Source organism: Eimeria necatrix, genomic scaffold (genome assembly GCF_000499385.1).
Source record: "Eimeria necatrix Houghton genomic scaffold, Enh_scaff53, whole genome shotgun sequence".
In the NCBI taxonomy this organism is placed as follows: domain Eukaryota; phylum Apicomplexa; class Conoidasida; order Eucoccidiorida; family Eimeriidae; genus Eimeria; species Eimeria necatrix.
The window spans coordinates 1-135,221 of NW_013654402.1; the positions used below are offsets into that span (position 1 = coordinate 1).

At 52.4% G+C, this 135,221-nt stretch overlaps 23 protein-coding genes across 23 annotated transcripts in view; 8 read left to right on the top strand and 15 right to left on the bottom strand.

Annotated features, from left to right (window-relative positions):
- Positions 1-13: 13 nt before the first annotated feature.
- On the top strand, positions 14-535 carry ENH_00061620 (Methionyl-tRNA synthetase , related; the record flags this gene model as incomplete). Its single annotated transcript, XM_013581967.1, has 1 exon — positions 14-535. One exon carries the CDS (start codon positions 14-16, stop codon positions 533-535), a length of 522 nt encoding a protein of 173 aa, XP_013437421.1.
- Positions 536-4,202: 3,667 nt separating this feature from the next.
- ENH_00061630 (hypothetical protein, conserved) lies at positions 4,203-7,280 on the top strand (the record flags this gene model as incomplete). Its single annotated transcript, XM_013581968.1, has 1 exon — positions 4,203-7,280. One exon carries the CDS (start codon positions 4,203-4,205, stop codon positions 7,278-7,280), a length of 3,078 nt encoding a protein of 1,025 aa, XP_013437422.1.
- Positions 7,281-8,359: 1,079 nt separating this feature from the next.
- On the top strand, positions 8,360-10,052 carry ENH_00061640 (hypothetical protein, conserved; the record flags this gene model as incomplete). The annotated part of the gene is made up of 2 exons (XM_013581969.1): positions 8,360-8,880; positions 9,977-10,052. 2 exons carry the CDS (start codon positions 8,360-8,362, stop codon positions 10,050-10,052), a joined length of 597 nt encoding a protein of 198 aa, XP_013437423.1.
- Positions 10,053-11,406: 1,354 nt separating this feature from the next.
- On the bottom strand, positions 11,407-17,066 carry ENH_00061650 (hypothetical protein, conserved; the record flags this gene model as incomplete). Its single annotated transcript, XM_013581970.1, has 5 exons — positions 11,407-11,721; positions 11,848-12,004; positions 12,391-12,452; positions 12,822-13,175; positions 13,329-17,066. The coding sequence occupies 5 exons, from the start codon at positions 17,064-17,066 to the stop codon at positions 11,407-11,409; spliced, it is 4,626 nt and encodes a 1,541-aa protein (XP_013437424.1).
- A 3,384-nt stretch (positions 17,067-20,450) lies between these two features.
- On the bottom strand, positions 20,451-21,482 carry ENH_00061660 (hypothetical protein, conserved; the record flags this gene model as incomplete). Its single annotated transcript, XM_013581971.1, has 1 exon — positions 20,451-21,482. One exon carries the CDS (start codon positions 21,480-21,482, stop codon positions 20,451-20,453), a length of 1,032 nt encoding a protein of 343 aa, XP_013437425.1.
- Positions 21,483-24,086: 2,604 nt separating this feature from the next.
- On the bottom strand, positions 24,087-25,088 carry ENH_00061670 (pre-mRNA-splicing factor, putative; the record flags this gene model as incomplete). Its single annotated transcript, XM_013581972.1, has 4 exons — positions 24,087-24,176; positions 24,495-24,685; positions 24,884-24,922; positions 25,073-25,088. 4 exons carry the CDS (start codon positions 25,086-25,088, stop codon positions 24,087-24,089), a joined length of 336 nt encoding a protein of 111 aa, XP_013437426.1.
- Positions 25,089-26,257: 1,169 nt separating this feature from the next.
- ENH_00061680 (SET domain-containing protein, putative) lies at positions 26,258-34,187 on the top strand (the record flags this gene model as incomplete). Its single annotated transcript, XM_013581973.1, has 11 exons — positions 26,258-28,002; positions 28,269-28,893; positions 29,129-30,854; positions 31,188-31,727; positions 32,045-32,484; positions 32,714-32,798; positions 32,898-32,988; positions 33,331-33,423; positions 33,557-33,704; positions 33,851-33,939; positions 34,118-34,187. 11 exons carry the CDS (start codon positions 26,258-26,260, stop codon positions 34,185-34,187), a joined length of 5,652 nt encoding a protein of 1,883 aa, XP_013437427.1.
- A 1,057-nt stretch (positions 34,188-35,244) lies between these two features.
- Positions 35,245-40,889, bottom strand: ENH_00061690 (hypothetical protein, conserved; the record flags this gene model as incomplete). Its single annotated transcript, XM_013581974.1, has 3 exons — positions 35,245-36,211; positions 36,427-36,901; positions 37,064-40,889. The coding sequence occupies 3 exons, from the start codon at positions 40,887-40,889 to the stop codon at positions 35,245-35,247; spliced, it is 5,268 nt and encodes a 1,755-aa protein (XP_013437428.1).
- A 3,945-nt stretch (positions 40,890-44,834) lies between these two features.
- ENH_00061700 (hypothetical protein, conserved) lies at positions 44,835-46,216 on the bottom strand (the record flags this gene model as incomplete). The annotated part of the gene is made up of 4 exons (XM_013581975.1): positions 44,835-45,190; positions 45,376-45,597; positions 45,703-45,799; positions 45,944-46,216. The coding sequence occupies 4 exons, from the start codon at positions 46,214-46,216 to the stop codon at positions 44,835-44,837; spliced, it is 948 nt and encodes a 315-aa protein (XP_013437429.1).
- Positions 46,217-46,246: 30 nt separating this feature from the next.
- Positions 46,247-51,219, bottom strand: ENH_00061710 (hypothetical protein, conserved; the record flags this gene model as incomplete). The annotated part of the gene is made up of 10 exons (XM_013581976.1): positions 46,247-46,299; positions 46,546-46,953; positions 47,195-47,609; positions 47,725-47,882; positions 48,032-48,103; positions 48,593-48,823; positions 49,042-49,276; positions 49,388-50,493; positions 50,600-50,617; positions 50,793-51,219. 10 exons carry the CDS (start codon positions 51,217-51,219, stop codon positions 46,247-46,249), a joined length of 3,123 nt encoding a protein of 1,040 aa, XP_013437430.1.
- Positions 51,220-51,499: 280 nt separating this feature from the next.
- On the bottom strand, positions 51,500-52,206 carry ENH_00061720 (hypothetical protein, conserved; the record flags this gene model as incomplete). Its single annotated transcript, XM_013581977.1, has 3 exons — positions 51,500-51,627; positions 51,741-51,917; positions 52,137-52,206. 3 exons carry the CDS (start codon positions 52,204-52,206, stop codon positions 51,500-51,502), a joined length of 375 nt encoding a protein of 124 aa, XP_013437431.1.
- Positions 52,207-55,767: 3,561 nt separating this feature from the next.
- ENH_00061730 (hypothetical protein, conserved) lies at positions 55,768-67,344 on the bottom strand (the record flags this gene model as incomplete). Its single annotated transcript, XM_013581978.1, has 11 exons — positions 55,768-56,654; positions 56,965-57,769; positions 58,022-58,291; positions 58,488-58,838; positions 59,001-59,228; positions 59,433-61,811; positions 61,994-62,721; positions 62,869-63,115; positions 63,405-64,020; positions 64,122-64,618; positions 64,894-67,344. The coding sequence occupies 11 exons, from the start codon at positions 67,342-67,344 to the stop codon at positions 55,768-55,770; spliced, it is 9,459 nt and encodes a 3,152-aa protein (XP_013437432.1).
- A 9,782-nt stretch (positions 67,345-77,126) lies between these two features.
- ENH_00061740 (zinc finger (CCCH type) protein, putative) lies at positions 77,127-80,515 on the top strand (the record flags this gene model as incomplete). The annotated part of the gene is made up of 6 exons (XM_013581979.1): positions 77,127-77,197; positions 77,463-77,676; positions 77,810-79,440; positions 79,552-79,750; positions 79,827-79,933; positions 80,140-80,515. 6 exons carry the CDS (start codon positions 77,127-77,129, stop codon positions 80,513-80,515), a joined length of 2,598 nt encoding a protein of 865 aa, XP_013437433.1.
- A 1,662-nt stretch (positions 80,516-82,177) lies between these two features.
- ENH_00061750 (histone acetyltransferase GCN5, putative) lies at positions 82,178-85,623 on the bottom strand (the record flags this gene model as incomplete). The annotated part of the gene is made up of 7 exons (XM_013581980.1): positions 82,178-82,366; positions 82,641-82,910; positions 83,065-83,306; positions 83,435-83,564; positions 83,801-84,085; positions 84,442-84,688; positions 84,935-85,623. The coding sequence occupies 7 exons, from the start codon at positions 85,621-85,623 to the stop codon at positions 82,178-82,180; spliced, it is 2,052 nt and encodes a 683-aa protein (XP_013437434.1).
- Positions 85,624-86,445: 822 nt separating this feature from the next.
- Positions 86,446-88,462, top strand: ENH_00061760 (50S ribosomal protein L3, putative; the record flags this gene model as incomplete). The annotated part of the gene is made up of 5 exons (XM_013581981.1): positions 86,446-86,808; positions 86,958-87,032; positions 87,179-87,317; positions 87,587-87,866; positions 88,138-88,462. 5 exons carry the CDS (start codon positions 86,446-86,448, stop codon positions 88,460-88,462), a joined length of 1,182 nt encoding a protein of 393 aa, XP_013437435.1.
- A 567-nt stretch (positions 88,463-89,029) lies between these two features.
- Positions 89,030-95,002, bottom strand: ENH_00061770 (hypothetical protein, conserved; the record flags this gene model as incomplete). Its single annotated transcript, XM_013581982.1, has 1 exon — positions 89,030-95,002. The coding sequence occupies one exon, from the start codon at positions 95,000-95,002 to the stop codon at positions 89,030-89,032; it is 5,973 nt and encodes a 1,990-aa protein (XP_013437436.1).
- A 1,677-nt stretch (positions 95,003-96,679) lies between these two features.
- ENH_00061780 (hypothetical protein, conserved) lies at positions 96,680-97,649 on the bottom strand (the record flags this gene model as incomplete). Its single annotated transcript, XM_013581983.1, has 3 exons — positions 96,680-96,807; positions 96,997-97,087; positions 97,641-97,649. 3 exons carry the CDS (start codon positions 97,647-97,649, stop codon positions 96,680-96,682), a joined length of 228 nt encoding a protein of 75 aa, XP_013437437.1.
- Positions 97,650-101,578: 3,929 nt separating this feature from the next.
- On the bottom strand, positions 101,579-104,422 carry ENH_00061790 (hypothetical protein, conserved; the record flags this gene model as incomplete). Its single annotated transcript, XM_013581984.1, has 6 exons — positions 101,579-101,719; positions 102,189-102,317; positions 103,275-103,387; positions 103,583-103,637; positions 103,846-103,920; positions 104,042-104,422. 6 exons carry the CDS (start codon positions 104,420-104,422, stop codon positions 101,579-101,581), a joined length of 894 nt encoding a protein of 297 aa, XP_013437438.1.
- A 6,186-nt stretch (positions 104,423-110,608) lies between these two features.
- Positions 110,609-113,657, top strand: ENH_00061800 (hypothetical protein, conserved; the record flags this gene model as incomplete). The annotated part of the gene is made up of 3 exons (XM_013581985.1): positions 110,609-111,775; positions 112,139-112,987; positions 113,160-113,657. 3 exons carry the CDS (start codon positions 110,609-110,611, stop codon positions 113,655-113,657), a joined length of 2,514 nt encoding a protein of 837 aa, XP_013437439.1.
- A 1,572-nt stretch (positions 113,658-115,229) lies between these two features.
- On the bottom strand, positions 115,230-116,870 carry ENH_00061810 (Multi-pass transmembrane protein, related; the record flags this gene model as incomplete). The annotated part of the gene is made up of 4 exons (XM_013581986.1): positions 115,230-115,567; positions 115,764-116,071; positions 116,217-116,329; positions 116,643-116,870. 4 exons carry the CDS (start codon positions 116,868-116,870, stop codon positions 115,230-115,232), a joined length of 987 nt encoding a protein of 328 aa, XP_013437440.1.
- A 1,705-nt stretch (positions 116,871-118,575) lies between these two features.
- Positions 118,576-119,545, top strand: ENH_00061820 (ubiquitin-conjugating enzyme e2, putative; the record flags this gene model as incomplete). The annotated part of the gene is made up of 4 exons (XM_013581987.1): positions 118,576-118,708; positions 118,869-119,036; positions 119,154-119,282; positions 119,382-119,545. The coding sequence occupies 4 exons, from the start codon at positions 118,576-118,578 to the stop codon at positions 119,543-119,545; spliced, it is 594 nt and encodes a 197-aa protein (XP_013437441.1).
- Positions 119,546-122,133: 2,588 nt separating this feature from the next.
- Positions 122,134-126,902, bottom strand: ENH_00061830 (trypsin, putative; the record flags this gene model as incomplete). The annotated part of the gene is made up of 12 exons (XM_013581988.1): positions 122,134-122,248; positions 122,345-122,456; positions 122,663-122,756; positions 123,146-123,274; positions 123,564-123,788; positions 124,143-124,292; positions 124,504-124,701; positions 124,865-124,956; positions 125,423-125,528; positions 125,980-126,135; positions 126,453-126,730; positions 126,851-126,902. 12 exons carry the CDS (start codon positions 126,900-126,902, stop codon positions 122,134-122,136), a joined length of 1,707 nt encoding a protein of 568 aa, XP_013437442.1.
- Positions 126,903-128,776: 1,874 nt separating this feature from the next.
- The window catches only part of ENH_00061840 (hypothetical protein, conserved), a gene marked incomplete at both ends in the record, with an annotated part of 7,228 nt that continues 783 nt past the window's right edge, over positions 128,777-135,221 (bottom strand). Inside the window, 10 exons of the mRNA XM_013581989.1 lie at positions 128,777-128,836; positions 129,128-130,170; positions 130,332-131,906; positions 132,251-132,394; positions 132,586-132,737; positions 132,883-132,949; positions 133,008-133,473; positions 134,011-134,091; positions 134,408-134,572; positions 134,843-134,912. Of these exons, the coding sequence (XP_013437443.1) occupies positions 128,777-128,836; positions 129,128-130,170; positions 130,332-131,906; positions 132,251-132,394; positions 132,586-132,737; positions 132,883-132,949; positions 133,008-133,473; positions 134,011-134,091; positions 134,408-134,572; positions 134,843-134,912 (3,823 nt within the window). The remainder of the gene's footprint in view (positions 128,837-129,127; positions 130,171-130,331; positions 131,907-132,250; positions 132,395-132,585; positions 132,738-132,882; positions 132,950-133,007; positions 133,474-134,010; positions 134,092-134,407; positions 134,573-134,842; positions 134,913-135,221) is intronic.

The following is a 135,221-nucleotide window of genomic DNA, read 5'->3' on the forward strand; positions in this document are numbered from 1 at the left end:
GGCGAGGGCGGCGATGGAGGGGGGGGGGGCCCCCCTGGATGTGGAGGGGCTGCGGAGAAGTGTGGAGAAGGCTTTTGCTGCTGTGGCGCTGCGGGAGGCCCTGGAAGCCGTGCTGCAGGGCGTGAGGGACTTGAACAAGTTTGTGACAGTTGCTGCTCCTTGGAGTTGCGGAGAAGTGGAAAGGAGGGAAGAAATAATCCGCGTGGGGCTGGAGTGTATGTACACCCTGGCCCACTTCCTAGAACCCTTCCTGCCCCAGGCCATGGCACTTCTTTTCCAACAACTCAACACCAAACCCAAGTTGCTGCAGCAGCTCTCGCCTTGGCTGGAGAACCTCGAGCCCGGCACGCAGCTCAAGCCCGCAGACAAGGTCCTCTTCGCGCTGCTGCAGCTCCCAGACCAGCAGCAGCAGCAGCAGCAGCAGCAGCAGCAGCAGCAGCAGCAGCAGGGGGAGGGGGTGGGGGGCGCCAGCAGCAGCAAGGACTCCCAGACCACCTCCGACACCCCCACTTCCCGCAGGGACGCGGGGCTCTGAACCCCACCCCCAGAGGGCTCGGCAGCACGCAGCAGCAGCAGCAGCAGCTGCAGCAGCGGCAAAGTGGCCGGCGCTGCCGCTGCTTGTTTTAGTTTCAAAGACTTCTTTCACGCTGCTTGCTAGCCTTGAGGGGCCCCCGTGCACATCCGCCCTTTGGCGCCGAAATCATTGTACAGTCTAGGGTTTAGGGTTTAGGGTTTAGGGTTTAGGGTTTAGGGTTTAGGGCTTGCTAGAGCCACATTGGGAGCGCTTACGGGCGAGGGTTTAGGGTTTAGGGTTTAGGCGAACCATGCTGGAAGGGCTTGCGGGCGAGGGGCTAGGGTTTGCGTGGGGGTTTGCGTCAAACAGAGGGTGAGACTTTATTTTTATGATTCGAATTTACTTCATTTACTTCAAAAGAATATTTTATTTAAGTTTATTCATTTTAAAACCCTTTAAAACTATATCAGCCTCAGGACTTTTTGCATTTGTTCACCGCAGCAAACACAGAAACGCGGGAACAGCAGGGAAAAGAGGGAAAACAGATGGCTGAAATGCCGAAATGCTGCAGCCAAAGAGTAAAGCATTAAAGAAGATAATAATTAAATAAAGTTTTGCAAAATAAAAAATGAAAAACAAAAAAAATAAAAGGGTTTCAGCTGTGCATCTCGAGTGGCGTCGAGTGTACATACACTTGAAACCACCACCGTAGCAAGGCCGAGCGAGCTGGAGTGTATCTTGAGCTCAAATAAACCACAAAAGAGAAAACTGAAACATTAATTCATTTAATATTTTAAATTAAAAGTAATAAATAATTATATTTCCGTTTATTTTTCCTCGAATGGACGCCAGCGAGGCACACACACCGCCGGAAGCCGAGACACCGCGGCGGCCGCGCGCAAGAGGCGCTGGGGGCGAAACAGCCAAATTAAAGGGGGAAATGCAAAAAATATTCAAAGAAATGTTTTAAAATATTAAATTTAGAAAAGAATTAAAGACAATTAGCGGAAAAACAAACAGATGGGCGCTGATATCAGCTGGCGCGTCCAGTGGCCCGTGGCTGCTGCCTCTTTGCTGCCTTCTTTGTGCAAATCGGCTGCTTGATCTTTTCTCCATTTGCTGCTCATCTTCTCCTTACTAAATTATATTTAACTTAGCTTGCTGCTGCACTCACTGCAGCAGCAGCAGCAGCAGCAGCAGCAGCAGCGGCTCAGCAGTACACACAGGGTCACTCCCCCAGTGACCCCGCGCACAAGCATAACCAGCAGCAGCAGCAGCAGCAGCAGCAGCAGCAGCAGCACTAGCAGTGGTAGCAGCAGAAATAGTAGCAGTAGCGGCTGCAGCAGCAGCAGCGGCAAGGGCAGCGCCAGCTGCAGCAGCAGCAGAGAAGAGCCCACCAGTGAGAATGGCAGCAGCAAGTTGCAGCACCAACTCAGGCGACTTCCCAGCAGCAGAAGCAGCAGCAGCAGAAGCAGCAGCAGCAGCAGCTGCTGCTGCAGCAGCAGATAATGGCTTACATCCGGCAGCTTCTGCTGCTGCTTATCCAGCAACAACAGAAGAGGCAGAGCTCTTTTTAGAAAGGGCAGAAGAAGTAGCTGAGAGGGTAACACAGTCCTGCAGCAGCACTTTCTGCTGCTGCTGCTGCTGCTGCTGCTTCCGCTGCTGCTGCTGCTTCTGTTGCCAGTGTTTCTACTGTTGCTGCTGCTGTCGCGACTGCCGTTGTTGCTGCTGCTTCTGCTGCTGCTGTTGCTGCTGCAGCTGTCGTTGCTGCTGCTGCAACTGCTATAGCTGTCGTTCCTGTTGCTGCAGCTGCTGCAGCCTCTGCTGCTGCTGCTGCTGCTGCTCTATGGCTTAGTGCAGCTGCAGCTGTGCTGCAGGTGCGGGCCCTGCTGCGGGGCGACTTGACCCCTGAGCAGCTGCAGCAGGAGGAGCAGCAGCAGCAGCAAGAAGAGCGGCGGCGGCAGCTGCAGCGGAGAGGCAGGCAAATAGCAGCGGAGGTAAGCCCCGTGTGTCTGCAGCGTTGCTGCAGCTGTCCTCTTGCTGCTGCTGCTGCTGCTGCTGCTGCTGCTGCCCTTTTGCTGCTCTTGCTGCTGCTGCTGGCCTTTTGCTGCTCAAGTGCTGCTGTTTCTACCCTTTTGCTGCACTGATGCTGCCGCTGCTGCGCGTCCTCGGCCACTGCAGCAACAGCAGATACTGCTGCTGCTTCATTAGAGCTGCAGGCATCTGCTGGGCCTGAGCCTTTGCTGCTGATGCCGTTGTTGCTGCTGCTGCTGCTGCTGCTGCTGCCACTGCTGCAGGAGAGACTGCAGCAGCAGCAGGAGCAGCAACGTCGGGGCCGGGAGGGCCTGGGCCTTCCCTCTTCAAAATTTGACTTCTACTGCCCCAGCTGCAAAGTAGAATATCAGACCCCACAGCAGCAGCAGCAGCAGCAGCAGCAGCAAGAACAGAGGCAGCAGCAAGGGCAGCAGCAGCACGAAGGACAGCAGCTGCAACATGGCCAGCAGCAGCAGCAGCAGCAGCAGCAGCAGCGGTGCTACCGGTGTGGGGGGCAGCTGCAAGGCCGGGAAGAGCGGCTGAAGCTGCTGCAGGAGCTGCTAGCAGAAGCAAAGAAGGAGAAGCAGCAAGTGCTGCTGCGGCGGCAGAAGCAGCAGCAGCTGCTGCGCACCAAGGCCATTGTGCGCGGCCCCACAGCAGCAGCAGCAGCAGCAGGAGCAGCAGCAGCAGCAGCAGCAAGATCGCTGCCAACGGACTACGAAAAGTGGCGCTACTTCGAGCCAGAAAGCGACGAAGAGGAGAAGCAGCAGCAGCAGCAGCTGCTGCTGCAGCAAGCAGCACCTGCGGACTCCCCGCAGCTGCAGCAGCTAGAAAAAGATATAGAAAAGAGGCAGCAGCAGCGAAAGGAGCAGCGGCACCGTGCTGCTGCGCTGCTGGCAGCAGGCCGGGCCCACGCTGCAGCAGCAAAATGGCTGCTAGCCGAGGAAGCTTTTGCTGCTGCTGCAGCAGCAAAACCAGACTCTCTCCCCGCCCTCAGCAACCTTTGCCTAGCAGCAATTAAGACAGAGAAGTGGAAGCAAGCAGCAGAAGCAGCAACAAAGCTGCTCGACATTTGCGAACTCTTCGAAGAAGGGTAACGCCTTGCTGCTGCTGCTGCTGCTGCTGCTGCTGCATTTGCTGCTGCTGCTTATGCTTCTGCTGCTGCTGCTTATGCTGCTGTTGCTGCTCCACTTGCTGCTGCTGCTTATGCTGCTGCTGTTGCTGCATTTGCTCCTGGTGCTAGTAGCAATGGGGGCCATGCTGCTTCTGCTGCTAATGCGGCCGGAAATGGCGGTGTTTTGCTGCTGCTGCTGCTGTTGCAACTAACTGGCCGTTTGCTGCTGCTGACCTCGCTTTGGCTGCTGCTGCTGCTGCGCTGGGTGGTTTGCTGCTGCTGCCACAACTGTGCTGCTGCCGCTGCTGCTGCTGTTGCTTCTCTTGCTGCTGCTGCAGCTACACTCATTCCCGGGATCTTTGCTACAAGGCTTTGCTGCGGCGGGCCTTTGCCCGGCGTCAGTTGCTGCTGCTGTCAGAAGCAGCAGCAGATGCAGCAGCAGCGCAGCAGCTGCTGCCCAACCCAAAGGAGGCCATAGCTCTCGCCGAAGAGATCAAGATCTTAATTGAAGCAACACAGCAGCAGCAGCAGCAGCAGCAGATGCAGGAGCAGCAGCAGCAGAAGCAGCAGCAGCAGCAGCTGGAGCAGCAGGGGGCACAGCGGAAATGCAGTGCTGCTGCTCCTGTTGACAGCCAGCAGAGCGCCTGCTGCAGCGCCGATGCAACTGCAGCAGCAGCAGCAGCAAAAGCAGCGGCAGCAACAGCAAAAGTTAACGCATCAACAAACGCCAAGTCAGCAGCAGACACATTAGCAGCAGCAGCAGAAAAACTGGAGAGAGCAGCAGAAAAAGAAGCAGCAACGAACGCTTCGGCGGCGGTAGCAGCAACAGCAGCAGCGGCTGCAGCAGCAGCAGCAGCAGCAACAGCAACAGTAGCAGCAGGTAAAGAGTCTTCGGCTCCAGCAGCTGTTCAAGATGCAGCAGCAACAACAGATTCGCAGCCCACAACAACAGCAGCAACAACAGCAGAGGCAACAGCAGCAGCAACAACAACAAATGAGGCAACAGCAGCAGCAGCAACAACACCAGCAGAGGCAGCAGCAGCACCAGCAGCAACAACAGAAGCAGCAATGGCAGCAGCAGCAACAACAGCAAAGACAGAAGCAGCAGCATCAACAGATGGGCGAGCTTCAGCGATAGGAGCAGCAGCAGAGGCGGGCAACACAGCAGCAGCAGCAGCAGCAGCAGCAGCAGCAGCAGACAATGCATCAGGGATATTTGCTGCTGCATTTGTGGAGCTGCAGCAGCGTGGAGGGCTGCTGCACCGGCTGTCTCCTCAAACTATCGCGTTGCTGCTGCAGCAAACCAAAGATTCTGCTGCTGCCCGTGCAATGCTGTGCACTTTGCAGCCTCGCGCTGCTGCTGCTGCTGCTGCTGCTGCTGCTGCTGCTGCTTCGCTGCTGCTGCGGCTGCCCAGAGGGCCCCCGAGGTGTCTCCTCGACTTTGTGCTGCAGGACATTCGATTGTACGCCATGGCCCTTAGAAATAGGCTGCGGCAGCAGCAGCAGCAGCAGCAGCAGCAGCAGCAGCAGCAGCAGGTCCAGAATGAGGAGCAGAAGCAGCAGCAGAAAGCGGATGAGCTACAGGGGCAAGAGATGAAAAAGGCTTCGGCTGCTGCTGAAGCTGAGGGGGAAGAAAAGGCAGCAGCAAACCAAGAGAGCAGCAGCAGCAATGACAGCAGCAGCAGCAGCAGCAATGACAGCAGCAGCAGCAATGACAGCAGCAACAGTGACAGCAGTAGCAACGAAGTAGACTGCAAACCTGCCCTGGAATTGCTGCTGCTGCTGTGCAGCAGCAGCAGCCCAGCAGCCCTGTATGAATCCCTAATTTTGCCTGCAGTGCCGAGTTTGCTGCTGCTGCTGCAGGAGCCGTCGCTTGCTGCTGCTGCTGCTTCGCTGCTAGGCGAGCTGTCTGTACACCGCAGGCTGCGCAAGGAAATGGCCAGAATTGCAGCAGCAGATGAAACCACAGCAGGCCTGCTGCTGCACTGGGGAGCAGCAGCAACAGCAGCAGCAACGGGAGCAGCAGCAGCAGCTTGCAAGGAAAGGGGGAGTTGCCGGCTCTCGCTGCAGCAGCGGGTCTGCTGCTACGCCGAAGCTGTGCTGCAGCAGCAGCAGCAGCAGCAGCAAGAGCAGCTGCTGAGTACAGCTCACAGGTGTCTGTGCAACTTTTCTCTTGAGGCCCCAATGCGGAATGTCCTGCAGCAGCAAATAATGAAGCAGCAGCAGCAGCAGCAGCAGCAGCAGCAGCAGCGCGGCGGAGTTCTGCTGCAGGCGCTGCTGCCCACAGCAGAAGAGTCACGGGCAGCAGCAGCAGCAACGGCACCATCAGCAGCAGCAGCAGCAGCAGAATCAGTTTGCAATAAACTGGACTTGCTAATTAACATAACAAAAAACCCTCAAATAAGAATGGGGATCTGCAGCAGCAAAGCAGCAGCCGCACAGATATCCCTGCTGCTGCATGAGCTGACCAGCAGCAGCAGGAGCAGCAGCAGCAGCAGCAGCAGCAGCAGCAGCAGCAGCAGCAGCAGCAGCAGCCGCAGCAGCAAGGCGAAGGAGCACCGAGGCGCTCTGAATTTAGCAGCAGCAGCAGTGCCGAAGCTTTTGCTGCTGCTCTTCTCCGAAGGGCAGCACCGGCTGCTGCTGCTAAACCAGCTTTTTGGGCTGCTGCTGAATCTGACCACCGATGCTGCTGCTGCTGCTGCTGCTGCCAGTGAGCCATCAGCAGCAGCAGCAGCTGCTGCAGAGTTTGTAAAGGGCTTGTGCCTCTCTGAGGTGGCAGTCGCCGTGGCAGCTTCCGTTGCAGCAGCAGCAGCTGCTGCTGCTGCTGCAGCACAGTCTAATGGAGAGGAAGCAGCAGCAGCTGCAGCAGCGCCGCAGCTCCTGTCGCGTTCTCTCTCCGTCTGTGCGCGCATTCTGCAGCATCAGCAGCAGCAGCAGCAGCAGGAAGCAGCAGCAACAGATTTCACTGCTGCTGTTGTGGTAGCGGAAGGTGCAGCAGCAGCAGTGCTGCGGGATGCTGCTGGCCGCGGGTGCTGGGGTGGAGCAGCAGCAGCAGCAATCCGGCTGCTGTCTGTGTCAGCGCAGCGGCAGCAGCTGCTGGAGAGGGCAGCAGCAGCAGCAGCAGCAGCAGCAACAGCAAAAACTTCGAAGCCAGGGGCGGCAGCAGCACCTCAGCTGCTGCTCACCGACCTGCTGCAGCTGCTGCATCGACTGCTGCTGCTGCTTGTTTCAAAAGGGCGCAGCACCAGCTCAACAGCAGCAGCAGACCCAGCAGCAGCAGCAGCAGACCCAGCAGCAGCAGCAGACGTGTTTAGCTCCCTTGGGAACGCCCTGGTGCTCTTAACCAGCATTTTGCGCATGCAACTAGCCCCACAGCAGCAGCAGCAGCAGCAGCAGCAGCAGCAGCAGCAGCAGCAGCAGCGCGATGCTGTTGTGCCGCTGCTGCGAGCAGCAGCAGAAGCCCTGGACTTCGAGCAGCAGCAGCAAGTGCAGCGCAACGCAGCAATTTGCATAGCCACAGCAGTGCAGCACTCTGAGGTGTACAGACACCTCTTCTGGAAGCAGCCCCTCATCAGCAAAGTCATCTCTTCCGCAAAACATGCCATCGGCCCCAGGTAGCAACAGGCCTAGCTAGCTAGCTAGCTAGCTAGATATCTAGCTAGCTAGCTAGCTAACTAGCTAGCTAGCTGGAAAGGCCGGCAAAGCATGGCTAGCCAGCTGTCTGTAGCGCCATCTGCTGCGCTGCAGGGAGGCTAGGAAGCACCCAGCTAGCTACTCAAGGTGGCTAGATTGGCTAGCCAGCTAACCACCTTGAGTAGCTAGCTTGGCTAGCCAGCTAGCCAGCTAGCCACCTTGAGTAGCTAGCTTGGCTAGCCAGCTAGCCACCTTGAGTAGCTAGCTTGGCTAGCCAGCTAGCCACCCTGAGAGGCTGACTGGGGTGGCCTTTACGGCTGGCTAGCTGGGCCTGCTGATTAGCTTTGCGTGGCTAGCTGGCGCTGGGCTAGCTGCGATCCTCTGGCACAGCCACAGAACGGAATTTGGTTCTTCCACTGGGCGAAATAGCTTTTTAAAATTGTTTTTATAAATAGAAGTATCTTTTAAAAATTGTTTTTATAAATATTATATTTAAAATAGATTTAGTGTCTTTTTAATTTAATATTTATTTAGTTTTACGGCTCGATTCCCCCGTCTCGACGGACCGCCACACCAGCCGCCAGCTGAGGTGTATGCGCAGCTCCTGCGGCGGCCGTTCTCGCGAAGAAGCTGTTAATTGCGACGAAGTTGAGTTAAAAATGAAAGCAATTATTAAAAATAATTATTCTAAAATAATTATTTTAATGATTAAATGTTTGTCTGAAGGGGAAAGAAAAGAAACAAAGGGCTGCTCGCGAGGCGCATGCGCCACGGAGTGCTGGGGCTTGAAAGGGCGTTTCTGTCTTTTGTTTGTGCCGGCGAATTGGACTTAGACTTTAAAAAAAGGAAATTAAAAACAAAATACCATTTAAAGGAGTATTCTGTTCAAAGATCTGCTCTCGCGGAAGCTGCACAGCGGATTGGAGCTGCGCAGCCGAACTGCTGCTTGCTGCTGCTGTCTGGGGTGTACAGACAGCTGAGTCGCCGCACAACTTGCTGCTGCTTCCGCCCCTGCAGCTCGCGGGCCCACTTGCTGCTGCTGCTGCTGCTGCTGCTGCTGCGCAATGGCTTCTGCTGCTGGGCGCTGCTGGGACTTCACCTTCTGTGGGGCCCCCGGGGGCCCCTTGGAGGCCGTGGAGAACCCCCCGGGCTTTGAATTTGCTGCTGAGGGTTTGGAGAAGGAGACGGAGTTCCTCGCTGCACTCCGCCAGCAGCAGCAGCAGCAGCAGCAGCAGCAGCAGCAGGGCGTTTCTTCTGCCTGCGGCTCTCCGCGTGCCGCAGCAGCGCCGGGCGCCGCAGCAGCAGCAGCAGCGCCCGCAGCAGCAGCAGCAGCAGCAGCAGCGCCGCCGCTGTCGGAAGAAGCCGTGGCTTTGCTGCAGCGGAAAGTGTGGGAAAGCGCAGTGGCCCCCGCCAAGGCCCTTTCTATGAATCTGCTGATGCTTTACATGGGCAGCAGCAGCGGCATTTTCGGGGTCTTGATTGCGGTGTACGCGCTGCACTCGGGTGTACGTACACTGCGCCAGCTGCCCGTACACTTCAGCGCCTTCGCCGCCGCCCCACACCTCCGCTGCGTCCCGCTCGCCAGGTGTACGTACACCGCAATTTGCCTGCTCTTCTGTCTCTACGTCCTTTACCACGCCCACGGCATGGGCGCCCTGCCGCTGAGTTCGGGGGACTATTTGGGGCTTATTCCCCAAACTGTCGTCACTTCCAGGGCTTTCCCCGCCGCAAACCCTAAACCCTAAACCCTAAACCCTAAACCCTAGGCCCTAAACCCTCGGTTGCGCTTGAAACGGGTCCAGGGGAGCCTCCAGCGCTTTTTTCGCAGAAAAACCCTAAACCCTAAACCCTAAACCCTAGGCCCTGCCGCTGAGTTCGGGGGACTATTTGGGACTTATTCCCCAAACTGTTGTCACTTCGAGGGTTTTCCCGCCACAAACCCTAAACCCTAAACCCTAAACCCTCGACAGGCTCTTCAAGAAGGTCCAGGGTCACCTCCAGGGCTTTTCTGAGGCTACCCCTAAACCCTAAACCCTAGGCCCGCAGCAAGACTTATAGCTCGGGACCGCTCGGGGCTGGAGTCGAGGGTTTAGGGTTTACGATTAGGGTTTAGGGTTTACGATTAGGGTTTAGTGCTGGGGTGTGGGGTCTAGGGTTTGCAGAGCTTTTGATTTAAGGGTTTAAAGTAGCTAACCGACAAAGAGTTGTCCGTTTGCTGCTCCCCTCTGCTCAAACCCTAAACCCTAAACCCTAAACCCTAAAGCCTCGCGAGGGCTCCACAGCTGCAAGCAACCCCGCGGCTTCTTTTTTTTAATTTTCAAACCCTTTCTGGTCTCAACCACATATGCATGCGGCACCTGTTGCTGCAGCAGCAGCAGCAGCAGCAGCAGCTGCTGCTGCTGCTGCTGCTTAAGTGTAGCATTGCCCTGTCCAGAGTTTTTGATTTGTCTCCCTATTGGGCTCTTCCGAAGGCCTTTTGATATCAAGGGTTTAGGGTTTAGGGTTTAGGGTTTAGGGTTTGCGCGCGTGCGCGCACCGCCAAAGTGTTTGCGGCAGAAAATGAAAAAATTGAAATGGAGGTTTAGAGCAGCCGAGGGTTTGGAGTCTAGGGTTTAGAGAGCATCAGAGCTCTGCGTCAATCCTCTAGGGTTTAGGGTTTAGGGTTTAGGGTTTTGCTGTAGGTTTCTTAAGACCCAGGGGTGCTGCAGCACTTCACACGCGGCAATGCGGTCTTCTGGGTCTTGGGCGCACATCTGAGCAGCAGCAGCAACCTAAACCCTAAACCCTAAACCCTAAACCCTAAACCCTAAACCCCCGGACAGGTGCAGCAGCAGTCTCCGCCTGCACCTGCAATTTACCTTTCTAATCAAGTCTTGTGCGTCGAGGGGAATGAACGGCTCGAAGACAAACTCCAGAAACTGCTGCTGCTGCTGCTGCTGGTCCTGCTGCTGCTGCTGCTGCTGCTGCTGCTGCTGCTCTGGGATCGGGTGCGATCCCCTCAAACCCTCCCAAAGACAAAGGCCCAAACTGTAGACGTCGGCGCTTCTTTCGTGGCAGTCTCGAAACATCTCCGGCGCTAGATCTGCACAAACCCTAAACCCTAAACCCTAAACCCTAACCCTAAACCCTAAACCCTAACCCTAAACCCTAAACCCTGGCGTCTAAGCCGTGAGCTGAAAGCCCCAGAAAGAAGACTTTCGGAAGTTTCTCAGCAAACGCGTCAAACTTTCTGTCTCGCCTCCGGCTTCCAACTCCTAAACCCTAAACCCTAAACCCTAAACCCTAAACCCTTGCCTCACAGGAGACAGTGCCGCAAAACGTTTGGCGTTTTTCTCTTCCCCCAACAAATGAGCAAAAGCCGAAATCCCCCAAAAGCACTCTTAGAGGGCCTGAAGATGCAAATAGAAAAATCCCCAAACCCTAAACCCTAAACCCTAAACCCTAGCCCCGTACTTGGAGCTTTAGCTTGAAGCCCTAAAACTTGACGGCTGTCCTAAACCCTAAACCCTAAACCCTAAACCCTGAAAATGCTGCATGCTCACCAGAGGGCGAAGTTCTGTGCAGCAGGATGTTCTCTGGCTTTATATCTGCCGCCGCAGAAACGCAAACCCTAAACCCTAAACCCTAAACCCTAAACCCTAAATCTTAGCCTTAGCAGGCCCCTCCCTCGCGGGCCCCGCAGCGCTGACACTCCCCTACAAAGCCTAGAGGCCCTCCGCGAGGGTTTAGGGTTTAGGGTTTAGGGTTTGTCACCTCTGTGGATAATGTTGTTCTCATGCAAGTGAGCGAGAGCAGCAGCTGTTTGCGCTATGTACTGCAAAGGCCACAGCAGCAGCAGCAGCAGCAGCAGCAGCAGCAGCAGCAGCGGCCCCTGAGGCCTCGAACCCTAAACCCTAAGCCCTAAACCCTAGACCTTAAGCCCTGGCAAGAGCAAACCACTGCAGCGTCGGAACCCTAGGGTTTAGGGTTTAGGGTTTGGGGCTAGGCCTACGCTGGCTGTTTCTTGTTCAGGCAAAGGGCCTCCCTTTTCCCTGCAGCGCAGACCAAACCACAAACCCCAAACCCTCAACGACGCCCCAGACCCTAAACCCTAAACCCTAAACCCTAAACCCTAAACCCTAGCAGCAAACCTGAATCTGTGTCGGAGAGTCCCTCTGTTGGCATATTCAAGAACAAACACCAAATGTTCTCTGTCTTCAAAAGAGCCCCAAAACCGCACCACGTTGGGGTGTCTGTACACCTCAACAGCAGCACAGCCGCAAACCCCAACCCCATTCCACTCCAGCTGCTGCCGCTGCTGCTGCTGCTGCGCCTGTTGTTGCTGCTGCTGCTGCTGCTGCGGTTGTTGTTGCTGCTGCTGCTGGTGCGGCTGCTGTTGTTGTTGCTGCTGCTGCTGCTTCTTGCGCTGCAGCGCCGCCGGAAGCCCCTGCGCTGCTGCTGCAGCCTTCCTGGCCTCTGCTGATGAGTTGCTGTCGAGGGTTTAGGGTTTAGGGTTTAGGGTTTAGGGTTTTGGGCACCTGACGGAGGAATGGAGAGCTCGCTCTCTACGGACTTGCTCTCTAAGCCCCAGTTCCGCTATTTTGCACTTCTGCAATATTTTCAAAGCAACAAAAGGGGGGGCCCCCTGGGGGCCCCCAACTGTACCCTCCTCCTCCAGCTGCAGCAGCAGGGGGCCCCCCACGCAGCGGGCAAGCACGACCTCGCTTGTGCTGCAGAAAAGCGCAGCACAAGCTGCAGCAGGAGCAGCTGCTGCTGCTGCAGTAGCAGCTGCAGCAGCAGCTGCTGCTGCAGTAGCAGCAGCAGCAGCAGCCACTGCAGCGCGAGCGAATGCAACAGCCGCCGCAGCAGCTTCTGCGCAAAATTAGCTGCATCAGAAACTGCAGCAGCAGCAGCAGCAGCAGCAGCAGCAGGGGTGCTGGTTTTCTGCGTCTTTCTGCTTCGCTTTATTGCTTTTAAATCCCTGAGCTGCTACGACTTATTTATTTCCATTTAATCCTTTTTATCTTTTATTTATTTATTTATTATTTATTTATTTATTTATTTATTTATTTATTTATTTATTTTAATCTTTTTTATTTTATTTCTTTTTTCTCACCGCCCCAACCCCAGCAGCAAATCGCACGGGGCGAAATCGGAGGCCTGCAGGTACGCCCGCGGCTGAGGGGGCAAATTGACACACCAAAAAAACAAATTAATTAATTAATTAATTAATTAATTAATTAATTAAATAATCAATTAAATCAAATATTTATTTACTTATTTACTGCTAGCAGGTGCATGCAGAGGCGGAAAAGACAGAAAAAACCCGGAGAAGAAAGAGGCAAAAATGAAGCAAAGGGGCTGCTGCAGCAAGCCGACGCAGCAGCAGCAGCAGCAGCAGCAGCAGCAGCAAGTCCCCCCGCAGCAGTGGAGGGCTTCAGCGAGTTTCAAAGAAACAAAAGAAGCAAAAGAGACAAAAGGAGACAAAGGAGACAACGGAGAGCAGCAGCAGGAAAGCAGAGTGCTGTGGGGCTGGGGTGTACGTACAGCTTCGGCTGCTGCTTCTGCTGCTGCTCCTGCTGCTGCTTCTGCTGCTGCTGCTGCTGCTGCTCTGCTGCAGTTCAAATTTATATTTTCTTTTTCTTCTGCTTCTGTCTCCTGAGCAAACTGCAGCTCGCTGTCTCCATCGGCCGTCGTCACCGCAGTCATGCACCTGCTGCTGCTGCTGCTGCTGCTGCTGCTGCTGCTGCTGCTGTCCTTTTGCTCCTGCTGCTCCACCTGCTCCAGCCACTTGAAGAATGACACGGGGCGGGGGGGCCCCCCGGGGGCCCCCAGGGGCCCCTGAGCTGCCTTGTCAACTTTGGGTACTGCTGTTTGTGGGGTGAGAAGGGCTTTTGGAATCTGCAGAGAAAGAAATGCATTTTTGGCTTTTTGCAATTCAAAAGAAAACAAAAAGCAGCAAATAAATAAACAAAATAAATCCAATAATGAACTTTTCCCTTTTTCATCTTTAATTATTTTATCTATTTTGGGAAAAGACCAAAAAAGCTTCACCTGCTGCCCCCCACATAATGGGGGCCCCTCTGAACCCCTACTGGGGGGCCCCCCGGGGGCCCTTCGGGGGCCCCCTTTTGTGTCTGCTGCTTCCAAAGGACGAGGCAGGGGGGGCCCCCTGGGAGCATTTGCTGCTGCTGCTGCTGACAGCTGCTGGCTGCACCGCCTTCCGTTCCTTGGAGCTCCTGCTGCTGCTGCTGCTGCTGCTGTTGCTGCTGCTGCTGTTGCTGCTGCTGGCGGGATGGCTGAGCTGCGCCGTCTGCTGCTGGAGGCCACCCTTGCAGCTGCTGCTGCAGCTGCTGCAGGCGCAGCTTGTGGGGTTTGCTGCCGCTGCTGCTCCTGCCGGTCCAGGTAACGGCTGCTGCTGCTGTTGCTGCTGCTGCTGCTGCTGCTGCTGTTGCTGCTTGCCCGCCTCACTGGCGGCAGCGGGATCTTAGAGGCAGCGCGAGCCCCATTCAAGCCTTTGTGGGGCTCCTTCTGCTGCTGGGACTGCTGTTGCTGCTGCTGCTGTTGCTGCTGTTGCTGCTGCTGCTGCTGCTGCTGCAGGTTGTCTTGCTGCGCAGGCGTCATTGGAGCATCCAGCCGTTGTGCTTGCAGCTGCCGCTGCGTCAGTCCTTCCGCTGCTGCTGCTGTTGCTGCTGCTGCTGTTGCTGCTGCTGCTGCTGCTGCTGCTGACTCAGCTGGGGGCCCCACTGGCATGTCCTCCCCCCCGGGGCGGCGTAAGAAGGGGCCCCACGCGGAGGCCCCCATGGCGCTGAGGGCGCGACTGACAGACAGTGGCTGCTGCTGCTGCTGCTGCTGCTGCTGCTGCTGCTGCTGCCTCCCAAGCAGGCCCTGAGGGGCCCCCCAAGGCTCACCTAGGGGCCACATGTTGGGGCCCCACCCCCGTGCATGCAGCTCAGCTTCTGAAGAATCCAAAAGAGGGTATGAAGGCCAGCAGCAGCCCTGAGGGGGCCCACCAGGGGGCCCCCAGGGGGCCCCCAGACCCTCTGGGGGCCCCGCAGCAAGATAGGGGCCCCTAGAAGGCAGCGGGGGCACTCGGTGACGTAGCTGCTGCTGCAGGTGCAGCTGCAGCTGCTGCTGCTGCTGCAGTAGCAGCTGCTGCTCCTGCTGCTGTTGCTGCTTTTGCTGCTGCTGTTGCTGCAGCGGGAAGTGTCTGAGGGCCATCTCTTGCTCCTTCCAGTGCTCCCGATAGCTCTGCTGCGGCATGAACAGCTGCTGCTGCTGCTGCTGCTGCTGCTGTTGCTGTTGCTGCAGCTCTTGACACGTGACACCCAAAACATTTTTGACGCCAAATATATGCTGATTTTGCGGCTGCTGCTGCTGCTGCTGCTGCTCTTGCTGCTGCTGCTGTGGCTGCTCTTGTGAGGGCTCAGCCAACGCTGCCCAAGGCCCAGCGGTTCCTGCGGCTTCAGCAGCAGCAGTGTCAGGAACACTAGCAGCAGCCGCGGCAACAGCAGCAGCAGCAGCAGCAGCAGCAGCAGACTCCACGTTCTGTGCTGCAGCAGTGCTCTGCTGCTGCCCGCTGCGGCCGCCAGCAAGCGCCTCCTTTTGCTGCCCCGTGCGAAATAGGGGGGCTTCCCTGGCCAGAGGTGCTGCTGCTGCTGCTGCTGCTGCTGCTGCTGCTGAGGGTCGGTAAGGCCTCAGAGTGCTGCTGCTGCTGCTGCTGCGCCTAACAGGGGCCCCCCTAAGGCGGCTGCTGCTGCTGCATGCGCCCCGCTGAGGCAAGGGGGCCCTCTGGCTTGCGGGGGAGGCCCGGGGGCCCCCCGAGAGTGGCTGTCGGGCTGGGGGGGCCCCTATGGAGATGCTGCGGGGCTTTTTTGCTGCAGCGTCTTCCCCTGCTGCTGCTGCTGCTGCTGCTGCTGCTGCTACAGAAGCTGTGCTGCTTCTGCGTCCCACAGCACTTGACGCGCGGGGGGGCCCCAAAGGGGGCCTCATAGACTGGCGAGGCGCACTAACCACCCCTTTCTGGGGGCCCCTGCCTGCTGCTGCTGCTGCTGCTGCTGCTGCTGCTGCTGCTTCTGAGGTGGCTGTACCTACTGGCTCCCTTCGACTCGAGGAAGGCCTTCGCTGCTGCTGCTGCTGTTGCTGCTGCTGCTGCTGCTGGGGACACCGCACAGCCAAGCCTACAGGTGGAGATAGAAGCCGCTGCCTCGTAGTGATGCGAGGGCGCTGCTGTTGCTGCTGTTGCTGCTGTTGCTGCTGTCGCCGCTGCTGTTGTTGCTGCTGCCGCTGCTGCTGCTGCTGCAGATGAAGCTGGTAGGGCCTTGTCTGCTGCTTCTGAAGACGCTGCTGTCGCAATGCTTCCTGCTGTTGCTGTAATCCCTCCCGCTGCTGCTGCTCTAGATGCTCCCGCTGCTGCTGCTGCTGCTGCTGCTGCTGCTGCTGCAGTTCCTGCTGCCCTCGCTGCTGCTCAGGTGACGCGGTTCTGCTGAGACTTGTGTAAGAAGCAGCAGTGCATGCCGGCCTGTGCGGCAGCAGCTGCTTCAGCTCTTGCTGCTGGCGTTGCTGCTGTTGCTGCTGCATGTGCTGCTGCTGCTGCTGTGACAGGCTCAGCTCTTGCTGCGCGTACAGCTGTTGCTGCTGCTGCAGTTGCTGCTGCCAGGATGTCTGCAACACTTGAAGATCCTCCACCTGCTGTCCTCCGAAACAGTACCTGTGCTGCTGCTGCTGCTCTAGTGGCTGCGATTGCTGCTGCTGCTGCTGCAGCAACTGTTGCTGCAGCTGCTCTTCCTGCTGCTGGTGCAAAAGGCGGTCAGCCACTTCCTGCAGCCAGTAGGGGTCGTTGGCAGCGTGGCGCCCAGAGTCTCTCACAGAAACCGGGTGCGGCTTTTGCTGCTGCTGCTGTTGCTGCTGCTGCTGCTGCTGCTGCTGCTGCTGCTGCTGCTGTCGCAGCAGCTGCTGCTGCGAGTCGGACCAGACCGAGTAAGGGCCGCAGTTCTGCTCTACACGATGAGCTGTTGAACTTTGGTGAAAATTTGAGGCGGAGTAGGAGCGGTGCTGCTGCTGCTGCGGCAGCCGCTGTTGCTGCTGCTGCTGCTGCTGCGGCAACCACTGCTGTGGCTGCTGCTGCTGCTGCTGCTGCAGTTGGTCCTGCTCCAGCTCCGTCAACTCCGGCGTCTGTTCAGAGGCTGGGCTGGCAGACTGTGGGGAAAAAAAGTCATCGGGGGTGCCTGCTGCTGATTCCATTTGCTGCTGCTGCTGCGGGTACCAGCGCTGCTGCTGCTGCTGCGGGCAGCCGTACTGCTGCTGCTGCTGCTGCTGCTGCTGCTCACGACTTAGCTGCTGGCTTGCGTCTGCCTCTCCGTACGTGAAGCCTTCTCTGGCTGTCAGCATGGGAGGCTCCTCATTGTCAATTTGCTGCAGGGCCCCCTCTGGGGGGCCCCTGGATATCCAGGATAACATCTTGGCGGGTGCTGCTGCTGCTGCTGCTGCTGCTGCTGCAGTGGCAGCAGGCGCAGCACCTGGGGGGGCTACGGTAGCCCTTGCATCCCTGTCTTTGTGCTGCTGCTGCTGCAGCTGCTGCTGCTGTTGCTGCTGCTGCCTATTACGCGCTGCTGAAAGGGGTTCTCTCCGGGCTGTGGGCCCCACCTCCCTTTGCCTGAGATCTAGCCTGCAGCTCAAGGCGTTGCTGCTGCTGCTGCTGCTGTTACTGCTGCTGGTGTTGCTACTGCTGCGGCAGATGGAGCCGCGGCTTCTGCTGCGGTTTCGCGCTGCAGTGATGGGGAGTTGAGGCATCAGGCTCGTGCCGGACTTTCTTAGCGCATTGGGTGAATTAATTAGATAAATAATTGTTTAAATCCATTAAACTGCTTCTTCACCTAATTTAATGTTTTATTTCCGCGAAACTTCCTGTCTGCTGCAGGAGCTCACTAGGACGGCGGCGGCAGCGCGCACATAGCCGCCGCCGCGCTGCTCTGAAGGAATGGAGCAAAAATAAATAAATAAACTCGCCAAATTTGTTTTATCTTTTGGAATATTGAAATGCGGAGAAAAAAAGAATTAAAAGAAAGTATTGGTAGGGCCATGGAAAAGGCACACGTAACTTGGCTGGCCGCGGTGGTGGGGTTGTTGTTATTGTCTTGCAGCATGCAGTGTTGGCGTTTGAAATGCGAGTTTGCGGAAAAACAAAATTTAAATTCAAAAATAACATATTTGGAAAATAAATAGACACCATTCAATCATTTATGTTGCTGTGTTGCGGACTTCTTTCCATCTCTGCTTCCCCGCGCTCACGATCTTTGCAAAAACAGCAACAAGACAAGATAAACAGCGCAAAATATAGGAGCTGAAAGTAAAACAACGTAAATAATCTAATTTTAACTTCAAAATGCCTAGGAAATCTTTTATTTCTTAAGTTTACCTCCGTTAACTACAGGCATTTCAAGTGAATGCCGGAAATGAGTGGGGTTGTTGTATTAAACTCAATTCAGCATCTTCTCCAGCAACCCCAGCCTTTCATTTATTAATAGCGTCTTTCACCTTAAAGAACTGAATAACTCCCAATTTGTCACTATTATTCTCTTTCCATCCATTCAAGTTTTTTAACGAAAATAAGGTGAAGACAATGACGTGAAAATGTCATGAAAAATTACAACATTTGTGAAGCCACGCTACGCGCAAATGGCGAACTGAGTCCTCGGCAACTCCAGACTCAACCGAAACAAAACAAAACTTTGGAGAGATCAAAGAAACCCTTCAGGAAAGCACATAGTAATGCATATTTCGAAGGAATATGCATTCCTGAAAACAATTCCGGATGTACGCATTACTGAAAAGAAAGCATATTTTGCACTCCCCTCACTAATGCAAGAGCTCAGCCTCTATCCTCTATTAGTGCACTTATTTCTCTGGTACTTCCTCTTCAAAGTCCAATTAGGCTCAAATTAATTCGCATAATGGTTCTACTGGATCTGTATGCAGTCGAAACAGCCCCAACTCAGCGACTAACTACCACTTCTGCCCTACAGTTCTTCTGCAGCGCCTATGCAGAACTTATGAATCCCTTCTTCCATTTCCTCTTGCCAGCAGCGGATCCTAATCCCTTAAATGTTCACAAGTCTCTAGAGAATCAGGCAGTCCAGTCTTTTAAATCCATTAATCCACACATTCGTTTCGGATCCGAACAAGATCCTCTTCAACTTTCTTTACCGAGGCTAAGAACAGTCCTTTAGAAACCGGACAAAGAGCAGCGAGCGCAGCAGAAAACGGGAAAGCACACAGGCAAATATATACACACACTCAAAAGATCTGCTCCTGCTGCTGCTGCCGCTGCTGCAACTGCAGCGGCAGCGGTTAATTCAGCTGCAGCTGTTTCGCCTGTTACTGCTGCAGCTGCCGCTGCTGCAGCTGCCGCCGTTGCGGCCACATACGGATACAACAACGGGCATGCATGAGATGCCGCCTCCTGCTTAACGCAGGCCTACTAGGAGCAGCTACCGCATCAGCTGCTGCTGCCGGCTCTGCAGCATTATTTACAATTGCATGCGAACAAATGCATGCGAAATGCGGGGCACGACTGACAAAAAGTTCCAGGGGGCACGTCACTGCTCCCCACAAAATTTGCATGCGCACTCCGTTTATCATATAACCCCGATTAATCTTTTCTATTGCCCAGCCGTTTTGCACTTAAAAAGGATGAGCTCTGAACGTAGGCATGCAACTGCTGCTGGCGCCAGACCGTTTGCTGCAGCGGCAGATACATTATAGACACGCCCAGCAACAGAAAAAATATACTGGAAAGACGCTGTGCCCATACATGTACATGTGTATAGAATACGTATACACCTTTTTCCACCAACACACTACGTAAAAGTTCGACAGGGAAACACCCTTATCAGAATACCAGTATAATATGCGTGTCTAACCTTCACAAAGATACAACAAAGCAAAAACAAAGCTAAATGAAGGGAGAAAAAAAGAAAAAATATGTATCGAAGTGCACATCTATGCAAAAGGATACTTGCACAAGAAGATAGAACGTGCAACAACCGACGTATCGCGACCGTCGAAACGACCGATGGAAAAATAAATGATCCACGTGAATAGAAAAATAATAGTAATAATAACGGGCTGCAGCTTCGTCTCCTTTTCAATCCACAGCTAAGCCTGTGACGGAATCCAAGAACTTCAGCCGCGGCCCAACGCGCGCCTCCATAAGTTAGTTTCACCAGATAATTTCACCACTAGCACTAAAACACTTTTGCATGATGTATGCACTTTCACGGAGATGATTTAATTCAAATTCACATGAGATTTCCCAGATTCAAATATGTGACACGCTGGCTTCAAATTGAAGTGCTCCCTCTGCCACGACAAAGGCATCACTCATGTTCTGTCAAGCGAAACAAAATGGCAAACACAAACCTATCAAGCATCTGGAAATACTGACACCGAATACAAAATATGCATACAGTTCAAATTATGACCTAGATGACATGCTTACAAACGATCATTACACAAATGATACAACAGGAGGAACAAGAAACACGGCACTTACTGGCACGCCGCTCGGGCAGAAACGTTTAGAAATTGTGCATGCACAATTCAAATCAACTACACAAGCAATTCAAACAACAGGCTGGTTCAAATATCCGCACTTAGATGATTCAAATATTTCAAAGGGCATCGGAACAAGAACAAATGTGGAAAACAGACAAAACGAAGCGTGAACAACAGACTGGGTCTACAAAGCATTCAAATGGAAAATATTCATCAAATGGGAAGCATGGCAATGAAAAGCCACAATCAAAAATGAACAAATAGATTCAATGAGGAGAGCTCAATGAGTTGAACAAATGGACGTGCCGAAACAGACAAGTGAAGAGTTAACAGTGACACTAAACCCACAAAACGCTAAAAGAAGGTAAGTCACAAAGACCGACGGCTCTCGCAGCGCCAAACAGATGTGAAAGGTGTGAAACAAAAACGAGGCTGACCAGGAAGACAAAAAAATAGGAAAAAAAAGAAACTTCAGTACAAAGCGTTCCAGCAAACCAGCTCAAGGGCGGTTGGCCACCACACAGCTGCTCACTCTGTAGCTGCGTTTCTGGCCGCTCCCATGAGCCTTTCCTCTTCATGATGCTGACCAAAACGTCAACTTCAACACGAATTACTCTACCTTCACACCTCTCCAGACAACAATACAGGAACGCCATCAGCCCGGGAGGCATCACCATGAGCGCTGCCCTCAGCAGCAGCAGCAGCAGCAGCAGCCGCTGCTGCTGCACGTCTTTTCAGTAAATTCAGCAACTGTTGCGCCGTTATTACCCTGGCAAGAGCCGCACGAGCTCTGTCTTTTCCCGATTCCGGTCTACTCATTGTTTTCGCATTCTCTTCGGTTCCCTCCGCTCTCTTCCTCTTCGCGTTCCCACTTGCACCTCTACTTCCCGTTCCTCCTGCTTCCCACCCCGCTCCTGCTGCTGCTGCTCCTGCTGCTGCTCCTGCTGCTGCACCCCTCGGCAGCGAAACTCCAGTCTTGCCAAATCTCCCCCACCCACTTGCGCTCCCTGACCTTCTGGTTTCCGTGTCCATCAGCCCGAGACGGTCCCCCACCTCCTTGCTTACGACTTCATCTCTTCTTCCCCACCTCGTTTCTGCCGCGTCTCTTTTTACAATTCCAACTTCAGGACAATCACTTCCCGAACTCCGCCTCTGTCGCTGGCACCCCCGCTCCCCAGAAGTCATATCTTGTGCATCTGCACTTTCTGCTTCTCGTTTCGCCTCCTCACCTCCTCTTGGAGTTGACTGAAAGTCCCACGCTTCCGCAATCTTCGAACTTCTCTTCCTCTTGGTGCCTCCCCGCATCCGGCAACTCTGCTGCTGTTTATGGCAGCTGCCATTCCCCGCTATTTCCTTGAGCTTCTCCAGGAGTTCCGGTGCATGTCCTTGCAGCGCCCCCAAAGCAACCTTCACTACCTCCATCATAGGCGCTCTGGGCTTTCCAGGCTGGCCCTTCTCTTGAGGTTCTCCCTCTCTGTCGGCTGCTGCTTCACTGGAAGCAGCGCCTGCTGCTGCTGCAGCACCAGCGTGGGGCGGCTCCTCTTGAAGGGGAAACCCATCGGATACCTCTGCGCCCCCTGCCCAGACCCGAGGCAACTGGCTAGCCCCATAGTGGAGCACCAAAGCTCCCAATAGGTGTAGCTGCAACTGCATCTGCAACAGATTAAAACGAGGCACAGACACACACGGGAACGCGGGAGGAGAGAGAGTAACGACACCGCTCCTAAGCGCTACTCTTGGCCTTTACTTAAGCCTATTATGCTTTAAACTAGTCTTACAAAAGGGAAACAAAAAAAAAACAAAAATAGGTTCAGCTGACGCAAACACACCTCCACACAACAGGACACGAGACGAGACATACACAACTGAACCACTGCAAATGGCAGTGGCACAAAACCAACAAACTTTCACCCTTTGTTCCTTTTTTCAATTGTAAAACAATTAAACTGAACATGGGAAGAATAAAAATAACGAGAACTGTATACATAAAAAATCATTGCGAGTGGAAGGCGCACTGGAACGGCAGCAGCGCGCGGAGACGGACCGCCGCGCCGCTGGCCCTTGCACACTGGTAGTGTTGGTTGCCAGTTTGTTGCAGTGCGCGTTATTTCTCCCTTTTTATTAGTTCTAAAATCCAATAATTCGCTTAAATCAGATTGAACAAATGATTTTATGTATTTTAAAACTGTTCTTTTCGAAGCAAGGGAATTAGACTTCGACAGCACGTGTCTGCACCGGTGCGCCACTGGACCAGTAGCTCCCCCGTCACAATCCCACAGGGTGCTGGCGCTTGAATCTGTGCTTTTGCATTTTTTAGAGTAAACTAAATCAAAAAAACTATTCCATGCCCGAAATATTACTAATATTAACTACTACGTAGACTTTTTAATGCTTTTGAAAGTGGAGAAGATCCACGAAAAGGTGAGGTCACCCCCTATTCTGTCTCGATGCTGGTTGTGGGGTTGCACCCGCGGGGGTTGTGACCACTTCCTCTGCAGAAGCCTTTTGTGGCATTTTTTGTGCTTGTGACATTATTGTGAAGCAAAGAAAGAGTTCTTTTTGATTTTTTCTGTATCCAGTTCATTCGCGAAGTGTGCTGATGGGTGTTGCTGGTGTGCGACTGTCCTTGGTTAGGAGGCAGGGAGGTGCGCGTCTTCGCGTTACCTTTTCGTGTCGTTCTTTGCGTTAACTCTTCGTGTCTTCTTCCTACATTTCTGTAATGTTACTTTTTAAGCGAAAACCCAAATGTAGGGCTGTAGGAGGGTATCCCCAGGCATTCCTTTCTTTAGGCGCCCCTTCACTTAACGATAGAGAAACAACAGGGGGGCGCGCAGTGGAAAAAGCGAGGCATTCAGCAGGCATAGTCGTCAAGAAAAACTCTCAAATAGGAAAAGATCACGGGAAATTAATTTTTCACCAATCTGTCTCTTTCACGCGCACACCACAACACGTTTCTGTGGATCTGTGTGCCACTTGGGAGGGCATTTCGAGCGCTAGTACGTAAATAAGTAAATAAATGAGTTTCTGCCTGTATCTACACGTATTTATAGGTACTGCATGCGAGTTTTATTTCTGAGTACTAGACCTCGGTTTCCGCATGCAAGCCAGGCCACGAGCAGTACACGCGGTTATGTTACTAATTTGAACTCACGCTAGGCTTTCACTGAGAGAAGTGGACGCCTTTCGACGCATGTCTTGCAACACTAACGGTGGGTCCAAGTGCTTTTTTGCGCCTTCTTTTGTGGGATCAGCCCAATACACTTTTACTTACTTCGGTGCTAAATTGGTTGGATAGTACTCATGTATGCGCACATAGCACTTCAGCAAGTAAAACCCGTCAAATTTCTGAGAGCACATTAGTTTCCAAGAGCCCCCTCATAAGCCCCTAATGTTTAATTTGCTGCTAGCTCAATCAGGTATCTTTTCCAATTGCCTGCGTGACTGAGAGGATCTCTTGGCAAGTGTGATTTGCCGCAGACACGCAGACGCAAGCCACTTCTTAGCCACGGTAAATCCCTTCAATTGCGCCACTTTTCATGGATAGTAGGTTATTAGTCTTGATTGCAGCCACCTGTGGCCCCAGTTAGCTGCTGACAGCTTCAAGACTAGGCCAGAAGCCTCTGAAACTACCCGTTTCGGCAGCTGGGTTTTGCTCTTACCTTGCCGCAGCAGCATTTCCGTATCTATCGTAGCCCTTTGGCCGCTAGACCCAAGTACTTTTACCCGCAATCGCACTCAGTACTAACTGCAGCCAGCGATGCCCATCTGTTCAGCCAGCACTGGGCATCAACATTTCGAAGAGGCCTTTCTGCATTCTGGAGGTGACGGTTAATCATCTACAAAGTGGACCTAAAAGGCATCTGACAAACACGAACTGTGTTTGCCTCCTTGGGCCACCAAACGCAAAATAAACTGGTATATTTGTTTGCTGCTTCACGGATTCCTCTCTCTGGCTGTCCTTGTTCAAATGTTGCTGCTTAGTTTTCTGGCTACCAAAATAAAGGCTGTTTAGGTAATTTCCTGGCAGTGGCTCGGCAGTTTTTGTCCCGTCCACTTTGAATCTTCGAAAGCGAATTGATTCTGCATGGTTTGTGCTGAAGTAAAGTTGGCAGGACCGCGTCTTGCCAAAAATCCAGTAGGGGCCCCCAATCCTAACCCCAATTCCAAACCCTCAACCTGAGTCCCACGCCACAGGCCCTAAACCCCTGTCCTCGCCTTTCCGAACAAAGAAAGGCAGAGAAAAGGGGAAGGCCAGTGCTAGTTCCGTTTCGCCCCAAACTGCTTCCGGGCGTAAAACAAATCTGATTTGGCGCTTCCCAAGTTGACTATCTTGGGACAGCCGTCGCGCTGCAGACACATGCGCATACAGCTAAACGAATGCTGATCTACAGATCCCAAAACACTGCACATTAATGCTGAAAATACCTTCATGATGTGAATACCACCTAGCAGCAAATAACAAGTGAAGCTAACGCATGGAAGGACACATGACAAGCAAATGCGAAAACAGCGCAAAATGCGCATAAAACCGTACACTGCTGGGGTTTCAGGTCAACATAAACAACTTGGTCCGTGCCAAGTACAACTGGGCTAACAAAAACACGAAAACGGCATCTTTGCAACAGCGGCTGAAATGTACTGATGATAGCCATCCATAAGACTCACATCCTTCTCCATCTGGCAGCACTCCTTGCAGTAGAAGGCGTCCGAAATTCCCTGGCCCCCACAAATGACGCAGCGGCCCTGAAATGAGCCGTAGTTGCACTCATCGCAAATGCGCACTAAGGTGTGCGGGCGCACGTAGCTGTCGCAAATGGGGCACTTGCCGTCGCAACGTTCGCAGAGCCGGCCGATCGCTGCACGAAAACGAAAAATTCAAATACATTAAACGGTAAAAGCAAGATATTTGCCGGCCTGACAACCGCAAACAAAGAAAAAACATAAGTGGCAACACTCATGCCGGCGCAAGTCAACATTTCCGTCGCCTTTCAATGCAGAACGGAGCCCTCTGAGTTGTTCTGTGCGAAGCACTTAGCCGTGAAAGAGCTTCTTACCAATGCCTGGCTGTTTACGGCACATGATCAAATCGGGATCTGCATGGCACAACAAGCAACACGAGCAGGTGAGGAAAATGCATACGGGGCAAAAGAGCTAAGATAGGTGCATGCTTCTGCAGCTCCCTACTCAAAAAACTAGTGCAGAAAAGCCACGGATATCTCGCTACAGGAAGAAATGGTGCTTACGGTGTTTTGCTGCCATTTTCGCGGTCGCTACCTTGGCAAGAGAAGCCTGCGGGCAAAAGTTGAATGAAAGGCGCGCGAGCCCCTTTCAGGGAGGCTATGGCCATTCAGGCCTTTGGACGAACGTCAATAATGACGCAAGCTGTAAAACACAGTTATATGAACAATAACTGTCTTCAGAGCAGAGCTCCACCACGCCTCCTCCGCAGCACGCCGGAAGCAAAGGGGAAGAGAGTATAAGGGATCTACGACCCGCCCAGTATGGACAGGCGACAATTTTACAATTGAATTTTGAAGTTAGGACCGCAGGATGAAGTGAATCGCAGTAACAAGGGAGGGCACTGTGGAGGCTCTGCCGCAAGCCCCTGCCTCAAGCTGCATGCGCAGCCGAGAGGGCCAGACCTGGAACTCAGGGTACAAACGAGTGAGGCGGCCTTAAATAGCGAATGATTGTGCCTCAGGTACATTGAAAAGACTGTGAGACTTCAATACGAAAGGAAAAAACATTGGAGTACGGAATAGCATAACTTGAGCCCAGAGCGACTCGAACGCCCAGCCTTCTGATCTGGAGTCAGACGCGCTACCATTGCGCCATAGGCCCGTGGTTGGCATGCTGCATGTCTTTCAGTTTACCTGGTGGTGTCCTATTTCAAAATTCAATGTTCAGTCTTATTTATAAGTATGATTCATTTTACAAATGCTACTGTTTCATGCAGGCGGTGGCCTTCTAACGAAGAAGACCCGCGTTCAGCTGGCTGTCCTTGCATGACCTTAGGCTCTTGGAGAACGGCGCCCTAGCCTTGCATACCGGTTTGTTTACATTTTTGCTTTGTTCTTACATTATTTGAGTGTAACCAATCAGATATGTACGCCATATCCGCGTTTCCTGGGTTCTTACAGTGCAATGAAATCTTCCGCGCCTTCGTTCTTCCCCCCAGCAGGTCTTGAAAGAAACTGAACTTGTCCTGTTTTCCCGCCCTTGTTTTGTGGAAGCACCCCGAGAGTCTGGGATGCGTATTTCTGTTTCTTGTCTGCCTGGAAATGAATAGTTAGTTTGTCGGGCTGCTCAGCAGCTGCCCTGGGTGATCGCTGTCTAGCTTATGTGGATTATTATGGAGGGAAACGAACACAAACTCATGCAAAACAGACATCCAACGTAATGTGTACAGCTTCCAGGGCCTGTAGATCATGAGCCAAGGCAGCAGGGAGCTCAAGCCGGCAGGAGCCGCTGCTTTCCCTGTCCCTTTGCCGCCTTCAGTTCTTTCTTTAAAAGCTTGGCCTCCCACTCTTCAAGAGGTTCCCTCCTCCCTTCTCTCTCCTTCCTGCTGCCCTTATGACTCTCAGCCCGATGCAGCGGTCAAATCGCTTCCGGCTGCAGCAACAGCAGCGACAGCTGCAGCGGGAGCAACACCAGCAAACCCCGAGGCAGCAACGGCAGCAGAAGCAGCAGAGCTTCTCCCACTGGCAGCAAAACGCCGGCGAGTGGATTGCTTTACGGAGATGTATGCAAACGAAGGGAGTTCTGCTGCTGCTGCTGCGTCTGAAAGGGCAGCACAGGCAGCCACAAACCCTAGGGAAGTAACTCCAGCCACTAGCTCTCCCCACACTCGGGCCCTGACCAGACGCCTCCAGCGGCCGCCGCTGCTGGAGCAGTGCGTCCCGCTGCTGGAGGCTGAAAATCAGCAGCAGCAGCAGCAGCAGCAGCAGCAGGAGCAGCAGGGAAAGCAGCGCCTGGAACAGCATGGTCAGCAAGAGAAGCGAACGCAAGGGCAGCAGCAGCGGGAGGAACAAGACTACAGCTACTTGCTACAGCAAGAACAGCAGCAGCAGCAACAACGGCAGCGGGAAGAGGAAAGGCAGGGACAGCAGCAACGGGAGAGGCAGGAGCAGCAGGAGCTCCAAGGTGAGGATAGCAGAACTGATCAGCAGCGGTTCGCGCTTGCTATAGCGCTGCTTCGGTCTCTACCAATATGGAAGAGGCAGCCAGAATCCATTCCAGCCCTAGTAAAGGCAGCTGCAGCAGCAGCAGCGGCGAGACAGCGTGGGAGGGGGCCAACGGGGGAGGCCTGCAGCAGCAGCAGCAGCAACAGTACCAACGGCAGCAGCCGCAGCTTTGACAGCATGCTAGACGGGCCCCCATTTGTGTCTGCCACAATTCACTGGGAAGCAAAGAGGCAGGCAGTATGCGTGAAGGCCTACAAGAGCCCCAGCAGCAGCAGCAGCAGCAGCAGCAGCAGCTCTTGCCGCTACTTCCCTCTGCGTCGCCTCAGCCTAGAGAGCCCAGCGGGGCCTCCCTGCCTGCTTCTCGGGGTGCCTTCGAGCCCCAAGTCCAGCCACTTGCAGCCAGCGCAGCTCGCGTGTCCCAGGAAGCTTCTTTTCGCTGCATATGTCTTCTTCCTGCAGCTGCCATTGCTGCCGCCAGCAGCACAGCCCCGCGTGCGCCCGGCGGATCTTCACAAGGGTCACCCCGCGGGGCCCCAGGGGCCACCCAAGGCTTTCAATTCATTAAACATGGAGCAGCAGAATGCTGGGAAGGGGGCAGCAGCGCAGCCGGGCAGCCAGAGGCACGCAGAGGGGTCTCAGCTCGCTGCAGAAGCGCTTGCCGCCGCAGCAGTTGCTGCAGGGTGCCGCGCTGCCGCCGCATCCTTCAACAGCAACCATGGCCAGCAGCAGCAGCAGCTACATGGTTTGAAAGCGGCGACTGTGCTACTTCTTTCTTGGTCCTTCTCTTGCCCTCAGCAGATTACCAGTGCTCCTGCTGCCGCGGCTGCGACTTCGGCCGCAGCGCAGCAGCCGCAGCAGCAGCAATGCCGAGAGGAAGGCTCATGCGCAGTTAGTGTGCAACAGCAGCTGTTTACAGGAAGTGATAAGGCTGCAAGTCTTTCCGAGACTTCATCGAGTGAAGCCGATAGCCACAATGGACTGACATGCCGGTAAGATGAGGCAGCGCTGCTGCTGCTGCTGCTACAGCTACTCTGCGTATTTCCTTAGTCTTTTCTGCTTCTGTTGCTAGAACACTATATTGTGATACTGGCGGCATCTAGGGCACATTCCGCCTGTGGTATATCGAAACCATTTCTTGTGCGTTTTTCTGTGAAGAAGGGCGGTCCTGTAGGATTTACATGAAGTCGGAGCAGCAGCAGCAGCAGCCCTCTGCAGGCGCGTATTTTTTTGCTTGTTTCTCTCTGTATCTTTTCAGGATTTGCGGCCAGCTTAGCAGCCCACTGTCGCCGGGGCTTTCTTCATTTGAGACTCACGACATCCATCTCCGACAGCAGCATGCATTCCTTGCACCCCTGCTGGCGGCGCTGCTCGCTTTCAGCCCCACGCATGCAGCACAGACATCAGCAGCATCAGCTTACACCATAGGCACTGCTGGTATCTGCAGCAGCAAACCGACCGCGAAGGAAGTTGCACTAGCTATCAGGCGGCTCGACCAAGTTGCAGTCACGGCCTCGAGCTCTGCGCAGCAAGAGCAGCAACAGCAGCAGCAGCAGCTGAATCCGAACGCTTTCATGTCTGCATGCACGGCTGCTGTGACACGGCTGCTGCTCCAGCTAGACGGCCTCACCCCCGTGAGCCCCAAAGCATGCTTGATGGAGCAGCGGCGGCTGCTCATTGCGCTTGCAGCTGTGAAACCCCCTCGGTCTTTTTCGGGGGGGCCAAATATGCAAGAGATTCATCCAAAGGAGCATGTCTTGGGGGCTTTTGTAGCTGACCAGCAGCAGCAACAGCAGCTGCACCAGGAGCAGCAGCCGCTTACGCCATGCGCAGCTCTACGTGGAGAGACGACTTCGGCTAAACTACTGCAAGAGCAGGAATTGGTGAGACCCTGCTTTCGAGCTGCAGCCGTGGCACAAAGCAACAGCAGTTGCTGCTGGTGTTGCAGCTGCTGCTGCTTTTGGAAGTGCTGCTGCTGCAGTCTATTTTCTTGCTGCTGATTCTGCTGCTGCGGGTGTGGCCGCCGCCCTGTATATGCACTTCATTCCCGTGGCGTATCGTTGCCTGCCGATTTAGTTGCTGTGGCTTCCTTTTTCTGCGACTTTGCGGTGAATTCAGACCGTGCAGCGGCTGCTGGAACAGCAGCTGCAGCAGCAGCCTAATGACGCTTTTGTTGCTCCCGTTCTGCAGCTGCCCGAATCTGTCGGTGGCCCCTTGGGGCTGTGCAGTGCTGCAGCTCCTACGGCCGAGTCTGCTTCATTCTTAATTAGCCACATTCGCGCTGCAGTTGAAAGCAAGCTTCTTGTGCCATCTGTGTGCGAGACCATACTTAGAGCGAAGCTGTGGGACACCACCGCTGCTGCTGATGCGGGCGCTGCTGCTGATGCGGACAACACTGCTGCTGAAGTTGGTTGTAACAACATACAGAGCTGCATCTTTCGCAGCAGGGGAACTGAAGACCAGTTCTGCAGCCAACGCCGCAAAGTGAAAGTGCCTTTTTTGCGGCAATTTCTAAGTGAAGATTTCCCGGATTGTAGCAGCAACGGGATCGCGAATGGTTGTTTCTGCTCCTGTGGTAGCAGTTGCTTGTCTCGTCGAGGCTCTGAGGAGATGTCAGGGGCGTCTGCAGAGCCCAGGAGCCAACGAAATGACCCTTTCGCTGCTGCCTGCCGGCGGATGAGCTGGTATGAGGCTCTCTGTCTTGTCCCGCAGCAGCTGCATTCGCTGCAGTTAGAGTCCACTTCACTCGGAGCAGCGGCAGCAGCAGGAAGTGAAACAGCAGCAGCCGCAGCTGGCAAAGAAACAGCAGCAGCCTCAGCGACCGAAGCAGCAGACTCTGCAGCTGCAGCTGAATCTCTGCACTTGCTCGCCGTTGTGCTGCCTCCGTTCGGCGGGCCTCCGTTGCAGCGGGACCGGCTTGAGCGCGTATTAATACAGCCGCGAATGAGGTCTGCGCATCCTCTTATTTCTTCTCTTTTTCAAGAAGGGCAAAGTGCGGTGCCTCGAAGTCTTATTACGCTAACAGTGGCGTTGCCGGAACCTACAGCTGCAGCTGCTGCTATTGTCGGGTTGCGGCAGTTCCTCACTAACCGGGCCAGACCACTGGTCCTTGCTTTGCTGTTTCCGGAGTCGAATTTCGCAGAGGCAGCAGAAGGTCCTGCTTCTCTTGCTTCTACAGCAGCAGAAGACACAGCATCTGCTGCTGCTGATGCTATTGGCGCGTGCTACCGGCGGTGCCTACAGCTAATCGAAGCCGCTGCCACTGCGGTTTGCTGCTTTGCTGAAAAACCATGCCCAGCTGTTTTATCTAAACCAGTCCGTTCTTTACTGCAGTATGTATTAGAGAGCGTGGAGTGCCCTCGCTGCAGCATTCAGAGTAACGTGGAGCCGCGCTGTAACAGCTGCTGCGTTAGGCTGGAGGCTGCTGTTGCTGCAGCAGCTGAGCATGTCACAGACGGGAGTCTCGGCGCAGAAGCGACAGCAGCCGTTGCTGCTGCATCACTTGAGGGTTCAGCAACTGCCTCTGAGCGTCAGGACGAGCTTCCTCAACAATCCAGTGGTGTTGTGCGTCGCCGCATGCTGTCATTTCTTTGCGGGGCTCTTGTTGAATTCTTGAAAGAGTGGGAAGTCACTGCGCCAACTGCTGCAGATAGTGAGAAATCATGGATCCCCAGAGTCTGTCAGGCCAAGGAAGGGATTTCACACCAGTCTCTTGCTGCTACTGCTGGTGAAGCTGAGCCACGTGGGGGCCTGCTCGAGGACGTGCATGTCAGGCAGCCGTCTGTACACCAGGAATGCTTCGAATTTGGGGGTCTTCCTGTTGCATGCGATGACACGCAAACTGGTGGGCTTCTGCTTTTGCGATATTTTTGTTACTTCGCAGCTGGTTTCGTCATCCGGTCACGCAGTTTTCCTCTTCTTCCATCGGCAGATTTCTTATATATGGAGATTAAAGCTTTTGTTCGTGTCTCTTCTCTCCCTATGTATTTCCCTTATTGCTCGTTCTGTGTCTGCCTCTTTGGCAATCTTCCTTTTTCCTTGCTTTGTGCCTTTTGCCTTACAGTTTCTCTTCGCTGTATGGGGATTCTCTTGAGGCAGTTGCCTCCGTGACTTTTATGGTGCGTTCCTTTACCTACCTTTCGCCGGCTTAGTTTCTTCTGCATGTACGCCTTCACAGGCCTCTTAATTCAAGCCACTCCTTTCGGAGCTCGAGTCGTGAGGGGGACGCCATTAATGTGCCGCCACCAGCTGCAGCAGGTCGCGGCTCTTTCAGAAGGCTCAGGACTTGCACCGGAAGTCAGGGGAGGCCCTGCAACAGGAGCAGCTGCTGCAGGGAGCATCGGTATCGGCGGTGGTAGCAGCAGCAATAGCCGAAGAGCCCAAGGCAGCGCCGGCGCCGGCTATGGCTTCAGCAGCAACGGCCGAGGCACCAAACCTGACGGCAGTTTTTCTCTACAGCACTTTCCCCACTCCCCCCCCACCCTATCCTTGCCTAGAGACTCCTTCTCTCCGTCATCATCTGCGTCAGACTACGCCCAGGAAGGTCAGCGAAAATATTCTGCCTTGGCAGCCTCTTTTGCGGGTCTCGCTAGGGCCTTCAATGACGACCCACCCCATGCGGCTCCAAAGAATCGTACAAAGGCTTCTCTCGAGGATGAGGACCCTGTGCCTTGGCAAAGCGTCGATATCTTCGCGTGGAGTCTGATGGACGAAAACGGTGAGTACTACTAACACTCCTACGTATTTCGCTGTTATTCTTCTTGCTGTTGCTGCTGCTCTCGGCTGCCCAGCTTCTGTTATTCTCGTCGTAGCAGGTCCCCACGGTCTCGCCAGTGGTCTGTCTTCCTTCTGCAGGAAGGCGCTAGTATCTCTTTTTCCGTATTGTTTGGTTTCATCTTTGATGTGCTTTCCCTGCAGCAGTGTACCTTTTTGGTTCCGTACAGCCACATCTCTATCTTAGACTTCCTCTGCCGTATCTCGTGAAGCCCCTTTGTCTTCATGTACTTGGCTTCGTGCATCCATGCTCTGTTTCAGGGGCCGATGCGGACACGTCTCTTGAATTCCGTCTCTCGAAAGCCTCCCTGTGCAGGAAGTCAACACCAAGAGGGGCCCCTACGAACTCTTCTGTTTCTTCACAGCACGCGGCATCCAAAAAGTCTGCAGCAGCCGAACCTGCACAAGAAGGAGCAGCAGGATCAAGACCAGCAGTGGCAGAGGCTGCAACCGAAACGACTGCTAAAGCGGGAAACGCAGCAGCTGCTGCAACAACAGAAGCAAGATCTGCAGAGCTATCAGCTGCGTCAAAGGCACTTTCCCCTTGCGCATCAGACTCTGAGGAACCACCCCTTCATGGAGATAGCAGCAATCACCTCTTGGCGGCGGTATGGCAGGCAGCGAGTGGCCCTGTCTTAGACTTGGCAGCGGGAGAGGCTCAGCGCCGCAGACTGTCTCCGTTCTTTGGACTCGTTCTGGAGGTAGCTCATGCACAGCCAGCAGCAACAGCAGCAACTGCTTCTGAGGCTGCCTGCGGCTCGACATTCACTTCTTCCCAGATTCATGCGCATGCGTGTGTTGTTTGTGGACTTGTGCCAGTTGTTGTTGTGGCCTTCTGAGTAGTCTCATGTGTCATTCTTTTCGCTTCTGTGTCGCACTGAAGGTTTTTGCTGTTCTGTGGTTTCGCTCTGCTTCTTTTCACTACTGCAGGAAACTGGATGCCTGCCAGAGGCAGCAGATCTGCAGCAGCAGCGCAACAAGTTGTTCTTCCTCTTTGACGCTGTGGACAGACTGAGTACGAGTTATACTGCCATGATGCTCGTTGTCCTGGTGTTTTTGTTGACGCTGCTACTGTCTTAACTTAGGACTCGTGTGCTGATGCGTGGAGGTGCAGAGACAGCTCAACTCTACGAGAGTCCCTCGAGAGCTACTCAGCTTGCTGCCCGTCAGAAGTATCTGCGAATAGCCAAGTCTTCCGTGCACGGGTACGCATACTTGTTGCAAGTAGGAGTATCAGTGCCAAAGTCAGCAGCAGCAGCGGCAGCAGGTCCTAGTACTGTTTGCAGCAGCAGTCTATGCGCGTGGTGCGAGCCTAAAGCAACCATAGGCTCTCCTGGCGGGTGCAGGAGCGCAACGTTCTTGACTCTGTCATTTCGGCGCATTTTGCGGTTTTTGTAGACTCGGGTCAATTAAGAGTAGCGTATTTATGTTGAAAGGCGTCTTGTAGCATCTTTTCTTTTTAGTTGATAGCGTGTGGGCCGCTTGTTACTCAAGTTTTCTTCCTGTGCCTAAGGTTCATGCGGTGTTGAAGCCTGCTGCTGCTGCAGGTGGGGTGTCTTTGCTGCGGAGCCCATCCGCCGCGGCGAGTTTATCGTGGAGTACGCTGGAGTCGCCGTGTCAGAGGCGAGGGCCAACTTTCTGTACGCACTCTTAGACTTTGCGTGGTCGCGTGCACACTTCCATGCTTTTGTGTATGTATAGCTACATTCAGTTGCGTGTGAACATCCATTTGTTTGGTCTTCGCTGTTGGGCATTTTGAAATTTTGTGTGTAGGGAGGCGCAGTATGTGCAGAGCATGGGGGGTAGCACTTATTTTTTCAAGCTGAGGAATGGCTCCATAGTGGATGCGACTGCTTGCGGCAGCGCAACGCGATTTATTAACCACTCTTGCGCGCCTAACTGCTGCACAGTGGATATCTTGGTGAGAAAACCCGCAGGCGTATGCATGCGTGCGTATATGCATGCATGCGGGTAAGTGCATGCATCGTCGTTGCTCTGTAGGCTCATGGGCGCTCCCGTCCCCCAGCCACTTCAATTCGACGTTGTGTACTTTGCGGCTGTGACCAGGACGAAGATGAAGAAGATGGCGGCAGCCACGTTGGCCTCGTGGCCCTTAGAGACATCGCTATGGGAGAGGAGCTGCTGTACAATTATAGGTGAGGCTTCACCGATAGCAATGGATAGGGATGGGCGAAGGCCGGCGATGACAGGAAGCTCTTAAAAGGAGCTTCAGACTGTGCTGAAACGAGGAAACGCAGGTATCGACAGCCGCTGCGGAAATTTTACAAATGGAACTGCGCTTGCTGGTTGTGTGCTTTCGTCTGCTTCATGCAGCTTGTCCGAGAGTTCCTTGGGACAGGAGGTCTGCTGCTGTGGGGCGCCGAATTGCCGAGGGTACATGTAAAGCTCCATGCTACCCCAGGACTTTGATGCCGCCATAGGGGGCTGGCTCTGCGCATCTTGTGATGTGAATTGTCGTCTTTATTTACATCCGAGAATGCAATTAGCAACTGCCACCGCCATCGGTATATCACAACTTCGAATCGTCAAACACACTAGTATAGTGGGGCTCTTCACGCTATGGGCGTTCCTGAGAATTTCGGGGTCACGCAGGACTGGCCAGCGGGGTTTCAGGAGCAAGCGGAACTGTCAGATGGAAACAGAGCGTCAACGCACGCTTTGCATAGTGCCTGCGTTACTCCATACTAAGTGTGCGAACTGGGAAGCACTATTTCCGAAACCTCCACGTTGCCATTCAGAGAGGCCAGGTGCTGTCTACGCAGCTGTTCGTGCCGCTGCTGTTGCTCCAAAAAGCAACCCTGGAGTATCTGAACTTTTCTCAGCATTCACGCAGCGCTGAAGCCACGAGTCTTAGCCTGCTTTTGACGCGCGCATTCATTGGATTTGGTTTTCGAAGACTGAAGTGTACCTTTGTGAGTAGTATTTCCGCAAGAGGCGCTTATTTTGCCAGCTCTATGCGGCTTGAGCTAAGGTGTATGGGATCGTATACACTAACAGCTAGGATGTCCCTTTCTATATATAACAGTAGTTGTGTTAGACCCTCCAACCAACTCTTAGTTGGTTGGCAGCGTAGGGTTTCCCATCTAGCAAGAGCTTTAAGGTTTAGAGCGTGTTGCGTGTCATTTGTTTTGGGGGGTTTGGTGCTGCTTCTGCTGTTGCTGCCGTTCCTGTTGCTCCACGCACTCGAATGTTCACGCAGGAGAAGTCACTGATACGAACAAAACATTTGCAGTGGCATTTCGAGAAATCCGCATACATATGCTGCAGCATACTGCTGGCAATCTGCAGAAAGCACCGGTACCAACACCAGAAAGCGCAGCCCGATGTATGCGCAAGCCCAATGTATGCGTAAGCAGCAGCACGACGGGAATTCCCCGCACCAGGAGATAAGGGACTATCAAACAGTTTCAGCAATAGGCGCTGCAGAGCATGTGTTGGCTTCAGCTTCTGTAGGGTAGGCCCTGGGACGGTCGGAGGGGAGACACTTGCTGCCTCCTTTGCAGCTGCAGCCGAGGAGTTCCCCATTCCCGTCCAGCTGCTGCTGCAGCAGCAGCAGCAGCCGGAGCAGCGGCTTCACCTCGAGGGGCTAACGAGCCCACAGGCAATGGAGGCACTTTCCTAGGAGTTAGCATGGGGATCATCTGGCCTTGAGGAGTCCGTACACCATTCAGCGTGGCCAGCTGGAAGGGAGGGTTGCTGCTAAATGCTGGTGTGGGCACAACATTTGGAACTCCACTGTGTCCATGGGCTGCCTCCCCAAGTGGCCCATCAAGAAATCCTGCAGGGGTTTCGGCAACTGCCGTTCCAGTGAACCCCAGCACAGATAAATCTCCCACATTCAATCCCGAAGGCAGGCGGCGGAAGACCTCCGAAGGGCTTGACCTTAAGCGTTCAGGGGGCCCATCTGTCACTGTGGATGCCCTGCCGTAGCCAACCGTGCTGCGTTCTTCGACTCTGTTGGTCCGCCCACTTTGCTGCTGGTGCAGGGTTTGTGATGTTGCCACAGCTGCACCACCAGAAATTGCTTCAGCTGCAGACTCCGAAGCTCGAACCTGCCACGGCTGATCTGCTAGCCCTTCTGGCGGCGCTGAAGGCGCAACTGCAGGCGTTGCTGCTGTGTTGAGGCCCTGGCAATTGGTTGTCTGTAGAGTCAACTCAAGAAAACCCGCAGCAGTGGTTGCGGGGCCTGAGCTGCTGTGGCTCATTTGTTGATTAGGGTCTAAGGTAACGCAAGGCTGCGGCTGGCCAGGCAGGAAACGCTTGCCAATGGCAACAGGCGCAACGGAGGCAACAGCGGGCCTAGCCAACGCTTCTTCGGAGGTATCACCAGGAGATGCGCCGCGGGCCCCTGGACCGGCAAGATAGTTGGCCCGCCTCGTTAGTGCTAGCAAGGCAAAACGGACACACCTGAGCAGCGAAAGAAGAAGATACGTAGGGTCCGGTGACATCCAAAGCAATGCATCCAGACGTCTCACAGTCATAGATCCTCTTGTGCTGTTTTCCTGAGTTTGGCCATTAGATACTGCAAGTGTATTGGTGGGAACAAGAGCATTTCAACGCTGAAGTCTTTAAGTGGGCTAACAAGTCGAGATTTCAGTAAGTAGAAGGCCTAGCTGGCAGACAAATGCATAAGCATCTGAACTTTGAAATCAAACACGTGATTGTGCTCATCGGCAAGTGCTGCCACTTGCCTTGCAGCTGCATTCCAGGCCTTCAACTTGGAAGCCACGAGTCCGCGCTGGCCCTCAGCTGAGGCGTCAAAGGTACCTGAAACGTCTGCTGGCGCTGCTCTAGGTATAGCAACAACAGCAGCAGGCCCTGCTGCCGTTGCAGCAACATGCCCTGGAGCTTGTGGATCTGCAGCCGCCAGCCTGAGGAGCTTGCCTTCAGTTTCTAGTGGCTTTCGTAGGAGCGCCAAGTGCCTCTTGCGCTGCTGCAGATACCCAAGGCACAAATTCACGAGGTTTTGCTCAAGTTGCTGCATCTCATGCATGGTGTCTTCCCCTTTTGACGCCAGCGAAGTAACGAACGAGAAAACTGGCTGACTCCCATCTGGGGAGTCTATCGCAGCAGTTGCAGCGGCTGCTGAAGCAGAAACTGCGCAGTAAAGCACATCACAGGAGCCAGCAACTCATGAGTAACCAAAGTTTAACGTTATAGTCGAGCACTGCTGGAGATACATACAGATCATTCCTCCGGCACGTGAAGCAGCATCGATTGCCTGAGGAAATTCTCCACTTTTGAGGGCTGCAAGCTAACCATTTGCCGCCTTTTGGCTGATCTCCTTCTCCATCTCTTCTAGTCTGGCTTTCTTCTGCAAATGTTCTTCCTCTGCTTTTCGCTGCTGTTGCTGTAGCTGATGCTCCCTTGCCTGCTGCTCGTCCTGCTGTCGCTGTATTTGCTTCTCTCGCAGAGTTAATTGGTTCTCAAGTTGCTCTAATTGGTGCTGCCGCTGCCTCAGCTCCTCTTCTTGTCGTTTCTGCTGCTGATCTCGAAGCCTGAGGTCCTCCAGCTGGCGATGCAGCTGCTTTTGCACCAACTCCCTCTGCCGCAGCTGGTCAGCTGCTTTCTTTTCGAAGTCCGCCACAACTTGCTGGTGACTCAACAGCTGCTGCTCCAGTAGCTGTTGCTTCATTTGCACAAGCATCTCTTCATGCTGCAGCTGCTGGCGCTGCTGCTGATGCCTCATATGTTGCTGCTGTTGCATTTGCTGCTGCAGCACTTCTTGCTGCCGCTGATGCACACCTCGCATGTGCAGCTCTTGTTGCAGCCTTCTCTGCACCTCCTGCTGCATCTCCAGCTGTTCTCTTTGCTGACTGAGGTCTTCTTCTCTTTGACGCATCAGTGCCAACAATTGCTGTGCTTCTTGTTGCTGCAGCAAAGCCTGCTGCAGCTCTTGCTGCGCGTGCAGCTTTTGCTGCATCGCCGTCCGTTGCAACTCCTCTGAGATCCGTTGCTGCTTTTGCAGCTCTCGTGCCTGCTCATCCAGCTCGCGCTGTTTTTGTGCGCTGCCGTCTAAAGATTCCTTGTGAAATTGCTTTTCTTGCTGTGGATGCCGCAGGGAGTGCTGGTGCCTGGACTCGGTGACGCTACTGCTAGTAGCTGACTGGCACAGTGGCGGCACATCGGCCTGGCTGGCTGCAGCTTGAAGGCCTCCTTCAGCCTCTGATGCTTTCTCTCCGTTGCCTCCGGCATCTTTCTGTGCCCTGTTGCTTCCTGCTAGTCCTTGAGGAAGTGGGGGAAGGCCTGGCGCTTCATTTTGTAGCAGCTGCTGTAACTGCTCCGCTAGCCGAGTCTGCACCAGAACTGAAGGACACCCCTGGAGGGACTGCATGCATCCAGCAACCGCCAAACCCGCAGCTTGGATGGCACAAGCTGAAAAGTATTGAGCTGCTGCCTTAGCCGAGTCTTTATCTCCTTGTCCCTCTTCAATAAGAGGCGCGCAGCTGCCAGAGGGCAGCGCCAGTGCTCTGGGAAGCAGCCCTGCTGCTGCTGCTGTCGCTGGCGCCGCCGCACCACCAGCTGCATCGCCGCTTCTGCTTTTTCTGTTGAGGGTCTTACGATTGGACAGGAAGAACTGGAGGGAACTGGAATCGCCAGTGGACGCCTCTGGCATCAGGCACAAAGGAGATGATTGCACGAGGCCTGCCCTCAGACACCTCAGGTTCCCCTCTGCGGTATCAGGTTGTTGCCCCTCTTCTAGCTCTGTTGCGCGACGAGCCGCCATATCAGCAGCCAAAGCAAACTCTGCAGCACGCTCCGCAGCCTCCATTGGTGTCAAAAATTCTCCTTCTTCTCCCAGTCGCCCGTCAACATTTGCCGCGGGGCCCAAAGCTGTAGCCACTGTTAGACGTCCCACTGCAGGCATGTTATCCTGGCCGCTTCCTGACGGTAGTAGCTGTAACGTTTCAGTCTGCAGCTGCAAATCAGATGCTGTACTGCTCCTGGAGACCATCAGCATCCCTGGGCTCACGGAGCCTGCTATGCCCATCGGCGGCAGTGCTCCCGGGGATCCCCCAAATTCGTCCCTGGCCTCCCCGCTGCTAGCATCCCCAAAATGGCCGTCCAGTCCACAGAATTCCCCGGGCTCGATTAATGGCAATTTTGCGCGTTGTATTTCAGCTGAAGAAATGAGCCGGGATGTACGCTGCAGCAGCAGCTGCTGCTGCTGCCTGTGCTGTTGGATCTGTTCCTGCTGCTGCTCTAGTGTAGAAGCCTCTTGGTTTCGATGCAGCGAAGACTCATGCTGTTGCTGTTCTCTTAGGAAAAGCTGCATTTGCTGCTGCTGCTGCTGTTGTCGCTGTTGTTGCTGTTGCTGCAGTGTCTGTTCCTGCACCTCGTGCTGCTTTGGCTCTTTGTGTTGCACGAAATGATGCCGCTTTTGATGTTGCGAGCATCCATACTGCCTTGTCTCTTCAGCCATGCAGTGCACTGGGTAACACTGCCCAGAAGGTCGATCACTTTGCTGCCGCATAAATTCGTGCTGCTGCTCATCATTACTTATGTAGTACGCTTGTTGAACTTGCTTTGCTTGGCGTTGCTCAAAATGCTGAAATTCTTGATGCTGCATGGGCCCTTGCTGCTGCTCTTTGCTAAGCACTCCATGTGAATGCTGCTGCCGCTCGCCAAATCTTCTGTGCTCCTCGCCCTCTAGACACATCTTTTGCACGTACTGCTCTTGCTGCTGAACCGAATGCCGTATCTCTTTTTGGTGGTGGTGGTGCTGCTGCTGGTGCTGCTGCTCTTGCTGCCGCTGCTCTTGCTGCTGCGTGTGCTCCTCTTGCAATTGCTTTTGCTGTTGCTGGTCTTCTTCAGTTAAAGAACTCACTTGCTGTTGCTGGCTTTGTTGCAGCTGGCTCTCCTGCATCAAAGATTCGTGCTCAAGAGGCTTTGCTAGCCGCTGTTCTTGCTGCTCTTCGTGTTGCTTCACCCGCTTTTGCTGGTGCGGCGTCTGAAGCTCCTGCAGCTCCTTCTCAAGCACCCTATCCTGGTACAGTAACTCAGCTTGTTCGTTCTGGCACTGCAGCTGTTGATTGCCCCTGATTTTTTCCGTTGGATATTCCTGTTCATGCTGCTCTTGCTCGGGCTGAAGCTCTTCCTGCCGCTTGTACTGCTCCCATTGCTGCATCCCTTCCCACTGCTGCTGTCTTGTACATTCACTTTGGCCCTTCCAACCTTCCTGTTCGTGCTCTAGCTGCTCCACTTCCCGCAGCTCTCGATCTTGGTGCAGCTCCTTCGTGCGTTTTTTGTGCACCTGCTGGTGCTCTTGTTCCTCTCCCAGCTCGTTCTGCCGCCACCACTCCTCTTGCTCCTTGTGCTGTTGCAGAAGTTCATTTTGGTGTTCACCAGGTTCTTTGTCATATTGCATTCGTGGCTGGTGATGCTCTTCTGCATCGTGCTCTTGCTGCGTTGGACGCAGTAGATGCTCTTCAAAATGCATGTGCTCCCCAAGTGGGTGCTGCTGTGTAGCTTGCTGTGAATCCTGTATCATCACTCGTGGCAAAATACCCTGCCTTTCCTGCTTTAGTTGTTGCTGCTTTTGCTGTTGCGTTTGCAGGCCCCACTGTTCCGCGTTATGTCTGCTCTTGTTCTCTCCGTCGGCGTGATTCACGTAGTACCCGGCCTCTTCACTGCTAATACAAGAAGGCGCACATGGAGAGCCTTCTGCACCCTCTAACTTTTCAGAGCTTAACTCATCGACTGCACTCTCTTTGCTTCTTAACTCTTGCTCCAACAGTGCATCCTCTTTTCTGGGAGATTTTTGCGTTGCGGAGCTCTTCCTGTTATCCGTTACTCTTAGAAGCTCTTTTCTTGCAGGCATAGCCAAAATTTTTCGGGCGTCTGTACATGCTGTTGGTGTCTTCTCTTCTTGAACGAATAGTGTTGTGTCTACATGAGCCCTGGGGAGTGCAGCCGCTGCCTGTGCCACGCTGTTAGTGGGCCTCAGAAGTTTTGGGGGGCTACTGTTACCGTCATTTCTCCCATCAGCCTTGCACTCGTGCTCATCAAGTTGATATTCTGGGCTTCCATTATGCTGTGACGGCGACCCGATTATCTCCAAGAGGCTCTCTTCTTCCACTCTCATCGTGTTTACAGCAGGCGGTCACATGGAACCAATTTAAGTATGTTTTGGCGCCGCTATGAAGAAAGCGTTATTTCAGATTCCCTAATGAGATATGCATTGGTATACGCCACAGAGAACACGTATGTTTTGTTTTGGCCGTCTTGGCTCGCTGTGCAACCGGTGGGACGCGTTACAGTAACATATCTAGGAGTGCCGCCAAGCGGAACAGGCCAGCGGCGAGGCACGACTTAAATTTCTGGCTTGCTACGGCGTCCTTTAGCAAGGAGTAAAGCAGAATGCGCATCAATAGTGAGTAGAACAATGAAACTGCTGTCTCCATGCCAGCTACCACATTGTTATGGCCTAGCAGTGCGTTAAAGTACCGCCATATCTATTTCTGCGGCTATCTTCACTGAAGGCACAAAACGCTTGGGTCACCTGCTACTAAGCGCATTCACAAACGACGAAGTGCAACATGCGTACATAAACGCACGTCGTCCTTTCTGCAGCTGCTTCTTGCGACCGTCACAGCTGCGGGTATTCAGTTACGTTGAGTTCAGCAGCACTGTAGCTCGAGTGGTAGAAGCCCCAAGGCCACTCCTAAATGCCGTTTATTCTTTAGACCTCAAATTATTTGGGATATCTTCGAGAGTTGTACTTGCGGCCTCACACCAAAAGCCGTCTGTGCACATGCAAGTGGTGCACACGGAACCTTTAGTGTAGAAAAAAGTGGACTGCAGGCGACACCATGCTAAAGTGCCTGAAAATATACCAGCGAATAAGTAGCCCGAAGCAAATTTTTGCTGATATATATGCGTGAGCTTATGCATCCACAGGAGACAGGGAGTGTTATGTTCCAACGTCTCTCCTGCGCGTGCGGTGCGCATAGTAGCAACTGAACTGCAAGCCGATCCTTCTTCTTCGGGTCGGTTCCGTTTTCTCATTTGATACGCAGAAAAGTCCACATACAGATGGAAGTAAGGGTTTATTGGAGGTAAGCTCTGGCGGTGGTCGGCGGCAGCAGCCGCAGCAGCCGCGTCTGCAGCGGCAACGGCAAGCCTCTGAGCTGACGACGGGGCTGGGAATAAAGCGGGCCAGAGAGCGTCTTGCTGCTTCTTTGTCTAGTCGTATTTGTTGAATTGCGCTTCTTGTATTTATTTAAAGTGTTATAGGGGAACTGAGCGCTCTGTTGAGTTTTCGTGTGCTGTCTCCCAGACGACTGGACCGTACAATGGTGGTAGGTAGAAAAGTCCACACTGATCGTCATACAGCTCACTGTTCCTCTCTGCTTGTTTCATCACCTCGTCTAAGCCTTTCTGTGCTTTTCTCTTCCCTCAACTAAAGCTATTCGCTATTGATTTTTCCACTTCTGCAAGCAGTTGCTTCGTGGCTGCCCCACGACTACGCGGAAATTGCGAGACAAGCACGGACATGCGCCGAACCGAAGTCATCCTTCCCCAGCTTAGCTTGTTTTCAAATAGTATTTGTGGCGTTCTTTCCGTGGAATATGAAAGATAGAAAAGGGGACGAATGAAAGGGCCGCATCAGCTTACCGCTATGTGCTGCTCTTGGATGTATGGCGTCCACATGCTTCTTGTGTCTCTTCTCTTTATGCTTCTTTGATCAATGCGTTTGCTTTGCGCCAGCTGCTTGCTATGTATATGAGCATTTCACGCTAAGTCTTCTGGACGTATGTGCTAGGTATACTTGCTTGGTGTAGGACCTATGGAGTGGGCAAATTGGGGTAACCACGGTCAATTGGCTGTGTGGCTCACTTCCAGACTGCTGTACAGCGAAGGGTCTTATGGCTGCATGCAGCCTGATGGCTGTATGCAGCCCATGTATCGACCGCTAGATGCTGCACAAAAAGTTTCTGCAACAGTTGCACCCTATGCGCCACCGGCGTGGGCTCGATTCTACTTATGCTTTTGTTGTTGCAGGGCACAAATTCTCTCAGCGCTCAGGCCTCGCAGACGACTGTTGGCGGCTCGCGACTTGCTGCTGCGCGGTAGGGTGTAATGCTTGCCATTTGACAACACGCACAATTCGAAAACTCACTAGAGTCCTGCTTGTGTCGCTTGCGCCCTGGTGCTTCTCGTCGTAATGCATACGGGGCTTTGATATTGCTGTTGGTGCTGTATGCTTGCTGTCAATACAGCAAAAGAGTTGCCACTAAAGGCGCCACGTCTACTGCCAGCAGCGCAGCAACCACACGACCCCGCGCCCATGCGGCAGGAACCAACCAGGGCATCTTGAAATTCTACACAGAAGACGCTCCAGGGCTGCGCATGTAAGAGATTTATTCAATTATATGCTCTCCTTATCGTCTAGGTGATTAGTTAGTGCCACTATACATGCCCTAACTCTCACTGTAGAGACGCGCTCATGCGCAGGACACGTTTGATGGTGCGGCGGTGTTTGCGTTTTGTAGAGGGCCACAGGCGGTATTGATTATGGCACTGGTTTTTATGGGGCTGGTTGTGATGCTTCACATTGTGGGTAAGGTTCGCCAGAGCCTTTATAGCTAATTTCTAGGAGCACCAGCTAACAGAACATACCTTTGCCGCTGTAGGCACTTTCGCCAAACGGCAAGGAGTGACCGTCCCTTTCTCCGCGACGACCGATTTGTTTTTCGTGTGCGGGCGTGACCGAGCGTGTGAGGCTTTTGCTTTTTTCGCGGCTGTAGCTGCACGTCGACACGGCATGGAGCCGGTCGATGAGGCTGGTACTACATTTATAGTGTACAATGTCAGCTCGTCTGGGTTATATATACTACACCGAAGAGCTAGCTTATTAGAGCTTATCAGACCTACCACGTAGTTAGTTGCATCTGCTAGCGAGCGAAGGCAACGGCTATTGCTCAGGCGAGCTGGTTCGCACATGGCTCTGCAGACAAAGTGTAGCAACTAAACGGTGCTCAAGCTGCCAAACAGCGGCTGTCACCAACAGCTTCAACCTATAAACATAACCTGTTCAGTGCTCTGGAGCCGAGTCGGTCGGTGTTTCACGGCAAGTTGCATGCACTAGTTCATGCGAAAGCAGCCAGAAGAAACAAAATGGACTCTGGAATCAAGATTGTAAGGGGTGCACATGGCGACAGAGCCAAAACAATGGCAATGCGCTTCCCAGGGTTTGAGGAACCCCCACGGGAACTACAGCACATTAAAAAGACATTGTTACTGCGCGGCGGCGTGGGTTACGGTGCTATTCGGGGCAAGCACTATGGCTTCATTTACGAGAGGGTCTGACAGTGGTGAAGTGCTTCTCCGCACTGTGGTGGGAGGCTGCGCTTGCTGCTGGTCTGTGGTGAAGGCAGGAGAGCTGCTTTCAGGCCTATGAGCAGCCACGTCACGCGCCTTCACCGCCGTGCGACGTGATTTTCATTGAAGCAGCTGGGGGCTACAGAGCAGCCACAGGTCACCTTATCCACATCTACCCATCCGCCGTTACTAAAACTCAGCTAGGACTTCATGGAGCAGAGGGCGCGGCGGCGCCTGCGCCTGGAAGCCGACTGTACCATAGACCCGCTGGTTCTTGTGAGTGGAGCACAGGCACTGCGCGCACCGAACGATTGCACAGTTGGGAAGGGTTTTGGGCTGTGGACGATGCTCACAAACGATTGTAAAATGAAAAAAGATTAGGGACTGGAAACCATGCGGGGATTTTGGTGATGTGGCAAGTGAAGTGAGTTGGAGCATTCGATCCGCTTACGTTCAGTAGAACCCTTCAACATCAGAGCTCTCTCGGTGGCCCAACATTCAGTGTTATCTTTGACACAAAGAACTGCCTTTTGCTCTGTGCAGGAGGCAGTACAGAGACACATAAATGCACAATGCAGCTTGCATGAGTAGCATTGCGATAGGAACCTGAAGGAATCTCAGCTACTAGTGCAGACGCCTATACAAAGCAAATGCTCACCGGCTTCCGGCTCTTCACTTCCGATAATGAATTTTCCTCCCTGAAAGTCTATAGGCCTCCTAGGGCCTTTCCCAGTTCCTGTGAATGCAAGAGCTTCGGGTGTGTTAATGCATTTGCTGCTGGTGAAACACTGCCTCTTTCAGAAGAAAGCTCAAGCCACAGGGTAGCAGAGAAAAAGCGCTGTAGCTCCTTACCACAGCTCATGTTCTCTGGCCGGAACGTTAAAGTGTGCTCGAAACGATGCCTCGTGGAGTCCCAAATTCCTGTGCCAACATTGATGATGGCCCATTCGTTGTTCGCTGCTGCTCCCGGGCTGCTCTTCCTCTTCCAGGTAAACTTCTTTGAAAAGAAGTTCCCTATGGATCGCAGCTTGCGACCAAGTCGCTTGCTAAGGCTGCGACGAGCTGCGACATTGCCACGCAGCACAAGGAAGCACCAAGAGCCAGTAATGTAACATGAAAGCTTATTCCGTGGCACAGAAGAGACGTTTAGCGGCATTCTCAGCGCTGCTGCGTCTTTCAACAAGTGTCGGCAGCATTCGGAAGTGGCTTGATGCTGGATGAAGTGGAAATTGCCTTGCTTGGCGTACAAAGTGCATACTGAAACATTCCCTCCCTTGCAGTTTTCCGTAAGTCTGGATTGACGAAGTCCCTCATGAATGGGCACTTCAAGTTCATCACCCAGGAAGCTTTTATTGAAGACGGCGTTAAGACAAGTTCGACTGTTTTATCCAGCTCTCCTTCTAAAAGTAAAAAGAGCTTTTTGCCATCAGTTGTTTTGGGTACCCCAGCCATGTTTTGCATGACGAAATCTGCAGTGAATACCAGCACAGTCGTCCTGTTGCAGGTACCCTTTTCCTTTTAAACCGATCCTAGAACATGCAAACAGGCGCCAAGGGCTCGCGAGAAAAGCTCACCTTTGTACTTCAAACACCAACTGTCGAGGACAAACTTCGAGCTGAGAATTTGGGCAACCAATTCGTCCTTCGGTTCTCCCTTTTTAGGCTGTTTAGGCTGAGAGAGTAACGAAAAGGTAAGTACTGCATTTTTCGCACCCTTTCCCCTACAGTTCCGTGATACTAGCTGCTGTTAAAGAGGCAGTAAGCAGTGCCCTCGCATAAAGGGTATATAGGAAGAGCGTCTCGGCCTGTAGCATACTGATTTACTGCGCCTGGCTCCTTTACTGTCTTTCGAAGCCACTGGCTCTTGGGGCTCAGAAGGCAGCGTCGGGGTAATCTTTGCCCTGCATCGAGACGCGAGATCTTGGGCTACCCGAACAATATCGATAGGATCAGAGTACGCCGCCATCAGCATGCTTAAGTGGTACTCCAAGTCAGATGGCTTGACAGGAACAGGTCGTAGCTTCAGGATTGTTGTGCCGGCTGTCTGCCTTTTCCCTGACGACTCTATGGTTGCCACGACTCTACCCATGTCAATACTTTTGACGCCTGCATCGCTCATTCACTTCGCTCTAATAGACGCTCTGAGGCCGCCAGCGCGCTGCATGGCGCTGAATAACGCTGACCAAATAACAAGCAGTAAGGGACCCAGTGACTGGCAAAAAGGCTTTCTTACCTGCACAGCCGCTTTTGACTAATTCCTTAGCCACATGAATTAAACCCTGAGCTGAACACATCAGAAGAAAGCAACAGCCAACGCACTGCTTTTATTGCATTCAGTACTGTTAAAATGTATCAAGTCAGAAACAGGTGGTCGCACAGAAATAGGTAGGGAAGCAACTGGTGTAGCTTTTAGCTCACGATGTGAAAAAATGTTGTAGTAAAATATCTTCTTTGCCCTGGGGATGCGTGGATCACTTAAGCTTAGCTTTTCACTATGTGGAACCATCCACTGCCCAACAATACCGTGAATGAAGGCTATGTATGCGGGTGCAATAGAGGAAGACGCCTGTGCATCGATAAGTGGCTGGAGGAACCTTTTGTGAAACATGCTCGAAAGTTGCCTGATTGCATGGAGGGCGCCTTGAAACCCTGCAGGGTCGCTTCTCTGCTGTGCCTCAGCTCTCTCTTCAATTTGAGCCCAAGAACCTGGAACTTTCATCTTCTTGTTTTTTCTGAACATCCCCGCGAAGAATGATTTCACGGCAGCCCCCATGCGCTTAAAAATATTAGTTTGGAACTCTTCAACGACTGTGTGCAGAAAGAAAGCTGCAAATCCAGCGGAGGGCAGAAAGTATATAAATTTGATGAATGCAAAGAGAAAAATCGAGATTTCAAATAAACGGTGAAACATTATTTCTGCATGGAGAAGCACAATTTACTAGGTGTTTTTAACATCAAGCTTCGAAGTTATTAATGAGATATGCATGGATTGAGGCTATTAGTCTTTATGTCACGCAGCACTTTTTAACACGTAGTAGGGGTTTGAGCTTCACATATGCAAACGTACCGACTTGGAGCATCAACGACGCCATCATCCCAGGGAATGGCTTGAGGAGAGAGTTGTCATGCTGTCGGACTGCAAGGTCCATCTCGAACCAGAGCTTAGAAAATATGGCGCCAACTTGCTTGTCTTTGTTAGAAAGTTTGGCTACCTTGCCAGGCAAAAAGCCTTCGGAAGCGTTGCGGACGGCACGCACTTGCACCCATGTGTGAGCCGCAAGGTGGTACAGGTGCTGTGTGCGTGGTGATTGGAAAAGTATGTTGACGAAGCGCTCCAATCCCACAGCGTATTTTTCGATTGCTGTGACAATACGCTCATCTACGGTGTCCGCTTTTCCACGCTTTTTGTTCGTGTCAACCTTCCAGAGGTTTAAGACAGTTTCCAGTGCCTCTTGGAAATTGCCGTTTGCCCCCTGTTGGGACTGAGAGATGCATGCACAAATAATCGTTGCGCCTCCGACAAACCACTGCTTAGAAACTTCGCAACAGTAAGCTTAGTGTCATAACCAAACTGCACTTGTATCCAGCTAGGCTTACTGAAGAGGGAAGATGGCCAAGACCTCCGAAGAAAGTGGCGCTTAGTGTGAGTCCACGGTAAGCCGCGCTGTTCAACCGAGTCAATGTGCTGTCTAGTGAATAAACGACACTAGTCATCACTATAAACGCAATAAAAAACACAGGATATGAGGCGTGGTATGAAGGCGCGCATGAGCGCAGATGTGCAGCTCAGGCTTTGGACCCTGTACTGCCAGTTGGCAGAAGTTGATTCATCTGGAGAGGATGAGGTCGCTCTGAATGGTGTATACAGCACCAAACGCAAGGGTGTATGTGGGGATCGACATACCGTCTCCCGCTTTGGTGTTCGTCTTGTTGTAGCAATCCTTGCCACAAACATCGAGAAAGCCATACTTTGGCGCTGAAGCAGTAAAAAGAGGAGTCCTCAAGATGTATGCTAGGCATTGCTAACCGTTATTCTGCATGCCTTCAAAAATTCTGCCTCCGTGGTAGTTCAGGTGGATGGCTACTTGCCTTTCTTTGCTTTCTTGCCGTCTGCAGCAGAGCATATGGTAAGCATACGTCAAAAAAACGCTCTCAGCTAGGGGACACAGAACCAATGCAGAGTACTTTTAATCGGCAAGCCTTTGTAAGTGAATGTGCTTGCCTTGGTGAACACTGTTCTGAATTTTCCTCAACTCTTCAGTCACTGTCTTGTCAACAGCTGCTGGCATCGTGGGGATAATTCCTGCAACAAGCATCGTGTCCCGAAAGCGTTATATGCTCCGCGGCAAAGCCCGTGCATAGTCCACACACACCTGGCAGGCTGATGGACCCTGGAGTATACACAAGAATCAAATCTTCTTCCAAGTGTGACTGCCCAGCGTATATCCGAAGAAAGTTTCATCGCCTCGCGAGTAAACCGACTGACCTTCCTCTTCAAGGAGCTGCGCCCGAAGCCTGAGCTTCATGCTTGCCCCATGATCTTCCTTCACCATTGAAAAGAGTTGCGGGGAAGAAAAGTGTTGGTAGAATATACGACGAGCATCGTCAGAGTATGACTTAATGCCGCTGCTTGTTAAGGAATTGAATGATGGCGCAGGGGCGGTGGCTTCTTTTAGCTTAGCAATGTGGCTCTCCACTGAACACAATAACCAGCACCCACAAACCACATTTGGCGATCTCTGCGTTCAAACATTGGAAAGCTTATCCAGTAGGAAATAGTAACTGTCAAAGCAAAGCACACATGAATCTGTTGTTAAGCACTGTAACCAGCTAACGCCTCAGTAGCCTACTGCTATGCTTTTGTAGTGGGCAATGAGGCCATTCGGTCGCCGCAAAAACCAGTGCTACACTCACATAATTTCTTAGCGTGCATCTTAATAGCTTCAGTATCATGAAACAGGGTCACTGATTCATGAACAACCTCGTGCACCTTCCGTAGTGCCCAGCGTTCCACAGCAGAGGCTGCGAGCGCTCCAAGAGACTGAGCGGGGCTTGTTTCCGTGCCGTTGTCAGCAATTACACTTGGAAATACCATCGACTCCGTAACGCAGATGTCATTTGTGGTCCCTGTATTCCCAAGAGCATAATCCTGAGGAACCGCACATGTTCGAGAGGAATGAAAGAACAACAAAGGATGTTGGCAACGAGGTGACAATCTTGCCATTCAACTGCTCTCCACAAGCGGCCGCCCTTGGCTTACCACTTGTGCTCCATGAAAGCGCGCACCAAATGCTGGTGTTTCCCCTAGAGAATTGTAGAAGGGCAGACTCGTCAAAGGCACAGCTGTACCAACTAGGCCTGGAACAGTAAACTGTGCGGCATCGACTGTTCGAGCGAGTCGGCCTGATGTTATTCCACTTTGTCCGTCTCCAAAGCGCATTATATGCACACCGGTTTGGCCTGTTTGATTCCATGGACCGCCTTCTTGCTCAATAGAACTGCTTTGGGTACTATGTACGCCGACGGGCTCCTGCTTTGAGGGCGATAGGGTGATATGTGCACTTGTCTGACCCTGTTCTAAAGGACTGGAGCTTGCTGATGCCGACGTGGGTGAGCTCGTCAAGTGGCTTATTGTGTGAACAATTTCTGCACTTCCAGGAGTCGATCTGACGGGTATTTGTTGAATGCGAGGAGACGTTTGATCCTCCTGACGACTGTCGACGCCGATGGAGGCCGAAGAGGATGATTGCGCTCCCTGAACAGGCGAAGCCTCACCAAAACGCATCAGTTGAGTGGCCGTCGGAGGCCCGTCAGGTAACATGTAGCCCTGTACGCTAGCGAACGGTGACCCAAAGTGAAGCTGAATTGACTCTTGTGCTCCGTGAGATGCTGAGACAGGATGGCCTTGCAGATGGATTCGGGAAGTGTCGGGCTGGTTAGTAGACGGAAAGCGCGTTTGGATACTAGTCCATCCCGACTGTCCAGCGCCGACTATGTTCACTGTCGGTGAAGGTTGCTGGCCAGACAATGCCACTGTAGGTAAAGACAAACTTTCTTCATCACCAGCTTGCTGGTGAGAGCTAGCATTTGCTGAGAGCCTGGCAGCATCGCCGGCAGTGGCGCTTACTTCACTTGCTGTGCCATGCCCTGCGCTTTCCAGGTCTCCGCTCTCAACCGAAATTCGTGTGGACCCAGGGGTGACTAAAACGACTGGAACAGGTGGCACGACAATGGGGCTTTTTCCACTCATATCAACTTGAGGGGTCGATGGAACTGTCAGAGGCTGCTGTGTTTGCTCCACAGAAACTTTGGCCCCTTTTCTGCTTAGCTGAGTGCTCCCTGATGACGTCCTTGTGTATTTTACCACTACAAAAGAATCGGAAAAAGGATATTTAGAAAACGAAGAATAAGATGAAAACATCCTGTCTGCACGAAGCCTCGCTAGATTGCGTATTTCACCCCAGATTCTTACCTGTTATGGCTTCGGGTTCTGACAGCACCGGCAATACATGCACACGCACACACAAATCTTGCTCATGGTCATAGTGACCACTGCATTCGCCGAACTAGCAAGATGCATCTAAAGGCGCTTGTCATTGTACGACCACTATCCTTGGCTCACGCAGCCAACTGCATTCGGGTCCATGTGGAACACGCAGACGCACCGTCGACTATCGACAGGACAAGCTCTATCACCTGAGAGCTCATACTTTCTGGAATTCCAGCATAAGCCTTTCCCGCGCTCTGCAACTTGACCCTTTCGTTTATCGCCGCTGGTGGCTCTTGCAAGTGCGTTGCTGTTAGCTCCGCCTTAAGCCTTGCAACGCTGCACACGAGCGCGTCCAGGTCTTGCAGTGCCAAAAACGCCTCCGCCGTTGTTTCCTCAGCGTTCTTCGCCTTCGAGCTAAGACGATTTAGGGCCTGTTCAATGATGGAGACGCAGAAGGGTGCCAGCGGCTGGGCGAAAGAACTGCCTTGGACGAGAACAGACCTGAGTAAACCCTCAACTTCGCCGGGGTCAAGCTGGATAGACGTGCCCTCAGTTGTTACAGCAGCAGCAGCCACGATTCCGCTGAGAAGCTCCTTAGCCATTCCCGTAAGCAAAAGCGCTGAGCAGCAGAAAACAAGGGCGAGGATGCAAAGATCAGCAATCTGCAAGTGCATACCCGATTCCGAAGCATTACAAAAAACCCTCGACTTGAAAATGTTCTAGCAACGTAAGATGCACCGAAAATAATAAATCTAATTGTCGCGCTTACTTCCAGCCTGAAGGTAGAGAGCCGCTGAACAAGCACAGCAACAGGGGAAAGAAAGCGAGCCTCACGCCTTGCATATCAGTGCCTCAGAGGATATGCTCAGTTTCGCTGTCATTCTAGTCAGAAAGCTCCTGGATTCTGATTTTGCTGCATGCTACGTAGACCAGTGCTTCGCTGCACTGCAAAGGCGAGAACTTACCATCAAATATTTTCATTGCTGCTGCAGTCACTCCCGCCAAGCCACCTTCAGCACAGTCGTAGCAATCAAAAAAAGACGCAAGCTTACAGTTCAAAATTAAAGCTGCAAGCTACTTTGACTTGAATGTTCTGCAGCCACAGGAAGAGTAGCAGGCTCACTGGACCCTCCTGCAGTGTCTCTTGCACGTTGGACTTGCTCGGCGTAGTTCTTCGCAAGCTCTTGTTGGCGAGCCGCCTGATCACCCAGAGAGGGCAGCTGCACCATGCTGGGCGCATCTGTCTTGCTTCCTTTTTTTTCTTTTTTTGATTTACTTTTCTTTTGACCAGGGGACTTTCCTGAAGAACAAAAGCACTGCAGCAATATTTGTTTCGTTTAAAGTCTTCGAAGTAAAAAGGATCTAAACCCCTCGACTTTGTATAGGCTAGATCTAAGGGCACTCGTTAGAGCTGTGGATCATTAAGCGATTTTGTCGAGCTGCGAAGACAGAATCGTATTGAAGGATTGCTCGATGAAGAGTAGTACGAGTGACGCACAGCACGCACAAAGACGCTCACTGCTGTTTCCATCAGTCTGTTTCCTGCTTGCCTTTGCCTTTGCATCATTTTTCCTCTTGGCCTTGGACATTCTCTTCAGTTCTTTCGCTTCAGCCTTTCGCTCCTTAAGTGTCTTGTAGACGAACTCAGCGCCTTCTGCTCACCCTCAGCACACAGCTCTGCATCATAATAAAAGCCTTCAGAAGCTTGAGCAAAAGCATCCACTATAGATGTGTTTAAGTCTACCTCGCATCATCTGTGCTCACCTAGCTGTTGCGCAGTGAGAGTCGCCGCTGCATACTCTCTCAGTGTGATGCAGAAGTGGGTCAAAGATGCTTCTGGTCCGCTACAGTGGCCAGCAGGGTCTTGAAGCGCTCCAATGTGGGATTGCTGTGTCTCCCCTTCTACCACTCTCAGAAGACGAGCATCTGTAGAAACACGGAAATGTGCACAGTAACGAATGAAGTGGGTGTATAGCCAACCTTTGGCAGGCCAATTTCCAGTGTTTCACCGGCTCAAAGAAGTCGAGCAGGTGTGTAAATCCACGTAACTTGGACAGGAACATTCATAAGCCTTTACTTGCCTTCTTGCAAATGGAAGGAGGCGCCAGCTGAAACCAAAGAGCCTTGATTGGCGGGTTGCACCTCGAGAAGCCGTGCTGCACAAAGAGAAGATCCAGTTAGCACCTATACTAGCACTCATAAAAATGGCCATAAGGGAAATGAGAAAAGAACCTCCACTCGTAGCCAACAGGCATATCCAGGACTCAGAGAGGGGCTGAAACCTACGAGCTGTGAGCGCACTTTGAGAAACGCGAGAGATTTCGACGCTCGTGGTGCCGAAGTCGTGCACAGCTGCAGCAGACAAACTGTACCAAAATGTAGCGGATTTATTGGGCTGTTCATTAGATGAAAATGACGCATTATGCACTTCCCATGCAGCCACATGATTAGGAGAGTCCTGCAATCCGATTTTTACCGACCTCCTACGTGACGACACTTAGCAGTTGAGAGCTACTCTCTTCCATTTTCCTACCTATCGGTTGATTAGCCAAGCAAAGAATGGCTTCCCAGGTAATGTGTAGCACCAGGACAACGGGCAAAACTGCAGCAAAGCCCCAGAGCATCCGACAAAAAGTCTGTTTACCCCATTGCACATCCATGGAAACATAGCAGCATCCCATAAAGTACTGCATTCATGAACAACTCAAGAGAATAAGCGTTATGTTCCCAGACGTGGTGCTGCTGCTGATTTATATGGTGTGGGCCGAAGTGCTCGCCATTCCCTTCATGCCACTTGAAGGACAAAGAGGGACCCCCGCTATATGTCTGCGGGCAAAGATTTGCCGGCTTATTTGTTAGACTTTCAATAAAAGCAAAATGTTTTTTGGCATTGGGGTTTGCTGGGAGACTTGACGGGAAGGCTGCACGCACTGGTCAGACGCGTCATCTTGCGGCAAGTCGGCCGCAGATCAAGGCGGCAATCGTTCGGTAGGGTCTTCTCAGCTGTGGGAGGGCTTCTCATGTAAATGACCTATATCCAAAATCAATATAGAAAGTTAACATTGTAAGTGTTGAGAATTAAACGGCGGGGCCTAGTGTGCGGCTGCACAACACTGGGCCGGCACAGGCAGACCACGGGGGCCTCGTCCCTTCCCAGTAGCAAAGACACCGAGGAGGAGGCTCACCCACTTCAACCCTTTGAGCGCTTTTTTGATTCATTCACTTCCTGCTCACTTTTATTCAATAGCTCATTAGCAAGCCCAAACGGGACAGGATAAGGAGTGTAGGAAGATGCCAACGGAAAGTTGGGAGTGAGTGGGGTTGCCGGAGCTGACTAGAGGGCTGCTGCTGGCCCGTAAAGCCTTCCCCTTGGCAAGAGAGTCCATCGGCGAAGAACCTAACATTGAAATTTGATTCATTGAGGCACTAATAAGTGCGAATATTTCATGGACTACGCTGTAAGTACTGCCCTGAGATTCAAGGAACGGCAGGCAGGGAACAGTTCGGCCCCTCCTTGTCCTGCGCCTTCTTACAAAAACATGGGAGACACTCTCTATGTTTCGTTGCTACCAGCCTCGTACACCAAATATGCGCGTTTTCGGAAGCATTATGGGCTATTTACTCCATACAACACGTGGAGCACCAACTGCCACGTCTTCTTTTTGCTTTTCATGCTTTTCTGCGCACTGCCCAGCTATGCTACTCGTCCAGTGCGCAGGTTAGTGCTGCAGAATTCGGCCACTCTGGCATTCTCACACTTATATGCTGGCACGTTAAACGCGTAGGCCTCTTTAACCGCGTTACTGTGCTGGTGGATGCGGTGGTTCTCTGCACTGCGTAGACGCGTGCCTTCGATGGTCCCATAGATCCATTTTGAATCGTCCCTTTCCATCCATTCGATCCAATTTATAGAACAAATGTTTTGCAATACACGAACTGGAGAATGAGGCGGAAAAAACGAATTTCACGTTCTCACTCCAGAGTTGAACCCGAGTTGGAAGGAGGCACCATTTCTTGGAGTGTGGCAGGGAAACGATAAGGCTTCACATTTCCCTCGGCAAGAAGCAGAAATTGGTAATTGGCCGAAGCACAGTTTTGGCTTCACAGCATGCACAATAGAGACTGCACATCTCTTTGTCGCTTTCCTAGCCAAGAGGCGTGTTCCAGGAAGCCGAAGGAGGATGGATGCTGCCTTCTTTGGGCCTGATCCTAGACTGCACCCTGCAACTGTCACCGTCACTTTTGTTTGGGGACTGTTTGATGCCATGTGTCTTCCATTCTATTTATGGCACGCATTTTACGTCCCTTTTGCAATTCTTGTTCCACCACTCCACACAACAATCCGTTGAGCCGCTGACGCACAGTACGTAACAATGGCCGCCGCAGCACTTGTGCCAATGAAAAGTAGGAAAAGATGAAAATAACGCTATCCACAAACCTGTGAACATTAGCTTCGCCCTTCACGAGTAAGGGGACCAGTTCACTTTGCCAGCTGGCCTTGTCTCCTTTCTTACTGCCTTAAGAAGTAGAGCGCATAAGTTGAAGTCGGACTTCAGCTTGGTTTACACTACACCAGAAAAAAGGCCCTGCTCATCTCAAAGGAACGTAGGTTGCATTGCACCGGGGGAGACACGCACCGGCCTAAGCGGCGTGTTTTGCACTACACTCCCGTCGGGCACAGATGGCGTGTTTACCTGGTTTATATATCCCCCAAGGGACTCATTGCACGACTGAATCGTCACAGTACATGCAGTCAAGGAAAACTTTACTTAGAGGAACACAACGGCCAGGGACCTCCTTTGGCTGCGTGCTGTGTCTGTCTATCAGAACTAGAATGCGGACACGCCTGCCGTGCAGCCTCCTTTGACCGCATGCATTGCTTCTCTACTATCTACGCGGCAAATAAGATCACTCTGTGATCTGCAAAGTAAATTCAGATATCCAAAGTAAGGAAAACAAATAAATAAAAGAAAGGGCCTTAAGCTCGGCGTGACTGCCAGGCAAAGGTCTGAAATTAATCTTGCCCTTTTTCTGATTTCCCTGAGCACGCAGGGCCAGATTATGCCTCTCCTCTATGTTGAAAAGCCTAAAAAGGAGCACCCCGAGATTTAAAGTGCCCCTCGGGTGTTCGTGCCAACAAAAGACTACTCCTACTGTGGTTGGTGCTTTTGCTGTTGTTCTTCCGCCTCTTTACCCTGTGCTCGCTGATGCCCTGTCCCCTTCAATATTCCCCAAGCTGCACATTGAAAACGTGCAGAGTGCCTCCCCGGCACCACAGCGGGCGGTGGCAGCCGAGGTCTCAGGACTGGGCGACGCATATGTGGAGCCGTTGCGGGCACATGTTCACGAGGCTGCTGTTGCTGTTGACGCTGCGATTGCTGCAACTGCCTGGGCACCACACGCGGAGGAAAAAATCGTCCACCGACCACGAATTGAGTCCCCAGCTGCTGGCGCTGGGAGTTTTTCTTCGGCTGCTCCAAAAGTAAGCGAATACCCGAAGAACCTGAAGGCGACTGTGGTTCGTTAGACACCGGCGGGGAGTCCTTAGCAGGTTCCTCGTTCACTGCTGCAGCTGCTGCAGCTGAAGCAGCTGCTGCTGGCTCTGTAGCTCTCTCTTCTTCCTCCATATGAAGTTCTTGAACAAACAGCGCCTTATTAATAGAAGCTGCAAGGTCCAGGGCAGGAAAAGATGGCTCATCCAAAAGTACATGCAGCGACGCCCGGTTGCTCCTCTCGGTCAGCTTTGAACTCGCTGTCAGCGCTCGACGCTTGACGTCAGTCCCTTGAATGCTGTTAGAGCTGTTTGCTCCTGTGCTTGCAGCTTCTCGGCATCCATTTGGCGGAGCACTGTCTGGAAGCCGCACTGTTACAGGCATTTCGTGCTGGTGGGCTTGCTGAACGACACTACGGTCTGACTGCTCTCCTGGGACTGCCAGTTGCTCTCTCTGTTGCTTCTGTACTTGCCGCTCTTGCTGCTGCTGCTTATGTCCTGTACGCTGAAAAGTCTCTAGCGAGGAGCAGCTTGCGCTTCTTCTCGCTACAGCAGCAACACAACACGGTCACGAAAAGAAGGCGCGCGAAATAGAGGAAAGTGTGTAGTGCAAGCGGAAGAGTTCCGCAATCACGTGTTGCATTCGCTACAGCAACAGAAACGGCAGTTCGGACACAGGACTAATTTTGCCAGTTAATAACGAGCAGCCATCACACACTAACTCCCAACCGAGAAGATGAAGCTACAGTCTCTGTCTCAGGAAATTACAGCTCTGTGTGCTTAAGATTAACGATTTCATTTCGAGCTCTGCAGTCTTCGGCTATGACTTAAAGCTGTGTGTTAAGCTGACACTCACGGAAATGCTGGCCCCTCTGAACAGTAGAAGAGAAACACGACATGCCTTGTTTTCGTACAGCTTTGGGTGTTCCACACGCCGCAGTGGCCGGGCCGCTGCATTTCCGTGCCAAGGGCGCCTGCAGCGGAGAGCTGCCCCCTGCTTTTGCTGCTGAAGCTGTGACCGCGGTTTCTAGTATGCGCGTTCCGTCATCTCCACAGGCATTAGCAAGAGCCGATGAATCATTTGCTACTAAGCTAGCACCCGCAGTAGCGGCTGTTTCCCTTAAGCTCCTGCTGTTGCTGCCGCTGCAGCTGCTACTATTGTTGCCGCTGTTAGTTGCAAGTAGTACAGCATAGCGTTTGGGATGCTGCTGAATGTCCTTAAGTGTCTGCTTAAACGTCACCAGGATGGCAGCCAAAGTCGAAAAAGGCGCAGCCTGCATGATGCCCCCCCATCCTCCCCCCGTTGCCGCTGTTACAGCAGCAGCAGCTGCTGCTGCTGCTGCGCTCGGACGCTGCGGCTCCTCCCCATAAAATCGGGCAAGCTCTGTTACCGTTTCTTTGCTCGCTGCGTATCGCTGCCGAATGCGCTCCAAGCCAAGGGCAGCTTCACCGTGCAGACGGCGGAGCCTTTCGAGTTCTGAGGGCCCCCAGGGAGCCCCGTGAGGCCTGGCCTGCTGTATTTGCTGTAATAAAAACTGTGTTTCCCTGTGAAGAAGAGCTGCTGCAGCATCCAGCGCCTCATCCGACAGCCTCGCTGCCTCTTCTACCAGCGGCATCTCTTGAGGGAGTTCTTCCAGCTTTAAATCTGGCAGAGAAGCCATCTGCAAACATAATCCAAAAGCAACGAATAATAGCAACCACATGAGAATAATCCTGCTGCCATTCCACGTTGAAAAAACTTGTTGACGGCGGGCGCGGGACTCGCACTCCGTATGACTGGATCATCTGCATAAAGTGCTGCAGCCTCGCTGGCGAGAAACGCCAGTCTGCTATGGCGCCCTGGCATGCCATCAGCAGTACTCCGTAGCACTAATTGTCCCCTGTGCACATAAATCACCGGGCCAAATGCGCACCAGGTTGACAAGGATGTAATGCAGTGAGCTTAGGCGAGTATCGACGGTGCTGCGAAACTCCATTAGCTTCAGAAGCGAGGTGAGCGCAAAACCCCGAGTGGGTAGGCACTCCATAGAAGCCGCTGCTGCTGCTTCCAAGTCATTTTCCCCCGCTGTTCCCTTATGTTTCCCTCCGTCAACAGCAGCGGCTAGCCGCACTCCATGATTCACGTAGTTGCCCCACTGCAATACTGCCTGCAGCAGCACGCGAAACTTGCGGCTGTTGCGGCCCTAAGTACAGCAGGAAGACCAAACATAAGCAGACCAGCAACAAGAGATCCAAATACAGAAGAGGGCGAGAAGAAACCCCACACAACTTGAGCTACAGGAATCAAAAGCTAGCGAACAAATACTGCTGAACAACGGACGGCATCACCAAGACCAACGTCGCCCTCTGCAACAGCAGCGCCAGGCCTTCAGGACAAACCTGTTCGGCAGCATTATCCACGAGATCAAGAGCATCATCCAACTCTTTGATAGTCTTGGGCGCCAATATGTCAAAGCGTACAATCCGAATCCTTGAAGTGACAGCGGCAAGTCGTACCAGGGGCAGCATTGCTGCTTCCACATCGCGTAATGGGCAGGAGGATGCTGTGTCTTCACCTTCTGGCACTTTCGCGCTCTGCTCCTGTTGCTCCTTCTGCTGCTGATCCCGCTGCTCTAGATACGACCGAAAGCCTTCCATTTCTTCCGGCAGGGGGCACACCTGCTCGAGCCGGTCCAGGAGCTCTAGAGACAGGCCGCTGCTGTCAAGCTTCTCCAGCCGTGCTGCTGCTTCCTGCGAGCAGCAGGAACAGCAGCCGCAGAACAGGCCGCCGTTAGGGTTACTATTGTTTCCCGAATCTCAGGACAAGCAAAGAACAGCAGCAGTTGCTGCACAGCAATGCCAGAAACACTGACCACGTGCGCAGGAACGCTACGACATCAGTATCCAGAATACCTTGGTTGTGAGAGACAGCCTCGCCAGAACTATTGCAACATTTTGGGCGCGCTTGCTCGATATGATTTTTATCTGCTGCACTTCTGGCTTCTTTGTGCCTCTTCTGGTTGGTGCTGCAGCTGCTGCTGCTGGTTGTGTGCGAGAGAATAGGCGGCTAAGGGCTGCGCCGTCGACCAAGGCCGAAGGTCCTAATGGGCCTAAGGCCGGCATCTCGCTGAAAACAGTGCCCTGAAAACAGACATTAGATGCACCCAACCTGAGCTCGCAGCTGGCTGCCTTGAATGCAACAGTCATGCAAGTACAAAATGAGTCCAGAAGCAGCTGCAGAAGTAGGGAAAATTGCAAGGAATACATGCGCTTGATGTACTGCAGCTGCCACCGCTGCACACCTCCTCAGCAGCCTGTGGCAGCAGCGGCTCATACAAAGCTCACGTGAATTTTGTCGCCTGGAAGAGCCTTCCAATGTATCCTGCGACCTAAAGGTAGAGCCGCTTCTGCTGCTGCCTTTTTCTGCATTGCTGCTGCTGTTGCAGCCTTGGGTGGCGGAGGCCTCCTGCCAGCTGGAGGACCCTTTGGTGGAGGTCCCGGGGCCTTCGTAGTAACTGATGATGTGGCTGATGCTGGAGTTCCAACCGGTCCTGTCCGAGCTGAAGGAGGTGGCCGACCTGCCGGTGGCTTCCCCGGTGCCTTGGCTTTTGGCGCAGGAAGCACAGCTTTGTCTGCTCCTACTGCTTGAGCTGGCTCTCTTGATCTCGCTGTTTCTGTTCCCATTTCCGCCTTAGGCACAGAGTTTGGCGGGGGACGAATGCCTTTCGGGGGAGGTCCCGGTGGCTTGGCCTTCAGCAGCCCCTTTGAGGCTGCTGGGGCCTGTAGTGAAGGCGCAACCGTTACGGGAATGATAGTTGCTGCGGCAGTTGCTGCTTCAGCTGTTAAATGCCCTGTGGCTGCGGCGGGCGAAACGGCCACGGTTGCTCCACATGCAGCATCTAAGGCTGCATCCGGTGGAAGAGACACATGTAGCAGTCTCCCGTCAGGAAGGCGCAAAGCAAGTACCTGACCGCTTGGTAGCCTTGTCCCTGACAGAGGAGATGCTGCTGCTGCCGGTACAACTGCTGTAGGTTGTCCTACCGCAGCTCCTGATAACGCAGCCCCTGCTGCTGTTTCGACTGGCTCCACGGACACCGCAGCCTTTACATCGCGAGACTCCATCTTCAGCTTTTCCTGTGTTGGCCCTGGTTCAAAGCCGTTGTGCTGCTGCTGCTGCTGCTGTAGCAATTCCGATTGTTCACAAGACGCATTTGCCCCATTAATACCGGACTGGAGCTGCACAGTGGATCCGCCGCATGCACCGCCCGTCTCCGCAACAGCAGCGCCTAATTGCTGGTTTCTGTCCACTGTACGAGTAGAAACAACTGTTGAGCAAGTTATAGGGATTCCTGAATCATGATTCGCAACATTCTGATCTGCACTAGGACAGACCGTGACAGCAAGCGTTGCAGTAGGAACACCGCTTTCTGATTCGCAATTAAGAAGCCCCGCTGACGCCTCTATCACAACCGAGTCACCAGGAGCGCCAGCAGCATCTACTTTGGCCTCTTTGTGTTGAGAGGCATCAGCAGCGGTAAGCACTCCTGCTGGACCAAAAGAAGTATCCGGCGGAGCGTCAACCACAGAAGGATTGGTACCAGGAGCAGCAGCAGCAGCCGGCACAGGAGGTGGTGAAATGGGATGATTCAGTGACTGCAAGACGCTGGAAAAAACTAAAGTGTCAGCTTTTGCCTCAACCCAGCCGCCCTGAGGTCCAGCCGCCTCCACACAGGAAACTGTGTGCGGGCTAGCAGCAGCAGTTTGCACTGCCGCTGCTGTTGCTAATGGCAATGCTGTCTCAACATTTTTAGCTGTAGACGGCACAGGTAGATCGTCGTGGACGGTAGGCATTTCTTCATATATCTGCCGCTGCTGCACGCACTCTTCTTCAACATGCTGCTGCTGAGAATTCCTTGGGTTTTCCTGAGCGGCTTGTCTCAAATCCACCATCGCAACCATCGGGGTTGAGCTTGGAAGGTCTTCTGAACTTGAGGATACAAGAACAGGCACAACGCGTCGGCTGCACACTGGCGCACCCGGAAAAATCCGCGGAACTGAAGGCTTTGCTAAGTTAAAGCTCTGCTGTTGCGCTGTAGCAACAGCAACACATGCTGCTGTAGGGGAGGTGACACTTATGAGCCGTCGGTTCTGGCCAGGCCGCAGCGGGACGGGAGCGATTCGGCTGGGCCTCGGAGCAGGAACTTGCTGCTGTTGCTGCATTGATTGCTGGCGATGCATCACCCACTGCTGCTGCGTCACCGTTGACGCAGCAGCAGTGGCAGCGGAGCCAACTGAAACTCCTCCTCTACAGTTCTCCTCTAAGTCCTCCCCTCCTTTTGTTACAGCTGCCGTGCACGGCGTCTGCGGGCGCTGCTGCTCTTTCTGCTGCTCTTGCGGACGTCTTGACTCGCTGATAGTCAGTGATGAGACAGATTCAATCCGGAGCAGCTCCTGCTTCCGCTGTTTCTGCTCCTGGCGACGCAACTGCAAATATTGTGACACCTGCCTGTGAAGAAGGTTTTGTTGTTGCAGCCATGGTGGGGGAAGAGCGTGCTGCAGCATGCGGGTTGCATGCAGCGCAGCAGACGCTCCCGAGCCAGCGGCGGCAAAGGAGTACGACAGGAGGCTCAGCGCCATAGAGAATTCATTGCTGCAGAGTTTCAGGGCAACAGCACAGCTGTCACTGCTGCATCCAGACGCCTCCACCAGCATCCGCAGCAGCCGCTGCAGCAAGCCAAAAGCATGAGCAAGCGTACGGGCCAGCAATCACTTGCGCGGCAACACCGCAGCTGCTTAGTTCCACATGCGCTGCAGGACGGGTCAGATAGCAAGACTGCCAGGTTCGACCGCGAGATGAGTCGAAACAAACGCACACAAGCACCAAAGCATCAAGCAAGTGACCTTACGGGATCCAGCTGGAGACGGTGTCGGGCGACGAAATCTCTGCGACTTGCTGTGGGCCGCTTGGTGATGTGAAGGTGGCGTTGAGACGTAACTGCTGTTTCTCCTGAGGCTGGTGCGGGTGCTGCTCCAGCCGCTGCTGCTGCCTCAGAAGAAGCCAGCTGTGCTCCCTCTGTAATACTCACACTGCTGCATGTACTGAAGCGGCGAGATGCTCGGAACTCTTGTTGCTGAGAAAACTGATGCTGACTTTGCGGGTCAGGACCACTCGAAGCGTTCTCCCGCGGCTGCTGCCACCTCAACAAAGTGGACACAATCCCACTAACGATCGATTTGCTTGGGGGTGACTTGCCAGAAGGGCTAAATACGTTGCTGCTGCTGTTTCCGCTGCACATATTGCCTGAGAGATTCTTTTCAACAGACGGGATGTCCCCTACACCAGCAGCAGACAGAGAATGCTCGGAAGCACTTGCTGTTCCGCCAAAATGGCTTGGTGGTGGACAATAAGTGCATCCTGGAAAACAGTCACTGCCACGGCAAGCGCTGCTGAGACTGTTGCTGCCTTTGCAGCTACTACTGCTGTTGACCGGGCTGTTGCAGGTGCTTCCGTATTTGTGAGCATCCTCCATGTGCTCAAAAATAAGAGAAACCCGAAGACGTTGTGGCAAAGGAGCTGGAGAATCCAGATCTTGTGCAGACAATTCCACCACGGATTGGTCCAGCGAAAGAAAACCTGCGGCAGCAAATGCAGCATAAGTACCATTGCAAGGACATGACACCACAGTATGCTCTGTGAGCCGCTCAATCCCCCTGAGAAGAAGACACGTTTACTCAGCTTCTAGCAGCACCTAAACGGCGTAGAAGTATGCCAAATTCTCACCTGTGTGCAGAGCGTACAACGCGTATATTTGTTGCTGTTGGTGCTGCTGCTGATAATGCCTGCCGTGAGGGTGCATCTTCCGCTGCCCCTCAGGATCTCCAGTTTCAGCCTGCAGTGTATCTCCTCGGAGGTGATGTTTTGGGGCAAGTTGTCGAATGGCAATCAGCACGTCACCGGACAGGACGAGTTGACGGGCACTCCCATCTCGCGCATGTGCGAAGTCGAAGACTGCCGATGCTGATCCATCCTGAGCAAGAACAGCAGCAGGTAGGCGTATCCTGTATACAACACATTTTCTTTCTGTCCCTGCCGCTACTGCTAGTAGCATCAAGTCTTAGTGTTGCGATTGCAACTGCCTCTCCAACAGGAAAGTAAGTCATGCTTTGTCGCACACTCGGCCCACAAGGAAGCTGCCTGAACGAGGCGGCCATGGCAATTAAAGTAGCAGCATTGCTCTTCGTTGCACAGACGCTGCACAGACGAAAGCCTTCGCTACTTGGGTTACCGCTGCCGATCCAGCTACCATTGGGGCTCACTGGAAGCACGTCTGCAGCCATCAGCTGGTAGTCATGCGCGCAGGCTTGCAGCGCAAAGTGCGAGTGCAGCTCGCGCTGATGCTGTTGCTGCAGCCGCCTCTGTTGCAGATGCTGCTGCTGTTGCCGATGCTGCACCGCTGCGAGCAACTCCTCCGCGGTCAAAGGGGCCTCCCCTTCACTTGAAAATTCTGCTGCCTCTCCTGCGATTGGAGATCCCAGCCAGTCTGCCACAGAAGACCCTTCTGTTGGACTGCTACCCTCAAGCGGGCAGCCATCCATAGAGCCAGCGACGGCTGCTGCCGCTGCTGCTGTTGATGATCTGTTCCACGGAATATGGCTAGTAGAAGTAACAGGAGGACAGCTGCAAACGTTGCCGCTGTTAAGGCAAGGAGCAGACACGGGTAAAGACACATATGCATCGCAACAAGCTCCTAAGTGGCCGAGGGGGCCTCCAGGGTCAAGCAGCAGAGGAACATCATCAGGACTGGATGCGGCCTCGATTACTGCGGCCGCTGTTGCAGCAGAAACACTACAGTCGGTCAGGAGCCTTGCCTGCTGCCGCAGCGCCCGGAGGTAGGGGTGACTCTGCGCCTCTTCATTCTTAGGTCCCTCTGGCCTGCAGATGAGCAACAGAAACAAAAGCAGCGCCTACAGCTCGTCTGCCTAAGCTCCTAGCCGCACAACCATCCGGAAAGCAGCCGTTAGAGAGGCACGTACTGCTGCTGCGATCTCCCGGTTGTGCGTTGCTTCAACAAGTAACCAGCAAGGCCTTTTCGCTGTGACCGTCCGCCTCCATCGTGCTCCTGCTGCTGTTGCTGACTACGCTGTTGCTGAGTTCGTGCACTGGGAAGAGGATGCGCCCGCTGTGGGGAAACGAACTCCTCTGATTCAGTGCCACTGTTACCGGTATTGCTACTACAGAGTTGCCGTGGTGGATAGACAAGCGGCAAGGGGTTACTGGATGCGCCTGACGCTGTTGTTGGTGTCTTAGCTAGGTGCCGCATAAGAACACCACATGGTTCCGCAGTGTCATCTTTCTTGCAACAACCGCTGCAGCAGCAGCAGCACGTGGCCAGTTCATACACTTCGACGGCAATAAGTGCAGCAGGCGCAGCGAAGTGATCAATCAGCAAATTTTTTAGGCGCACTGCACGAGCCCCCACGCCCGACGCAGGTAGCCTACGCGCCGCTGGTTCGTCTCGGGAGGCACGTCCCTGCAGCAACGCATACAAAAAATACAGGAGCAGCAGAAGCAACAGCAGCTGCTGTCAAGAAGAAATACAGGTAGAGACGTGAGGGAAATACAGACGGAAACAGTAGCCACACGGCCAGTGCTCCGGCATATAGACTCAGCCTCACCCCACAAAATTGTACACACCGTTCGTCATATCGTGGAAATTAATTATTATTGAAACTTCCTGCTATCTGATTAGTAATCCACTCTACTTCCTACACAGTTTTGCAGCGGCAACAGTGAAAGTAGACCCACGGAATGCTGCCGAAGGAGAGTTTCAAAGTATGACAAATAACGCAGACAAGAAGGAGGCCACCGATCTGCAGATTTCCAGTGCAGCACCCCACCACCCCTCTGGTAGCTGTTGCTGTTGTTGCTGTTTGGGTTGCTGCCGCTCACGCTGCCGCAGCTTCCAATCCTTAAGTTGTCAGCAGGATACGCGCATTCTTGAGCAGCTACTGACGCATTGCCAAGCATCTTCAGCAGCTGATGCTGGGTTCCCCAACCGGTTGTTCCTGTGCTGCTACTGCACGCCATTGCAGCGCATGCAAGCAACAACAAGGCACCACAGCCACTCTTAGGGTGGACGTTCACAAGCGCCAGGTTGAGGTGTCTGTCCAGCTGCAGCCAGAAGCGAAGAGAAGAACAGAAGTCTACGAGCACCTGCAACGGCGGTGCCCCGACTTCTGTTAAGCTGAATTCTAGGATCTGCCAGCCGAATGCTTCCCCAAACTCCGCCGTCAAGCTGCTGCTGACGCTGCTTCTGTTACTGCTAGCTATGGGGCTACTTTGCCTCGTGCGCGGCAGGTCACCGGTGGGGCATGAGCTTTGTAGCTTGTTGCTGCCAGCAGTTCTACTGGCAGTGCTGATGCTGCTGTATGTGCGACGGTTACCACCTCTTGAATATATATCGAAGACTACAATAACAGGCGGACTAGTCAAGAGGCGGCCAAGCTGCCGCAGCGACTCACGGCGCTTCGAGTCAAAACTGTTACCCTCGCCGGCAACCACTGTGACAGCTCCTCCAGCTGTAACTGCTGCTTCCGCTGTCCCTTCTCCAGCCTCACCTCCTGTGGCTGGGCTCACATTCTCCTTCGCTGCAGTAGCGGCACTCACAAGCAGAGCAGGAGCAGCAGCAGCAGACGCAGCAGCAGCAGCGGCTGCTGCCGTTGCCTCAACGGCAGCAATGGCTGCGGCGACCGCAGGCCACGCTGCAGCCTCTTCTCCCTCAATTCCCAATTCTGCAGCACTCTCACTAGCAGCGGTTGCTGCTGCTGCTGCCTGTGCCACGAGCGAGCACTCTTCCCCCCAGATGGGACCTTGTTGCTGCTGCTTTTGTATGGCGGTGCGAAGGTGCCTATACAACCCATTGAGCTGCGTAAGCCCCGATGAGCCGTCTGTTGCCGTTGGCACTTGCTGCAAAAACCGGCGTGGGAGCGAAAGCAGAAGCTGCTGCGGCAACTGTGAGGGTAACGATGAAAAAGAAGCTTCTGCTGCCGCAGCAGCCCGCGCCAGACCCTCTACGGCAGCAGCCGCTGCTGCAGCTGCTGGGAGAGCAGCAGCGGCAGCAAGGCAATCTGCAGCGCCCAAAGGCATAAGCCCTCCCCACCTGGCAGGCAAAAGCAGCGACTGCAGCACGGACAGATACAACAGCAACTCATTAATGCCGTTGCGCTGCAGCACTGCAGATGTAGAGAGGCCCCAGGGGCTTCTCATAGCTAGTAGCCGGGGCCCAATGAGGCATATTTGTGGGGGTGGGGCTGCTGGAACTGGCAACGAGGGACGGCACAGAGGCTGCTGCAACTGGGGCAGCTGCTGTAAATGCTGCGGATACGTCGCCTGTTTTTGCAGTGTTTGCATGAACATGCGGACTGGGGTCTTCCACTCTGCGGCAGAAGCGTCAGTAACGGAAAGTGGCGGCTCTCGCTGCCCTTGTGATGCTACAGTTACAGGTTGTTCGCGGACTTGTGTGCAAACAGTTACCACTGGAGGTCCCTCTGTATCTGTTGCAGTTGTTGCTGCTGTTGCCTGCGCAGCAGTGCCCGTTGCTGTGGCATGCTGCAGCTGCCCTGAAGGCGTCTTTGGAGTAGAGGCAGGGCTGTCTGAGCGGCGCAATTCATCTGTTGCTGCTGCTCCCGCCACCAAGAAGCGATCCGCAGCCAGGCGGCATCTTTCCGAAACAGTATTCTCATAGTATGCTGGTACTGACGATTCTGTTGCTGTCTGCCCCGATGCTGGTTTTGCTGGTGCCACTGCGTCTCCCACTGCCGCATCTGCGTGCTTGGGGGTACCCGATAGCACTGCAGAAGGGGCTGCAGCAGAAAGCCAAAGGGCCGATTGCTTTTCCTCCAGCGCGCAGCTGGTGGACGTCACATTAGCCGGAATGAGACTCCCTTGACGCGGGAGCCTGCTCTGCAACAGCAGCTGCTGCTGCACGTCCCCTGCCAGCGCCTTAGAAATTTCCGGGGTGCCATATAGCTGTTCTTTATGGTGCTGCTGCTGGACCGGCTCCTGATTACTATGAAATTCCTGCAGCTGAGGCAGCTGTGTGCGCGGGCTCAGTAGCGGGACAGGATAGCCGTAGCTCTCACCGAATGGACTGGAGGCGCTGTTGGCGTGCAGTAAGGCCTGCTGTTGTCGCTGCTGCTGCCCTCTTGGCGGCTCCGGCGCACATTTGGGTCCGACCGCTTCATCTGAACCTCCCATGGGGCTGCTGCAGTAAAGACATCACTGGAAAACATTCTGTTATGGGATTGCTGGTGCAGAAATTCGTGGTGCTGTTTGTCTGCTCCGCTTCCAGGGTGTGGAGCAACAGCACAACGCTGTAAAACTCCCTTTCCCGGGTCGCCTCTATAGAACAACCATTCGCTGCATACGCTGCTAATGTTTCAAACCGTTGCTCGGCTAAGTACCAATGGTGCTGGCGCCAGTGCAGCAGCTGCTGATCACGGAGCCCGCTTCTGAAAGGGGCTACTGCAGCAACCTGTTGCTCTAGCTGACAATAATGTACCACAAATATGGCATAGATATCCTGAGAAGCATTAGCAGCAACAGCCGCTGAAGTCCCTCAACACCTGCTGCAGCACCAGGTCAGCCGCAGCAACAACAATATGGAGCTGCTGTTTGTCTCTTCGCCGTGCTTATATGGCCTGCATTGATTGGTGTGGTGGATCCTGTCCATTTATTGGCTTGCTTTTCTGCAGCAGGCTATGGAGGCTGAAGGCATATCGCATGCGCATCCTTGCTGCTGAGCTAGTGGCCTGCCGCGGTTGTGGGTTTCACGCTTATACGTTAGTTATTTGAGTCGATTTTGTAATTCATTGTTACGCATGGAAGTACAATAGGGAGAGAGAGAGGAGAGACCCTGAAAGGACTGACGCTGGTGCGCTTCCGCTACCAACTCCCCCGATCCTCATCCGCAAGAAACGCTGCATGGGCAGTCTCACATGAAAACATGGAGGATTGATTGCTTAACAACGCATTCAGATTGATTTGTTATGAAGTAGCATGGCTAATATACGTTGTTAGCTGCTATATGCGGGTCACCTTTTCACTAGGTCTGCTCATGTTGGTCTTGGGTATGTTTGGTGCCTCTGAACTCTATTGCTTCTAATGGAAATACTCTCCGGAGCTTCTATAGAAGCATACCGGCCGGCGAAACTTAAGAGATTCTTCATGTGAAGTCGCGCGTTGCCATCATCCAGTAAAGTGTTGAAAACGGTGCCTTGGAAGTCCACAAGCGCCGTAGATCTTGGCGTGTAACACCATGGAGGGCATGATGCATGTAATTTAACCACGAGATAGCCCTGAACGCTTCGCTCGCTTCATCTCTCATATGTGCTTGCCGGGCCTAGCAATCATTTTCCGTTAGGTTCGGCCCTCCCAGAGAGGATGTGTGCTTTTCGGAAAGCTGAGAAAAAGGTCAAAAAGAGCCTTGAACATCTTGCCTTTGCTCCTACCCAGTGCTATTGAGGGCCAGTGCTTTACACTGCGAGTATAAGAGTGGCGAAGGGAGGCTCCAGAGAACCCTGAGTAGTCAATAGCTAGAACGCTCCTTGTATGTGGAGTTTTCATTCAGAGTAGCGGACTGCCATATACGTGCATGCATTTCCCGCTGCCCCAGTTTACTTATTGAATATTTAAGGCCCTTTAGGGACAGGATGGGGGAAATTTACCCTGGGAATAAGCAGCAGGACATGCAGGTCCTGATGCTGTGCGAAGGCACTACAATCGGATTCGCAGTTGGCCAGGGCAGGTAGCGACGTAGTAGCAGCAGAGAGCGCTATGCACTACACCTGATGCCTATAAAATCTACTGATGGGACAATCATCCTCAACCAAGAGCATGCTAAATGAAGTACGTAAACTCTTTTGTTTACAAGCGTGCTATTTTAGCTACGAAAACTGCAAGATACCATGGAACTCTTTAAAAGAAAACAAAAGAAAATTTTGTAGGGGAATTTGCTTGTGTCCCAAAAACCTACTACGCTCATATGATGTGAACCACCTGCCAGTAACTATCCTATGTCGGAAGTGCTCAGCCGAGCTCCACCCAATGCTCTCCTAGCTTGCCTTTCTCCTAGCGAGGGAGGGCTCTCCAACATTGTAGTGCAACTGTGCCGCTACAAAAAAACTGTAAAGCACCTTTGGGCGTTTAGTGCCCAGCGTTAAATAGCCCTTTTTCACAGGTGAAAGCAAAAGCTTCGCTCTACAGGAACAGTTCAGTGTTTCACCACAGGATTGGTGAACATTTTAGACTCTACCAGGATTGGTGTCCAGCGCGCTGTTTCGCGACCTCGCGAAGGAGCATAGCCAACACAAATAGGGGGCACTCTCTGAAAGCAAATGTTTAGCTAGCTTGATAGTACGCATATTGGCTGGCTGTGACCGGCCCGTTTTTACCCAAAGGCGTCCAAGAGTAGTAGAAGACTATTGAGCGATGCATATTTTGTGGCCTACGTTCGTGAACGGCCCATGCAAAATATCGCTCTCGAAGATTCGTTAACTGGAGGTACTTTACCTCGAGATTCTTCGGAAACGCTGGGGCTAGAAATTTGCCTACTATGGGCCTCGCAAAATTAGTATGCTGTCTCTGCGATCAATGTCTAGCGAGGAGGGAGAGCTATATAATCGGCTCCAGGCGGCTCGGAAGGCAGTAAAGGTATTCTGAACCAGCATATAGATATAACATAATGAGATTGTGTGATTGGGCAGAGGCACCAGGGCGTTTGGTGCGAGGAAAAGAAGCTTGCGGTCTCCCAGTGTGTAGTGCACAGGCACTACAATGGGGCTTGCTGGTGGCCTATAGATGATAGCTAGCTAGCAACCTACAAGAGGTCGCAACACTGGAGGAGGACAGGACCCTCCTACTAGGATAAAAGTAAGGCAATTTGCCTATGAATTAATATGCATATGTTAGATGTGCCTGAAAATGCGTGGAGACTGAGGCTGGCGATTGCGCCGGCACCAGTGCAGGACTCCTCCCCACAGGGCCTAGGAGGCGAGCTCCCCGAGTGGGGCGAATCGAACAACAACAGATTTCGGAAAAACTTAAGAATTACTATATTAAGATAAGTAAGAGCTACTGTTTCAAGGAAATGGGCCTACGTTAGTTGCCGTTTGTAGGCCCTGCTCGAGGGGCAGGTAGCAGCGTAGTCGCAGCAGTAGGCGCTGTGGACTACACAGTGAGTTCTGGCATTTGGTCGTTTCGCAGTTTCAGAGAACTGGGAGCAGACTTTACAATTGGCATCTAGCCGGCTAGATACTCTTCAAAATGTATCCTACGCGAACGTCTAGAGGGTGGGCTGGCTCAACGTGGCGAACTAGGTTGCGATCATGTGAGCACAGAAGAGCCAATGCCAAGAACCCTCCCAGCTAAGAGATCACGCGGGTTGAATTGTCAGTGGGTGGTTGTATTGAATAGTTGAGCAGCACTTGGGCCACACGTCACGCTCGTACAGATTAGTGGGGCACGAAGTGACTACGGTGCGTGAGGCATCCGAGCAGCCTCGAGCTTGGCAAATGCGAGAAACTGTATATTTTGGCTTTGAAAAAAGACAGAAAGAAAGGAAAGAAGCTTTTTGTGGTAGGTCAATCTACCGACACGTTCATTTTCACGGCTCTGGCTCGCTACAGACTTCGTGGACTTGGTCCTAGCCCGCATTTTAGAATGACACTGCCTCAAGATATTGGACGTGGTTTCTTTTAAGCTCACTCCGCCACGTTAGAACCTTTTTCTTCTGTCCATTTCAAGTCAGCACATTTCTCTACGCATTTAATGAGCTCAGAACCCCAAAATTTGCAATTCAACGAATCAAGGCGCATACCACGGAAATAAAGGCGATATCACTTGCCTTAATCGGGCAGAGCTTTAGCCTGCTTGATAGGTTGCCCATTTCGGGATAAAAACCGCAAAGTCCCCCAAATGAAATAGTGCCTAAAGCACTTAATTAGGTAGAAAACATACGATTCCGCATGGACTAAGCAACTCGTATCTGGCAAAAGGTTGGGGCATCCGGGAGGGAGTGGTTGAGTACAGCTGCATCCAGGTCAGTCTCCCCTCCACGAAGTCTCGGGCACCGCTTCAGCTCACTGAAAGATTTGGCATTTTCCACATATTTGCTTGATTGGTTCCAGTGTAGACGTAAAGAGGTGGCTTCAACTTTGTGAAGGGGAAGTTTCACTAGCGGATCTGCTTGAAGAGCGGCAGCTTTCTGCAGTTTATGTGGAGTCGACTTCTAAAATAACCAGAACTAGCAAGTGCTAGAGACTGGGATATATTGCGCCCGGACATCACCACAATTTCGCTAGGCCATGCGTACGAATTAATTTTGAGCTGCACATGAAGACGCGTGAAGTTAGAAAACGTGCTGTTGAAGGTGAGAATCTGGGGGACACCGCACAAGCACTTTTAAAAGAATTGCTCACTATGAAGGTGGGAAATTAAAAAATGTGACTCATGGTAGGAAAGTTGCGAGCAGCCTTAGCGCGATATTTGTCTGGCCATCTTCCCATCACTGTTACCTTCGGGAAGTTGCTTGGTGTAGCCCACACCCTCGGCTGTGCAAATTTCGGCCCAAGTTACTACTCCCTTTTCCCCTCCGCGCAGTGTCTTCCCGTGACAATTTTTTCGTGCCTATACAAGCTCCTTCAGACGTTTGCTGGCGAATACAGGCAGCTGCTCTCCTGCCAGCAAATTCTGGAAGAAAGCCGTTGTAGGCGTTTTGATTCAGTGGGCATGCTTTTACCTTCTAGACTTATGACCAGTGGGTTTGCGCTTTGTAAAATGGCTTTTCTGTGCTTTTTCATCGTGCGTGTCGTGATTGTTAAGGTGCCACCAGCATTTACTTGGTGAGTCGTGGAGCGATCTTGCAAACTAAGCCGGTTAGCCCCGGGTAAGTTCGCGCTTTTCGCTAGCAGCCGATGCATAGCTCCTGGTAAAGAATAGAAGATAGTCAAAGCACATGCATAGCGGACGGCATGAGAAAGGGCGGCGTAGCTGCGGTACTCACGGCTGAAGTCGCTAGACCCGCGGTAAGGTAAAGAAAGCGTGCTTCCAAGGCCTGTAATCGTAGCAGCAAAATCAGCGTCGTTTTTCGGCTAAGGGTTAAAAACACATTCTACAGGAACGTAGGCAGTGCGAGTGCTCACTCGTTGGTCTTGCAAGTGGGAAAGTAGGAGAAAATGGGCCAATTTAACTCAGGGCTCAGCTGTGGCGCTCTCACGTTTACGAGCAAAACCAGGCGGGAAACTCTTACTTGAGCATAACGCAGCGAAACAACCCCACAAAAGCACACAGGCGAGAAGTTTATTACGACGCAGCGAAAGCCCCAAGAGAAACAAAAAGTACCCTTAAGATGCTGAGGAGAAGATCGGCCAAGATGGGGACAGTTTGGGGCCTTGGACACTAAAGTGAAAAGAAAGCCTCTCAAGAGCTGGCCAGTGAACACTGGATGTGGCGCCCTGTTCATCTAAAGCAATTACTAGGTTCTGCTTTCCTCTACAACAGAAAAATGGACATGCTTTTCAGAGCCTAAAGCTAATCATTCCAACCCCCCTTGGTAGAGGGTGAACACAGCAAGCTTGAGGACATAAGCGGTGTGTGCGTGTACTCCATAGCAGATAGAGATCTGAAAGTGGCTCTGAAGTTCGAACAAAAAGGCATTCAAGGCAGCTGTCAACGTCACAACGTTGCCTAGCGCCAGCGAAAACCCATTCGATAAATTGCGTCCAGTTCAGCACTGCAGTAAATGTCTGCAAGTACTCAAGGCAGCATAACTCATTCCGGGCCACTGTACACTCGCAGTGCAGCCATATGGCCAAAGCCCAAAGGCTAAGTTTAAGTCAGTCGCTGCTACCTGAAACGTATCTTGCTTGGCTCTGCACGCCATAAGCAGATTGCCATCAGGTCTGAAGTCACAAAGCTTAAGTGCATATGCTCTCAGACACCCTTCAAAGGTGGAAAAGCGGCCGAACTAACAAACGTAGGTAGAAGGTTTCACGCAAGGGAGAGCGGCTACATCGCTGCTCAGAAGAGCTGAACACAGCACGGGAATTTGTTAACTACTGAGCTCTAGGGAAGAACAAAAATAGGCACTATACGAAGAAACGAAGGGGGGCTCTCAAATGTTGCTGATACAACAACGACTCAACGACTTTTTCACATGCTGAACTATCGCAGGGATCCTGAGCTGTGGATAGAAAATCCGTTTTTGAGTTTGAGCTATTAGCAGCAAGCAATTTGGATGAACTGCGACACAGAATGCACAACGGCACTGCCGTGGATCTATCACATACAGAAATCGGCTCTGCCTACATATTGCTGATCAGAGCTAAAGAGCACCGGATAGCAATAAAGGACTAAAGCGAAACGGTGAACATCGTGGCTGCTACTGCCAGTCGATGATCCACGTGGCCACGAGTGTGCGGGTGGTTATTTGGTTGGGAGGGAGCGCCCAAAACCAAGCATCCCACCACAAAGTACTGAAACACAAAGCGTTTACCTTTAGGAAACTGAGGAGAGGCTGTGGGCTGGCAAACTGATTGTCATGGATCCGAGGCAGACGTATTGCTGAGCGTTATGCTGGAGCGTGACAGTAGCCTGGTAAGGTTACGTAATCACAATAAACTTCCCCCAAACGCTTGCTCACTATCTAAGATAAACAGGTACGAGTATTGAGTGGCTGCTAGTTTGATTTAGGGCTCAGTACTTGAGGCTACCAGTGACCCTGCAGCAAATGGGGAATCCTTGCACGTAGAGTCCAGCTTTACCCTCTGCATGTCTCTTCTGTTCTGGCTGCGTAGGTTCGTGCCTATAGCTTCCCGCCTAAGAAGCCGTAAAAATAGTGAAAAGCTACAGACAACACCGCTGCAAGTGCGTTTTCCGAGGGAATATCTGCCTCTGCCACATACGTCTCCATCGTGGTATGGGCATACTGTGGAAATCAGTGCTTCTTGCCAGCTCAACTCGCTGGGCAGATCACACTAGGCCTGATCGCCGGAGCACCAAGGCCCCTTGAATAATGCTTGCTTCCAGTTACCGAGCAAGCCTGCACATTCTGAATTATATGAACCCGAAAGTCATTTCTGGTCTGCATTGTAGAGTTTTGCACTACACGGCATGATAAGAAGCCATAAACCGGGTTTAGTGTTATGTCGATGTTTAAAGGCTCCTAGCAACTCAGTTCAACTTTATGCTTGCAAGAACCAAGCTATTCTTCTCGGCATTCGTTAATCGCGATGAATATGTGTTCCTAGGATAACCTATGTAGAGGAAAACATAGGAGCCAAGCTACGCTTGGTACGCTTGAAATGAGGGGTGCGCCGTAGCCTATGCGTCTCGAGCTTCGTGCTTAGAAACGCCAGCTCACAAGCAAACACATTTTAGGTCCTCGGGAGGATGCGCGCCTTAAAACTGTTATATATTCTTCTGTAACAGACAGTCCATAAGGCACGCAGATAGACTGCACCGGAGATCTGCATATAATGAGCACGCAGCTTGAACCACACCGCCCACCAAAGAAAAGCTGAAACCCAAATGTAAAGGCTTTCAAAGGCTGCATAATAGACGGAACCATCCGGCTGTACCCTGCTTCTCTTGAGACGGTTGCACAACTCCAAGCCAGATGCTTTTCGTTTAGTAATTGGCCACCGGGTTAATTCTGGAGGCATTTTTGAGTTGCTGAAGGAGTTTGAAACAAAAATGCAGATGCAGCTCAAGACATTTCTAGGCCTTATCCGGTGCAACCGTGAGGCGGTAGAGTACCAGCTATTAACTTCCTGAAGTCCGAACACTTCAAGAGCACAGGAAATATAAACGACGAGAAGCAACTGGAGCACAATTTTCGCTGTAGGCTCCGTATCCCATTTTGGATTACTGTGTTAGAACATCACACAAAGTATCGAAGCATACAGGGGTCAAGAGACTTGCTCTATTCAAGGTCCAGCAGCCAAGAGCTGCCCAACGGCTATTGCCCGTTCTTTGCATGCACACGCACTTTACAGACAAAACGTCGTAGGTCGACGCAAGCCTGCCCAGGCATACTATCTTATCGTCCGTCAGTATCCACTAAACTCTCCCCTTTGGAAGTGGCTGTTTTAGTTGGGCAAATTGTTTGGCACGTAAATATCGAAAAAGAGAAGTCTTTGGCTGATGCAGTGCCCCTCGCCTCGCCGGTTTGCCTCTTCTCGCCGGGTCCAGAACAGCGTAGTCGTTGGCCAGCCAAAATGTAATGTTCTTATAGTTAAGCGGGCTGACGAAACGAGTTGCGTTGTAACCTGTGGAATACAGCGAAAATGAGAGTATTGGGCCAAAAATTCTTGTAAGAAATGGCTTGAATTGGTGAAGCAAACGCCGCGCAGCGGCTGGACGACCTTTCCAACTCATAATATCGAGCTACGACTACGTGATAATTCATATGGCTACCGTATACACTGAGTGAGGTATGCAATGAAGGCGTCACGAAGCGAGGGCCAGCAAACTGCGTGCCGGTGCCTACTGTCCGTCGTGGCTGGCGTTTGCTGCGACGGCTTCGCTACTGCAGCAAGAGTTTTAAACTAAAGAACCCCTTTAATCTTTATTTTTAGAGGAGTTATGCAGACTCTCCCCTGCGCCATCAACGCCGAGCTCATATTAGCTTCACCTGTATTTGTAGCTGTTTTACCTGCGACGGCAGAAGCCTCAGGCTCAAATTTAGTGTAGGCATAGACGAGAGCGCCCATCAGTACCGATGATGTGCTGACTGAACCGCATAGATTGTCACTCAGCCTACATGCTCAGTAGGTCTCCAGGGCCTTAAGGGCCCTGGAAGCCTGCTGGCTTACGGCGACTGGGCCCTAACTTAGGGAAACATCTCTTGCACTTTTGTTCCCTTGTCAAGCTGAAAAGAAAATGGGACAAACCTGGCTGGTTCGTGGAACAATATTTCCCTCATTTCCGTCGTTCTGGCTTCTAAATTGTCTAGCGTGCGTTTTGTGCAAACGAGATGATTACAAAGTGCATGAGCCACCCAGCTTATTTTAGACAAGTAAACTATGTTTGTTTTCAATGAAATAGAAGGCAACCTGGGGAAAAATACGAGAGAGCAACTACTGGCTTCCAGTCTCCCGCTTCGTTGCACAGCCGCACTGAGCGAACGCCCACGGACTGGGTGCGCCAGCCCGTGACGATAACGCTCTACCTATACATATATATGCAAATTAAGTTCTTTGGCATGATATTTACGATACATATAAAAGAAAGAGGCGAATGAAAGGGGGAACTGGTTGTCAAATAGACGATATTTTTACTCATTGCATATCGGGCCAGCGGCGCTCACTGCACTCCGCTTACCTAGTATCGTGGGGAGAGGGAATCCCCGTCTTTCAGCTCCGTCGCTTTCACCTACCGAGCCTAGGCCTTGCATATTTTTATGCAGTTTGTTTTGTTAGATCGGTAAAAGGAAACTTTTCTCTTTTTTCAAGGGGAAGGGCGGAGTCTTGCCTTCCTGAAGCCCGGGGCCGCCAGCGATCCGGAACGTAGTAGTAGGCTCTGGTAACGAAGGGCCCAAGTCTGTTATTTATCGCACAACCGGAAAAATGTGATTTTCTTATATCTTTAGAAATTAGCTGCGGCAAGACAAGCCCAAGACATTACTTTCATGGATGCGCGCCCCCTTACTGCACCCTAGAGTGTAAGGACACTGGGATTTGTATGCGCGTGGAGGTACTGCCCACATCACCACCTTATATATTCGAGTAGTTTTATGTAAATTCTGTTCCCCGTATTTGCACCCTGCCTTACTAGTGACGGGCCTCGCAGCGTAACAGGGGGCTTGTCGTGCGGGATAATCCAGCGGCGCGTTTGGTGCTTTTAAGGAAACTTTGAGGCTTTCTTTCTGGTCCCTCTACTTTCGCCTGAGGCCCATTGCGGCGGTCTGTTTGTTTTTTTACGCCGCGAGTAGTCTTGGGATCCCCACCATCTTTCGTTTGAATTTTGTGACGACTGAGATAATGGCCAAGGATTACGACGTCCAAGCACTGCAGCCAAACGCAGGGGCCAACTTATCAGTACCTCTTGACAGGTAAGACGCTGGCGCAGCCAACATTGCCTTTTCTCTACCAAGAGCTGCAGTGCTATATTTTCCTGTACAACATCTTTTCGGGACTTGGCTTAATTGCTGCTATTAGCAGTATCGGGAGCTGAGGGAGCTACTTGTTTTTATCAGGCTCACCAGGTCCTTCATCTCGTCGCGATTATGTGACATTGACAAATAATGCACCATCTGCGGTGGTGTAATCTGTTACAGTCCGATGTAGGCGTTGTGATGTGTTGCTATCTGTTCCCAGTCTCAACTGTAGCAAGATGAGGTACTCGGGCATCCTTGGCGACGTGATGGAGAGACTGACAGACAGGGCTGCTACGGCTCCTTGCTCTTTGCAGCTGCTGCATGCACCCCAGCAGCAGCGCACGGCAACGCAGATGAGCATGCGGCCATCAGCGGCTGGTTCACGGATGCCCAATGTGGGGCCTGCTGATCTCTCCGATGAGCATGGGGAGGAGGTAAGCCTCAGTCCCAGGACAGCCACCCGCTGTACCTGTACTGTGCTGTTGTAGGTGTCCGTTGTGGCAGCTTGAGCACCTTCTACTGCAGAAGTAGTGTCCTATCCATGTGAGTGCTTCCTTGTCTCTCCAGGGCAAGCCCCTTACTGATGAAGAATTCCATGCGGCTGTTGGGGTCGCAGAAAGTCTCCTCGCAGAATGCAGCTCGGCAACAGTGGACAATGAATGTGGCAGCAGCGGCAGCACCGGCAGCAGCAACACAGACTGCATGCGGGAGGCTGTGGCCAAGGCCTTGCTGCAGCTGCGAGGGGAGAGGACTCAACAACAGCCCATAGAAGCCCAAAACTATTCGCTGGCAGAGCAACAGCACTCTCTTGCACACAATCAGCGAAATCCGCATTCTACTATGGCAGGATTATTCAAACCAAGGGGAGGAGTGACGGAGCAAGGCGCGTTGTTGCTGCAGCTATTGCAGAAGCTCACCGGTGCATCGGCGGCTGTTTGTGAGCCTTCTCGAATCGCAAGTGAATTAAGAGAAGCCCATCCGTCGATTGCATCTATGCAGTTTCCAGCGAACAGCTGCGAAGCTGCGCCGGCGCTGGCGTCGGCAGCTGCAACAGGATCAACGACGAATACTTCTACTGTGACTCATCTTCCCGTTCTTTGTGGCAAGAGCGGACCAGTTGCTGCAAATTCCACGCTTTCAGTTCTCCAGCCACCGAGCAGCATTAGCAGCGGCCATCAGCAGCACTTACAGGAAGCAGCAGCAATGACTGCCACCGCAGCAGAATCCATAGGGGACCTGCCTTTTGGCCTTGTCGCCAAGGCAACACAGCCCGGATGCGCGTCGACAGCTTCAGCTGCATCACATGCGCCGCAGCTTTATTCTTTCCTGGAGCTGCAGGAACAGGGGCAGGTGCAGTGTGGTGATCAGCAACAGTTGCAGAACAAGCAACAGTCCGCTTTGTCACTTGCCTGGATAAACCAGGCGACCCACAGTGATGTAGGTGACTTCCTGTGTCCTTTAGGAAGCACTGGTTTAGGAAGCACTGGTGGCAGTGCGAGCTCTCAGGGCGGTCAAGGGGCTGGGCCTTCTTCCGTGGCTGCTCTGGGCCTGGCCGACCGCCGCCTGTCTGCCCCTTCAGGCAGCACGGGTGCCACGCCTCTCACAGTCCCCTCAATGAATGCGCTCGGCATTTGCAGTGCCATTGGCGAACCGCTCAAGCAACAGAAGCAGCAGCAGGCTCGACAGGTGCCTTCTCACCAGGGTGAAAGGATCAATTCGAGAGCTGAGGAGGGCGAGCGGCTGAAAGCCCTGATTAATAGCATGTGGGGCGAAGGAGCAAAGGACATCGTGCCCTTTGGCTTGACGCCGCATGAACTTGCAAGGGACAAGCTAGGAGTAGTGGGCGGTCCGCTTGGGGCACCTGGTGCAGGGAGAGATTTTTCGCTGGGCGCGCTTGCCGCGATGCCTGCTGATATCAGTGCTTGTAGAGCCGCGACTGAGATCCCTGGCAATTCTGCAGTTGACCTAGACCGTCTGATTCCCGCAGGAGGCATGCAACCAAAACTGCGGGGGAAGCAGCTGCCGAAAGGAGATGACGGGGATGAGATGGAGGTCGAGTCCGCAAACCGAAAGCTTGGAGAATTAAGACCTGCATGCTGTTACTTTCTCCTCGGCAAGTGTGAGTTTAGCCACTCCTGTGTCTTCTGGCACCCCCCACCTGAAGCCGAGCCATCTCTCGTTGTCTGCAAGTATGGACGGTACGTGCCACCAACGTTTGTGCAGCACGGATTGCAGAAACACCCACAGCAGCTCCGTCAGCACGGCACGGCCAGATTTTCAGTTTGGTCTCCCGTTTGCATTTTTTTCAGGGTCTGCAACGCCAAACATGGACACCGCGTGTCTTACAAAGAACTGGCTGCGGTAGTCCATGCATTTGTCCGCCGTTGCCCCCAGCTAGCGCCTGGAGAGTCAGGGCGGCTTTATCATTACCTAAGGGTTTCCCGCTCGCAGCCGCAACAACATATGAAGCAGCTCAGTGGTAGACCGCCGCCAACGCTTCCACCATACGTAAGTGCTAGCGCTAGATTTGGCTCGTTCCTGCGTCTCTTTGAAATTATGTGCTTTGGGGATGTTTGCGTTGCAGATAATACATCACTTTTACAGGCTCCTCGACAACGTCCAGGGCCGCGATTTGTCGGCCGTCAACTCTGTCTGGCGTCGAACGTTTGGCGAGCCATTCCCCTACGCAGTGTACGTGTCAAAGTCTATGCAGCGCCATTAATTAGTTTTATTTGGAGCTGGCGGTGGTGTGGCGTATCATTCTAGAGCTGGTACGGATGTGGCGTGTCTTTCTAGAAATTTCGGTTCCCCCTGTATGTCCACCGTTGCCTTCATGCCGGGGACACGAGCACCTTTTGGTTTGTAGCAGTTTGTTTGAATGTTTGGTCTCTCCTCAGGTTTGGTTTCGAACAGCTGCGAGCGGCCATCGCCTCGATTCCCGGTGTGCAGCTGACAACGCGAGGGACAAATGTCATCGTCAGCACGCGCAGCAAGGAGCCGAACTCTCATGGGAAGGGCTCGATCCTAAATTCATTGGCTTCGACGGATTCGGTAGTACCTCTCAGAAATAAGTACACAGCTCAGGCGATACAGCAAACGGATCCGTGCCGCATGAGTCTTCTTCCCTGTCCACCTCTCTACCACTGCCAGGATCTTAGCAGCCCCAGCCCCCCAGGCCATGGAGGCCCTCACGCTGCAGCACCCCTCGCTGCCTGCTCTATTGGAGCACAAACACCAGGCCAGCAAAGCCTCCCAGAGATTCCCTATAAGTGAAACACGTCTTACATCTATTCTTATCGAATATGACCATAGCGCCTTAAGGTAGGTTTGTTAGCGCACACATATATCTGTTGTGGGCGTCGGCTACTTTTTCTTCGTTAACTTCAGCCCTTAGGAAATGTCCGCGCGACAGAGATCCAGGTTCACTTTATTTTTAATGCCCCGCTGTATATGAACGAGACACCAGTCTTTCATTTCATATTTGTTTTCAGCTCGTGTTTAGTAGTCTTACCGCAGCCCTGAAAACAGGAATTCTTGTATTTTCGGTCCACCCACTTGTTTTGTATACTAATCCCCCGTGCTGCTGGCGGTCCTTGTGCCATGTCTTCAAATCCAATTAATCTTACAAGGTGCACTGTAGGGAAGGCGCCTTTTATTGCTCTGCGTGGGACAGCGAGTTGTCAGCCTACATGAAAATTAGTACTTGTACATCGTCAAGTTGTTGCTGTGCTTGAGGAGAATTACAAAGACATGCCACGCCCTTGTGAACCTCGTCCTCGAGACGTCGAGCTGTTTAGAGGCACTCGTGTTTGTTTTAATTTTATCTCTTTGAAGGTCAGTTGATCTTTGAGGAGCCGGCTGGTCGATGTGTTTCTTCTTGAAGTGCATTTGCTCATCAGCCATTCCTTGGAGCTCATGAGCTAATTCTCCATAGCTGTTTCAACTGTTTGCATGCGTACAAAGTAATATGTTTTGCCCGGACTGAGGGTGCAGAACCCCTGCTACCTTGGCATACCAACCAATTTGATGTGTTATTTTTGCTGTGGACTGCTTGGGTACTCGCGACAGGGAGGTGGAGACCCGCCGTAGGCTTAGTGTGTATTCTGTATACTTAGTGCTGCTCCCAGCGGCAGCGGAAACGAGAAAGCGACGGACGTCTTGCAGAGGAGGCAGTTGAAGATTGTCAGGGAAGAGCGCCTTTGCAAGTTATTGCAGTCACGAGAACACGATATGTAACAAAGCCCTGTGCTCGTAGTAACCACTAGCGTGTCCTGGCCACCTGGCTCAGGGGGAATGATTCGTCGGGATCGGTCGCTAGGGGGGCTGGCATGAAGGCGAAAAGAGAGTAAAAGTGGCACTTCAAAGCTACATCCGTTACCTTTGAACACACCTAATTCGAGGCCTACAGGGGCACACCGTTGGGTGCGCAGTACCTGCGTGAGAGCTACTGTAAGGGATATAGTACGAACTAAACTTTGACTTCCGAAGCCATCGTTCCAGGTCTAGGTTTCGAAGACCAAAGGACATTTTGCTTGAATATATATTTCTGTGCCTGGAGGGACCATTACAGCAAAAGCTTAGAGACTGAAGCTCACGCCCTTGTTGAGGCATCCGTCTCTAGCTGGCGATGGAGTACAGGCTATCGCAGTCAATAAAAGCATTGATTTCTCCAACTACCGTCGGAGGAACTCCGCAAAAACGAACGCCAGCCAGCAATGAACATGCTTGACGGTTTTTCCCACTAAAGTGCATATGCTCGCTATCTGTCCACCCCGAAAGAAGTTCAATTTCCTTGCTCGCAGCCAAGTGATAGCGATTGCCATCGGACCCAAGCTCCAGAAGATGGTACTATATTAACAAAGAACTCTGGATGCCATGCGTTTCTCCGAACGTCATGCGAGGTCTCAGACTCCTCTCAACCACTGGCAGGATCCCTTACCGCACGACTTCTGCAACACTGGCGGGCTCCTGTGTGTCTTGGATTTGCAATGCCTTGGGCCAAATAAACTTTTCTAACTCGTTTGCATATTTGTAGTATATGGTGGAGGGCCCGTTGTAGCGCCGGCAGTTCGCGAACATTCGCCGTAGCTCCGAAAGAAACGCAGCCTTAGAAGGAAACTGTTTCTGCGCACATTTTCACTCAAACTACTAGAAATTTAATCCCACGTATCAGGTGGCAGACAAACCACAGGAGCACCAAGTACTGTCAGCCCGAACGATGTGGAAGAGTCACGCAGACTGCTGAATTACGCAACAGCAGAAAAACTAACATCAGTTTATCTTGATAAGCTACGCAACACAGTCAGCAACCACCAAGCGCACTAAAATCCGCAGACTAAACAATTTAAAAAAAAACATAAAAGACCGACGAGAATGTCATGCAGCAAGGCGTCTATACCTTCTTTGCCTTCTTCTTCATTGTTGAGATATCTGTAGGCTGGGTGATGATCTCGTAGTAGTCAGGGGCCTCGTCCTTTGCCACGGGTTTTTGGAAAGGCCATGCACTGTGGTGGCGAGAAAGAATGTCGAGCACGTGGACAATCTGCTCGTGCAGCGGCCGAGCGGCCGCCGCGCCGTCGCTACCCGCATCAGCTGTAGCTTGAGGGGTCCAGCCGTATTCCACAACCCCAGGTACTTGAGAAGGGTGCAAAACAAGATTGGGCTCTTTCTGCGAAACGCCGAAACAGGGCCACACGCTCGTCTGTCTTGCTCGCAAGGAATCTTACACGCATGTTAAGGCATATATTAGCTCAAATGCCCATTGGAAACCGTGCGCCAGCAGCAACCTGCGCTCACGGGTGCAAGAGATCACAGCTCCTTACCTGCCAGCACGTCAGCCCGGGGAACACGCGGGGAGGCTTAAGGCGCATAATAGCTTTCTGTACGGCTTCCTGTTGGTCGTTTAGCATCTCATACAGACGTAAATAATCAACTTTAGGGGAAATACGACATTCCATAAGGGTCCCTCCCTCGTAGTCCTTAATAAAGCCAAACCACCTCTCCTTCGGCATAGATATCTTCTGTGTGAATCCTTGCTTTCGGAAGTACCCAACAGCAAAGTTGTCTGCTCGTCACAAGCAAGCAACTTGCAACCGTCAGGTTGTAACACCTAACACCTTCAAACCTTGACCTGAGTCTGTCTAGCTCTTTAAGCTATACTGCCCGTGTTTACGAGCGGACCAACAGGTTTACCAGCATAAGTCAAAAAATATTCAATGCCGCTCTTCTTGACGTGCTCTTTAAGGTGGTTCATTAGGCGGGTGCCATAGCCCTTGACTTGTTCAGAAGATGTAACCGCCAAGAATGCCACTTCAGCAAACTTCTAAAGAGATAAGCACACACTTCTAGGCTCAAATCCTTGAAGAGCAACCGGGTTCTCACCCCTACCTGGAGCTATGCGCCACGCAGGAGTCAAATGCACAAACAGCTGACCGCGCTTTTACATCACAAAGAAAATAGGACAGACAATGCTGCAAACGAGAAAGCAGATGCATCAAAACAAACTGATTAGCGCCGTAACTTAAGAGGGCGCGTGAACTTGGCTGAGCTGCTGCTTGCCTGCTTAAAATATGGCCTGAAGCAGCACCCTCCTATTATTTGCTGCTGCTTGATGAGGCAGAACGTGTAGTGGCTCCGGTCAAACACAAGGCGCACAATATATTCTCTGGGCATCTTCGGAAGCTGCCGTGAGAATATGTTTTTCGCAGCGACAAGCGCCATTGAGTGAAGCGGCTGGCGGTCGTTCGTCAGACATGCAAAAGAAATGAGACCAGATTGCTCCTCCCTAGCAGAGCCGAAGTCTCGGCTCAAAAACCCGAGACCCGACTCAGACACCAGGAACGACTGCAGCACAAAACAAATCATCTCAGCATTATACCCATGTCGGCCGCGTCTGTGGGTCGAAAGCCACAAACCAAGGCGGTCGACGTCGTGGTAGCTTTCTGAACGGTATCATTTATGTAGGCTGATAAGCAGCCACGCAAAAGATAAGACCCATAGGTCTGCTAGGTTAGATAGCCAACGGCTCGTCCACAAAAGACCAAACGCACGTCGAATCACAGAGGGTGAGTTGTAAATTTCTACTGCGGAGGTCCTGCACTACAACAAGCTGTGAGTGTCCACCTCAGGCTTTCTTGAGTCACAACGATCACTTGAAGGAACGTCTCAGGCGACACAAGCCTTAGTCAGGGCTAGGGTACCTCCAGGGTGGCGTCGTGTGTCGTGACAGACTGAAGAGCTGCACACCTCGCAGCAGGGCTGAGGCTGGCCTCATCGCACAGTCGGTGGAAAACCGCAGCGCAGCAGAAGCCTAAAGGGCCAGCTGAAATATCTCGCAGAAGGGAGGCACAGCAACAGAGCAGCAGGGAACGCAGCATCCCCCGGCCAAATACGCAGCTCAACGAGGCTCCTGTTGGCTGTTTCCGCAGTAAGAAATCTCTCCACTCTCTGAAAAAAGGAATAACCACCCAGCTCTGAAAAACCAAAACCTTCGAGCGGAACCTAAGGCTACGGAACCTACAGCTTAGGCATATACGGATGACCTGTTGAAGCAATCATACGAGAGGGACTTGCGGCTCCGTTTTCAACTGCCAACTCGACATGCTCGGCCTGCTGCGAAGGGATGCGCACGTTAATCTCAGTTTGCCTGTAAAACCCAGTGTCAACACCAAGATGGTGACTAGACGAACTTGCCTGTAGTTTGTTTCGTAACTCCTGTCTGGAGGCAGCGTGCTGCACCTGGTTCGCTCCTCGGGAGTCATGAGCTGTACAGTGTTAAGCGCGGCAGCTACAGCCATCGAGAGCTCCTCAAGGGCCTCTTGCCCTAGCAATCGCCCATCGTGAGGGACCAGCACCAGCAGTGACCGGCTGTCTATCAACTTCGGCGGCTGTAAAGAAGGGAAAAGCAAGCTCTCCGCTGTTGCACAGTCAGGTCGGCTTGCTGCAGTGGCAGCAGCTGCAGCAACTCCAGCTGCTGCACCACCGCTGCGGCAGGCTGCAGTCGCCGCCGCAACTCCACCAGCAGCTCGACGACTCGAAGTCCCCGTGGAGTTGCTACTACCGGTGTTGCTGTTGGGGTTGCGCTGGTGTAGCATCTGTTGCAACTGATCTAAGTGAGTAAAGGTAAAGGGGGAGGGTGGAGAGGGCTGCTGAGAAGGAACCAGAATGGGCTGCAGCACCTCTTTAACGACTCTGTGCACGATGTCCGATATAGATGCCTCAAGCGGCAGAACAGACTTGAATAGCGGCATTCCATTGCTACTGCTGCTGTTGCTGCCTCCATGCCCGGCGCTGGGGGGAAACGCCGCTGCCCCTGGGGCATCCAGCATGCCACTGACTGTCGCTGTGAGCCGGGGGGTGCCCACAGCACTTGACAGCACCATGCCTCAGCTGCTGCAACCGCTGGAGAATTCGTGAGCCAGGTTCTATGTATCAAACTGAAGAAGCTGGCAGCTTGCGGCTATTGGTGTACTGCTCTATATTCCTATTCCCACCCTCTGAAGGTTGCAGCAACGGCAGCAGCTGCAGCCGCTCCTCCGCAGTGCTCCCGTGGTACTCGCGACTGAGATGCTCGAAAATACCCACGAGGGGGTGCCCTTACAGCGGTAGCTCCACAATATTACAGTAGCCGGTGGGAAAACCCTGTTCACAGCAGCAATTTAAGCCTTATCTTTGCACTATGCATGCTATTGAAAGCGCCTAGAAGAACATATTCGAAGATTTACGAGGGTCTCTGCATGCAGCAAGCCGCCAAAGGGGGCTCACTAAGAACGGGTCCTCAGAAGCGGTCTAATGATACACTGTCAATGGGCAAAGAACGCAAAGAAATTGTTTCGTTTGATATATTCAACCGCAGAGATTAATCTGATCAATCTGAGAAAGCTCAAGACAAGGGAAAGGCAGAGGAACGGCAAGCACAAAGCACTGCTCCCGCTGAGGCGATGACCCATACGATCATCAGCTTGAATGAAACCCACTCATTGTTTGCCCAGCAAGTCCGTTGACAGAGGCTTTCATTCCACTAGCTGCTACAGTAACAGTGTCGAGTGGTGCACTGGCGAGCGAGCTGAAGGCAGTGGGAGTGGGAAGACCAGGAGCAGTCCAAAGCACAGGTTGCAGCAGTGGAGACGAATTGTTCTATGGGCGCATCAGCGATGGAATATAAGCGGTCCTTCCGCGTCTCGTGAAGGCTTTGTGCCGCTACTATGGGACATTTTAAATGCGGCTGGCAGAAGCCAAACCTGGTGTTCGTACTGGGGCAAGTACTGTTCTTTTTGCTGCCCACTGTGTTCACAGACAGAGGTTCTTCAGCGGCAAGCGCAAGGTCTTCAGTGCTGGCAAACTGTAGTCAACGTGTAACCTTAGAATATGGTAGTACAAGGCCCTCTGCATTTTTGCTTTGGGCGCAACATAGCCCATGCCTAGGTACAGTAGGGTTATTGGCTGCATCGCACCAGCGCGAGCAGGAAGAGCACTGGAAATTTTATGGTGGGCCTTGTGCTACAAGAAGATGCCCCAGGCGCGGCAGCAGCGGCCGATCAGGGGAGACTCGACTATGGGCTCGGAAGGTAGGTGCTGTACATGAGTACTCTAAACGAGCGTTCAGACGATGGTTTCCTCTGGGGCACTGCTAGTGAAATGAGTAGGTAATCAGATGGCAGTACTAGTAGAAACTGTGTAAGTAGAGTGCGCTGTTGCCCGCCGAAACTCGATGCAGTTCTTGAATCTACGAGACCCTGAGGAACCCCGGCCAGAGTTGCAGGACTTGCGCTGGAAGGACTCAGAGCCCAAGGTAGGCCGCACAATTCCTTTACACGGCTCACAGCATTCATTTCCCACTCTCCAGTTGCAGCGGTAAGGGCAAGTTAGCTCAGAACCAACCGAGCGGACAAAGCAAAGCTTCGACCCTGTTTGCGAGCACTGCGGGTATACGCTCAGGTGGAGATTTTGGCCCTGAAGGTTGGGATGACAAGTGTTTTTGCATCAGATGGAACCACAGAGCCTGCCACTTTATTGCAAGTACTTCCAGCTACAATTGTCCAGTTTCTTGAGCACGGAAAAGCGCTAGTGGCATACGGTAGGACAAAAAGGGTACTTCAACGAGCTCGCAGCTTCTCTTTAACTTTAGTGGACAACATGGAGTATACAGATTGTCATTCAGGGTCGGGGAGGCACACATATTCCTTGAGAGGCTTTATTAGCTCGTCACATGCAACCTACATGCATCTTACCTTGAACGCTTGCGGACGCTCGTTCTCACGCACTGTCATCCAATAGGTCGCCTGTGAATTGCAAGGGAGTGATCGTGGCGTTTGATGTGAATTTTCTTGTTTTGCTATTGCGCAGATGATCCCCTTCACAGTCACCGCTTCCTGCGGCGATCCGTTCTCGGGGTTCTTCAACGTGTGGGAAGCAGCGGAAGCGGCACGAGTACTGCCGGAAGCAGCAGTAGAAACAGCATCAGCAACAGCAGTCTAGCCGCGATATCTGCACAGCCAGCTGCGGATTACGTCTTGGGGCAGATTTTGGATGTGTCAGCTCTTGTGGGAGCTGCGCGGGTCAATGTAAAAGGGAGGCCGAAGAAGAAGGGGTTTGAAGGGGTAATGCAACGACACGGCTTTAAGGGGTAAGGCCTGTCTTCTAAGCGGCCCTTCTGTGATTTGCCGTGGTGAATGTCAAGAGAAGTGCGCACCCACGAGCGTATTGGGTAAAAGTATTTGTATATCCATACTACGAGGCGAGTAAGCAGCTTTTGGCTCATGCGCTTGTTACCGTGCCTGAGATGTTTTCCCCTGCTTGGAGAAAACCTCGAATCTTCCGGGTCGCAGCGCGCACTGCTGCTCTGAGATGCGGCAACCATGAAATTTGGTTTTGCTTATGCGGAAAACTACTTGCAGGGGACCTGCTACACACGGCTCGAAGCATCATAGAGGTCCTGGTTCTATAGGAGCTGGAACAGACCCCGGGCGTGTACTGCCGGGCTCTCGAATGGCGGGAAGAGATCCAAAGAAGACAAGCACAGTGAGAGATTTACTGCTCTTGGGTATAAACATTAAGAATAATTCGCTCCTGGTGAGAGGTGCGGTGCCCGGTCACTCTGGAAAGACAGTTCTTCGGATTCAGTGGAACAGGGCGCGGGAGCAACAGCTAGAGCTGCGGCGACGCTTAGATGAGGCTGTAGCAGAGGAGTTCCTACAGCATAAGAAGGGCCGCCCCATATGAACGAACAAGTATTGCTTATGGCGACTTCGTTGGAGCTACACTTCATCGAAACTCGAGCTGCAGGAGCAGCTTCGGTGCCAGAATCAACTGTAGCAGCAACCAAGGTGTACATTGAGGTGCAGCCTGCTGCGTTTTAATGTGATGCATATACAGGGTCGACGGACTGCAGCTGTTCGGGCTGCAGTGGGTGCAGCACTCGGTAGCAAACTTGATCAGTTCCACATAGGGTTTGGGTGTGTGTGGCGCCGCTTTTTTCCGTGTCTGCGTCTTGAGATCTAGTTCTAACCGCTTGTCTCTTTGGTCGGCTTGTTACTCGCTAGTCAGGCTTGTTACTCGCTATTCAGACAGCTCATTCTGCCATGACCAGTATGCTGCAACTATGCCAAGCTCAGTACACGCTGAATGCATGGCAAGCTACGGAAATTAATTTGTATGTACAAAGATTGACATACGTTGAACACGGATCGCGGTAGTCAGGGCCCTCGCCTAACAACTTAAGTGACTGAACACGCACATTGAGAGATGCTCTGCAGAGCACTGCGAACACTGCGCTACGACGGCTGCCGCTCAAAAGCTGTTCCTCTTAGCCTTGTCTAAACTCCTAACCCCTGCTGTGGCCGCGCCCGGCGACAGCGCTGCAAGTTCCACTGCTGTATTTCCCTTCAACCCCGCAGACTGCGCCAGAGAACCACGTCTTAGGGGCCGCGCGCCCTCAGGAGCATCGCCTCCTCGAAATTGTGAGCTGGTCGGTGCTGCTGTCCCGGCATTTCCTGTGGTACAAGCCACTTGCTCTGGACTTCCGTAGGCCCCCTGTGGTCCTTCCTCCGCAACTGCAGCCTCGAAAGTCCCTGCGTCGCGGTTTCTCTGAACACAGGCGACCAATTCGCTGTCGCCAGGTACATCTATGTTTCCAGCATTTCCTGCGGTAACACCAACAGCTATTGCTGCTTCTGCAGGCCGTAATCGCAGTGTATCCAGGTTTGCGATATTACGTGGGAGCTGGTCTTCCGCTCTGTAGTTCCCAGTACGGGCAACAACCACACCAGGAGCTGCATCGACGGTTTTTGCTTGTGCTCTGTCCTCCACGTCGCCTGAGACGATGCCAGCGGATGCAAGGAGATCAGAGTGATGGTGCTGCGCCTCCACCAGCTCGCCACTAAGTTCTGCTATGCGACGCTGCTGTCGTGCCATTTGTTGTACTTCCGGATGGTGCTGAGCCACCAGTGGTTGCCTCAGTTTTAGGGTTAATGCTACTGAGCCTGAGGCTCCTTCCAACACTGACACTGACTCCTTTTCCTGGTGCACCAGCTGCTGTTGAGGTGCCAACTGCTGTGCACCCATTACTGAGTGTTGCTGGTCCCTCTGGTCGTTTTCCGTTTCTTCCTCCGCTTTCGCCTCTTCTTGTTTTCTCGATGTTGCGCAGCCTTGCCGCCAAGTGACCGTGGTTTGTGGCTCTGAAGGGTGTTGCCGTTGCTCCGGCATACGTTGTTGCTGTTCCACGAAGCTCGCGTTCTGTTGCTTTAACGTTTTCTGCTGCATCTGCCCCCGCTGCTCGGAAAGCTGGTCGTGTTGCTGTTCATCCACTCTTTGACCGGGCTTCTGCAACAGCCCATGGTCTCCACATTCGTGTCCCTGTCTCTGCTCCCGCTGTACCTGCTGGCATTGGTACTGTTGCTTGTGGGAAGAGGACACTCTTTCTAACTGTAAGCGTTCAGAGCCTACAGTCAGGTAGTGATCCCACGTACGATGCTTTGACTTCTGCAACAGCTGAGTTTCGTTGCAATCTAGCTGAGTAAACCAAGGGGGCAACTGTACAAGGCTGGCGGGAACAACCTGGGAATTTCCCCGTCGCAGCGAACGACTTGTTGGCTTCGGTGGCATCCTGCTCCACAGTGACTGATCCATCTCCTCCACACTTTGGTGTTGCAAATGCGGTGTATGCTGATCCAGCTCCTGCCCAAGCGAATACTCCTGAGTTGAGGGTAGCCGTGGTGGCTGTTGCTGCTGCAGCTGATGCTGGGTCAAATTTACGTCCTCAGTATCTGGACTCCAGTGATTCGGGAGTTGCTGCTGTCGCGGGTTCGGTTCTAACAGCAAACTGTTCTGCTGCTGGTCCTGTTGAACACAGTCAGATCCAAACTCAAGTTGGTCAAGTTGCATTTGGTGAACCTCTTCGCAGGAAGCAGACAAAGACAAGGACTGCTGCTGGTGTATTTGTACATTGTGTTTTTTTGGGTGGCTTTCTTGAAGCCCAGGCTGGACTTTGCTCCCGTTCAAAGAGCCAAGTATACGCTGTTTCTCACGCATAAGTAATTGCTTTTGTAGTTGGCTTGTTAAGCGGTTCGTCGGCTGTAGCGGCACATCGCTGCCCTGCTGCAGCAGCCCAGTAAGCCCACATTCCCGCTCGTGAAGCAGTATTGCGTTATTCTCTTTCTGTCGAACTTGAAAATATTCCTGTTGATATTTATGGTGGCATTCTGCCTGACCTTTTGTGTAAGGCGATGGTACATGAGGTGGCTGCTGCTGCTTCGGTGGACATTGCAGCTGCAACAGAGGCAAGGGCTGGGGGAGACTCTGCTGCGCCTGACCTAGTGTTTGAGCTTGCTGTTGCTGCCGGCAGGCTCTCAAAGACGATTCAGTGCCTCGCACATCTTCACTGCAGCCTAGACTGTGTGCAAGAGGCTTCTGACACTTCGCTGTCTCCCGCTGGTGCTGCTGGAGCTGTTGCTGCAGTAACAACTGGTGCAGAAACAGGTGCTGACCACCCTGATGCGTGCTTTGCTGGTTCTCGGAGATGACTGACTGTATAGCTTCTCGTCTTGGATGGAGAACTGATTCCTGTAAGGACATCGATGACTCCAGCAGAGAAGCCGTTGCCAAATCATGAAGGCTGGAGGGGAAATTCTTGTAAAGCGGCACCTGCCGTTGTTCTTGATCCTTGGTACGGCGTGCTGTTGCATTACTGGCAAGTTGAGGGACGTTTCGGAGCCATCTTTGCTGCGTCAGTGCAGGTCCATCCCTCAGCACCTGTAGGGAATGTGGAGAGTTTGGAACCCTTGCTGAAGAGATGGGCTGCTTTTGTTGTTGGCCCACTTCAGGAATCTCTACATTAAATCTTGTTTGCGCTTCTCCGTGCGCCTTGTCGTCGAGCTGGTGCACCCTCGAAAATGCGCTGTCCGTACCCCGCGTTGCGCTGTCCGAGCTCTGAAGTGGCTGCTGCTCATGCTGCAGCTCCTGCAACTTCCTGCTATGCATGGTGAATCTGAAAGTGCCCGCTTGACCCTGAGACGGGTAATCATGGTTCTGGGGAATAGGAAGTTGCCCCTGTTGCAGTAGACTCCGGGGATGCTTCTGATGCTGCTGTTGCTGTTGCTGCTGCACGTGCATTTCCTTCCCCGAATACTGTCGGCTCCTCGCTAGGTCAGACAAAAGCAACGCCTGCAACAGAGTGTTGTCCCCGCGCCGCTGGCGATGCTGCTGTCCCTGTGCTTCTTCTCCATTATGAAGCCGCTGCCATTCTTCTATAACTGCTGTGAGGTCTGCTTGATTTATGAAGGACATAAGCGGCTCGTCAGCTTCGGGAAGTGCTATGTTAATTTCCTGTGGAACTATGCGCAAGAGGGGCCAAAATGCAGCAGCAGGGAGGGATGCAGCAGCACGATCAAGAAATTGTAGCCGCTGCTGCTGTTCCTCTTGCTGCATGCGTTGCAGGACGCCTTGGGCTAACTCTGCAGCCTTACGAAAGGAAATAGCAAATACAAGCCGTCGTGCCGTCTCCCTCGCCGCTGCAGCAAAGGCAGCTGGGCACGCATATATTCGCCGGAGCTGTACAAGAGCAGCATCGACCCGCTGTGCCCTGCTGCTGCACGCCAAGCCCTTCTCGTGATACTGTCGCAGCACTAGTCGTCCCCGTAAACATGTACAAATGAGATGCAGCTGATTTCGGCAGTGACGTGTCCAAGCAGCCCGCTGCTGTTCTGTTAGGTCCTGTTGCTGGTGCTGTAGCTGCTGCAGGTCCTCCATAGCAGCTCCCTGGTGCGCAGCAAGGACCCGCAGCTGCTGAGGAGCAAAGTTAGAATACGCAATAGGAGGAGCTGGAGCTGCTTTAGCCACTGCAGCAAAGGCTCGAGTATGTACAGATGTCAGCTCCTGTTGCTGAACAAGTAGTGCTGACATGGCTGCTCTGGTTTCAGCAGCTGCAGCAAGCAGCTGATTAGCTGAGGACCTGAATGTACAAGCTGCTGCCTGGATATCCTGCTGCAGCTGCTCTACTTGCTGAAGCACTGCTGTACGATCTGCAAACACTGACGCAGCAAAAGCGCGAATCGCCGGGACGTTCAGAAGCGAGGCTGCTGACTGTCGCGATGCTGCTGAATCGTCCGCTGCTACTGATACTGACGTAGCTGTCTTCCCCACTGTTACGTCTGCAATTTCAGGAATGGGGGTGGGAACTGTTGCCTGCAGGCGCATTGGTGACGGTGACCTCACAGAAAAGCTGCTGCTCTGCCGCCTTACTTTGAGTGGGTTGCTTTGATTCGTTGCAACACGGCGGCACCTGATTTGTGAGTTGCTTGTGTCCTCAATAGGGCCTGCTGTTGCCGACAGTTCCGTCGCTCCCGTTGCTGTGTCTAAAGTCGCAGGTCTACAGGCTTGCGCTGGGTTGCCGGATAGGGTGGCAGTTGTCCTCAGCTTTCCAGCAGCAGCAGCTGCAGGTAAGGTGCACTTCTCCCTCGAGACGACTGTGTGCTCAAGTAACGCTGCCTCTCCCTCCACACTTGTAACAGGGGAGCCGAGGTGCACGGGCTTTTGTTCTGGCTTCACTATGGGGAAACGGTCTCCAGTTCTTTGCAAGTCTTCACGATGGGATAGCATATGTCCGCCAGACGCTGCAGATGAGACACATGAACCACCAGAAGCAGCCATAAATTCGACTGGCGAGTGCTGCGAAGAATGGCTTCCATCAGAGATACTTCCTGGAGAATGGAATGCATCCGCAGGAGGGCCTTCACCAGATGCTACAACGGCCATACTAGAAATACTTGCAGTAGGACGGACTGCTTGTGTTGGGGTTGCTGATGATTTTGTTGTTGACCTTGCTGTTCCTGTTCTTGCTGCTAGCCGCCCTGGGGTTGCTGTTGATACTGTCTTTAGTGAAGCTAGACCGAACAGCTTATCTGCGGTTGAGGTCCCTTCAAAAGCAGCCTCAGATTTCTCAGTTTCCGCACAGTCCTGCTGTCTGCTCTGCCCAGTTGCTGGGGACGCACGAGAAGTGCTATCAGTTGCACAGGAAACGGGCCCCGACCCTTGTTGCTCCTGCCACTGCATTTCGGCTTCACTTTTTAACCGCTCTAACATCAGCAACACCGGGTCTAGCGGTGTGCGCTGCAATCTGAGAAGTACTTGGTCAAATCCGATGACGAGGTCCTCCTGCGCCTTCGCCTGCTGATGCAGCCGCAACTTGAGAGCCTCAGCCCACTTGAGCGCGAGCTCCGCATGCCTCATCAAGGCATGAATGACAACATCAGCAGCCCTCTGTTGCCGTCCAAGGCGTACGTGGAGATCAGCGGCAACTGCAGCAGCATCTCGGGACATGCATAGGACAGGGACCGCTGCAATTATGTTGCTGCCGAAAGACCTGAACGATGCATCACTATCAAGGAGCGCGGCGGCCCTGAGGGCTTTTAGTTCACCACTAGCAAGTCGCTGCTGAGATGGAGCCGACGGGAATCCAAATCCCGCGCTTGAGCATGCGCAGTTTAGATCAGGGTCGTGCTTCTCTCCAACATCAATTGTGCGCCCTACGCCTAATGATACTGCTTCGCCAGTCCTTGCTGAAGAAGTAACAGCCCATGCCTGCGTCTTCTCCAATGACGTCTTAATGTTCGAATCAAAAGCAAAGGGAGCTTCAAGTGCACTGGATGCTACGTGAAATGTTTGTTCTCCTACGGCAGCTGTTACAGCTGTTGCTTGTGCAGGCGGCGCTCGTGCTCCGCTGCTGCTGTGCCCTAAGCACAAAAGCAACTCTGGACGAAGAAAAATGAGCGACAGAGAACCCTGTAGTTGTGGGAAGCTGCTGGCGTAGTTGCCGCTGCTGCTGCCCGTGTGTTTTCCTTGCCCCGCTGCTGAGGCTGCTGCCTCCGCTGAAAGGCTCCTTCCCGTAGCTTCTACAAAGCACAGACACCTCTGGGGTTCCCTGCAGTCCGAAGTAGTAGGCCGTTTCCCGTTAGTGTGTTTACCCTGATCTTTTACTACATCTTTATCACGTGTAAGGGGTGGAATACTTGGGAGCAGCTGGTGGATGTAGCGGTCAAGGCTCAACCACGAGGAAGTCCCTGCTCTCTCTTGGGAGCAGGACAACCGAGCATCCTGCTTTCTTCGCGCATTACTCCCAGAATGACTATGTGGCAACACAAACCGGAACGCCTCTCCAGTCAGTGCATCCAGTAAGACCAGCTCTTTGGAGCTCTCCGACTCCCCGTGGTCGGGAGGCACAATATGATTTGGGCCACTACTGCCACGAAAAGTACTAAGGCCCTTCATGGCTCTAGCACTGGCTATGGCAACTCCAAAAATCGTGCGTTTGCTGCACGACAGCAGCCTTTAGCTGCGCTGCAGCGGCTGCAGCGGCTGCGCGGACCACCAGTTGTAGCTGCTCACTTCATGAGGACTTTCGCCACCAGCACTTCCCCAAAAGAAGTCCTGAAGGCAATCAGTTTCGAAGCAAAAGTACCTGTTCACAGACTCTTGTGAGCGTCCTGCCGGTTCTTTGTGTAGCAGCGTTTGCTTCCTTCCTCATACCCAAGACAGAGTGGAAGTCGCGGGTGCTTCTCATGAAGCTTGCCTTGATCCACCTTCAATGCATCACGGCATTAAAACGACCAAAAGATACTCTTATAGTTGTTTTGTGTTGGGAAGGTCAGAGCACCTGGCTGTGACAGGACATGTGCCGAGCACACCAGTGGTCAAGTCTGCAATACAGTAGTTGGCACCCATATAGGCGCCCCTACTGCTGAAAACAAGAGAATAGACATATTTATTCTCTTTAGAAATCTTTAGTCAGACAAAAATTTTATTTGTGTTTTTCCGCAGCTGAATCCTGGTCACAATCCTCCCAGATAACAGCGCATGCCAGTCCCCCTCCTGCTCACTGTATGTCACAGTCCCGTTATTTGTTACAAATCAGTACCATCCCAAACCACATGAAAGCTTTTGAAGGCTCAAACTGTTACACTGAGAAGGAAAGGTGAGAGCGAAGAAAGTTCCTAGTCCAAAACCTCTGGCTGTAGCATTCGGCCAAGCACGGTATCGCGGCTGACGAACTATTCAACTGAAATCCTACAGCCGCAATAGTGGCATTGAAACAAGGGCACCACATTGCGCCTTTGTTCAGAATATGATAGCAGGTATATCCGTGCTGTCGTGCGCTGGGTGGACACAAACTTGCGAACAGGTGAGGACAAGTGACCGTTCACATAATTGTGTATTTTTAAGGAGAATGTACGCTCATCGGTTTCAAGAGGAATAAAAGTATTCTCACGACTAGCAGACTGTGCGCAGGCTCTGCAAAGTAAAACGGGAAATGGAATAAACCTTCCAAATCATAAAATCCTGAGTAATTATTAAAAAAGACCGATACTCGGTACGTGAGTACCAAATTGTGAAGCTTGCGATCAAGCTATTCCAGAAGGGCAGGAATCCCTCTAGATAGGTTGCTCGAGCCTCACTCATGTGCCAGGTACCACACCCGCAGAACGGTGCGGCAAACAGGGAAGGTTATTAAAAGGCTCAGAAGTATGGATCTGTTCGTTTGAGCGGCAAATCACTCTGCTGGACTTTAATTGGAAATGTGGCCCTATATCTATGCTGATTTCCCTTCTTTCGTGGTAACATACGAACAGTTCTTATCCGGTAGGTATCGTTCTCATGCTGAGCAAAAGCATTGGCCTTCCCCAAGTTCTCATGATGCCCACGAATGCCCTATACGCTATAAAACCGCGCCTGAGCGCATGTTGGCTAAATTGATCTAGCAGATTCCACATGTGTAGTACATGTACGGCTACTCGGCCACTGCTGTGTTGCACGAACCCCTGGGATGTTTCGTAGGAAAAAAAAAGCACAACACAGACAAGGCTATTCATTAATGGCCCTCCTCACTTCTTTTCCAAATGAGAAATCACGCACGCGCTAGCCTTACCGCCCACAATAAATGCGGTGGCTTCAACGCGGGAGCGACCAGCGTAAAACCTTCTCCTCAAGATCTTCCTCGTCCAACTCAAACAAGCTGTTTCGAACACTGCACTGCAGCACGTATTCGCGTTTGCCCACTACGAACCTTGTGGATGCGCCTAAAGAGTAAGCGGAGCATTCAGACGGTCATCGAGGCCGTTTCAAAACGCCATGTTCAGCTGCAGCTGCCGGCAAGACATTTTACGGTAGCATAAACTGACAAGGCTCTACCGAAGGCTACAACAGGTGGCTTCAGCAAGAGAAAATGAACGGAAAGCCTTAATATCTATGTGCAACATATGGCTTACGTAATGTGGAGCGCGCCTCTGCGTCCTGCATCAACGTCCGGACTTGATTAAGAAGAGAAAAATACAGGCTCCACGTGGCTGCAGCTGCTTTCTGCACAGTGAAAACCACAGCCGGAGTGGCCTTTCAGATATGATGCTGCTAGCTAATCTTGTACGGCTGTGGCGGTTTCAGACAAATGGTCTACGAAGGGTCTGGCATCCTCTTCAGCACTACTGAGCTCGGCAAAGCTGCGCTATTAAGCAGCTCACTATTCTGACTTCGTGATCCGGAGATTGCGGCTTAACCTGATGGCAGTTTCACAAGTAGAAGCGCTGGTGCAGAGCAGCAAATACGTTCCTGTTTCAAATGATATTAGTATTTTTAATCAACAGATCGGTGAAGAAAGCAATGCAACGCAATCTAGGACCTATCCAGGAAGAAAAGTGAGCCTACTGGTTGTTGCTGCAAAAAGAGCAAACGCACACACCGACACATGGGTTCGGTATATTAGCATACACCAAAAAAGGGCTCATCAATGAATGTGCCTGCGCCGAAGAATATGATTCAACAAAGCTCATTTGCAAGCAAACAGCCACGCTGAGTTCACTGCCCACGCTGTGCTAACCACCGCGCGAGGGGCGTTGACACTTGCAGCACTCCTCACTTGCTCCATCGCACTTACACCAATTGTGATTATACAGTGTAGGTTTTGTTGCTCTTTGTCGGCGAGCATACGTAACAATGAACTGCACGGCTTTACTGGCAGTATTCTACATATGAACTTCCGGCAGTATCATGTCCCATCTTGTTGCGTAGACTGGCTACTGTGAAGCTTGATCTCTTATGCTTGATTTGTTTATCCTGCTTACGATGATGGATCCCGCAGTGCTTAAGCAGTTTGTTACAGCTAAAAGCCCACCTATTTACACAGAAACGTACCTCTGCAAGGTCTTTGAGGTGCATAGGGAGAGGCGGGGGTTCACGCAGTGGAGGTCGTTTTGCCTGAGGCCAGTGGGAGCACCATTGCCTTAAAGAATGCGCTTTAAATTGCGGCAAAAGGCCAAAAACCATCATTCCGGAGTCGAACACAAACTTCTTTAAAACTATGGGTGTACCGAAGTGCAACTGAAAACAATCCGTTCTGTAGATACAAGAAAGAAGAAGGCCTTTCAGCGCGGCCCCGTTTTCCACGAAAGCTACCCATTGCTGCTGGGCATATACGCAACGGAGGATGAAACGTCTTAAACTTGAAGAGTGGCGCTGAGTAAAGCACAACATTAACCTCGGCTTGCCTCCGTATCCAGTGATTCTCCGTCCTGCAAACATTTTGGCACCCCAAGGACAACTTGAAGCTTGCAGTCCGTGATGTGAAGCGATGCGTCACCAGCGTCGTGCAAGCAATGCACGCACATCAGCAGCACATGTGTCTAGTGCTCTGGATGTTTTCTACAGAAGCGCAAGGACGACGGCTTGAAGACTTGCCTCTGGGAGCTCGGCCAGTGAGGATTCGCCGAGAGACGTCTGTTCCATAGCACTCGCAAGCAGAGCATTATAAGGCATGAAGTGAAGAACTGGTAGAAGTGACCCTCTGATTTGGGTTAAGAGACAGCTGAAGGATGCTGCTTGCCGAACGGGGACCACTGAGCCACATCTGACGGCATTATCTTGTCGGAATTAACAGTGCCTCGCAAACAAAGTGGGTAGTGACCCACCTCCTCAAGATTCTGCAGTAACACAAGAACAACACGTCAGGTTGCTCTTAAATTAATGCGAGCGGCTAGCTTTCAGCAATTTTCGTGTTGCCAATTCTACCACAGCATGCGTAGGCATCTTGATGAAAGCTATCTTCCTGAAAGTTTGCCACTTCGTCATAGCTCGTCTATCCCCTGGACAGTTGTCTGAGTGTGCACATTAGCAGCGAAATTTAGCGTGGTGGCAGCCACTACATTCAAATTCATTTTGAACCACATATATACTGTTTGATTGATAACAAAATTTGTGTCAGCATCTACGTGCAGCTAAACGATTGGCAACAAAATTTGTGTCAGCATCTACGTGCAGCTAAACGATTGGCATATTCATTCTGCGTTCTCATATGTCATAGTCACAAAAGCCCACAGCCAAAACCATCTTCCTGAGATCCGGGGAAGAAGTCGTCCAAATCTTCCGACTTAAAGCACTGCGTCTCTTGCTTCGCGGCGATCTCTGAGCGTCGATAAAGCACATATACTACATGATAAGTTATATGATTTAATTGGTCTGACCAACATGGAATTAAGTGGAATGACGCTGAGACCAAGCTCTTCTAACTGCTCGTCATAACACGACCAGCGTCTCACAAAGTTAAAAAAAAAGAGACTGTTTTATCAGGATACTACAAGGCTAGCGAAAGTTGTTTTCTCTCAAGATGCTGTATACACTCTCAGTGATACACTGTAACGGAATACCGGTACACAGACGGTAACGCGTAACGCACTATGTCCACTTCGGAAGTAAAACGGCGCTGCAAATCCGTCAAGCCAGGTTGGCCGCCACTTGAATGCTGCAGTTAAGCAAAACTCGCAATTAGTTACTCATGCATTTGCACGGAGCGCAGTGTGTAGTAGCGAAAGTTGTTTTCTGTCAAGATGCTGCATACACTCTCAGTGATACACTGTAAGGGAATTCCGGTACACAGACGGTAACGCGTAACGCACTATGTCCACTTCGGAAGTAAAACGGCGCCGCAAATCCTTCAAGCCAGGTTGGCCGCCACTTGAATGCTGCAGTTAAGCAAAACTCGCAATTAGTTACTCATGCATTTGCACGGAGTGCAGTGTGTAGTAGCGAAAGTTGTTTTCTGTCAAGATGCTGCATACACTCTCAGTGATACACCGTAAGGGAATTCCGGTACACAGACGGTAACGCGTAACGCACTACGTCCACTTCGGGAGTAAAATGGCTCCGCGAATCCGTCAAGCCAGGTTGGCCGCCACTTGAATGCTGCAGTTAAGCAAAACTCGCAATTAGTTACTCATGCATTTGCACGGAGCGCAATGTGTAGTTTGCCAACTAAAAATGCGGGCTGCAAGCCTAATCGACGGACTGGGCCTTCTGTTCCCGTTATTCGTGAGTGGAGACAGTTCCCTCTAAAACCAGGAAAGTCTCATGACTGTAACTTTTAAGCATGCAGCATACACGTTCTGAGTAGGCCTACCTCTGAAGACTTTGCAGCACCTTCAACTGAACTGGGAAAAATTCCTTCAGTGGATTGCTGTGTCTCTTCCGCCTTTGGCTTCGATAGTGGCTCTTCAAATACAGCCTGAAACCGCATAAATAGGAATACGCCAACTCTGCGTAGTGTGCTAAGTTGCGAAAATACACTAGGCAAAACTTGGCAAGCAAGTGTTAGGTCATAAGCACAAGGCGGAAACAAGGGGCAGAGCCATTGTCTCCTTTAGCCATGCGAAAGCGTGTGGGGTCCATTAAGGTAAGAATATTTTTCCAAGCATCTCTTGGGGCTAATGAAAGGTGTTGCGTGACCAGCAGGCATGAGTTTTAGCAAGTGTAGCACACGACCCTACTTGGCAGCGCCTCCTCGACAATTTTTACTCATGCAAGAATAATGTCCACAGAGCAGCTCATCTACACTAACAAGACAATCGTGCATATTTCCGCCATCGTCTGAGCAAGGCAGCTCCATGGGTGACTACGTAATACCGGAAACGTGTTACGATGATGGCCTCATGCCTGAAACCTGGCTCGTATGTATGTTCAAGGCGCTTTCTTACCTCTGCTGAGCTCCTAAGACTGCCCATCTGCTTGGCTGCAGTCTCCGTTTCAAGCTCATCCTAACAGAAAATATGTCACAAAAATTCAGTGCGTCTCGTACATCCTCATCATGCATTTAAGTCTACACGACAACATGGTTAGCAAAAGACTCGACCACTGGAACGAACTGTGCGCAATGGCAGCTACACTCATATTTTGTCCTAAACATCAGCTTATGTGACAGCGGAACTGCAAATATCATAAATCGACATTCTTGGGACATGCCTCTGACGAGTCGTCGTCCCAGTCTGCTTGGGGTGCCTGCGAAACACACCAGTCCATGCCGACGAGACTCCAACTTGAAAGCCGGCGCCATGTTCAAGCAAGGATGTGCATTCGCTAACGCAGTACTACGGCGTGTGTACCCACAACTGCCCTACGTGAAAGTAACAACTATGACACTCAAAGGCGGAGAACGAATTTTTCGTGTATATTTCGCGACGTTTCCTCGGGCGCGCTGTGTGTCTACGTGCTTCACCTTGCCGCGTTTCTGAGTGTCTGACAATCGGCTGGAATCTTTACGTGTTCTACTCCTCGAAAGTGCCAGTCCTAAACTAGAGGAAAGTTCGCCCTCATCCTGAGAACAAAGGTTCCAGTCGGAGCACAGCGCATTGCAGCTTGAGCACAGCTGTTTTGGCTGCACTCATCTTCACTAATTAGCACGAACTTGCAGTGATGCATGTTCATCATCTCAGCAGATGTGGCACCTAAACGTTGCTTGAAAAAGGTAATGAATTTTGAACTCGAGGGCTAGAAAGCTTTTCATCTCGTGCTCGCAGGCAGGCAAGCATATCAGCTAGCATTTCTAGGATGCCCGAGAAGGAGCAGCTGAATGCAACACGACTCAGGAGAGGACTCATGGCTTGCCTCTGAGTCCGGAGAATCTGAGAACGGGTCAGAGCCTTCGTCACTCCGTGGCTTCTCATCTTCTTGCTGCGATGGCAATGCAAAGGCACCCTCAGGAAAGGTGAATCATTTGTGACTGCAATTTTCCCCATGAGGCAAAGAGAATTGGGGCAGTTTACAGCAGCTAAGCGCTCGTCAAATGATGGCTGAAGCAATATGACAGATCACCAGAAGATAATGAAGAACTGGAGCTGTAAAGCATGCACATTCCACGGACTGAAGTGCACACCCTGCATCCAAGTGCTTGCAAGAGAGACCCCTACAAAACGATATCCTCGGCAGTTACCGAAAAGCACTGTTGGTGGGATTTTTAGCCACATTTTGCAACACAAAACAAATGCTGTTGCGCGAGGCCGCAGATTCCACTCTTCTGTTTCTTCTCATTAGGCATATTCTAATAGACAGTGGACGCGACTTGAAGACAAAATATGCTCCTGAGTTGCACCAGGGATATGGCGCGTAGCAATCAAATACCAACCATGACCTGACAACTCACCTCTTTTGGTTCATTCTGTATGGCTTGGGGAGCCAGCTCTTCTTCTTGCTGCACTAGACTTGCTCTTGATACCCGGAGAGCATGGCCCTCGCCCCTTGGTGTAACCGCCGTAGGTAGGTTCTCCTCAGCCTGATAAGAACATAGGTGAAATACTGCAAGGACACTGCATTCAGGACAGACAGAGACTGAGTGACTGCACGTCTGCTACAAGACTGCTATACTTCAGCGCGTCTTCAACGTCGTGGAGTTCCATTTCCTAATAAGTTTCGGAGTTTCGCCCCGTCCGAAAAGTGGCGCAGCCCCCAAATACAACGGCATGCCTTCTACTCCAGTGTTTAAGACTCCTCCGTGCCAGTGAATATAGGTCCTTGAAGTATCAGTATCGCACTCTGCAACCAACGCCTACAGCTTCTTGGCAAACTACACTTGGGATATATTGATTTTATGAAGTGCACCGCAGTTGAAGATGCCACTTGCCTTACGAAGTTCCTCCCTTTGTAAATCCGGCCGCGGAGGCTGTAGCACAAGAACAGAGCCAATGCATTAGGACAAAAGAACGTGTCAACTGGCCAATTAGAAACAAGGCTTCTGCAGTGCCATGAGTCGCCCTGTATCTCGAGCTCTTCCTATTGAGGGTAAGACAAGGTGCATTTGCCAGAAAAAGCGGCAAGCCCACTTCGCTCAGCAGTACGTTTCCCACACTTTCCAGTCATTTGCCAGCTACCAGAAGGCAGGAACAATGCTAAGCGCTCCTCTGTAAGGTATCAGTCAAGGTGAGCAAACACCTCAAAGGGAGAAACAACCATGCAGCGAAGCAAACTCAGAACTTTTGGGAGCAGGGAATCACGGAAATATGTGAACTGAGGAGTAGCCTTGTGCACAAGGTATCGGCTTTCCTTCCGTGCAAATAGAGAAATTCCTTTTTGAGTTGCTGACAGAATGACACCACGATGTCTGTGCATGAAGTACACTGATGCCAGAATCGGCGTTAGTAAATAAGCCGCGTTTGTGTTTATTATAAATATTCCCCTGAGCTAGACACAGATGTGCTTGCCATTCGTAAACAAGGCATGATGGAAGGCTTACCACTGGGCCAACTTCGATAATATCAAACTGGAAGCACAGGCCGTGAGAAACTATTTTTTGTGATCTAGACGCTGAAAATACGAATAAACGCATAGGTACGCACCGCAGTGAAGCTAAACAGAAACACGTCGACGCACCGCAGTGAAGCTAAGCAGAAACACATCGACAAAGGCTACCGAGTAGGGGTTGTAGAAGTTGCACAGTCGTGTCTACCGAACTGCTGCTGTCGCGTTATCCAATGAATGTGAGGCTTTCAGCGTGCTGCAGTATCTAAGGGTGGCGCATAAAAGTTGGCATGATGAACCGACAAACTGTAGAGCAATAATTAGTCCGAAGCGTTTGTAGGACCTCCTTCGTCGCAAGCTGTAAGCACGAACGTACAATCCCAACTCAGACCTTCGTGAAAACGTGGAAACCATGACAAAATGTGCCTGTAGTCTATTTGTTTCAATAAATCCAAGGCTTTTTAACAAGGCTTGATAGAGCAGGATTATGAGATCTAGCGCATCGGAATTACTGCAGCCTTTTCGCTGCCAATAAGTGGGCATTCAAGCCTATTCCTCAGACACACCGAGTGTTCTGATTTCGCTGTTTTCTTCACTTTAGGCGTCGGGGCGTCAATTCTCATTACAGTATATGAGTAGTCCTATCAAGAGAAAGGACAAGGGCAAAGAGAGGCAGTGTTCTCCGAGAATGGTCCTTGCCAGAGCCAAAGTAGGGGACTGTGATGATTTGAAGTGCTGCTGCGCGCTGCTCGTGAAGCGTACCTGACATTCCACATCGGGTTTACCTTCTGCAAGATGGCGGGATGCCCAGTCACTTGGCTTTTGCTTGAGAGAGATAAAACAGCGAAGAAGGACGAATGCTATGGCAGCTATCACCGCAGCAACAATTACTCTACCAAGCAAGCCCCCTGTGGACCTCCTGTGATACTCCTTAACCTCATATAAATCTGACACAACGAAATCAGTAAGAGGAACATCGTTAACCTGCGTAGAGGGGTAAGCTTGATCTGGAGCAAAATTGAAGGAACTGTCGTTCCACAACGGGGAGGCAGCGCCATTTGCGCCCACCCACAGTCCTGCCAAGCAAGCGGCGTACACCTCAACGATAAAAAACATGTTCGGGGGGCTCCAAAACAGCCCCATGATATCGGAACCCTCAAAACTACACAGGGGATTCCTGCAGGCCCTGACCGAGCCAGCAGGGGGTTCGATGGCGTGCCCGTGTTTTTGTGGGGAGTGAATGAACTAGCAGTAAAGAGAGGAAAACAGAAAACGGAAAGAATTCAAATATTATTTCATAGAAAGACTGAATAGAAGGGGAGATCCTAGGCTTGGGAGTGGCCGCGATCGGGTTGTTTTGCACGTGAGTCCCCAAGAGCTGTGCCGCCTTACTTGTTCACCGCTCTCTGGAGGGTCAAATCCGTACGTATTTCGCCCTCATAATCGTAGATGATAATTTTATTAGCTTCCAGAATGTTTCACGCATAACGTTGTGATTGATGTATCAATGTGTACGACGGCCAACAGCCAGTGGATCCTGCTGCTGGGTTCACGAGTACCACACAGTAGTCGATTACGATGTTTCCTACAGTGCCAACCCAGACGTTTAGAAACATCTTTGACCCTTCAACAATTTACATACGAACTACATGCTACTGGGCCTTTTGTTTGAAAGGGATGGAGTCAGTAGAAGGTAGGTCGTGTAATGCGGGCTGATCGTAAGGCAGCTCCGTCGCGGTTTCGAGCTATCCCATAGCGCTTGACGCTTATCTATGTAGGTTCGCATCAGTAGCCGGTTAAATTTTCACCTACACAGGTTTTCGGTTGAATCTGAGGTGTCTAGATAGCTTGTACAATACTTCTCCGAGGCCATTCCTGCAAAAATTGCACTAATCGATGGAGCCATCGGGCCCTATGAATACAGTGCATGTGTGTACATACAAAGGTAAGTCACAAACATGTGACACTGTACAGCTTTAAGCAATGTAATTAATTGTTTTCTCCATTTTTGGGGGTGCGAGGGTCTAGCTGCCCTGATGGAAGGCAGGATGGCCCGTGGGGCCAGCCTCGGGAGCCTGTTGCGGATGTGGGTCAGCGAAACGATCACGATATCAAAATTGCTACATAGACCTACATAGAAATATCTATGGCGAGCTATAGTGCTTAGAGAAGAGGGCAACTAGTCTGTAAGTCAGAGGGGATTCAAAGCCCACCTTGTCCACGGCTGGCAACAAAAGCATCTGAAACTGCGGAGGCTGTTTTATTTAAATTGCCAAGTTCTTCCTATTATATATACTAACATATGCTGTGCATAAGGACAGATACATTCTTCGTGGCTCAGAACGCTGGAACAGGACAATGCGGTAGAGGTTACCTATACCTGGACGTGCAGCCCAGGAAGCGCGGATAAGACGGGATTTCTTCTGCCAAATTATTCTTTTATCCTTGCTTTCCAAGCTCTATGCCCAGGACTCCAACGGTCGCTTTGTACCCTGAACTTTCAATTCTTGGTGGCTGCTAACAATCTGTGTGGACGAAGAAAATAATGCAAGTCATCAGCAAGCACGCAAAATCTGCACTGGCAGCGGGCTCTGCTAATTGGCTGGAGGGGCTAGGAGTTTGAAAAAAATATGTATTCTTTGCTCTATAGCAAAAGCTGTTGGGCTGTGTTAGGTCGCACTAAGTTTTACTTTGAGGGAGAGAGTTAAACAAGCGGAGGAAGTGTCAGCAGTATTGCGACATGTTGACCAGTTCATTCTTGGATGCCCGTGTAGTTGGCGGGTCATGAGCAACGCGCTATCGCTGTCAACTGCTTATTGACATTTGAAGAAAGAACAGTTCAGGATAAAGAGTCTTGCTCTTCAGAGTTTAGCTGCTCGCCACTAGCCAGTGTCACTTTTGAACGCCAGCTCTGTAACAAGCGGTGTCCAGCCCAATTCTTAAATAGTTCCCCTTGTCGGCTACATAGGTGTCTAGTGGTCTTTATGGGACAAATATATCAAACTATGGGTTGAAAAATGCATATTTTTGCTCTTGTGGGGCCCTGAGTTCTTCTGTCTCACCTGGTGTGCACATTAATGCTGTCAGCATGAGTGACAACAACAGCCCCAATTATTCCCCTATTTGCTGGGCATCATAATCCTGTTTTGGTTTCAAGACAGAAACGTGGGATAAATAGGATGCTTTGGGTGCGAATGTGAAGCACCAGGACAGTGGGCCTGGCGGAACTCTAAAGGACCCCAAAGCCCCCAGCACAGCACCGTGTAGGTCGCTCCACGCCTGCTCGACACATGGGTTTCCTTTGCTCAAATTCCACTAGATCGCAGTACAGCTTCTTGCAACTCCAGTGTCGACAATTACTACTGACAGGGAAGGCTTCCTGTCTCCATTGGCAAGGGTCTCAGCTTATTAACAGTGCCTGATATTTGGCCAACCTTACAGTGCCACAGCTCAATAAAAGGATTAAAACACAGAGGTTGAGCCACGAAATGTTCGTCCTACTTTCCGTTTTGATTTGCCTTGCCTGCGAACGTGTAGCCACGGCATGTAGCGAAGCACGCACAGCAGAAACTTCGAGAGGCGGCAACAGAAAGCGTCGCGGCACCGCCTAGGAAAGTCACACAACGCGCTCACGATACAATGAATATGAAGAAAACAAAACCAACAGCAGACACATAATTTTCTTTCACTGCCAGGAGAAGTTTCGTTGAAGTGGGGAAAGTTGTAGCGCACAGCAGAACAATGTAGCCCAGAAGTGGCCTTTAGGGCCATATAATTCAGAATATGCAGATTGAAATAATAAATCGAGACGTGATAAACACGCATCTGAATTTAATTAACTGGAACTAAGATCTGCTGTGCTCTGCAGCTACGTTCAGGGCTTAGGGCTGTAAGAGGCACTGAAGCTGCAGTGCAGCAGCCCGGGGGAAAGACTCGGGGTAAACAAATATATTTCTGGATATTAGGACCTACAGTGACATCGCGCGTACTATCTGGGAGTTCAAAGCTCGTCTTTAGGGTGCTGTGATATGCATAAACCTATTTTTTACCAGAACAGGAGAGACAAGGCGGGGCAAAGCTGGCTCACCTTACCAGATTGGCAGTGACCCTGTAAAGTGCTAAAACTCTGTGCCGACGGCCGGCTCTGGCATAGCAGACGAACTTCACCATTCTTAAATGCTAAGTAAAGTGTCTGAACTTCCAAAATATGCTTTTCGCTTTCTGTCAGAAGGAGCAAGCTAGTCAGCCATGACTTCTAGAAGTGCACGTGCGTTGGCCAGTCTTGATGATGTATGCGAGAGGCAGCTGGGCTTGGGCCACAAAAGCGCCAGGGTTGCAAACATAGGAATGCTTGAATTCGGGCTTAAAAATACTACTGAATGATATATCAGGGCGAAATTCAATACAGAGGCCAGGCAGGAGCATTCACCTATGAGGGCTGGCCCGAACATAGACCCTCAACGGCAATGAAGCTTAGAGCCATGCTGTAACTTACATGTTTGATCTGGACGGCAAAATGTGCACTTCACGTATCCTCCGACCAGAGAACCCCTCACACTCTTCCAGAGCCAAAAACATGACAATCGACACAGGCATTCCTCAGCTCTGCTGCTGAAAAACGCTGCGCTATATATTTGGGAAAGTGCCTCTCCCCGAATAATGCCACTGGTAAAGTATCTCCGGGCGGAAAGAAGATAAACGCGCTCCGAGGTCTGGTGAAGACGTGGTTTTAACCGGGAATATTTCCTCAGTTGGATACAGAAGAGACGGCCATTTGTAGCAGAGTTACTCACCACGGAATTAGTGTGTACAAGAATGCGTGAAAACATTCATGATTGTCGAAAGTGAAGCTAACAATGAGAAGTGATCGTTGCAGAAAAGTCACGGTTGCTCGGGAGCGTGCAGGTACAGGTAAATGGTGGCACTTAGCACAATAATAGAATGGGACTTTGCTGGCCGGCCAGATGAATCTGCAAATTTGCAATACAGTGTAGTGAATTTTGAGAAGTAGGCTCTAGAAGGACGCTGTAATTTTCCAGCATGCGAGAGTTCATGTAGATAGGGATACCAAATGCCTGTTAATAGCTTTGTATCCCAAAGGATAGGCTGCTACGTAGCGAGCAGATTACCCTCGTGGACAAGCCACTTAATTTAAAGCTCTGAGGTCTCTAAGCTTTCCACAAGTAAATTACTTCCTTTAGATTAGCTGCAGCTGCATACGCGCCCTAGAAGCCTTGCCCCCTGGCAAAGCTCGACAAATTTTAGTTCGATATATCCTAGTTCCCCGATGGAGTATAGTAACGGGCACTACAGAAAAAGTGACATTCACACGGCTGTAGCGCTATGCGCTACAGAAGCCGTTACGCACTCAATATCGGAGACCGTAGTGCTAGGCATCACTGAAGCACGCATTACTCAAGCAGCGGGATACCCGTTGACAGGAAAAAGCCGACCTACAGCTTGAAATAGTGGGTGTATTTGATACCGAAGAAATAAAATGGGAAAACTTCCAAGTAGTTTGGGTGTGCAAGCCCGGAAAGTCCTCCACAAGGGACCAAGCTACGTGCAACGCCGCATACAAACAGTCCCAAGCTCCTTGGCAGAGGCTAGTAAAGAGGAAAGACAGGAGCCACCGGAATGTATCAAGGCTTCTCTAAAATGTACAAATATTGCCGAAGGCTGCTTTCCAACCTACAGAACCCCTGTAGCATCCGCCAGCTTGTCTGTAGACTGGGAGCTGTGATGCTTACATATTCTAGCGATACCTCCGTACAAGTTCGAGCCTCACTGCAGTATATTAACGTTCAGTTGATAATCATAACTTGAGACTACCTTTGAAGTGTGTTCGGACGAAATGAAGAAATTTAGCATTGACTGTAGTGAAGCCCTACAGGAACATACACTGGCCACTATTGGGACAGACAGATAAAATAAGGATAGTACAATGAGAGCTAACACGGACCATAATCTCGAAATTGCTTTAGCCAATGGAAAGACTGGGATTTACTGCTTGTGTGTTCGAGAATGCGCAGCCCATCAAGCATGCGTTCGAGTTAACCCCGGGTCGGCAGTGGCTTGGCACAGTGTCTAATGTGACAAGCATAAACCACCAAGTACAAGGTACAAATTGATATACTTGGATGAACTTGTATGGAGGCAATGCTTTATTACCAAATTGTACTGTTCTTTTGTGGTTTAACGCTAACTTGCCATTGCTGTGCTTTCCTTGCCGAGCTCCTGGTGTGAGCTCACTGGACTTTGCAGTCCCAGAGTATTGTTGGGCAAGAATATGGGGGAAAAAGCTTTGAAATAGAATAGAGTAAACCTTGAATTAGCTAGAGAGTAGGAACTACTGAGCCAAAGGGAGCAAATAAAGCTCTTCAGTGGGTGTGCAGCAGTATTGACCCGTCGAGCACAGCTACATAGTGGCGCTACTTTCAACACCCAGTGATCCTCTTGTCTAGAACCCTACTTTGGAGTGGAATATTTCATCAGTTATGAATCAGCTTTATCATTTGCATATTTTTGAGAAAATATCATCTTTTCCCCCTAATTTTACACATGCTTCTACTCTTGTCAGCCAATGTGCATAACCACCACCCTCCCCTTTCTGAAAGCTACTGGCGCCCCCCACCCCGAGAGTTTGTGCCCTTGTAGGCAGTGCATTTGCCTTTCCTTATAGTTAATTATAATTTTTCATTATCCCCTGCATATCAAGCCGCCACTAGGGCTCCTTCTCACCCCCTGATTACACCGGGCAGCAGCACCCCTTCTTTGGGGCCCCTGTCTTGACTTACTTGACCCCCTTTGAAAGGCCTTGTTCGGCATTTTCTTGCCTAACGCACTACTTCTGAGTGAGAAAATCACATAATCGACAGGGGATGCCTTTACAGGCGTGTGGATGTACGCGGCTGAAGGAAGGGAAGGGGGAGCCAACAAGCGCTTACTTTCGCAGCGCAGTTCACGTAGTCCTCGAGATTTCCCAGTCAATTTTGCATTATCCTTCGTTTGGACCCGCTTTTTTCCTGGTGTGTTGCCCACAGTGAATGCCTGATAGTCTTCAGAGCCTCAGCTCTGATGATGCAAGTTCCAGGTGGCTGCCGCATCACTCTTTGTTTGACGCAAGCAGCCTGAGGATGGGAGGAGCACAGCCCTCTCTTCTGTTTCTCTTGTTACTTCCGCTGTCACAACGGAAATCACCTTCTGCGGGCTACCCTTCCACTTGGGCTGAACTAAACTAACAACCAACTGCGACACCCTGAGCCAGGGAGAAGCCAAAGACCAAATAGCACATCATCAGCACCGCACACACCTGCAGCAGAAATAGATATGGTGCGGAATGCTGACAGAGGCTCATTTGAGACCAGCCCAGAAACTCAGGGGCCCCTCTTCCCTCCCCATGCGCCCGCTTTTTTGAGGGGCCCCAGCGCTGTCAAGCCTCTTCAGGACCCTGTCAACAATAGTTCCTCTTCCGAGGCACACGGAGCCTTGGATCCTTCTGAAGGCTTGAGTGCTCCTTTCGAAGCAGCCAGGTGCGATGTTCCCATGGGCAGCCCAGACTTCAAGGGCCGCTGTACATCCCGGCCAACTGAGGAGCCGCCCCGGAATTTCCTCAAGTTGCCAGAGGCGGCGCCATGCGCAGAATATATCAGTCCGGCGTACCACCACTCTTCCGGGGCTTCAATTGAGTGCAGCTGGGAAAAGCTGCTGAAACCCGCAGTGCGCCCGCTGGCTAATGAGCGGCGTGGAGAGTCTTGGGCGCCTGAGGGAAACAGAACTTCCCTTCCCTGCTCTGTGGCATTGTCTCGCTGGTCTTCGACTGCGGAAGCTGCAACATGCAGAGAAGTAGAATTGAAAATTCTGAAACCCTCTTCCCCGGCTGTGTCCGCGGAAAACTCTCCTGGACTAGACGCTGCTTCGGGGCCCCCTGTTCTTTCGTTTGCCTCCATCCACGAGAAGTCCTCCCCAGGAAAACTTTTGACTGGCGGAGAATGCGAGTCTGGCGCCCGCGCAGATAGTCGCTTCTGCGCAGATGGCGAAAGAGAACTTCTGGACAACACAGGAAGTTCGGGGGCACTCATTGGGGGACCTAGTCGCCCCTGTTTGGTACTTCTTGATCTGGACAACACACTGATACCGACGGGATGGATAATGGCGTGCTGGCGGAAGATGCAACTATACTTCGGTCTGCAGCAGGCGGTTGCATGCATAAGGAAGGGGCTTGAGCAATCAAAGCTGGTTGAAGCTCTCAAAGCTCTCTTTGACGATCTCAGAAAACTGAGGGGAAAAAGACACACACAAATCGTTATTGTGACCAATGCGGGGCTGAGGACCGTCCAGGAATTCTACCTGCGCATGTGCCTCCCGGAACTGAGGGAACTCTGTGAGAGAGAGAAAGTGTACATCCACTCTACAGAGCACTTCGCGAGAAGGGTGGGACCCATTCCTCCCATGACGGAAGAGGAGGCTTTCTGCGAGTTTTATACTGCCCTTAAGGTATGTGCCCATTTCGTCTATTGCGTTCTCTCCCCATTTCCAACTATCGACCTTTCAGTGCCTCCTCTAGCTACTTCCTTCTCGTGCACCATTTAGAGTTTCCCCCCCTAGAAGGTGCCATTTTCAACTATTGCGGTGGCAAATATGAAGGCTAATGGCCGCGTCATTTGCATCCTTCGTAGTTTGTGCGTAGCCGTGTATTTGTGGATCTTTTAATGTGTGTTGGTGTTGTTTTGTTTATTTATTCCCTTCCATGTAAATAGCTCTGTATGTTATTTTCATTTTTTTCGAATCAAGCCTACATGGAGAGGCAGACAGGCTAAAGTTTCTTTGCTGTTGGTTTTGTCCGCTGTGTTGCTGCAGTACCACGAGTTCGATTTCGTAGTACAGAGATACTTGAACGCGCTCCTGTGCCAAACTCACATTCCCGTGCAGGGGGCCTCATTGAAAGATGAGGAGTCTCCCCTAGAACTTTATTCTAACCCCGTCGAACCTTCGTGCCCAGTAGAGGGGGACCCTTCTCCTCCCAGGCGATCTGCGCCTCCCTTCTGCAAGAGGGCCAGGACTTCAGCACAGCTCGAATCGTCAGTAGCAGCAGAAAGCAGAAGCGGCGGCAGAGGGCCTCTTTCTGGGTGCTGTGGCTGGTGCAACACTGGGAGAAGAGAAATACTGAGCTCTGTAAGTGAACGCGCCGCCCAGGGGAGCCAAATAGGTGAACCCCGCGATCTTTCTCCCTGCAAGGCCGAGTTGGCAAAGAACTCTTCTCGGCCGTCGCCGCTGCAGCAACCTGCAGCTTCCTCTTGCTGCGGTGGCTCTTCCAGAAGCGCACCAGCAGCAGCCATAGCACCGGCCTCCGCAGCAGAAGCACCGGCAGGTGGCGAAGAGGGCGAGCCCGTTGAGGGTCCGGCGAGTACCCCCTTGAGTTTGCGTGACCAGCTCCAGGCTGCTGCTGTTGCCTACTTGCAGCCTGGGGTGGGGAGGGGCGAAAGAAGTCAAGGACCTTCACCCAGCGAGAGTCCCAGAGGCTTTGACCCCTTTCCTGCGGACTGGAGATGTGACTTAATCAGTGCAGGAGACCAGGTTTGCGAAATCCACGCTGCCTGTCGAGTGGCCAGACACTTTGCTGGACACGTCAAGTTTGCCAAACTTTTGTTTCTGAGGGACCCCCAAGACCCGAGATTTCTGTCTCAAACGCCCACAAGGTTCATTGCAGTAAGACAGGCTATCTCCCTTCGTCTTGAGCGGAGCTTTTGCCTTCAGAAACGCTGACCCTCAGAAGACAGTACTGAGCCACAGCGAAACTGTGGCTGTATTTGATGAGTGCTGCAGCAAGTGGAGTGTTTGGTCTGTGCGTTCTGGTTTGTATGTCTGTTGTTGCCCGCAGCAACTAAACGAACTGCATGCGTCTTTGATGCACGTAATATCGTGCGACGAGGAGACTCTGGACGCGCAGGGGCATCCCCAATGGGTTCGCCGTGGCTCATTTTCGCAAGTCACAATTATCGCCCCTGAGAGGTTAGAAGCTCCTCCCCGCCATTGCTCTGCTGCGCGGGTACGACATGCATTTGAGTTTCTACGCAAGAGACGCACCAAGAGCAACAAGGCGGCTTCGAGCGGCCCAGTGAGGCTTCGGCAAGACCTATCGCCAAGACAGACTGCGGTAGAAGCCGAACGTGGGAGCCAGGCATTGTCCAGTCTCCCTAGCTCGAAGAGCCACAGCCTATCATGTCCGATAGAGTGGGAGAGGAACGCCGTAGCCAATCCTCCAAGTCCGTCCCCTGCATTGTGCCCCTTTCATGGCGCTGAGGGACGGCAAGACCTGTTTCTGCAGCCACGAAGAGAAGGGCTTTCTAAGGGCGCCTCTCAGTCACCGTGCGGGTGAAAGAGGCTGCCGGGCTACTCTATGGACCAAGGAGACCTTGCAGACTTCTGAGAGCTCAAGCCTCTACTCGGCTCTCCTCTGTGCCAACCCCTGCAGTCATGTGGCGGGGAACAAGTGGCCTATTTATGCCGTCTTCTCACTCCTTCTAATGCAGGAACGCCAAAAACAAAGTGCATACGGCGCATCATTCATACACACATAAGCAGCAATAGCCCGACTGCTGTTACGCAGTTGCACTATGAGAGTAGCGATTGTCGCAACTATGCGATTACAACGGACACACCATAGCAATGAAAATGGAGATCCTTAAGACATGCGCAAACGGAGAAAATGCTGACGCAAACACAGCATTGTTCATTTGGGAAGCGATCAAAGCGGGAAGCGATCAAAACGAGGCAAAGTCCATTTGAAACGGCGGACTGAAGGGGCCGGCAGCACATTAAACGGCCAAACTAAGTGGAATCTTCAATGCAGCAGTCAACCATAAGCGATGCCTCACGTAAAGTGGTGCTACTTTACGAGCAAATTCTGTCTAAAAGGCTTGTATTGCGACGGCGTATAAACAGAGCGGCAGCTGTTAAGCATCCAGTCAGGTTCGATGGCTATTTATCTTTAGATTCCAATTTTTCCGTGTACATCTTCCGTCTTCCACTGCTTTCTTGGACGCCTCAACCGTTCAATTGCTTCTGAGAGGTCGCCTTTATCCAGCAAATATGCTGCTGAGAGAACCCGCCAGTTTGCTGGGGCCCCTAAGTAAGTCTTACCTGAGGCTGCTACACGGACGGAAACTACGGCTTCTTTTATTTGTCCAGCAGCATGTAGATGCCAGCCGAGACTGGGAGACGTACAGCCACTGCTGTCACTATGTTTTCCAAATGCAGAAGCTGGGAGCCCACCAATTTTACTGAGGCACTCGCAGGAAGCAATTAGTCTTCGCAACTCGCATTCTTAGATTGTTAACTATAGAGCCGGAGTTGACTAATCCCGCATATGTCCACTACGACACCTCGGCCAGAAATGGAAGCAATAGAGGCCAAAATGTACGGCAATCGTTGCAGAGCAGTGGAAGCATTGCACGAGTTCTACTACCAAAAGCATGTCGCGGTTTTTGACAGGAGGCCCAGCAAATGCTGGATTCAGGTCTACCTGGCGCTTAGTTACGACCTGTAGATGTGGTCTGTGCATGGGTATACCTGTATGCAGGCGTGTAGGCACCTACATACATTGGCTGTATCTGCTGAGTTTACAGTGCCACTACCATATATACTTTGTTCCTGTCTCTAAGCAACTGCAACCCCATGTGCGCATCTGCATGCGCTGTTTTCTTCCTGAAGTTGTGCGAAAAAAACCCTTACGGCGATAAAATTAACGAGGTCTATGGAGGGAAAGCGGGCGGATGAGCTGCTGCCGCTGCAGCCCGTAGAAATGTTCTCGCCGCTCCCACATCCCCAAGAATCCTAAAGCACACGCTGTTGGCGTCTCTGTCTTGATATCCACTACGTGGACAGAGTTCTACATCTTTGTATTCGTTTTTGAGGCGCACAACGCACTGTTTATCTGCATATTATTGAGCTACTGACGCCCTTCCGCCTCGTAGGCTTGGGCCACGATGGACGCCTGCTGTTGGAACTGTTGGCTAGGCGCCTGAGAGAAGCCACTTGGGGGGGACTGGGAAGCCTGGGGAGTCATGGCTGGCTGCTGCGTGTCTCCAGTGGGGTAATAAGGAGACATACGTGCGAACTTTTCAACTTGCTGCTCAACATCATTGGTTAGCTCTGTCTCATGAAGAGCAGGCGACACATTGTTCACTTCAGGCTCGAAAAATACTGCCCATATGGTAGCTGCCAAGAGTGCCAGCCAGATTGTTAACGTGGACGCTCCCCCGATAGGAATGAACATCACAGAGAATTCTGCAACGAAAAAGGAGAGCAGTAGATAAAAGGAGGATATAAATGCACTAATCTGCAGCTGTCAAACCATGCTTGTGCTTAAGAGCTGTACTGTGCATAGTTTCAACTGCAAATAAATTGTGAAACGACCGAAAAAGCCAACAATAGCATGCAATTTTCAGGCGATCAAATTATCAAAACTAAAAGGTCTCCTTACCAACAATGCTGGCCAAGCCGAATAGTGCGGAGTTGATGTATGCGTGCAGGTCGCCAGCACCCTCGTCGTGGTAAACCTCCAAAAGGTAAGTCGCGGCGGCGTAGAGAGCCAGACAAACGGCGTGGAGGCAGCGAATGTATGAGAAGAAAAGACACTCGGGGCCCCCTTCTTTAAAATGGATGTACCACTTGGGCTTGTAAAACTTGGCAATGTACAGGAAGAAAATAAACTGCATGATGCTGCTCAACAGGTCCAAGAACGTCGCCAAACGAAGAATCTTGCTGCCAGAACGATAACCCCGGGCCCAGCTGACCACAAAACACAAAAAACGTGCACTCTCATGGAGCTACCTGAAGCCAGTCCGCCAAACGGCTGAGGTTTCTTGTGCCTCTAAAGCGCTAAACAGCCCTGTAGCAAGACCTCAGGTGTAACGGAAGAGTGTAGACAGCTCACCAGGCATCATCTGCAGCGATCGCCTGAAAGCAGACTAAATAAGTGGCCCCCAGCATGTAGAGGCCAGAGAAAAAAGCAAGGGCTGCATGGAAACCCTCAGAGCTCCTGGCTGCCTGCAGCACATGACATCACTCAGTTGAAGTCTGCACTAAAAAACGCCATGGAAAGTACAAAAAAGCAATATATCAATTACTGAGGCTTCTGGTAACCAGATTTCCCCGAATATATCGCGCTTTCTAGTGCAGAGAACGCCATGACCGCAGTAGAGAGTAGGTAGCTACGCGATCACCAAGCATCTCAAACAAGATCGGGCTTTGGGTATTCAGTGGATCAAGTAGGAGGCATGTCGCATGTGTTTGGGCTTTAAGGTTTGTGAGTGTGAGTTTCCACATCGCAAGAACAATAAAGAGGCAGGAGCTGACGCACCTCATTCATGCCCTGCAGCTCGTAGCCGAACAGACCAGAGCCTCCAGAAGCCCAGTAAGAAATGAAAAGACCACTCAGAGAAAAAAGCTGCAGGAGGAAGCCTCCACGGAGCAAAAAGCTGTTGCCATTGATGCTGCCGCAAAAGATTGCCCCCGGCAGATCGACGCAAGGCCCGCGCATGGCCGGTCTCGGGTCATCAAGCCCTTCTTGCCTCGTTGTGAACCACATATTCAGAAGAGTATGAATAAGGCAAATCTAAAAGCCAAATGATGAGTCCAACAAACAGACAAACACTGAACAGATTTCCTTCCAACCAACCGTGGCCCGGCCTCGGTCTAACCTGTCCAAGGAGTCCGCTGCCGACAGCGTGATGTCAAGGGAAATATTGAGCTCAATAAGTTCCTGACTCTTCCAGAAAACTGTACAACAATATAATGCATTAATATTCAAAAGAAGATATCGATAAATCGCATGTTTATCTGCCCAGAGAGCCCACGGTCTCGGCTGCACAAGCCGCGCTGAAGGCCATCGGCCCGTCGCCTGCACCCGGTGGCTAGCAAGGCGACAGCTGCTCACCTACCTCCGTCCCAAATAAGGCATACACGCTGCTTTTACTCACTTTTACTGTTCTTGATGTACATGCTAAAGGCTGTTCATCCTTGTACCCCAAAAACTCTACGAGCTGCCTCGCTCTACCCTAGACGGGCTCCCTGCTGACGTGCACTACAGCTGCCTTGCGCAATCTAGCACATCAAGCAGACAGCTCCTTCTTTTGGCTTCTCGCGGCGACGCTTTACTTTATAAAAAGAAAAAGCTTAAAATTTTGCCCCTTGGTAAGCGATATTGCGACAAGCATAGCCGATACTCCACACCCCACTTGGTCTCCAACAGCCACTTCACTGACTCGCAAGGAAAACAACGTTCGCCACCAAGCTGGACAGTCAACTAAAGAGAATAAATAGAACAGCTTCAATAATGAGGGGAAAATGGCTCACAGTTCACTGTCTAATGTGCGTACAAAGAGAGACGAAGCAGATTCACTTCCTCTTCACCACTTTGATGGAATCTCTGCTCTGTGTGCCACCCCTCTGTCTGTCGAAACAAGCCCGAAAGATTCAAGTTTCCAAATTATGTATTAGTAGTTTCTTGCTTTGCTCGTAGCCATGAAAATACAATGAGAGCGAACTTGCGTTGTTTGGCTTTTTTGAGCGCTTGGGCTCCACTCTGCGGGAATGCCGCCAATCTCGGTGGTGGCAGGCTCCGGCAGGCTCAGCGGAAACATAAGCGGTCGTCTCTTAGTCAAAAGCAATAATAAGCACCGATTTGGCAAATTAATAACAGGTACTTCGTTTAAAGTTGCTTCTGTGCTGACAGCCGCGGCGCAGCAACACCCCGAACAGCCCCTAGGGTGCTCGTAAGGTTGTGCACTGCAAGCCCTAGGTTGAGTGAATGCAGGTTTTCTGAGTTGCTTATGCCCACGTGTTGAGGGATTTTGTGGTGTGCTTGATTTCTGTTTTAAGTATTTACTGGGAAGCGGCGGGGGTTCGTTCAGACTCAACCGTTAGACCCCTCTGCAGAGAACCGCTGGTCCACCGTCTGCATCACTAGTGTAGTTCTTCCACGTGTTCCGTTTTACGCCTGCTTCTTGCACATCCAATCCATGTAGAAAGCTGAGTTCAGGTAGAGATGCATGAGGTTGTTTCTTCGGGGCCCACCCCAGCAGTCTTATTCCTCTAGTCCACGATGGCGCAGACACAGATTTCCTCCTCTCGCAAGCAGTGCGACTTTGCCAAATTGTACGAGCAACTGAGTTGCCCTCGAATTTTGTCGTTACTTAGTATTTTTTTGCAGAGAGTCGGGTACATACAGAAGCATTCGCTGCCGCAAGCCGCTGTCCCCTCTGTGGTCTTCTCGAGTTAAGTGCTGTGAGAGGATGCCACTGGGGGAGCCGTTGCTGGAGTTCATCGCCTGGGTTCGTTCGTGCAGGTTAATGGCGGGCTACGATTTGGAGCTCAACAACAAGAACACTCAAGACTTCAACGTGGTCTTCCACGGGCCAAAAGAGAGTGGGCGACACACCCCTTCGCCCTTCAGGTTTGAAGGCTTATCGGGTTTTTTTGCTACACTGCTTGTGATATGTGTCGACTACTGCTTCGGTTTTCTTTTTCTCTGTGGAGTCCTATCACCGGTTGCTGAGTGCCACTTCCGCTGCGTGGGGGTGTTCAGCAATATACGAAGGCGGTGTGTGGAGAGTACACGTGACACTGCCCGACGATTACCCCTTCTCTTCACCGTCAATTGGCTTTTTAAACAAGATTTTGCATCCAAATGTAGATGAAGCATCTGGCTCGGTTTGTCTGGACGTAATTAACCAAACTTGGACTCCGCTTTACAGTGAGTATTGTGGTGTAATCGCAGCTCAAGAGGGATTAAGTCCAGACTTCTGGCGGTTTTCTTGGGTGATCAGGCCCACCTGAAGCCTCTGCCTGCTCGGTTGTTGCGATTTTGCAGGCCTTGTCAACGTATTTGACGTGTTCTTGCCCCAGCTCTTGACCTACCCCAACCCTCAAGACCCGTTGAACAGTGAAGCCGCTTCTTTGCTCAACAGGGACAAAGCACAGTACGAGCAGAAAGTGAAAGGTTAGTTTTTGGCATGAGCTTTTTAATGTAACCATCGTGCCGCGGCGCTTGGGAGAATCTGGTGCCGCATGCGACGGGCTCGCGGCTGCATGCATGCAGAACACGTGAAGAAATACGCAAGCCGAGACTCTTGGGAGAAGGAACAGGCCCGACGGAAGGAAGAAGCTGCTCGGGAGAGAATGAGGGAGGAGCAGGAGCCTGAGGCTGGCGAGCTGTCGAGAGTGGATGACGAAGCAGATGGCGCTGACATCGACGACCTGTAAAGTATCGGTCGCAGATCTGCACTCGAGCTTACTAGCGAGAACGTCTTTGAGCGTTTCTGGGCTGTTGAGGCAGAGGCTAAGCGCCAGGCGTATTCCGCACCACGGCTTGAAACCGGAGCGAAGCAGACGCCGTGCTCGTGCCCGCCCTCGCCCAGTCAAGTGCCTCCCATTTGTTTCTTTGTTTGGTGTTTGGCCTTCAGCCTCTCCGGGAGGTGCGGTGGCTCACGTACAGGAGCGTGGGTGCTTGTAGCCGGCTGCTCTAGCAAGGGAAGGAGAGCACGCGCAATGGGCTGCGCATGCGTACCTTTCGAAAGGCTGCCAAGCACATTTGTCTCTGCATGCATATGCTTTATGGCACAAGCTTATTGGCCCTTGGTGCAGTGGTGACCGGCCGTGCACCGTGCTGGCCCACACTGCGTAGGGAGGAACGATCTTCGGTTACACGGTTATTATGTAGTATTGGTCTGTATGAATGTATCAGTGAAAGCCCTACCAAGCCGCACTCAAGAGAGCTCAGCCAAAGCCTTTTATGAACGGATGGGGTTGTACAGGTCATGGTGAATTTGCTCAGGCGGTAAAAGTCCATGAGACTTAGGTGGAGCAACATCCAGGTTTTACTTTGTTCGTCTTTACAGCAGCACTCCTGGGTGTTTACGATAATGTGTGTTGAGGTGTTTCGTGTGAAGATGGGTGATGCTTCCGTGAACACACATGTTGCAGTTTTTTGTAGTTTTTAAGCAATTTTCGGGCTTCTTATTGGCTGCAGCTCAATGCGCAAGTTAATTCCGCTGTTCCTGCCCCAAGAAATGTGACAGGTGGGTATGGCGCAGCCCCCAGGACGGTGCACAGGGGATGCTCCGTTAATATGTGGCTGCTTACAGGTTATGAGGCTAGAGATAGCAGTGAGATATGGAGTTGCTGCACGAAGCAGTAGAGCCCTCTCCTCGTTTGGGGGGGCCTATCATTGGTCGAGGGACAAGGGGCCCGGAGACTCTCCTTTGACTGTTGCGAGCGGCAAAGTTATTCGTAGCGACGGAAACAGCGCTTGTCTTTTAGTGCATTAGATGTTGCAAGTAGTAGGGGAAGCACGTACAGCGTACATCTGAACCAACCGTCATGGAGCACATACTTAGTTTTTCAGGGAAGTTGAACCAAGCAACGTGCAAAGTTTTGTCACCACGGTCGATAGTGGAGGTTCTTTATGACATCAGTCTAAGATGCATGCGACGGAATTTTACTCAGTAAGCTTCTGCTCGCGCCTCTATGACAGACAACATTAGCGGAGGAGCCATGGCAACGGAGTCGTGCGGGGACGGGCTATTAAGGTTGCACTTACTGCTTATAGAGCCAGGCACTACTTCTGAATAACGCGAGAGTGAGAAGAAGTTAGAGTTGGAAGCAGCTGAAGAGGAGGGAAGAATTGCGAGGGCTGCCCATGTCATTTCTTTATCAAGAAACATGTATCTCTGCGAAACAGGAGGGCTGGCAATGAGATCGTCGTAGTGCTGTATTAGGCAACAAGCACGCATAGTGCGTTTCGCTCAGTTGATGACTTAAGCCACTGCGAGGAGAGTTCCAGCAGTAGAATTCTTAGCATTTTTCCTCGTGGAATTCCTTCCGTCGGTCCCACACAACTTTCTTCTGGGAAGTTCCGACAGTTATTGTCGTGCAGCCGGAAGCACATTTCGCCTGTTCGGCGTCGCGTCTTCAGGGATACCAATGTTCCCCTCAGTGAAGTGCTTGCAAACAGCTCAAACAGCAACCGCTGGACTACGCAGAACTGCTTGCGTCTGTACACTAACCCATCTGTGCAGAAGGAACTTCTCTTGCCACCGTATAACTTTTTCCAGGCGCGTTCAATGAAATGTATAGCAAACAGATTGTACGACGGCTACAGACAGCCTCTTTCGAGGCTGTCTATACTATGTTGAGTCGCACCACAGATTGGGGCTGCCAAGTGCAACTGCTGGAAAACCAGGCTGAAGTCATTCCTTTTAACTGCCAAAGCAATAGCCCTTCCTCACGAGTGCAGCTGTGCAACTGCTAAAGATATCTGCCGATGTTACTAGCCCAATCCAAGCAGTTAAGTTCCTGGCTTCACCGTCTATAGAAGCGCCTCTCACCTTCGACATCTGGCAAACCAGCCACCTGGCTTCGATCAATGCATCACGCCTCTTGAATTTTTCCGAAGACCAGCTGATCTTATGCAGGCGAAACCGAATCGGATCGCAGCTAATCGTGGAGCGTGGAACCAGAAGCGTAAGGTTCTTCTGGCGCCTCGTTGGCTGATGGCACTGTCGTTGTTCTTCTGGAGAACAACGATAGTGCCATCAGCCCATAAGGCGCCTCCACTAAGAAGCATAAAAAGTCTAGAAGCTTACAAAGGCAGTGAAATACGTAAATAAAGCCGTAATCTTCAACAGCGCAATAGAGCTTGCTTGCTTGCCAAGTTAGTATAGTCCCAGCAGGACTGCTGGCGTAGGCAACGCACGCCAAGGCAGTCAGGCCCCAAACAGACGGCAGCCTCCCGGAAAGGCCGTATCAACTTGTGCGGAAGCTGCGTAAAATGAAAGAGACTCTGTATGAAGTCACAGACCTTCAGACTTATGCGATGGGATAAGATTTCGACTCAAAATTGATTTCAACGCAGACCTCGCAGATGCCGCCTTGAGGATCACCACTTCCTCATGATCCAGGTCAAACCTGTACGTCAAATGTTGCACAGCAAAAACTTCAAAATAAAACTTGGGTTTAAATCTAAATGATGATATTGAAGCAGCATAGTCACTTTCGCCTCACCTCCAGAATTCATCAGTTGACGCCTCTACGAGGTCCTTCAAGTGACGCAGAGTTCTCACTTGCTCGCCATTGAAGGCCACAACTTGTATGTTGTGCAGGTGCTCAAATCCAACTGCAAAAGCATCCCATCACAATTTCCGGGAAAGAGACAATGCAAGGACTTTAGGTTTATTCGAACATACAACAGCCAACATGCAGACGCCACAGGTCATTCATGTACTATTTGACGCGTCGTGTTGTGCTCCTCTCAGATGTCCGAGTGAACTCCAATCAGAACAATTGCAACAGCCGAGCACTCATGCTGGAAACCAAACGCACCGGTAATTTCATGAGCTAACACGTGAGTAAGGATGACACATTGCTGGCCGGGAAATTGCTGCATTCCATGCTGCCAACGATCCAACAGGCGAACCTGAACCACGAACGGAAGGATTTGTAAGCACAATGCGCGCAAAATGTGCAGCGTAGAAAGAGGCCAGCTTCGCGCGTTTCTGTTCTTGAAGAGCTCTTTAACGGGTAGGAAATTTCGACGACAGTTTTAAAATGTAAACACACTCGAACAAATACACCTTGATAGACAAATGAGTTGGTCTGGCCTAACGGTGCTAGCTGATGAGAACGAGAAAAACCTCATCACTGGTAGTCAGAATCGGACAGGCAACATCTATGCACGATATGCCGGCGTCGCGGCGGAAAGCGTCGCTAACAGCTTAGCCAACGTAAAATTATCCCTGCACCAGTGGTCCATAATTTCTGCTGCTCATGAAGATACAACAAATATCTGAGAGAAAAGGTGCGCACCGGTGCCCGGCTCTCGAAGTCGTCGCCATATTCGCTTTTGAGGAAGGGCTCGCTTAGAGGGACGAACACTAAGCCTCCAACAATTAGATACTCCGGGCGAGGGAGGTCGTTAGTAGCTGGAACCAGTAGCTGCACCGTAGCACAAAAACAAACAATGCGGTAAGTAAACAATCAACTATCCACTGGCAATTAATGCTACGAGCATCAGCAATTTTACATCGAAGAAGAACTACATACACCAACAGACACAAATGCAACCACAACCAACATCATTCGAGTACACCCAAAGCCTTCCATATCTTCTTTAAACGGTAAACCCCTGACACAAGTATGCAATCATTGAATTAAAGTTTTAAATCCCGAAAGATAAGCCGCTGCCTTCACTTTCCAGCTGGGTAATCTGCCGATGGATGCTTACATTAACCTTTCCAACTTCGTAAGAGACTTCAAGTTGCTTCCCTCTCCGCAGGATTGTGAGGGAGCATCTGTCTCCCACGAAAAGCTGGGCGAACAACCACGAGAAGAGAATACGCTCGCCATTCCGGAAGGAAACGCTTCCATCAGAAGCCACGCGGTTGCCATTCACAGCTAAGACGATGTCACCGCGTTGCAGCACGTCTCGTGCGTACGACGCTCCATCAACCTGCACAAATCAAAAATGTGCGAAAAACAAGTCCGATCATGAAAAGCCCTTCTGCGATCTGATTCAGATTTTCCCTATCGCCTTACGTAAGAGCCCGAGTCCATCATACCCGCAGCTTCATCATCAGACGTAATGGACTCTGAAAGTGTTCAAGCTCATGCACGCAGACCAGCTTGTATGCTTGTTTGCATGTGTGCGTACAATATACACTCTATTCACATATCCTGCCATCGCGAATGCTAGGCGGTTTATGGGTGCACCAGTGTCAAGTGCGATCATGAGAATCAACGCAACTTTGGTTGAAAATGCAACATCATCTGTGGCGAATGAGTCGTTGAATGGGTTCAAACAAACCTTTTTGACAAGCACTCCCTGTTGTTTTGACTTCAAGCTAAGGGCGCTTCTCATGAACCGATTTTCCAGTTTCTGCCAAGTAAATCCGCAATCCCCGAAACCCGTGTATTTCTTGTGGCGCTGAAAGTCTTCCAGAAAGTGCACCACCACCTGCCCACGCACAAGATAGCAACCCCAAATTCAGATAAGCCAAATGCATGATCGAAAACAGCAGTAGGCAGCTTATAGGCATGTAGCCCTCCAGCAACAGCTCAGCTGCTGCTGCTGCAGTTTCTCCTGGAGTGCCCTTCGGCAGGCATTGCTCCCAACAGGTACTTCTCCGATTTTTTAATATTGCATGGCTTTCTTTGTGCTGTTTTACCTCTGAAGGAATGATGTAACCTATGTTCTCAGTGTCTCCATCTTTGAGACTCTGGAAAGCAATGCCGACGCATTGTTTTTCCTTGTTCAGAGCTGGGCCGCCGCTATTTCCCGGGTTGATTGCCGCGTCAATTTGTATGGCCAAAAGCCAGCAGGAGCCCATGGAATACTGTTGCAAGTCTGTGCGCGAGACAACGCCCTGAAAATAGAAGAATAGCCATACGCACTGGGAGAGCCGGCTGTGTACGAGCGAGGGATAGCCAGCTCGCCTTTTTTTCTTATCTTCTTTTCGATTTATCAAAATGTTAAAACCTACTGCCCATCAACGCTTTATTAGCCCAACGTAGACTTGCCTGCGTGACTGAAGAATTGTCTCCACCTAAAGGATAACCAGCTACCGTGACGGGGTCTTCAAGGGAGGGAGAGGGGCCCCACTCCAGTGGGGGCCCTATGCCTGTAGATCCGCAGAACAAATGAATAAACGGTGATTACCTTAGAGCTTAGATCCGTGAGAGACAAAAAGATCAACACGGCCATGAAATGAGTTTTAACGCAAAGTTTTTGGTCGCAACTTCTACTACGTGAAGCCACAGCATGCGAGCTGTGAAATCTTTCACCCCAAAAAACCCTAAATACAAGCACTGTTTAATTCAAAAAGGCTCCCGTGGTGTCTTCACGCGCTCTACACTAGCATAAGCCATGCAATTGTTAAGTACTGCTCTATTCAGTCACATCTCAACCAAGCTGAGGTGTTGTTAGTTTGCTGCGACGGCAGAGAAGCTTCCTCTAAAGGGCAGTAGAAAATTCAGCCAAGGTATATTTAGGCAGTAACTATGGCCTTTGTCACGAGAACGCTTGCAGCAAAAAATAAATTGTTGATCGTTTTCAAAAAGGATCATTCAAAACCACAAGAGCCATACCATCCCAGAAGTCCGGGTCGTCCACTTGCAGCATCGCGAGGTCGCAGTCCAAGCCAATGCAAATGACCCTGGCCTCGTGCTTTTGGTGGTCACCGCGTCTTCTCACCTGTCACAAGAACATATGCTCATGGCTAGTCAGCTAGCTAGCTAGCCAGCTAGCCAAAAACGGGGAAGGGCAGCACGCGAAATCGCCGCCGCCACGCTAAACAGATGGACACAGAGCTCTATTGCCCAAGAAAATTTGGAGGACTCGCGCCAAAATTTGCACCACAGGAAAGAGCGGCATTTAATTTATTTACTTCCACCACAGTGAGATGCGCATATATCACACAGCACCACATTTTGTTGCACCCATGAAGAAAACTGTAACATATATTTCCACATGGTTGCAGCAAAAAAGAGTATTGCTGTTCCGTGACAAGAATCCCTCATGTGCCTCGACCTAGGGAAAAGAGCAAGGATCACAAACTGCACGAGTTCGGCGAGCAAAATGGGATACACATCAAACATATTTGTTTAGGAGTAAAAAATAAGTAGCAAGGAAACAGAACTGTCACCTGAACCACAGCAGCATTGTCCACTGAGTGAGCGTTTGTGAGTATGCAGTGAGAGCCCCCCGCGTCCACAGTAACGAATCCAGTGCTTGTTGAACTTGTTTGTCGGCGAGTTGTCCATGGCTGGCTGTAGTTGGGCTCACAGTGGGTGCAGAACACCTTCGCGAAACGAAAAGGGAAAAAGTCAAAGAGGAAAAAATAACATCAAAAACGGAAAAATAACATTCAGAATTGGTTTCAAATCTCCATGAAGGCAAAGTTCAGCAATAGGTCAGCGGCGTGGGAGGTAAGAACACGAAAAACGAAAACACAGCACGAAATACCCACATAAAATACAAAGTAGCAGCGGCAAAGTCTCCAAAAGGTGCACTCAAATCTCATAATTGAACGCATAGTTGAATGAAGAACATGCAAATGGATTGTTGCAGAGGCTGTTGCATGCACCAGAGCCAAGGGTGTGGGTGGTTCGTTCCTACCTTGACTACGGACTTGGGTATTTCCGACCTAATAATTGCTTCTTTAGTTTCCGCATCTGACTCCCTGTGCACAGGAAGATAAGCCGAACGGCTAGGGTGGTGCGCGTGGCCGTTGCAGGGGGCCTCTGGCGCGTGGGGAACTGCACTGGTGCCCACGGAGGGGCTCTTGCCGCCAGCCGCAGGCCTCCTGCCTCTCTTGGCCGCGGCCTCCGCTACCACTGAGGCTGCCTCTGCAGCCACGGCTCCATCTGTGGACTTCCGCTTCGACAGGCGAGTTTCTGCGAAACCCACAGAGGCGATCCCACGCACAACACTCCCGCAGCAGCAGCCACACACAACACTCGGGACTCTACAAGAACTGCAGCACAGCTGCTACGCACTGACACGCGAGAGCGGACCTCTCAGCGGCGGGGCGGCCTCGCCACCCTCGGCACTGCCTGAGTTCGGCATTTTTGAGGAAACGCAGGAGAAGCTGCACAAACTGCCGCACTGCCAGCAGAAACGGAACCTTCCAAAAAGTCTAAATGAGTTGCTCCGAAAACAGCAGAAAACCCGCGGAGCGACGGAACGGAAAAGGCGGAGAGGAAGGCGTAGGAACCACGAACGCGTGCTGGAGAGCTGAAGATGAAAATGCAAGATCCAAGCCGCCTTCGTGAGACTTGAAAGGCCCCTTGCATGTGCCTATGCATGCACCTATGCATGAAATAATGCAAGTGAGCTACGGCAGTCGACTCAATGAGACTAAACTGAACGGAAGTGTGGAAAATGCAAACCGACAGGCACCGAATAGACGAATGGCCTGCTCCGTGAGGCCTGTCTTGGTCCAGCTCGCTAGCGCCAGGGGAAAGGAGAAGAAATGAGGCTTAAAGTGGATAATAACAGTACGAGCAATAGAGCAAGGGTGACAAAACATGGAAGGATCGCCTCTTGACTCAATGTGATGAGAAGCGTCGCGCTGCTGGTCTGCACCTGCTGGGGCTCGTTGAAATTTAGTATCGGTAAACGGCAAAATGTGCCCAAAAATGACCTCAATTAAATGAAACGAATTTTACAAAGATGTACACCTAGCCGCAGACAGAATCCTTCTATGCGGAATGGCTTCATGGAAGCCCCGCAGCGCATGCAGCTGGCGCTGCAGCCGAAGTCTCCAGAATTTTTAGAAGAGTAGCGCGCTTTACCCCATTCCTGAACTGCTTTTAACCTTATTCACAACACTAAGATGCCAATTCTCTAAAGTTCCCCAGAGAATAGGGTCTTATCGGCCACTTTGTCAGCCACTAGGGCACGAATTGCATGAAATCCAGTACCTAATAAGTATTGCTGCTTGCACTCGAAGTGAGCAACAGGGAATTGCTGCTGTGGGCCCCGGTGAGCTGCCGCGGGTGCCCGTGAAATGCAGAAGGATTTCGCTGGAACGACAAGAAGGCAGATTCCCCCACAAGGACTCCCGTGTAGAGCATGTAAAGGTAGAGCATTTCAACTCAAGTGGCTGTAGATCACTGAAGTGGACAGTCACACCAAGAATAGGACGCCAATCTTCCGTAATTGACACGCGAAAGAATGCAATTTAGTATGAGAGAAGGCAACACTAATTGGCATTTTCAGAGCAATTAAGGCATACAGCAACAAGTGACAGCAAATGGAGTTCTTGTAGAGGGATGAGCTTCATAGTAAACCTCTTCGTTAAAGCCTCAGCCTAAGTTTAAGCCTGAGCGTACAACTTCAGCTAATTCTCGGGGGCCCCACGGCCCCCCGGGCTTGATGGCTATTCAGGATGGCTGGCTACGCTAGGCTATATTGGGCCGCAATGAAATGCCGCAGAAAAGGCAACATAGAAACAGCAGACCGGCAGCTCAAGCCTCCCTGCGCTCTGCTTTTAAGTGCAGCAACGCGGCCTTTGAGGCTGCCAAACAAAGGCGAGACTTCGAAAAAACTTTCTCCCAACTACAACAAAATTAATCTTGCATTTCGCCTGAGGCGGCCTCTTCTGTGCTACTAACGAAGACAAGCATTTAGGATAAGAAAGTGGCTCATGTGCGTGGAGCTGCGCATGCTTTTTTGCACAAGTGCCCATTCGGAACAACCAAAACTTGTGAAATAAAAGGAGTTGAATAAAACGGGCTAAGACCAGCCCCTGAGAACTGCCCCACACGAGCCAGCCAGTTGGCTGTTTATTTTCTGTACTAGCTGTGACAACTCGGAGTGGGGACCAAGGCAAATGGGCTTCAAAGAAAGCCTCCATGAGAGCTGCAAATGAAACTTCAATGGCTCTAAATAGTTTTTTGAAATAAAGAGGCTTTATTAGCTGAAATGAAGAGGCTTTATTAGCTCTTTGGTTTCGGGGGGCCAGGCGGCAACTTCGGAGGACCCCCTGGAAGCTTTCCCTGTGGGCAGCAGCAGCAGAAGCACAAGCAACACAGACAAAATCTGTAGCAGCAGCAGCAGCAGCAGCAGCAGCAGCAGCAGGAGGTGCGCATGCAAAGCTGCACTACTGCTTTTGAAGAGCTGGCCGGCCACAAGTTGTAGGCGCGTAAAACAAACAAGTGGCAGGAAAATAGTTAAAACTAAATGGAGCAGGAGAAGCCGCAGCAGCACTGCAGCGGCAGAATGGCCGGTGACGCTGCAGCAGCAAAAGCTGCTGCAGTCTCGCCGGCCATTCTGCTGCTATAACTTACCCCTGGAGCTGGGGGTTTCTTGGGGGGCCCCGAGGGGGGTGGCGCTGGCGGTCCTTTCCCTGTAGCTGCTTTGGCGGCCTTTTCTTCTGGGGGGCTGGGAGTTTCATCGGCTGCGTCCTTTGCTGCATCTGCTGCAGCCTTTGCTGCATCTGCTGCAGCCTTTGGTGGGGCCTTCGGGAGGCCCCCTTTTGGGGGCAAGGGCCCCTTCCCCGGGGGAGGGGAGGCCTCCGGGGGCCCCTTGCCAGCGGGGGCAGGAGGGAGTTTTGCTGCAGCAGGAGGGGCAGCTGGCTTCCCCGGGGGAAGAGCTCCTTTTTCTTTCGGGGGGGCCACTGGTGCCTTTTCTTGCGGCGTGGGGGGCCCCTCAGGCCCTTTAGAAGCTGCGGGGGCTGTCGAGGCTTTAGGGGGGGGCCCAGGGGGCCCTTTCGGCTTGCCTGGTGGGGGTCCTGCTTTATCACTGGGAGGCCCTGGGGACTTGCTCGCAGGTGGAGGAGGCCCTCCGGCACCTTTAGGTGGCCCTGGGGGCCCCCCTGGTGGCCCCCCTGGTGGCCCCTTTGGAGGTCCCCCTGGCGGCCCCCCTGGGGGCCCCCCTGGTGGCCCCTTTGGAGGTCCCCCTGGAGGCCCCCCTGGGGGCCCCCCTGGTGGCCCTTTAGGAGGCCCTCCTGGGGGCCCCCCTGGGGAACCCCCTGGTGGCCCCTTAGGAGGCCCTCCTGGGGGCCCCCCTGGGGAACCCCCTGGTGGCCCCTTAGGAGGCCCTCCTGGGGGCCCCCCTGGGGGGCCTCCTGGCGGCCCCTTAGGAGGCCCTCCTGGGGGCCCCCCTGGGGGGCCCCCTGGCGGCCCCTTAGGAGGCCCTCCTGGGGGCCCCCCTGGGGGCCCCTTTGGGGGGCCCCCTGGGGGGGCCCCAGGGGCCTTATCTTTGGCGCCAGGCGGCGCTGGCGGTGCCCCTGCCTTTTCCGTCTGAGACTTCGCAGGGGGAGGACTTGGAGTCTTTTGGGGGCCCCCTCCGGGGGGGGTGGGGGCGCCTGGGAGAGAGGCCTTTGAAAGAGCTGAAGATTGCACATGAATTGCCACACAAGCTGCCTTGTTTGCCACTCACTAGTGCAGCAGCAGCAGCCTCTCTGCTGCAGCGACAGAGAAGACAAGCAGCAGAAAAAAAGGAGCTAAATTGAGCTGAATTCATCAAACAAAAGAAAAAGTCTAGCCTTACGTGGGCCCTTTGACTTCAGATCCCCCGTGTCTTTCCCCGGAGGCCCCGGAGGCTTTTTAGCTGCTTCGCTGTCTTCGCTGCTCTTTGCTGCAGGAGAGGACTCCGTTCCTTTTGAGAGAGGGGGGCCCTTCTTCGCTCCGGGGGGCCCCGAGGGGGGCCCCCCTGGGGGCCCCGACGGGGGCCCTGCAGGAGGTCCCGAGGGGGGACCCCCTGGAGGCTTCGATGGGGTTCCCGCTGGGGGCTTTGATGGGGGCCCCGTAGGGGCGCCCGAGGGGGGCTTCGACGGGGGCCCCGCGGGGGCCCCCGTGGGGGGCCCCGTGGGGGGCTTCGAGGGGGGCTTTGACGGGGGCCCCGACGAGGGTTTCGGGGGGCCTGCGGAGGCGGGCGGGGCAGGGGCCCCCGAGGGGGGCCCCGTTGGAGCCTTTGCTGGAGGCTTCGATGGGGGGCCCCCCGGTGGGGGCCCCCCTTCTCCTTCAGCTTTGCCGGCAGGCGCGCCAGGAGACTTACCCGGAGGAGCAGAAAGAGATTTAGAAGTAACTGCAGGAACAGTCCGGGTTGCTGCAGGCAGCCCCGCAGGTTTGCCCGCTGGGGGGGCCCCCGGTTTGGCTCCCGGTGGGGCTGGGGGCCCCCCTTTCGCAGCCGAGGGGGGCCCCTCGCCTTTGGCCGCTGGAGGCCCCGGTGGTCCATCTCCCTTAGCACCCGGAGGACCAGGAGGTCCACTGGTCTTTCCGCCAACGGGGGTGGTCTTGGCCCCTGGGGCCGTGAGGCTTTTGGGGGCTGGTGGGCCATCGGTTTTAGATGTTGGGGGCCCCTCCACCTTGGCTCCGGGGGCCTCCTTCCCCTTAGCTGCTGCTGGGGGCAAGCCCCCTTTGCCTGCTGGGGGCCCCTCAGCCTTTGAAGCTGAAGGTTCTTTCCCCTTTGCTGCCAGGGGCCCCTCGCCTTTGGCGCTGGGGGCCCCCTTGGTCTGGGCCGTGGGGGGCCCCTCGGCTTTGGGCGGCGAGGGGCCCCCCGTCTTGGCTGGAAGGGTACTGGCCGGCTTGGCTCCCGGCGGCGCAGCAGCAGCTGCATCCTTTTTTGCTGCTGGAGAGGGGACCGTTTTGACTCCTGGGGGCCCCCCAGGGCCTTTCGCTGCATCCCCTGGGGGCCCCCCTTTGGCCCCCAGGGGGCCCTTGCCGGCGGCTCCCGGGGGCCCCGATTTGGCGGCCTCGGGGCCTTTTGCTGCAGCCTTGGCTGCTGCTGGTGCTGCTGCTGCTGCTGCAGAGTCCTGCTCGGGGGGCCTCTTTATGGGTACAGTGCCGAACTTGGGCTTAAAAGGCTCAGAAGGGGGGGGGGCACTGTTGGGGCTGGGGGGCTTCGAGGCCTTCAAAGTACCCTCTTTGGGGAATCCCGGGGGCCCCCCGGCCTTCTCCCCGGGGCCCTGCTTGGGGGCCCCCGCCACAGGAAGGCTGGAGAAGGGTTTTCTGCTTTCGGGCTCTGCTGTCAAGTCTGCTGCAGAAAGTGCTGAGCTCTGGGCGCTCAAGGGGCCCCTCCGCTCCCCGTCCTTTTCTCTTTGCATGTATGCTTCTCGCGCGGCCACTGCAGCGCAGCAGCAGCAGCAGCAGCAGCAGCAGCAGCAGCTCAGCCCCGGCCAGAGAATGCGCCCAGAATTGCCCCAAAAGCCACTGACACACGGCAGCCTTCTTTGCCCCAGTGAGCACCACCAACAGCAAACTTGACTACAGGCAACTGCAGCGACTGACGCTAGGCCTGCAGCAGCATCAACAGCAGCAGCAGCAGCAGGAACAGCAGCAACAGCAACAGCAGCAGCAACAACAACAGAAACACCAGCAACAGCAGCAGCAACAGCAGCAACAGCAGCAACAGCAGCAGCAGCAGCAGCAGCTGCAGCAGCAGCTGCAGCAGCAGCAAAAGCTGCGCACCTTCCTGTTCAATGTCCGCGCGGAGTCGGGTTTCCAAAGTGTACTGGGTTGCCTCTGAAATGGAGGGCCGCACAATGCTGGGGTCTTGTGCTTCAATGGCTCGCAGCTTTATTGCGGGGGGAGTCGCTTGCCACCGGTCGGAGGCTGCATGCAGCGGCAAACTTGCTAGGGTTTAGGGTTTAGGGTTTAGGGTTTAGGGTTTAGGGTTTGGGGTTTAGGGTTTGGGCTGTGGCAAAGAGCAGCGGCTGGCGCAAGGCGGAGAAGCTGCTGCGGTTGCGCAACGCAGCCGCAGCAGCAGCAGCAGCTGCAGCAGCAGCAGCAGCAGCAGAGCTCACCCCCCAGAAGCAGCCACTCTCTGTTGTAAGTGGCTGCTGCCATCCACTTCAAGTCCCGGGGACTTCTTTTCCACACAAATCTGTTCAGCAGCCAAGACCTGTCGTTGGTGGCCACGGCCAGCCAGCGGAGGTCAAGGGGGCAAAACTCCCACCTGCGCGCAGCAGCAGCAGAGTCTTGGGGCTGCATGCATGCTGCTGCTGCTGCTGCTGCAGCACGAAGCAGCCCCTGCGGCCCCACAGCCAAAACGCAGCAGCAAACAAACGCAACAAACTCCCGCTGCATGCACCAGCGGGTACCTGTCGCTCATCTGCAGCCACGCGTCGTCCTTTGTCGCCGCCGCCAGCCACCGCAGGTCCAGGCTGGCTGAGCAGCAGCAGCAGCAGCAGCAGCAGCAGCAGCAAAGGCACTCAGCAGCAGCGACAGCGTGCAGCCGGGGCCAACACGCGATCAACAACAGCTACGCTCAACAGCTGCAGCAACAGCGGCAGCAACACCGGCAGCAGCAGTAGCAGCAGCAACAGCTGCTGCAATAGCTGCTGCAACCGCTGCAGCCACAGCTGCAGCAACAACGGCAGGGACAGCTGCTGCAGCAACAGCCGCAGCAAAGTCTGCAGCGGCAGCTGCTCGAATGGCTGCAGCAACAGCTGCAGCAACAGCTGCAGCAACAGCTGCAGCAACAGCTGCAGCAACAGCTGCAGAAACAGCTGCAGAAAAAGCTGCAGCAACAGCGGCAGCAACAGCGGCCTCAACAGCGGCGACGACAGCTGCTGCAGCAGCTGCTGCAGCAGCTGCAGCAGCAGCAGCTGCTGAGCCCTGCTCGCCTCTCCCAGTGCCGTGGGGCCAAACGCACCTCCCTCTGAGCCAATCTCAGAAGTCTGCGGCTTTTTCTGAAGACAAGAAGCAGCAAAAGCTTTAAAAGCTGCTTCGATTGGCAGCAGCAAAGAGTTCAATAAAACTAATTTGGCTCGCTGCTGCCACTGCCTAGGTGGCTACTTATCTTTGTCTTCCCACTATTATTTATTTGTTTATATTTTGTTTGGCTGTGAGCAGCAAGCTGCTGCTGCCAACTAGTCCTGTGCTCGCTGCGCCAACCGACCGCCAGCTAGCTGCTAGCTAGCTGTTAGCTAGCTGTTAGCTAGCTGCTAGTTAGCCGCTAGCTAGCTGTTAGCTAGCGGTTACATAGCTGCTAGCTAGCTGTTAGCTAGCTGTTAGCTAGCTGTTAGCTGGTTGCTAGCTAGCTGCTAGCTAGCTGCCAGTTAGCTGGTAGGTAGCTGCCAGCTAGCTGTTAGCTAGCTGCCAGCTAACTGCTAGCTAGCTGCCAACTAGCTGCTAGCTAGCTGCTAGCTAGCTGCTAGCCAGCTCTGGGCAGCAGCAGCAGCGCAGAAGAAAAGTGCTGCGAAATATGCCAAAGACAGAAAACTCACCGCGCCCGTTGCAGCGGCTAAGCCGCAGTCCCCAGCTTTGCGTTTTAGCTGCTCCGTGGCTGCGTAGAGCCGCCGGTCGTGCTGCAGCAAAAACCCAGCAGCAGCAGCAGCAGCAGCAGCAGCAGCAGCACAGACACAAGGTGACCTCCTAACGTCTGGTAAATCTCACAAATAACATTAATGGGGCAGCGCTGTGAACAAAGCCAGCCCCATCGCCAGCGCAAATAACTGTAAGCTGCAACGTGACTCCTGTTCTGCACTGTGCATGCATGCATGCATGCATGCATGCATGCATGCATGCATGCACGCATGCATGCATGCACCGTCCAATATATGCATGCATGCATGCATGCATGCATGCGTGCATGCATGCATTCTGCATGCATGCGGGGCTGACCACTGGGCAGGCTGCGACCATGGCGAGGATTTCGGGGACGCGGGAGATGATGGGCTCTGCTGCGCTGCTGCCCAAAAGCCCCAAAATGTTGGCCACGAGGGTCACCAGTTCTTTTGCGTCGGAGGCGGTGGGCGAGTAGAGGCCCGCGCAGCGCGTAGCGTACGCCTGCAGCAGCAGCAGCAGCAGCAGCAGCAGCAGCAGCAGATGCGCAGGTGGGCTGCAGCGAGCGGCAGAGAGAGCAGGCAGCTGGGATCCAGGAGAAGCAACTGCTTCTCCCTTGCTGCTGGGGGCCCCCAAGGGGCCCCGCGGGGATCGCAGCTGCTGCTGCAGCGCAGCAGCTCGTCTGCTGCGCAGCAGACTAAAGGTGCAGCAAGCTGCTGCGGACTGGCGGCCCGGGGCCCCACAGCCTGCTGCTGCAGCAACGCAGCTGCTTACCCGCAAGTTCCGCAGCTGCACTTCAGCTGCATAGTTCTTCTGGAAAAGAGCTTCCAGGCTGGCTCCAATGCTGCAGCAAAAGCAGCAGCAGCAAAATGCCTCAGACTCTTCTTGAGACAGTCACAGCAGCACAGCAGCAGCCCAAGGGGCCTACAGGCAGCAAACAGTTGCCGCAGCAGCCTTCTGCTCGCAGCCCTGCTGCTTGCAACAACCCTGCGCAGCGGCTACAGCTGCTGCGCTGCTGCAGCAGCAGCGCTGCTGCAGCAGCGGGTGCAGGCCTGCTGCAGCAGCTGCAGCTGCTGCGGCCGCAGCAGCAGCAGCAGCAGCAGCAGCAGCACAGCTGCTGCTGCAGCTGCTGCGGCGGCGGCCCCCGCTGGAG